Here is a 144,179-nt window from a genome sequence, read left to right as displayed (position 1 = left end):
AAAGCCAGATCCTCGGAGGTGGGAGACAAAAGAAGAAACAAGTGAGTAAGGTGGTAAGGGCGCAAAAGTGCACGCAATATAAGGTAATGCACACTGGGGGCACATGGGAACCAGGTGAGACAGGTACGTTCCTATCGTACGCCCCCCCCCCACCAGGTAACCTACATGGCCCCTCCCTTACCCCTTACTGTATCCACACAACACAACACTACCCATAAACATCTACTTTACAAATCAACAAACATCCCTACTGTCTTCCCCGTTCCTCCCATAAACCAAATTCGTCTTCTCTCCCTCCTAACCAATCAAATTTGCCATTTTCAACTCTCATCAAAATTTGCCATTTTCAACTCAACATCAAAATTTGCCATTACCAATTCATCATCAGTCCCTCCTAGGGAGGGAGAGATGGAATCACCCCAATGTCTCATCCACGTCGTGATGCGTCTCACAAATCCTCACAGCAATCCTTACTTCTGCACAAAACAAAGGAAACACAGGTGTGGAGTCATCATCATCACCTCAGGTAAGTGGCTGCGTATGGTGCGACAGGTTCTTCAATCCTAACTATTTCCTAAATGACTTTAACAACTTTACACTACCCGGGGTCTTTCTCCGGCCAAACCATTGGCCCTCTTACACTATGGGTTCTAAAAACCAATTCCCATTGGCCAAACTGTGGTGCTTTTCAATTTGGGGTCTCACTCCCCCGATTCATCTCCCGGTGCCCTCGCACAATTTCTGGGCTGTGGCGTGTACCTCTCCCAGTGGGTCTACCCACCTGCACACCTCCACCACTGCGGTTGCCTCCGAGCTTACCTGCTCCTTACCCTAACCTAACTAACTGGGGCAGGCCCTCTGGCGCTCTCCCCTACTCGGTGCCCTCTCTGGCACTGGGCTACCCGATCCACACCCGGGATCCTCAGGCACCCACTCACAACTACCGGCTCCCAGAGCCCACCTGCGGCCTCACCTGGCCGACATCCTCACAGTGGTGGAGTGCCCAACCAACTACACACACTAACAGGCTACACGCCCAGCCATTTCCACAACACTAATGCACCCATTCACAACACCATTCTGCAACCGCACCACAAATGCCAATATCCAACCACAATTTACCTGCACCCTCTACCTAACACTTACACTACCCGCCCCGGGTATCCGTGATAGGGGTCCACTCTTCCCCCATCCACTCCTTCGCACCATGCACACCACTCCGTACCACTTACTCCAACTCTCTCCACACACCTGTACTTGCACACCTGTGCTCTCACACCTGGTGCCACCTGCACCCTTCTCTCCCCAAGCGCATTCGCGCTGATCCACAACACTCACTACTCATACACTGCTCCACACACCTGTCCAGTTGCACACCTGTGCAATCACACCTGTTCAATTCTCACAAACACGGCATCATCTCAGCTAACTACTCCCTTCTGAAACTTGCGCTTCCCAGTCGTCCCTTTAAACTATTGCGCTCCCTCGTCATTATCATCCACACTAATCTACCTGCGTCCCCACTACAGGTATCAGTCACTAACTAAACTTAACGTCACCTAATGTCATCTTCGCTAGATCCCTACAATATAACCTAACCCACCCGGGCTAGTTTTCACTGCCATACACCCCATAAACTATTGCGCATTTGCCCCCCCACATGGGAAGGATGGTGGTTTGCCATCCCACCACATCGGGGGTCTCTCACTACCAATTTTGCACATCAAATTTCAACAAATTAAAAATTTGCCAATCACTGCCCATCATCTGCCAATCACTACTGCCAATCCCTTGCCAATCATCAAATTTTGTTTTTCTCTAATTTTGGGTCCAAAACACTAACCTCATCACCCAGTCGACTCACTAATACCTCTCGGTGCGCCAATTCCTGTCCAAAGCCCGGCTTCGTAAAGCCAAACAATGGATGCTGGTTGTTTTGTGCCAGCGGCTGAATGCGTCCGGCACTCGGTGCAGGGACGGGGGCTTACCCGGGCCGAGATCCCACGCATCACCTCGGCGTGGAGCCATCCAATGTCCCGATCTCGACCTGCCGGCACGTCTCACCAAAAAGTGGTCGCCATGACGACCCTTCCTATCCTGCCGCCCGCTCCGCCTGGTGGAGCACGGACGCGGCCGTTCAAAGCGAGGCCCAGCACGCACCGAGGGCCCGCTTCGGCTAAAAGTCGCTCTAACCTCTAACCCGTGTAACGTCGATGCTTCACCTGCATGCTTACACCCCGCAGCCCGTTCCTTGCTCACACATCCAGCCGTGCCCATGCTCCTCGTACCTTTCCTTACACACCCAGGTACACTCATTCCACTCACAGCCTTGGTCACACACCTGACCACCGAACATTTTGGCACACATTCGTTGCTCGCACACCTCACCAATACACCTCTTCGCGCCCCCTCCTCTGTCACCCCCTCTGTGACAATCACAGGTGTGCCCTCATTCGCACACCCAACCACGTGCCTCACCACCAACTCCAGCGTGCATTCCCACTCACGCTCTACCATTCCAGGTGTGCATCCTTCCATCCCAGGTGTACATCCTCGCTCACCTGTCACAACTAACTCACGCTCCATGTCACTCTCACTACTTTCACCTCCATTCCTGACAGCGCACTCACCCTTACTCTTGACAGCGCACTCTTTCCTCATGCACCTGTCCGTCACACACCTTTCTCGCGCACACTCTCCCGTTACACCCTCTGTAACACTCACCACAGGTGGACACTCTTCCTTACTTCTGACAGCGCACTCTTTCCTCATGCACCTGTCCGTCACACACCTTTCTCGCGCACACTCTCCCGTTACACCCTCTGTAACACTCACCACAGGTGGACACTCTTCCTTACTTCTGACAGCGCACTCTTTCCTCATGCACCTGTCCGTCACACACCTTTCTCGCGCACACTCCTGCGCACACTCTCCCGTCACACCCTCTGTAACACTCACCACACCGCGCTTCCACGTGCTCCCTCGCACACACGCTACGACCGACTCACTCTCGCCAGCACACTCACTCCTTGGCACGCACTTTTTCCTCACACACCCCAGAGTCGGACTTTCTCGCACACCTCCTCTTTCGCACACCAGACCTGTCGCACACTTCACCAACGGCCTCTCACGAACACCCGGGTCCATCTCGACCCCCAAGCTCCTTAAATCCCCTGGCGCATCATACGCACGACCATATTGGTCACCACTTACACCGGGTCCTCTTCCTCTTCGCTTCTCCTCCATCACCTGCGAATCCCTCATCCGGTTAATGAGCACATCATCACGATCCAAACACAGACTTTGGACCAATTCTTTTATCTCCTCTTTTATCTCTTTCTTATCCCCTCTCCGTCGCTTCTTAATTTCACTCATCCCTTCTTCCACTTCTTCTAATTTGTGCTTCACCTCTATTATTCCCCGGTACGTCTCCTCAAGCTCGTCCTCCAAGGCTACCTTGACCGTTTCCATGTGCGTCCTCACCTGCCGGTCCTTCGTCTCCATTACCTCTACCACCTCGTCCAACCTCGTTGTCAGTCCCTCACGTACCATCTGACATTCCCTCTTTGTCGCTATCAAGTCGTTTTTTATGTCGTTTTGTGTCGCTTTCAACCCTCCTAATACCGCAGTGTTCCTTTGAACCTGCTCCACTAACTCCGTTTGTCCCACCGTCAGCTGCTCCACCTCCTGCGTCAGGTCCTCTATGCCCCCTTGTAACTTTACAGTCCCCTTTCTCACCTCCTTCTCCATGTGCTCCTTACAGTGCCTCACCTCCTCGCGCACTCCTCCGACCTCCTCACTCACTCCTCTTCTGATCTCCTCTCCCATCACTTGCATCTCCTGCCCAGATGCCACCCTCATCTGCTCCATTTCCTCCCTGTGAGCATCCAGTTTGGTTTCTACCCCCATTCTGACCCCCTCTATCTGCTGCCCCATTTGGTTAACTTCCCTTTCCGCTTGGGCCCTCATGTCCCTCAATTTGCCTTCCATGGTGTTTTCCAACCCCTCTAACCCTTTTTGCATCCCTTCCATTTGATTCTCTTGAGCGGCCATTCTGTTTTCTACCCCCGTTAACCCATGTTTCACTCCCTCTATCTGATTCTCTTGAGCGGCCATTCTGTTTTCTACCCCCGTTAACCCCTCCTGTATTTCCCCTAATCTATCGTCTAATTTCCCAAATTTCATGTCTAATCCCTTAAAATTATTGTCTAATCCCTCTATTCTACTCCCTAACCCTCCGATCTGTGCCCCCATGTCCTCCCTCAATTTCTCGCTATTGGACCCCATTCTTTGTTCTAACCGTTGGCTATTGGCCCCCATTTGGCCCTCCAATCGCTCACCCTGAGCATCCATCCGGTTCCCCATTCTGTTTGCCATTTCTTCATTATTCTGGGCCATAAGGGCCTTCATTTGTATAAAAAAAAGGCCCCAATCCATCGGGGGCGCTGCCACGGTCGCTGGTGCGGTGATCAGCGAGGCGCCATTTTGCGCGCCCGCTTCTTCGTGCGTGACGGCGCTATTTTGCGAACCTGCCGCCCTCACTGCTTCGCTCTCCTCCTGTCCCTCATTTTGGTCCTGGATCGACCCTACCTCACTCTCCTTTACCGGACCCCAGCTGTCTTGATCCGCCATAGCGCGACTTTCAAAATTCGGTTTTTATTTTTTATTTTCGTAAAACAAATTCAAATTTCGCCGTTATAATTTCGCGCGGGAAACGCGCTCCGAATCGATTCGGTCGAGCGCCGTACGCGCTCCGGCTCGATTTTCCCTCCCAAAATTTGGGCCTAACTAATTTAGTCCCGGGTTCGAATTCCACTCCTCGACACCAATTGTTACAGACGTGGCTTGGATGTTATTTACCGAGCGGTTTTATGGTATGACCACGTCTGCACAAGTTACCCGATTGTGCCCGAACGTTGACTAATCGCGCTATGCTAGACCAATGAAGGAAAAAGAAGACACACGGCTGGAATTGATACGACACGACACCAGGGATACGGTTCTCAAAGGTTGTTATTACAATAATGCGGAAGGTTTAGATTACAGGGACAAGAGGGAAACATAGGAAGGTGGGCACTTAAACACACTCTTATATTATTCCCAACAGACGACAGATAAACGGGACAAGGCTCACTCACACGGGGTTTGATGCAAAGGACAGGCGGGTAGCGATCGCTCCAGGTGCACCTGGGCTCAGGGCAGGATCACGTATGGTCCAGTTTAAGAGATGCGGTGGAGGTATTGCAGCGCTCGAGGGGTGGCGACTTCTCTCTCCAGGCTGGGGGCGCATCTCTGGTCACATCCGGCGCGGGGCCGCGTATATCCGGCGGGGAGTGACACGCCCTCGGCTCGTTAGCTCCGCCTCGTGGAATCGGCACGTTGCTTCTCATTGGGTGCGTGGGGGGGTTACTGGCTCCGCCCCTGACGAGGAGCTGACAGCCAGCCCCTTCGGGGTAACGCCGTGGAGCGTATGGTCATGGCGGGTAACCGAGCCGGTGTGAGGACGCACACTCCCCGCCCCTCTGTTGTTGTAGTCGTAGTTGTAGTTGTAATTGTTGTTGTAGTTGTTGTTATTGTTGTTGTTTGGGGAAGAAGATGGGAGGAGGTATGGGAAAGGTCCTAAACTCACTACTGATGCCATATAATCACATTCTGGTGCAACGAAGAGTCATAATTAATGGAAACGAGGCCTTAACTGACATAGATTAAGAATAACTAGGAAGATGTCCGAAAGTTGGCTACGTGTGGTGCGGTGGACCTGGGCACGACATTTAATGGGGGAATAAGGGGAAGGTCGGCTCTACTGATTGTTATTTACATGCAATGGGACTAGGGAATGGGGGATTGGGGAAAGTTGGGGAGTATTGGAGAAAATAGGGGAATATTTACAAGCGGATATGGAGGCCAAATTCCATATTCGCAACAATATATATATGTGACTATGTGTGTATATATATGTGTGTATATATATATATGTGACTATGTGTGTATATATATGTGTGTATATATATATATGTGACTATGTGTATATATATATATATATATATATATATATATATATATATATATATATATATATATATATATATATATATATATGTGACTATGTGTGTATATATATATATGTGACTATGTGTGTATATATATATATATATATGTGTATATATATATATATATATATATATATATATATATATATATATATATATATATTGCGGTTTTGAGAACCCACACTTCTTGTAAATATCACATCACTAAAGGTTAAGGTAGCACCCCATAGATAGGCCACAAGCAACACGTAGGTCACCATAGGACATCAGTTATTTCATTAGTATGTGTATAGATAAGGCCATGTTTCCAATAGTTGAATCTGCATTGTGTCAATCAAATAAGGAGTAGGCCTCATTCCATCCATTTTGGCAGCCTCCCTCTCCAAGCGACGCCATTAAGCACGCCCTCCTGTCTGTGCCCCATGGCCCTCCCAATTTGGTACGCTCCTTGGCCGCAGCCTTCGCTGCCCGCGAGCTCGCTCAACGCCGCCATAAGCCACGAGGTAAAGCCCGAGAAAGGAGGCGGAGCACAAGAATGGAGGTGTGGCCACATCAACCCACCATCAGGGCGGGGCCGGTAAGCCTTAACCAGCTTACCAGGGCTGAAGTATCATCGCCTGATAGGCGTGGCTTTTGGGCTGGCGGAGCAATCGCTGGTTCACTTATAAAAGCGCGAACGCAAAGCCCTTTCACAGGACTTATTGGGAGAAAGCGCATTGACAGGACTGCAAGGAAGCGCGCTCGCAGGACTTACCAGCGAGGACTTACAGCGAAAGCTTGTATTGAGAAGGACTGATGAGAAGAGCTCGCATTGAAAGGACTCAAGTGAAAGATTGGTGTTGACAGGACGTATTGGGAGAGCACACATTACAACGAACTCGTGGGTACATGGCTACATGCGCTTGATCAGAGAGGGCTCATTGGCATTGGGAGCTCAAAGCAGGACCTTGGAGAGGGGGCGTTTGGCGCAGGTCATGCGCCTATTACGTACGCTATTACCAGCCTTTCCCCCCCGTCATTATAACTGTCCGTTCGCGTTACACTGAAGAGCTGCCTGCCGGGTTTCGTCCGCTGGACCGGAGCCTGGACCAGAGCCGGGCTGGAGCCTGGACGCGCTGGTGACCATCAACCATCTACAATCCCCGTGTGAGTGTCTGTATGAGAGACGGGTCCGTTTGTCCAGGGAATAAGATAAGAATGTTTAAGGCTGCCTTGTGTGCTTCTTCTTCCTCTTTCTATCTTGTACATTTATTTCGTTTCCTCTTCCTTCTGTAAATTGTTAATAAATTGCCCTGTTCTTTCTGGTTTCTCCTTAATCCGATCGTCCTAGTCTTTTCTCCATTGGGTAAACGTGGCACGATCGGAACCACCATAATCGGGTCTAGTCCTTGTTAACGGCCCGAATCGCGGCTCGCTTCGCTCGACGTGTCCACTAACGCCGTGGTTCGGGCGGGAGTTATTTCCTTGCTTCACGGTCGGTGTTAGTAATTAGGTATTAGGACTAAGTCGACCAATAACCCTATTTAATACCGACCGGAAGGAACGTTGTAACTTCCAGGACTCGCATCGGCCAGATAAAAGGACAAGGGGATTAACCCCCCCTTGATAAGGGGAGAGCCGACGTCCGAGATCCACAACAATTGGTGTCAGGAGTGGGATTTGGAACCTGGGACTAAATTTTTTTAGACCAAATTTTGGACACCGATTGTGCATATTGGCCGCAACAATTGGTGTCGGGGAGTGGGATTTGGACCCAAACCAAATTTTTTATCCATTGGACAAAATTTGGTCAAAAATTACGAGCGGCCAAAATTTTATTTAAACATCTAAATTAAATCGTGCCATGGATAGCCAAGGCGATCGGATGCCGGTGGGGGTAGATGAAGAGGAGTTAGAGGCAACCCAGGACCCCCGGGAAGAAGGGGGACAATTGGGAGAAATGGAAGAGGAGGTTGAAGAGGGTGCGGCAGTCGGGGTTGCAGGCGCACAAAATGGCGGCGCCTCGCACATGGCAACGAGGGCCGTGCCCGCTGCGCAACTGGGAGGGATGGATCTGCAGGACCTCATTGTGCAGCTGCAGGCAGCCATACAATTGGGGGTGGACAAAACGCAGGAGCAAATTGGGGGATTGAGAAATGAATTGGGAAATCAAATTGGGGGATTAGACAGCAAATTTGGGGGATTCGACAGCAAGTTGGGGGGATTAGAAAGTAAATTGGAGGGATTCGGAAGCAACCTAGGGGGCCAATTGAAGGACATGGGTGGCCAAGCCAGAGAAATGAAGGACGGGTTAACAGGGTTGGAAAACAGGATGGCCACCCAGGAGAATCTAATGAAAGGAATGAAGGACGGGTTAACGGGGTTTGGAACCAGAATAGGTGGCCAGATAAAAGAATTTGAGAAGGAAATAGACCGCAGGGCAAGCGGGAAAGGCACACGGGTATGCGACGGGGTAGCGCGACTTGAGAAGCGCGGGGAAAGCGAGGTGGAGCAAAGCGAAGTCACGTGGACTGGAATAGAAATCGCGACACGGGGAATAGAAGAGCCGACGACCGCCGAATTAAAAAATTTCATTTTATTAGCGCCAGCGGTCGTCGAGGAAAAAGAGGAGGACATAATCATAATGGAAATTGGGGTGGAAAAGACTGCAGAGGTAGTACATGAATTGAGGGAAGAGATGGAAATTGTACAAAGTCTGTGTTCACATCATGATGCCATACTTATTAATCCCAATAAAGATTTGCAGGTGCATGTGGAGAAAAGGATCCCGAAGGTAAGCCGGGCTGTGTATGGCGTGAAAAGTTTTGGCGCGAAAATATTTTTCGCGCGCTTGGTATCCCGGCGTCACCCGGGCGCTTGTGGAAGGTCCGTGGTGCGCTGTGTGAATGGAAATGGCACGCGTGTGCGGATGGCGCCGGAGCGTGAGTGTATTAGAGTGCGAGGAAGGATGCACGAAAGTGTGCGAGAATGCACACCTGAGTTGGTGGTGGAGAGTGTGTGGGGATGCACACCAGAGCGTGTGATTGGGTGTGCGACAGGAGATTGCACACCTGTGGGTAGGTGTGCGCTGAGTGGGTGGATGCAAGAGTGCACGCCCGTGGTGGTTACGGAGTACGTAACGGGGAAGAATGCATGGGAGTGCATGCAAGAAAGGTGTGTAACAGAGGAGTGTGATAAGGGAGTGTATGGAGACGCCTCGATGTGTGAGTGTAGAACGGGTCGTGAGGTGTGGATGTGAGCATGCGATTTGAGCATCGACGCTGACCGGGGCAGCGCTTAGGCCGACGTATAGCCGACGCGAGCTCTCGGGGTGTGGTGTTCTTTGTGTGCTGCGGGGGCCGGCGGGGATCGTTACCACGGCGCTCTGGCAAGGAGCGCCGTGCACGATTCGGGCCGGGTCCCTCCCTGTATGGTCGGTGCCACGTCGTAGCGGCGAATGGCATGATTCTGGGGGAGAAAGGCCAGGTCGGACCTTCGCCCCTTGGTGGGCGCGGTGCTCCGGCCGGGGGAGGTTGGGTCATCGGGGCGGAGACCGCAAGGCTCCACGCCGGGATGGACCTTGGAACCTCGGCCCGAGTATGCCTCCTCCCCAGAATCGAAAATGCCGGACGGACCCAACCTACAGGAGACTGACCATCGCATGCATTGCTCGGCTTTGCGAAGCCGAGCTGTAAAAATGTATTCCCGCACGAGAGGCTCAGAGTAGTGAACGAATAGAAATAGTGATGGCGAATGGTATATGGTGTAGAGGGATGGCAGATCTCCCATCCCTCACATTGTAATTTGGGGCAGAGGAGCTATAGGATTATGGGGTTTGGCAGTGCAAGCTCGCCGAAGGCGGGTTTGGATAATGTTAGGATCTATAAATGACTTTAGATGACCTGAGATGTAAGTAGTGACATTGTACAAGTAGTGGGGACGTAGTGTAGAGTAGTTGGATGATAATGACTTGGGATGTGCAGTAGTATAAAGGGATGACAGGGACAGCACGAGTATTAGGGGAAATAGATAGTTAGATGATGCAGTGTGTTTGTGGTGTCGTTTATTAAATGAGGAGTTGAATGAGAGTCTTGCTGGTGAGCATGTTGAAATGAGGAATTGAGAGGCAATGCTCGAGAAGGATGTGTGTGTGTAATTGTGGGAACCACCGTGTGCATGGGCTTGAAATGAGGAATTGAGAGGCAATGCTCGAGAAGGATGTGTGTGTGTAATTGTGGGAACCACCGTGTGCATGGGCTTGAAATGAGGAATTGAGAGGCAATGCTCGAGAGGGGTGTGCGTGTGTGAAAGTGTATGAGTGGAGTATTGAGGATGTGTGTCATTGTGTTGAGTGATTGACTTGCATGGTGTGCAAGTGGAGAATGGTTGTATGGAATAAATGGTGTGGAGTGAGTGGAGTGTGGAATGAGTAGTGTGGAGTGCATGGTGCGAAGGAGTGAATGGGGGAAGGGTGGACCCCTTCACGAATACCCGGGGAGGGTAGTTTAAAAGTAGGTAGAGGGAGTAGGAAAATTGGTGGATATTGACATCTGTGGTGCGTGTAGTAGCAATGAAGTGCTTGGATGGGTGCATAAGTGTGTGGAATGGCTTGGCGTGTCGCCTGTTAGTGCGTATGGTTAAATGAGCACTCCACCACTGGTAGTCTGTCGGCCAGGTGAGGCCGCAGGTAGGCTCTGGGAGCCAGGTAGAGTCAGTGTTGTGTAGAGTTCAGTGGGGCCCGAGGATCCTAAGGAGAAGACCCGGGTAGCTCAGTGCCATGGAGGGCAGTAGTGGGGTGAGAGAGCCAGGAGGGCCTTCCCCAAGTTAGGGTAGTGTGAGGAGCTAGGCAAGCTCGGGTGGCGACATTCAGTGGCGGAGGTGTGCAGGTAAGTAGGACCTGCTAGGTCCTACTTACCAGTAGGGAGCCACACGACCCAGCCCCGAAATTGTGCGAGGGCACAGAGAGAAAAATGGGGGGGAGTGAGACCCCAAATTGGGAGTGCACCACAGTATGGGCAATGGGAATTGGTTTTTAGAACGCATAGTGCAAAGAGGCCAATGGATTGGCAGGGCAAGACCCCGGGTAGGTTAAAGTGTTAATGTCATTTAGAAGGATAGTTAGGAGAAAATCTCTTCGCACCATGCGCATCCACTCACCGAGGTGATAGGACTCCACACCATGTTTTGCAAGTATTTGGAATGTAAGACGCTTCTTGACGTGGGTGAGACATTGTATGTATTCCATCCCTTCCTTCTTGGGGGGGATTAGTGACGAATTCGGTTTAGGGGAGATCTGGGGGACAAGATGGGTAGAGACGATCTGTAAATAGTGTAAATACGGGGTAGGGGCAAGGGTAGAGTAGGTGATATGGGGGGTGACGTACGAGTAGGGACGAGCTTTTCTCAGCTCGCTCTCCCGCGCCCTTCATGTCGCATTGCCTTGTTTTGTGTGTACCCTTGCGCCCTTTCCCCCTGCTAACCTCTGCTTGTCTGCATCCCCACTCATGGACCATGGTCTTTTGTGCGAGGGGAGTGTGCAGGTGCCTTGAATTGTGCGGCCGCACTTTTGCTGCCTGCACCCTTGCTGCCTGCATGCCTGCCTGCACCGGTACACCCTATGGACCACACGTTCTGTGGCCTGGCACCTATGGACCACATGTTCTGTGGCCTGGCACCTCTGCTGGGACAGACCATTGTTGCCAGCAGTATCTGGCTTGCGGACCACTGTTTTAAGTGGCATCAATTCCCAGCAGTCGGACCACCTGAGTTGGCCCTGCTGGCCATAAATAAAAAAGCGGACGCGGTGTGTGCCCTTTTTTATTAATGAATTAAAGAACAGCAAGCAAGAAGACAGCCAAGATACATCGGCCCAGCAGAGAAGCACCAGAAGACATCATTTATTATTTTAAAATGTTTTTTTTTGTGCATTGCTTGTGCTTTTCATGCATTTTTTTTGTTATGGTGCATTTATTGTGCATATGGGTGTATGGTGTATCGGTGCAGTGCATTGCGATTGGCATTTCCTCTTATCAAATTCTCTCTGCTTTTTCCCACAAAAGACAGGTCCTGGGTTGCAGTGTAAATAATTAATAGTAGTCTTGTAAATAATGATCCCCACCGGCTTTATGTTTAGTTTGAAAACCATTCCGTAATTCGGTTAATTGTGGGCATGAGTCAGTTAGGTAGGACACAATGCAGCAGGGGGGACATATCTAGTGTTAAAACTGTCGCACTCAGGGTAGTAGGTTAAATGTAGAGGGAAACTACACCTAAGTGTCACATGTCGAGGTAAAAGATAGTCCTGATGTTTCGGCTTGGGGAGAGCCTGGCAAAAGGAGGGGTGCAGTGTTGTGGTTTTGAGAACCCACACTTATTGTATATATCACATCATTAAAGGTTAAGGTAGCACCCCATAGATAGGCCACAAGCAACACGTAGGTCACCATCGGACATCAGTTATTTCATTAGTATGTGTACAGATAAGGCCATGTTTCCAATAGTTGAATCTGCGTTGTGTCAATCAAATAAGGAGTAGGCCCCATTCCATCCATTTTGGCAGCCTCCCTCTCCAAGCGACGCTATTAAGCGCACCCTCCTGTCTGTGCCCCATGGCCCTCCCAATTTGGTACGCTCCTTGGCCGCAGCCTTCGCTGCCCGTGAGCTCGCTCAACGCCGCCATAAGCCACGAGGTAAAGCCCGAGAAAGGAGGCGGAGCACAAGAATGGAGGTGTGGCCACGTCAACCCACCATTAGGGCGGGGCCGGTAAGCCTTAACCAGCCAACCAGGGCTGAAGTATCATCGCCCGATAGGCGTGGCTTTTGGGCTGGCGGAGCGATCGCTGGTTCACTTATAAAAGCGCGAACTCAAAGCCCTTTCACAGGACTTATTGGGAGAGAGGGCATTGACAGGACTGCAAGGAAGCGCGCTGATTAACAGGACTTACCAGCGAGGACTTACAGCGAAAGCTTGTATTGAGAAGGACTGATGAGAAGAGCTCGCATTGAAAGGACAAGTGAGATTGGTGTGATTACAGGACGTATTGGGAGAGCACACATTACAACAAACTCGTGGGTACATGCGCTTGATCAAAGAGGGCTCGTTGGCATTTGGAGCTCAAAGCAGGACCTTGGAGAGGTGGCGTTTGGTGCGTATCGTGCGCCTATTACGTACGCTAGTCCCAGCCTTTTCCCCCCGTCATTATAACTGTCTGTTCGCGTTACACTGAAGAGCTGCCTGCCGGGTTTCGTCCGCTGGACCGGAGCCTGGACTGGAGCCAGGCTGGAGCCTGGACACGCTGGTGACCATCAACCATCTACAATCCCCGTGTGAGTGTCTGTATGAGAGACGGGCCAGGGAATAAGATATTTGCCATTTGCCATTTGTCCAGGGAATAAGATAAGACTGTTTAAGGCTGCCCTGTGTGCTTCTTCTTCCTCTTTCTATCTTGTACATTTCTTTCGTTTCCTCTTCTTTCTGTAAATTGTTAATAAATTGCCCTGTTCTTTCTGGTTTCTCCTTAATCCGATCGTCCGAGTCTTTTCTCCATTGGGTAAACGTGGCACGATCGGAACTGCCATAATCGGGTCTAGTCCTTGTTAACGGCCCGAATCGCGGCTCGCTTCGCTTGGCATGTCCACTAACGCCGTGGTTCGGGCGGGAATTATTTCCTTGCTTCACGGTCGGTGTTAGTAATTAGGTATTAGGACTAAGTCGACCAAGAACCCTATTTAATACCGACTGGAAGGAACGTTGTAACTTCCAGGACTCACATCGGCCAGATAAAAGGACAAGGGGATTAACCCCCCCTTGATAAGGGGAGAGCCAACGTCCGAAATATGCAACTATATATATATATATATATATATATATATATATATATATATATATATATATATATATATATATATATATATATATATATATATATATATATATATATATATTGTTGTGGTTTTGAGTTTTTACAAATAAAGGTTAATTTCCCCCTCATAGTTTAGTCACACTACAACACGTAGCCTCACGATAGTTCAGTTATGTCTTAGTAAATGTAAGCATAGTCCTTTTCCTGTGTTAGTTTTGCGTTGAGTAGAATAATGAGAGTTTGGTCCTTCCGTTGCTTATGTCACCTCGATACTGTGGCTTTGGTGCGAAATGACACGAGGCCGGCCTAACAAGTCGATCAAGGCCGAAGGAAGGCGGAGGAGAAGCCGACAGTAAGCGCGAGCCGCCAATCAGGGCTCGAAGGGAGTGGCTTAGCATTGCATCAAAAGGCGTGGTTAGAACATTCGATGCGGACTAAGGGCGTGGCCATATAACCCTTTGCGCAAAGCCCCCACCCCAGTTAGGGGAGGTGCTTGAGAGTTGAACAAGTTATGGGGAGAGGCGCTTGAGAGTTGAACAAGTTCTGAGGAGAGAGGCGCTTGAACAAGTTAAGAGAAGGGAGAGGCGCTCGTTGAATGCGTTCGGAGGAGAGGTGCGCTGAAAGAAGCCAAACAAGTTTTGAGGGAAGAGGCGCTTGAACAAGTTAATTGTTCGGTTGAGCTTGAGGCAAATCCTATATTGTTATGTGAGGGAAAGCACGCCGTTGATTAATAGCGCTGTGAGGAATCACCGTGCCGTGCGAGTGACGCGTATATTTTCCCGCCTGCCTGCTCTGCCTTTGTTCGAAAGACGCGCTGCAAGGATCCCTCCCGCCGCCTGCTTGCCTTCATCGAGGGACGTGCTGTGACCAGGGAGGGCCACGCTGGGCAAAGCTGTTCCTGAACAACGGAGCCGGCGCGTTCAGCGCATGAATATTTCCTTTCTTCATTTCCCCCTGTGAGGGCGATCGGGCCTGTGTCTGGGGAATAAGCTAAGACTGCTTAAGTTCTGCCCTGTGTCCCTTTTCCTTCTACCAATCACTGTAAATAATAATTATTAAACCTGTGTTCTTCCTTCTATTTGATCGTTTCGTCCCTTCCATCTATTGACTAAGCGTGGTACGAATTATCGCTCTAATCGGGTTCCAATACCAGGTAACTCCACGGACAACGTGGTATGCCATCCGCTCGGACGTACTCAAATTCCGCGTGGTTCGTGCGAGACTTGATCCTCGCTTGTGCGGCGGCGTGAGTACTTAGTTACATGCGAACATCGTCCCGAATCTCTGTCTCGCGTCCAACCAGAAGTGGCGACTCAAATCTCGCGGTTGCGACGACCCAAAAAGAACAAGGGGCTTAATCTCCCCTTGGTAAGGGCAGGAGGGTCGTGCGGAAACCGTAACAATATTTATAAAAATATATACATACACACATACACAAACATACATACTGTTGTTTTTTTGGTTGCATGTACTATTATTGTTATCGTTTAAGTGAGATAGAAATAACTGTTTTCAAAAGGTAAAAAAAGTTAGTGTTTTAAAAGAAACTGGAAACCGGATCGGGTACCGGATGAAGAGGAAGAGGAAGAAGAGGAAGAAGAGGCGGAGCGAGTGAGGTGGACAAGGAGCTGAGCTGCGTTGAGGTTTTGAACAAACGCTGGCGAACGGGGGTCACGAGTGAACTTTGGGTTTCCTGGGAAAGGGATTCCTGTGACAGAGTTGTTATCGCTGTGACAGATAAACCTGCATGTCAGGTTTTGCGGTTGATTCCCGAAGAGAATCATTGGAGAGCCGTTACGTCTCGAGTACGGGCCGTTGGCTGTTTTGTCCCGTGCCCGATTTTTGCATCGCTCCAGGTTTTTCACCTCGCTCCAACCATTTCAATGCATCCAGCCGTTAGCCTGGTTTGCATGTGTGACGTGGATTTCGAGTGGGAATTTGCGGTTCGCCGTGTGGGGAGCCGTTGAACATCCATACCCGAAGGTGTGATTTCCCAATCGCCTCTTGAGGACACCTTTGCCCATCTTTGGCAGTGTGACTGTCAACCGAACGGGATTCTGGTCTCGAGGAGACATCGTTCTGACGAGCACTGGAGCGTGGATCGACTTTGGCTTGATGCTGGGATAGAGACATTGGGAATGTTATTTTCGCTCACTTGGAGCACAGTGAGTTATATTGTACGAAACTGATGGTACCATCATAGGAATGATATATTGGTTGTACAATTGATTAATATTGTTATTGCTGTTATTCTTGTGTGACCTTAATACAATACTTGTTTGTTGGTAACAATTGGTGTGGTTTCACCATTGATCTTTGACACACAGAATAACACATCTTTCTGCCGTGACTCCTCTCGGGGCTCGGAGGTACACCATGACCGAGGTTTGGGGAGGAGCACGTAACAATACACACACACACACACACACACACACACACACACACACACACACACACACACACACACACACACACACACACACACACACACACGTAAGCACACGTAAGCACACGTAAGCACACGTAAGCACACGTAAGCACACACACATACATACATACATACATACATACATACATATATACACACACACACACACACACACACACACACACACACACACACACACACACACACACACACACACACACACACATACCTCCCCTGCCCCCCCACACACACACACACACATATATACCCACACACACATACACACATACACACACACAAACGCATACACACACACGCACGGTGGTATGCACTGACTTGAGAGAAACACCGACAAAGGACAAAGACAACGTCAATGGTGAAAAATGTTAGGCGACTATAAATATCACAATGAAACAACAGAGAAATTAATCACAAGGTAATCAAATCATGAGTGAAAGACATTTGACCCAAAGTGCCTGTGCCACATCCGCATTCCCGCACACAAAGCTAACACCGAGTGCAAGTTGTGCTCATGCCACATGGCAATTACTAGCCGGATGGTAGTTCTCTTCCCCTGATATTTAGTTTAGTACACACATGACAAACAAACAGGGTATGTACTTTAATAAGTCTCAGAGATGTGTACAAATGTAGACTCGTCCCATGGAAAGCGCAACAAAGGTGGACTCGACCTGTGGAAAGCGCACAATGACAATTTTGTGATGTGTTACTTGCACCCCCTGGTGCCTGCTCTAAGCCCTGCACTGATTGCGTCCGGTTTGTGCCTAACTCTGAACAGCACCTGGAACACACACTGCAGCAATCTATATTATAATAGGCGACTAGTGGGGTCACCCGTGGGAATCCCACGGGTATGGACGTGTGTGACATTTGGACATCTTGATTTAGATGCTGCACATTAAATTTTACAAAATGGTTAAAATGGTGGAATGAACACAATTTATTTATTTCACATAATATGTGACCCCTCACTCCTCTCCACCCTCACGCCTCTCCAATGCCACTCCTCCTCACACTCCTCTCCAATACCTCCTCACACTCCTCTCCAATACCTCCTCACACGCCTCTCCAATACCTCCTCACAATCCTCTCTGATACCTCCTCACACTCCTCTCCAATACCTCCTCACACTCCTCTCCAATACCTCCTCACACTCCTCTCCAATACCTCCTCACACTCCTCTCCAATAGCTCCTCACACTCCTCTCCAATACCTCCTCATACTCCTCTCCAATACCTCCTCATACTCCTCTCCAATACCTCCTCACACTCCTCTCCAATACCTCCTCACACTCCTCTCCAATACCTCCTCACACTCCTCTCCAATACCTCCTCACACTCCTCTCCAACCCCTCACACTCCTTGCCAACCCCTCACACTCCTCGGCAACCCCTCACACTCCTCGCCAACCCCTCACACTCCTCTCCAACCCCTCACACTCCTCCCCAACCCCTCACAATCCTCTCCAACCGCTCACACACCTCTCCAACCCCTCACACTCCTCTCCAACCCCTCACACTCCTCTCCAACCATTTATACTCCTCTCCAACCCCTCACACTCCTCTCCAATCCCTCACACTCCTCTCCAATCCCTCACACTCCTCTCCAATCCCTCACACTCCTCTCCAATCCCTCACACTCCTCTCCAAAATCCCTCACACTCCTTTCCAATCCGTCATACTCCCCTCCAATCGCGCCTCACTTGCCTCTCCAATCGTGCCCCACTCTCCTCTCCAATCGCTCCTCACTCGCCTCTCCAATCGCTCCTCACTCTCCAACCGCTCGCTCCTCTCCAACACCTCCTCACATTCCTCTCCAATCCCTCACACTCCTCTCCAATCCCTCACACTCCTCCAATCCCTCACTCCTCCAATCCCTGACACTCCTCTCCAATCCCACGCACTCCTCTCCAATCCCTCACACTCCTCTCCAATCCCTCACACTCCTCTCCAATCCCTCACACTCCTCTCCAATCCCTCACACTCCTCTCCAATCCCTCACACTCCTCTCCAATCCCTCACACTCCTCTCCAATCCCTCACACCCCTCTCCAATCCCTCACACTCCTCTCCAATCCCTCACACTCCTCTCCAATCCCTCACACTCCTCTCCAATCCCTCACATTCCTCTCAAATCCCTCACACGCCTCTCAAATCCCTCACACTCGTCTTCAATTCCTCATACTCCCCTCCAATCGCGCGTCACTCGCCTATCCAATCGCGCCTCACTCTCCTCTCCAATCGCCCCTCACTCTCCTCTCCAATCGCTCCTCACTCGCCTCTCCCATCGCTCCTCACTCTCCAACTCCTCGCCCCTCTCTAACACCTCTTGGTGGATGTGTTAGTTTGGCGGATATCTTAGTTTCGCGCTTGTGTTTGTTTGGCGCATGTGTTTGTTTGTTGGATGTGTTAGTTTGGCGGATGTCTTAGTTTGGCGCATGTGTTTTTTTGGCGCATGTGTTTGTTTGGCGGATGTGTTAGTTTGGCGCATGTGTTTGTTTGGTGGATGTCTTAGTTTGGCGGATGTCTTTGTTTGGCGCTTGTGTTAGTTTGGCGGATGTGTTCGTTTGGCGGATGTCTTAGTTTAGCGCATGTGTTTCTTTGGCGGATGTGTTCGTTTGGCGGATATGTTCATTTGGCAGATTTGTTAGTTTTGCGGATGTCTTAGTTTGGCGCATGTGTTTGTTTGGTGGATTTGTTAGTTTGGCGGATGTCTTAGTTTGGCAGATGTCTTAGTTTGGCGCATGTGTTTGATTGGCGGATGTGTTTGTTTGACGGATGTGTTAGTTTGGCGCGTGTGTTAGTTTGGCGGAAGTCTTAGTTTGGCGCATGTGTTTGTTTGGCGCATGTTTGTTTGGCGGATGTGTTCGTTTGGCGGATGTGTTAGTTTTGCGGATGTCTTAGTTTGGCGCTTGTGTTTGTTTGGCGGATGTGTTCGTTTGGCGGATGTGTTAGTTTTGCGGATGGCTTAGTTTGGCGCATGTGTTTGTTTGGCGGATGTGTTAGTTTGGCGGATGTCTTGGTTTCGCGCATGTGTTTGTTTGGCGCATGTCTTAGTTTGGTGGACGTCTTAGTTTGGCGCACGTGTTTGTTTGGCGGATGTCTTAGTTTGGTGGACGTCTTAGTTTGGCGCACGTGTTTGTTTGGCGGATGTGTTAGTTTGGCAGATGTCTTTGTTTGGCGCTTGTGTTAGTTTGCGGATGTGTTCGTTTGGCAGATGTCTTAGTTTAGCGCATGTGTTTCTTTGGCGGATGTGTTCGTTTGGCGGATATGTTCATTTGGCGGATTTGTTAGTTTTGCGGATGTCTTAGTTTGGCGCATGTGTTTGTTTGGTGGATTTGTTAGTTTGGCGGATGTCTTAGTTTGGCAGATGTCTTAGTTTGGCGCATGTGTTTGATTGGCGGATGTGTTTGTTTGACGGATGTGTTAGTTTGGCGCGTGTGTTAGTTTGGCGGAAGTCTTAGTTTGGCGCATGTGTTTGTTTGGCGCATGTGTTTGTTTGGCGGATGTGTTCGTTTGGCGGATGTGTTAGTTTTGTGGATGTCTTAGTTTGGCGCATGTGTTTGTTTGGCGGATGTGTTCGTTTGGCGGATGTGTTAGTTTGGCGGATGTCTTAGTTTCGTGCATGTGTTTGTTTGGCGCATGTCTTAGTTTGGTGGACGTCTTAGTTTGGCGCACGTGTTTGTTTGGCGGATGTCTTAGTTTGGTGGACGTCTTAGTTTGGCGCACGTGTTTGTTTGGCGGATGTGTTAGTTTGGCGGATGTCTTAGTTTGGCGCGTTTTTTTTATTTATTTTTATTTATTTTTTGTATACTGAATCGAGGCTCGTGAAAGAGCTAACATTTATTTCACAAACAAATCAACCAGACAAACAAAATATAGAAAAAGAGGGAGCGGAAGACAAGATGGGGAGAGAAGGGGAAGCACACAAACACAACAATTGAGAGCAGGGAGATGTGTGGGAGGGAGAGGGCTTGGGGGGAGGAGGCGTGGGAATGGGGGGCAGGTGGATGTGTTAGTTTGGCGCATGTGTTTGTTTTGCGCATGTGTTTGTTTTGCGGATGTGTTAGTTTGGCGGATGTCTTAGTTTGGCGCATGTGTTTGTTTGGCGGATGTCTTAGTTTGGTGGATGTCTTAGTTTGGCGCATGTGTTTGTTTGGCGGATGTGTTCGTTTGGCAGATGTGTTAGTTTGGCAGATGTCTTAGTTTGGCGGAAGTGTTAGTTTGGCGGATGTGTTAGTTTGGCGGATGTGTTAGTTTGGCGGATGTGTTAGTTTGGCGGATGTCTTAGTTTGGCGCATGTGTTTGTTTGGCGGATGTGTTAGTTAGGCGGATGTGTTTGTTTGGTGGACGTGTTACTTTGGCGGATGTCTGAGTTTGGCGCGTGTGTTTGTTTGGCTGATGTCTTAGTTTGGCGGATGTCTTAGTTTGGCGCATGTGTTTGTTTGGCGGATGTGTTAGTTTGGCGGATGTGTTAGTTTGGCGGATGTGTTAGTTTGGCGGACGTCTTAGTTTGGCGCATGTGTTTGTTTGGCGGATGTGTCAGTTTGGCGGATGGCTTAGTTTGGCGCATGTGTTTGTTTGGTGGATGTCAGTTTGGCGGATGGCTGAGTTTGGCGCATGTGTTTGTTTGGTGGATGTGTTCGTTTGGCGGATGTGTTAGTTTGGCGGATGTGTTCGTTTGGTGGATGTCTTAGTATGGTGCATGTGTTTGTGTGGCGGATATGTTAGTTTGGCGGATGTGTTAGTTTGGCGGATGTGTTCGTTTGGTGGATGTCTTAGTATGGTGCATGTGTTTGTGTGGCGGATATGTTAGTTTGGCGGATGTGTTTGTTTGGTGGATTTGTTAGTTTGGCGGACGTCTTAGTTTGGCGGACGTCTTAGTTTGGCGCATGTGTTTGTTTGGCGGATGTGTTCGTTTGACGGATGTCTTAGTTTGGTGATGTCTTAGTTAGGCGCATGTGTTTGTTTGGCGGATGTGTTCGTTTGGCGGATGTCTTAGTTTGGCGCATGTGTTTGTTTGGCGCATGTGTTTGTTTGGCGCATGTGTTTGTTTGGCGCATGTGTTTGTTTGGCGGATGTTAGTTTGGCGGATGCCTTAGTTTGGCGCACGTGTTTGTTTGGCGGATGTCTTAGTTTGGCGCATGTTTGTTTGGCGGATGTGTTCGTTTGGCGGATGTATTAGTTTTGCGGATGTCTTAGTTTGGCGCATGTGTTTGTTTGGCGGATGTGTTAGTTTGGCGGATGACTAAGTTTGGCGCATGTGTTTGTTTGGCGCATGTGTTTGTTTGTTGGATGTGTTAGTTTGGCGGATGTCTTAGTTTGGCGGATGTCTTAGTTTGGCGCATGTGTTTGCTTGGCAGGTGTGTTAGTTTTGTGGATGTCTTAGTTTGGCGCATGTGTTTGTTTGGCGGATGTGTTAGTTTGACGGATGTCTTAGTTTGGTGCATGTGTTTGTTTGGCGGATGTGTTAGTTTTGTGGATGTCTTAGTTTGGTGCATGTGTTTGTTTGGGGAATGTGTTAGTTTGGCGGATGTTTTTGTTTGGCGCATGTGTTTGTTTGTTGGATGTGTTAGTTTGGCGGATGTCTTAGTTTGGCGGATGTCTTAGTTTGGTGCATGTGTTTGTTTGGCGGATGCCTTAGTTTGGCGGATGTCTTTGTTTGGTGCATGTGTTAGTTTGGCGGATGTCTTAGTTTGGCACATGTTTGTTTGGCGGATGTGTTTGTTTGGCGGATGTGTTTGTTTGGCGGATGTGTTTGTTTGGCGGATGTGTTTGTTTGGCGGATGTGTTTGTTTGGCGGATGTGTTCGTTTGGCAGATGTGTTAGTTTTGCGGATGACTTAGTTTGGCGGACGTCTTAGTTTGGCGCATGTGTTTGTTTGGCGGATCTGTCAGTTTGGCGCATGTGTTTGATTGGCGGATGTGTTCGTTTGGCGGATGTGTTAGTTTGGCGCGTGTGTTAGTTTGGCGGAAGTCTTAGTTTGGCGCATGTGTTTGTTTGGCGGATGTGTTCGTTTGGCGGATGTGTTAGTTTTGCGGATGTCTTAGTTTGGCGCATGTGTTTGTTTGGCGGATGTGTTCGTTTGGCGGATGTGTTAGTTTTGCAGATGGCTTAGTTTGGCGCATGTGTTTGCTTGGCGGATGTGTTCGTTTGGCGGATGTCTTAGTTTCGCGCATGTGTTTGTTTGGCGCATGTGTTTGTTTGTTGAATGTGTTAGTTTGGCGGATGTCTTAGTTTGGCGCACGTGTTTGTTTGGCGGATGTGTTAGTTTGGCAGACGTCTTAGTTTGGCGCATGTGTTTGTTTGGCAGATGTGTTAGTTTGGCGGATGTCTTCGTTTTGCGCATGTTTTTGTTTGGCGCATGTGTTTGTTTGGTGCATGTGTTTGTTTGGCGGATGTCTTAGTTTGGCGGACGTCTTAGATTGGCGCATGTGTTTGTTTGGCGGATGTGTCAGTTTGGCGGATGTCTTAGTTTGGCGCATGTGTTTTTTTGGCGGATGTGTTCGTTTGGCGGATGTTTTAGTTTGGCGCATTTGTTTGTTTGGCGGATTTGTTCGTTTGGCGGATGTCTTCATTTGGTGGATGTCTTAGTTTGGCACATGTTTGTTTGGCGGATGTCTTCGTTTGGTGGATGTCTTAGTTTGGCACATGTGTTAGTTTGGCAGATGTCTTAGTTTGGTGGATGTCTTAGTTTGGCGCATGCGTTTGTTTGGCGCATGTGTTTGTTTGGCGGATGTGTTCGTTTGGCAGATGTGTTAGTTTGGCAGATGTGTTAGTTTGGCGGATGTGTTAGTTTGGCAGATGTGTTAGTTTGGCGGATGTCTTAGTTTGGCGCATGTGTTTGTTTGGCGGATGTGTTAGTTAGGCGGATGTGTTTGTTTGGCGGACGTGTTAGTTTGGCGGATGTGTTGTTTGGCGGATGTGTCAGTTTGGCGGATGGCTTAGTTTGGCGCATGTGTTTGTTTGGTGGATGTGTTCGTTTGGCGGAAGTCTTAGTTTGGCACGTGTTTGTTTGGCGGATGTGTTTGTTTGGCGGATGTGTTAGTTTTGCGGATGTCTTTGTTTGGTGCATGTGTTTGTTTGGCAGATGTGTTAGTTTGGCGGATGTCTTCGTTTGGCGCATGTGTTTGTTTGGCGCATGTGTTTGTTTGTTGGATGTGTTAGTTTGGCGGATGTCTTAGTTTGGCGCATGTGTTTGTTTGGCGCATGTGTTTGTTTGGCGCATGTGTTTGTTTGGCGCATGTGTTTGTTTGGCGCATGTGTTTGTTTGGCGCATGTGTTTGTTTGGCGGATGTGTTAGTTTGGCGGATGTCTTAGTTTGGCGCATGTTTGTTTGGCGGATGTGTTCATTTGGCGGATGTGTTCGTTTGGCAGATGTGTTAGTTTTGCGGATGTCTTAGTTTGGCGGATGTGTTAGTTTGGCGGATGTCTTAGTTTGGCGGACGTCTTAGATTGATGTATGTGTTTGTTTGGCGGATGTGTCAGTTTGGCGGATGTCTTAGTTTGGCGCATGTGTTTGTTTGGCGGATGTGTTCGTTTGGCGGATGTTTTAGTTTGGCACGTGTGTTAGTTTGGCGGAAGTCTTAGTTTGGCGCATGTGTTTGTTTGGCGGATGTGTTCGTTTGGCACATGTGTTTGTTTGGCGGATGTGTTAGTTTTGCGGCTGTCTTAGTTTGGCGCATGTGTTTGTTTGGCGGATGTGTTAGTTTCGCGGATGTCTTAGTTTCGCGCATGTGTTTGTTTGGCGCATGTGTTTGTTTGTTGGATGTGTTTTTGTGGCGGATGTCTTAGGTTGGCGCACGTGTTTGTTTGGCGGACGTTTTAGTTTGGCGCATGTTAGTTTGGCGCATGCGTTAGTTTGGCGCATGTGTTAGTTTGGCGGATGTGTTAGTTTGGCGGATGTCTTAGTTCCGCACATGTTTTTGTTTGGCGCATGTGTTTGTTTGTTGGATGTGTTAGTTTGGCGGATGTCTTAGTTTGGCGCATGTGTTTGTTTGGCGCATGTGTTTCTTTGGCGCATGTTTTTGGTTGGCGGATGTGTTAGTTTGGCGAATGCCTTCGTTGGGCGCATGTATTTGTTTGGCGGATGCCTTAGTTTGGCGGATGTCTTTGTTTGGCGCATGTGTTAATTTGGCGGATGTTTAGTTTGGCGCATGTTTGTTTGGCGGATGTGTTTGTTTGGCGGATGTGTTCGTTTGGCAGATGTGTTAGTTTTGCGGATGTCTTAGTTTGGCGGATGTTATTTTTGCGGATGTGTTAGTTTTGCGTATGTGTTTGTTTTGCGGATGTGTTCGTTTGGCGGATGTCTTAGTTTGGCGCATGTGTTTGTTTGGCGGATGTCTTAGTTTGGCGGACGTCTAAGTTTGGCGCATGTGTTTGTTTGGCGGATGTGTCAGTTTGGCGGATGTCTTAGTTCCGCGCATGTGTTTGTTTGGCGGATGTGTTAGTTTGGCGGATGTGTTAGTTTGGCGTGTGTGTTAGTTTGGCGGAAGGCTTAGTTTGGCGCATGTCTTTGTTTGGCGGATGTGTTCGTTTGGCGGATGTGTTAGTTTTGCGGATGTGTTCGTTTGGCGCATGTGTTTGTTTGGCGGATGTGTTAGTTTGGTGGATGTCTTAGTTTCGCACATGTGTTTGTTTGGCGCATGTGTTTGTTTTGCGGCTGTGTTAGTTTGGCGCATGTGTTTGTTTGGCGGATTTGTTAGTTTGGCGGATGTCTTAGTTTGGTGCATGTGTTTGTTTGGCGCATGTGTTTGTTTTGCGGCTGTGTTAGTTTGGCGGATGTCTTAGTTTGGCGCATGTGTTTGTTTGGCGGATGTCTTAGTTTGGCGGATGTCTTAGTTTGGCGGATGGCTTAGTTTGGCACATGTGTTTGTTTGGCGGATGTGTAAGTTTGGCGGATGTCTTAGTTTGGCGGATGTCTTAGTTTGGCGGATGTCTTAGTTTGGCGGATGTCTTAGTTTGGCGGATGTCTTAGTTTGGCGGATGTCTTAGTTTGGCGGATGTCTTAGTTTGGCGGATGTCTTAGTTTGGCGCATGAAAAAACACTTTTCGCACTTGTGATAGTGTTGAAAAACCACTTTTCGCACTTGTGTTAGTGTTGAAAAACCACTTTTCGCACTTGTGTTGGTGCAGGAAACCACTTTTGCACTTGTATTAGTGTGGAAAAAACACTTTTTGCACTTGTGATAGTGTTGAAAAACCACTTTTCGCACTTGTGTTAGTGTTGAAAAACCACTTTTCGCAATTGTGTTAGTGTTGAAAAACCACTTTTCGCACTTGTGTTAGTGTTGAAAAACCACTTTTTGCATTTGTGTTGGTGTAGGAAACCACTTTTGAACCTGTATTAGTGTGGAAAAACCACTTTTCGCACTTGTGTTGGTGTTGAAAAACGACTTTTCGCACTTGTGTTAGTGTTGAAAAACCACTTTTCGCACTTGTGTTAGTGTTGAAAAACCACTTTTCGCACTTGTGTTGGTGCAGGAAACCACTTTTGCACTTGTATTATTGTTGAAAAACCACTTTTGGCACTTGTGTTAGTGTTGAAAAACCACTTTTCGCACTTGTGTTGGTGCAGGAAACCACTTTTGCACTTGTATTAGTGTGGAAAAACCACTTTTCGCACTTGTATTCGTGGGGAAAAACCACTTTTCGCACTTGTGTTAGTGTTGAAAAACCACTTTTCGCACTTATGTTAGTGTTGAAAAACCACTTTTCGCAATTGTGTTAGTGTTGAAAAACCACTTTTCGCACTTGTGTAAGTGTTGAAAAACCACTTTTCGCACTTGTGTTGGTGCAGGAAACCACTTTTGCACTTGTATTAGTGTGGAAAAACCACTTTTCGCACTTGTGTTAGTGTTGAAAAACCACATTTAACACTTGTGTTAGTGTTGAAAAACCACTTTTCGCACTTGTGTTGGTGCAGGAAACCACTTTTGCACTTGTATTAGTGTGGAAAAAACACTTTTTGCAGTTGTGTTAGTGTTGAAAAACCACTTTTCGCACTTGCGTTGGTGCATGAAACCACTTTTGCACTTGTATAAGTGTGGAAAAAACACTTTTTGCACTTGTGATAGTGTTGAAAAACCACTTTTGGCACTTGTGTTAGTGTTGAAAAACCACTTTTCGCACTTGTGTTAGTGTTGAAAAACCACTTTTCGCACTTGTGTTGGTCAAGGAAACCACTTTTGCACTTGTATTAGTGTGGAAAAACCACTTTTTGCACTTGTGATAGTGTTGAAAAACCACTTTTTGCACTTGTGTTAGTGTTGAAAAACCACTTTTCGCACTTGTGTTGGTGCAGGAAACCACTTTTGCACTTGTATTAGTGTGGAAAAACCACTTTTCGCACTTGTATTAGTGTGGAAAAACCACTTTTCGCACTTGTATTAGTGTTGAAAAACCACTTTTCGCACTTGTGTTAGTGTTGAAAAACCACTTTTCGCACTTGTGTTGGTGGAGGAAACCACTTTCGCACTTGTATTAGTGTGGAAAAAACACTTTTTGCACTTGTGTTAGTGTTGAAAAACCACTTTTCGCACTTGTGTTGGTGCAGGAAACCACTTTTGCACTTGTATTAGTGTGGAAAAAACACTTTTTGCACTTGTGATAGTGTTGAAAAACCACTTTTCGCACTTGTGTTAGTGTTGAAAAACCACTTTTCGCAATTGTGTTAGTGTTGAAAAACCACTTTTCGCACTTGTGTTAGTGTTGAAAAACCACTTTTTGCACTTGTGTTGGTGTAGGAAACTACTTTTGAACCTGTATTAGTGTGGAAAAACCACTTTTCGCACTTGTGTTGGTGTTGAAAAACGACTTTTCGCACTTGTGTTAGTGTTGAAAAACCACTTTTCGCACTTGTGTTAGTGTTGAAAAACCACTTTTCGCACTTGTTAGTGTTGAAAAACCACTTTTCGCACTTGTGTTGGTGCAGGAAACCACTTTTGCACTTGTATTATTGTTGAAAAACCACTTTTGGCACTTGTGTTAGTGTTGAAAAACCACTTTTCGCACTTGTGTTGGTGTTGAAAAACCACTTTTCGCACTTGTGTTGGTGCAGGAAACCACTTTTGCACTTGTATTAGTGTGGAAAAACCACTTTTCGCAATTGTGTTAGTGTTGAAAAACCACTTTTCGCACTTGTATTCGTGGGGAAAAACCACTTTTCGCACTTGTGTTAGTGTTGAAAAACCACTTTTCGCACTTGTGTTGGTGCAGGAAACCACTTTTGCACTTGTATTAGTGTGGAAAAACCACTTTTCGCACTTGTATTAGTGTTGAAAAACCACTTTTCGCACTTGTGTTAGTGTTGAAAAACCACTTTTCGCACTTGTGTTGGTGCAGGAAACCACTTTCGCACTTGTATTAGTGTGGAAAAAACACTTTTTGCACTTGTGATAGTGTTGAAAAACCACTTTTCGCACTTGTGGTAGTGTTGAAAAACCACTTTTTGCACTCGTGTTCGTCTTGAAAAACCACTTTTCGCACTTGTGTTGGTGCAGGAAACCACTTTTGCACTTGTATTAGTGTGGAAAAACACTTTTTGCACTTGTTAGTGTTGAAAAACCACTTTTCGCACTTGCGTTGGTGCAGGAAACCCCTTTTGCACTTGTATTAGTGTGGAAAAAACACTTTTCGCACTTGTGTTAGTGTTGAAAAACCACTTTTCGCACTTGTGTTGGTGCAGGAAACCACTTTTGCACTTGTATAAGTGTGGAAAAAACACTTTTTGCACTTGTGTTAGTGTTGAAAAACCACTTTTTGCACATGTGTTAGTGTTGAAAAACCACTTTTCGCACTTGTGTTGGTGCAGGAAACCACTTTTGCACTTGTATTATTGTGGAAAAAACACTTTTTGCACTTGTGATAGTGTTGAAAAACCACTTTTTGCACTTGTATTCGTGGGGAAAAACCACTTTTCGCACTTGTGTTAGTGTTGAAAAACCACTTTTCGCACTTATGTTAGTGTTGAAAAACCACTTTTCGCAATTGTGTTAGTGTTGAAAAACCACTTTTCGCACTTGTATTCGTGGGGAAAAACCACTTTTCGCACTTGTGTTAGTGTTGAAAAACCACATTTTGCACTCGTGTTCGTGTTGAAAAACCACTTTTCGCACTTGTGTTGGTGCAGGAAACCACTTTTGCACTTGTATTAGTGTGGAAAAAACACTTTTTGCACTTGTGTTAGTGTTGAAAAACCACTTTTCGCACTTGTGTTGGTGCAGGAAACCCCTTTTGCACTTTTATTAGTGTGGAAAAAACACTTTTCGCACTTGTGTTAGTGTTGAAAAACCACTTTTCGCACTTGTGTTGGTGCAGGAAACCACTTTTGCACTTGTATTAGAGTGGAAAAACCACTTTTCGCACTTGTATTAGTGTTGAAAAACCACTTTTCGCACTTGTGTTGGTGCAGGAAACCACTTTTGCACTTGTATTAGTGTGGAAAAAACACTTTATGCACTTGTGATAGTATTGAAAAACCACTTTTCGCACTTGTGTTAGTGTTGAAAAACCACTTTTCGCACTTGCGTTGGTGCATGAAACCACTTTTGCACTTGTATTAGTGTGGAAAAACCACTTTTTGCACTTGTGATAGTGTTGAAAAACCACTTTTTGCACTTGTGTTAGTGTTGAAAAACCACTTTTCGCACTTGTGTTGGTGCAGGAAACCACTTTTGCACTTGTATTAGTGTGGAAAAACCACTTTTCGCACTTGTATTAGTGTGGAAAAACCACTTTTCGCACTTGTATTAGTGTTGAAAAACCACTTTTCGCACTTGTGTTAGTGTTGAAAAACCACTTTTCGCACTTGTGTTGGTGCAGGAAACCACTTTCGCACTTGTATTAGTGTGGAAAAAACACTTTTTGCACTTGTGATAGTGTTGAAAAACCACTTTTCGCACTTGTGGTAGTGTTGAAAAACCACTTTTTGCACTCGTGTTCGTCTTGAAAAACCACTTTTCGCACTTGTGTTGGTGCAGGAAACCACTTTTGCACTTGTATTAGTGTGGAAAAACACTTTTTGCACTTGTGTTAGTGTTGAAAAACCACTTTTCGCACTTGTGTTGGTGCAGGAAACCCCTTTTGCACTTGTATTAGTGTGGAAAAAACACTTTTCGCACTTGTGTTAGTGTTGAAAAACCACTTTTCGCACTTGTGTTAGTGTTGAAAAACCACTTTTCGCACTTGTGTTGGTGCAGGAAACCACTTTTGCACTTGTATAAGTGTGGAAAAAACACTTTTTGCACTTGTGTTAGTGTTGAAAAACCACTTTTCGCACTTGTGTTGGTGCAGGAAACCACTTTCGCACTTGTATTAGTGTGGAAAAAACACTTTTTGCACTTGTGATAGTGTTGAAAAACCACTTTTCGCACTTGTGGTAGTGTTGAAAAACCACTTTTTGCACTCGTGTTCGTCTTGAAAAACCACTTTTCGCACTTGTGTTGGTGCAGGAAACCACTTTTGCACTTGTATTAGTGTGGAAAAACACTTTTTGCACTTGTGTTAGTGTTGAAAAACCACTTTTCGCACTTGTGTTGGTGCGGGAAACCACTTTTGCACTTGTATTAGTTTGGAAAAAACACTTTTCGCACTTGTGTTAGTGTTGAAAAACCACTTTTCGCACTTGTGTTAGTGTTGAAAAACCACTTTTCGCACTTGTATTGGTGCAGGAAACCACTTTTGCACTTGTATTAGTGTGGAAAAACCACTTTTCGCACTTGTGTTAGTGTTGAAAAACCACTTTTCGCACTTGTGTTGGTGCAGGAAACCACTTTTGCACTTGTATTAGTGTGGAAAAAACACTTTTTGCAGTTGTGCTAGTGTTGAAAAACCACTTTTCGCACTTGTGTTAGTGTTGAAAAACCACTTTTCGCACTTGTGTTGGTCCAGGAAACCACTTTTGCACTTGTATTAGTGTGGAAAAACTACTTTTTGCATTTGTGATAGTGTTGAAAAACCACTTTTCGCACTTGTGTTAGTGTTGAAAAACCACTTTTCGCACTTGTGTTGGTGCAGGAAACCACTTTTGCACTTGTATTAGTGTGGAAAAACCACTTTTCGCACTTGTGTTAGTGTTGAAAAAACACTTTTTGCACTTGTGATAGTGTTGAAAAACCACTTTTCGCATTTGTGTTGGTGCAGGAAACCACTTTTGCACTTGTATTAGTGTGGAAAAACCACTTTTCGCACTTGTGTTAGTGTTGAAAAACCACTTTTCGCACTTGTGTTAGTGTTGAAAAACCACTTTTTGCACTTGTGATAGTGTTGAAAAACCACTTTTCACACTTGTGTTAGTGTTGAAAAACCACTTTTTGCACTTGTGTTAGTGTTGAAAAACCACTTTTTGCACTTGTGTTAGTGTTGAAAAACCACTTTTCGCATTTGTGTTGGTGCAGGAAACCACTTTTGCACTTGTATTAGTGTGGAAAAACCACTTTTCGCACTTGTGTTAGTGTTGAAAAACCACTTTTCGCACTTGTGTTAGTGTTGAAAAACCACTTTTCGCACTTGTGTTGGTGCAGGAAACCACTTTTGCACTTGTATTAGTGTGGAAAAAACACTTTTCGCACTTGTGTTAGTGTTGAAAAAACACTTTTTGCACTTGTGATAGTGTTGAAAAACCACTTTTCGCACTTGTGTTAGTGTTGAAAAACCACTTTTCGCACTTGTGTTGGTGCAGGAAACCACTTTTGCACTTGTATTAGTGTGGAAAAAACACTTTTCGCACTTGTGTTAGTGTTGAAAAACCACTTTTCGCACTTGTGTTAGTGTTGAAAAACCACTTTTCGCACTTGTGATGGTGCAGGAAACCACTTTTGCACTTGTATTTGTGTGGAAAAACCACTTTTCGCACTTGTGTTAGTGTTGAAAAACCACTTTTCGCACTTGTGTTAGTGTTGAAAAACCACTTTTCGCAGTTGTGTTGGTGCAGGAAACCACTTTTGCACTTGTATTAGTGTGGAAAAAACACTTTTTGCACTTGTGATAGTGTTGAAAAACCACTTTTTGCACTTGTGTTAGTGTTGAAAAACCACTTTTCGCACTTGTGTTGGTGCAGGAAACCCCTTTTGCACTTGTATTAGTGTGAAAAAAACACTTTTCGCACATGTGTTAGTGTTGAAAAACCACTTTTCGCACTTGTGTTAGTGTTGAAAAACCACTTTTTGCACTTGTGATAGTGTTGAAAAACCACTTTTTGCACTTGTGTTAGTGTTGAAAAACCACTTTTTGCACTTGTGTTAGTGTTGAAAAACCACTTTTCGCATTTGTGTTGGTGCAGGAAACCACTTTTTGCACTTGTGTTAGTGTTGAAAAACCACTTTTCTCACTTGTGTTAGTGTTGAAAAACCACTTTTCGCACTTGTGTTAGTGTTGAAAAACCACTTTTTGCACTTGTGATAGTGTTGAAAAACCACTTTTCACACTTGTGTTAGTGTTGAAAAACCACTTTTCGCATTTGTGTTGGTGCAGGAAACCACTTTTGCACTTGTATTAGTGTGGAAAAACCACTTTTCGCACTTGTGTTAGTGTTGAAAAATCACTTTTCGCACTTGTGTTAGTGTTGAAAAACCACTTTTCGCACTTGTGTTGGTGCAGGAAACCACTTTTGCACTTGTATTAGTGTGGAAAAAACACTTTTCGCACTTGTGTTAGTGTTGAAAAAACACTTTTTGCACTTGTGATAGTGTTGAAAAACCACTTTTCGCACTTGTGTTAGTGTTGAAAAACCACTTTTCGCACTTGTGTTGGTGCAGGAAACCACTTTTGCACTTGTATTAGTGTGGAAAAAACACTTTTCGCACTTGTGTTAGTGTTGAAAAACCACTTTTCGCACTTGTGTTAGTGTTGAAAAACCACTTTTCGCACTTGTGTTGGTGCAGGAAACCACTTTTGCACTTGTATTTGTGTGGAAAAACCACTTTTCGCACTTGTGTTAGTGTTGAAAAACCACTTTTCGCACTTGTGTTAGTGTTGAAAAACCACTTTTCGCAGTTGTGTTGGTGCAGGAAACCACTTTTGCACTTGTATTAGTGTGGAAAAAACACTTTTTGCACTTGTGATAGTGATGAAAAACCACATTTCGCACTTGTGTTAGTGTTGAAAAACCACTTTTCGCACTTGTGTTGGTGCAGGAAACCACTTTTGCACTTGTATTAGTGTGGAAAAAACACTTTTCGCACTTATATTAGTGTGGAAAAAACACTTTTCGCACTTATATTAGTGTGGAAAAAACACTTTTCGCACTTGTGTTAGTGTTGAAAAAACACTTTTTGCACTTGTGATAGTGTTGAAAAACCACTTTTCGCACTTGTGTTAGTGTTGAAAAACCACTTTTCGCACTTGTGTTGGTGCAGGAAACCACTTTTGCACTTGTATTAGTGTGGAAAAAACACTTTTCGCACTTGTGTTAGTGTTGAAAAAACACTTTTCGCACTTGTGTTAGTGTTGAAAAACCACTTTTCGCACTTGTGTTGGTGCAGGAAACCACTTTTGCACTTGTATTAGTGTGGAAAAAACACTTTTCGCACATGTGTTAGTGTTGAAAAACCACTTTTCGCACTTGTGTTAGTGTTGAAAAACCACTTTTTGCACTTGTGATAGTGTTGAAAAACCACTTTTCGCACTTGTGTTAGTGTTGAGAAACCACTTTTTGCACTTGTGTTAGTGTTGAAAAACCACTTTTTGCACTTGTGTTAGTGTTGAAAAACCACTTTTCGCATTTGTGTTGGTGCAGGAAACCACTTTTTGCACTTGTGTTAGTGTTGAAAAACCACTTTTCTCACTTGTGTTAGTGTTGAAAAACCACTTTTCGCACTTGTGTTAGTGTTGAAAAACCACTTTTTGCACTTGTGATAGTGTTGAAAAACCACTTTTCACACTTGTGTTAGTGTTGAAAAACCACTTTTTGCACTTGTGTTAGTGTTGAAAAACCACTTTTTGCACTTGTGTTAGTGTTGAAAAACCACTTTTCGCATTTGTGTTGGTGCAGGAAACCACTTTTGCACTTGTATTAGTGTGGAAAAACCACTTTTCGCACTTGTGTTAGTGTTGAAAAACCACTTTTTGCACTTGTGTTAGTGTTGAAAAACCACTTTTCGCACTTGTGTTGGTGCAGGAAACCACTTTTGCACTTGTATTAGTGTGGAAAAAACACTTTTCGCACTTGTGTTAGTGTTGAAAAAACACTTTTTGCACTTGTGATAGTGTTGAAAAACCACTTTTCGCACTTGTGTTAGTGTTGAAAAACCACTTTTCGCACTTGTGTTGGTGCAGGAAACCACTTTTGCACTTGTATTAGTGTGGAAAAAACACTTTTCGCACTTGTGTTAGTGTTGAAAAACCACTTTTCGCACTTGTGTTAGTGTTGAAAAACCACTTTTCGCACTTGTGTTGGTGCAGGAAACCACTTTTGCACTTGTATTTGTGTGGAAAAACCACTTTTCGCACTTGTGTTAGTGTTGAAAAACCACTTTTCGCACTTGTGTTAGTGTTGAAAAACCACTTTTCGCAGTTGTGTTGGTGCAGGAAACCACTTTTGCACTTGTATTAGTGTGGAAAAAACACTTTTTGCACTTGTGATCGTGTTGAAAAACCACATTTCGCACTTGTGTTAGTGTTGAAAAACCACTTTTCGCACTTGTGTTGGTGCAGGAAACCACTTTTGCACTTGTATTAGTGTGGAAAAAACACTTTTCGCACTTGTGTTAGTGTTGAAAAACCACTTTTCGCACTTGTGTTAGTGTTGAAAAACCACTTTTCGCACTTGTGATAGTGTTGAAAAACCACTTTTCACACTTTGTGTTGAAAAACCACTTTTCGCACTTGTGTTGGTGCAGGAAACCACTTTTGCACTTGTATTAGTTTGGAAAAAACACTTTTCGCACTTGTGTTAGTGTTGAAAAACCACGTTTCGCACTTGTGATAGTGTTGAAAAACCACTTTTCGCGCTTTGTGTTGAAAAACCACTTTTCGCACTTGTATTGGTGCAGGAAACCACTTTTGCACTTGTATTAGTGTGGAAAAACCACTTTTCGCACTTGTGTTAGTGTTGAAAAACCACTTTTCGCACTTGGGTTGGTGCAGGAAACCCCTTTTGCACTTGTATTAGTGTGGAAAAAACACTTTTCGCACTTGTGTTAGTGTTGAAAAACCACTTTTCGCACTTGTGTTAGTGTTGAAAAACCACTTTTCGCACTTGTGTTGGTGCAGGAAACCACTTTTGCACTTGTATAAGTGTGGAAAAAACACTTTTTGCACTTGTGTTAGTGTTGAAAAACCACTTTTCGCACTTGTGTTGGTGCAGGAAACCACTTTCGCACTTGTATTAGTGTGGAAAAAACACTTTTTGCACTTGTGATAGTGTTGAAAAACCACTTTTCGCACTTGTGGTAGTGTTGAAAAACCACTTTTTGCACTCATGTTCATCTTGAAAAACCACTTTTCGCACTTGTGTTGGTGCAGGAAACCACTTTTGCACTTGTATTAGTGTGGAAAAACACTTTTTGCACTTGTGTTAGTGTTGAAAAACCACTTTTCGCACTTGTGTTGGTGCGGGAAACCACTTTTGCACTTGTATTAGTTTGGAAAAAACACTTTTCGCACTTGTGTTAGTGTTGAAAAACCACTTTTCGCACTTGTGTTAGTGTTGAAAAACCACTTTTCGCACTTGTATTGGTGCAGGAAACCACTTTTGCACTTGTATTAGTGTGGAAAAACCACTTTTCGCACTTGTGTTAGTGTTGAAAAACCACTTTTCGCACTTGTGTTGGTGCAGGAAACCACTTTTGCACTTGTATTAGTGTGGAAAAAACACTTTTTGCACTTGTATTAGTGTGGAAAAACTACTTTTTGCATTTGTGATAGTGTTGAAAAACCACTTTTCGCACTTGTGTTAGTGTTGAAAAACCACTTTTCGCACTTGTGTTGGTGCAGGAAACCACTTTTGCACTTGTATTAGTGTGGAAAAACCACTTTTCGCACTTGTGTTAGTGTTGAAAAAACACTTTTTGCACTTGTGATAGTGTTGAAAAACCACTTTTCGCATTTGTGTTGGTGCAGGAAACCACTTTTGCACTTGTATTAGTGTGGAAAAACCACTTTTCGCACTTGTGTTAGTGTTGAAAAACCACTTTTCGCACTTGTGTTAGTGTTGAAAAACCACTTTTTGCACTTGTGATAGTGTTGAAAAACCACTTTTCACACTTGTGTTAGTGTTGAAAAACCACTTTTTGCACTTGTGTTAGTGTTGAAAAACCACTTTTTGCACTTGTGTTAGTGTTGAAAAACCACTTTTCGCATTTGTGTTGGTGCAGGAAACCACTTTTGCACTTGTATTAGTGTGGAAAAACCACTTTTCGCACTTGTGTTAGTGTTGAAAAACCACTTTTCGCACTTGTGTTAGTGTTGAAAAACCACTTTTCGCACTTGTGTTGGTGCAGGAAACCACTTTTGCACTTGTATTAGTGTGGAAAAAACACTTTTCGCACTTGTGTTAGTGTTGAAAAAACACTTTTTGCACTTGTGATAGTGTTGAAAAACCACTTTTCGCACTTGTGTTAGTGTTGAAAAACCACTTTTCGCACTTGTGTTGGTGCAGGAAACCACTTTTGCACTTGTATTAGTGTGGAAAAAACACTTTTCGCACTTGTGTTAGTGTTGAAAAACCACTTTTCGCACTTGTGTTAGTGTTGAAAAACCACTTTTCGCACTTGTGATGGTGCAGGAAACCACTTTTGCACTTGTATTTGTGTGGAAAAACCACTTTTCGCACTTGTGTTAGTGTTGAAAAACCACTTTTCGCACTTGTGTTAGTGTTGAAAAACCACTTTTCGCAGTTGTGTTGGTGCAGGAAACCACTTTTGCACTTGTATTAGTGTGGAAAAAACACTTTTTGCACTTGTGATAGTGTTGAAAAACCACTTTTTGCACTTGTGTTAGTGTTGAAAAACCACTTTTCGCACTTGTGTTGGTGCAGGAAACCCCTTTTGCACTTGTATTAGTGTGAAAAAAACACTTTTCGCACATGTGTTAGTGTTGAAAAACCACTTTTCGCACTTGTGTTAGTGTTGAAAAACCACTTTTTGCACTTGTGATAGTGTTGAAAAACCACTTTTTGCACTTGTGTTAGTGTTGAAAAACCACTTTTTGCACTTGTGTTAGTGTTGAAAAACCACTTTTCGCATTTGTGTTGGTGCAGGAAACCACTTTTTGCACTTGTGTTAGTGTTGAAAAACCACTTTTCTCACTTGTGTTAGTGTTGAAAAACCACTTTTCGCACTTGTGTTAGTGTTGAAAAACCACTTTTTGCACTTGTGATAGTGTTGAAAAACCACTTTTCACACTTGTGTTAGTGTTGAAAAACCACTTTTCGCATTTGTGTTGGTGCAGGAAACCACTTTTGCACTTGTATTAGTGTGGAAAAACCACTTTTCGCACTTGTGTTAGTGTTGAAAAATCACTTTTCGCACTTGTGTTAGTGTTGAAAAACCACTTTTCGCACTTGTGTTGGTGCAGGAAACCACTTTTGCACTTGTATTAGTGTGGAAAAAACACTTTTCGCACTTGTGTTAGTGTTGAAAAAACACTTTTTGCACTTGTGATAGTGTTGAAAAACCACTTTTCGCACTTGTGTTAGTGTTGAAAAACCACTTTTCGCACTTGTGTTGGTGCAGGAAACCACTTTTGCACTTGTATTAGTGTGGAAAAAACACTTTTCGCACTTGTGTTAGTGTTGAAAAACCACTTTTCGCACTTGTGTTAGTGTTGAAAAACCACTTTTCGCACTTGTGTTGGTGCAGGAAACCACTTTTGCACTTGTATTTGTGTGGAAAAACCACTTTTCGCACTTGTGTTAGTGTTGAAAAACCACTTTTCGCACTTGTGTTAGTGTTGAAAAACCACTTTTCGCAGTTGTGTTGGTGCAGGAAACCACTTTTGCACTTGTATTAGTGTGGAAAAAACACTTTTTGCACTTGTGATAGTGATGAAAAACCACATTTCGCACTTGTGTTAGTGTTGAAAAACCACTTTTCGCACTTGTGTTGGTGCAGGAAACCACTTTTGCACTTGTATTAGTGTGGAAAAAACACTTTTCGCACTTATATTAGTGTGGAAAAAACACTTTTCGCACTTATATTAGTGTGGAAAAAACACTTTTCGCACTTGTGTTAGTGTTGAAAAAACACTTTTTGCACTTGTGATAGTGTTGAAAAACCACTTTTCGCACTTGTGTTAGTGTTGAAAAACCACTTTTCGCACTTGTGTTGGTGCAGGAAACCACTTTTGCACTTGTATTAGTGTGGAAAAAACACTTTTCGCACTTGTGTTAGTGTTGAAAAAACACTTTTCGCACTTGTGTTAGTGTTGAAAAACCACTTTTCGCACTTGTGTTGGTGCAGGAAACCACTTTTGCACTTGTATTAGTGTGGAAAAAACACTTTTCGCACATGTGTTAGTGTTGAAAAACCACTTTTCGCACTTGTGTTAGTGTTGAAAAACCACTTTTTGCACTTGTGATAGTGTTGAAAAACCACTTTTCGCACTTGTGTTAGTGTTGAGAAACCACTTTTTGCACTTGTGTTAGTGTTGAAAAACCACTTTTTGCACTTGTGTTAGTGTTGAAAAACCACTTTTCGCATTTGTGTTGGTGCAGGAAACCACTTTTTGCACTTGTGTTAGTGTTGAAAAACCACTTTTCTCACTTGTGTTAGTGTTGAAAAACCACTTTTCGCACTTGTGTTAGTGTTGAAAAACCACTTTTTGCACTTGTGATAGTGTTGAAAAACCACTTTTCACACTTGTGTTAGTGTTGAAAAACCACTTTTTGCACTTGTGTTAGTGTTGAAAAACCACTTTTTGCACTTGTGTTAGTGTTGAAAAACCACTTTTCGCATTTGTGTTGGTGCAGGAAACCACTTTTGCACTTGTATTAGTGTGGAAAAACCACTTTTCGCACTTGTGTTAGTGTTGAAAAACCACTTTTCGCACTTGTGTTAGTGTTGAAAAACCACTTTTCGCACTTGTGTTGGTGCAGGAAACCACTTTTGCACTTGTATTAGTGTGGAAAAAACACTTTTCGCACTTGTGTTAGTGTTGAAAAAACACTTTTTGCACTTGTGATAGTGTTGAAAAACCACTTTTCGCACTTGTGTTAGTGTTGAAAAACCACTTTTCGCACTTGTGTTGGTGCAGGAAACCACTTTTGCACTTGTATTAGTGTGGAAAAAACACTTTTCGCACTTGTGTTAGTGTTGAAAAACCACTTTTCGCACTTGTGTTAGTGTTGAAAAACCACTTTTCGCACTTGTGTTGGTGCAGGAAACCACTTTTGCACTTGTATTTGTGTGGAAAAACCACTTTTCGCACTTGTGTTAGTGTTGAAAAACCACTTTTCGCACTTGTGTTAGTGTTGAAAAACCACTTTTCGCAGTTGTGTTGGTGCAGGAAACCACTTTTGCACTTGTATTAGTGTGGAAAAAACACTTTTTGCACTTGTGATCGTGTTGAAAAACCACATTTCGCACTTGTGTTAGTGTTGAAAAACCACTTTTCGCACTTGTGTTGGTGCAGGAAACCACTTTTGCACTTGTATTAGTGTGGAAAAAACACTTTTCGCACTTGTGTTAGTGTTGAAAAACCACTTTTCGCACTTGTGTTAGTGTTGAAAAACCACTTTTCGCACTTGTGATAGTGTTGAAAAACCACTTTTCACACTTTGTGTTGAAAAACCACTTTTCGCACTTGTGTTGGTGCAGGAAACCACTTTTGCACTTGTATTAGTTTGGAAAAAACACTTTTCGCACTTGTGTTAGTGTTGAAAAACCACGTTTCGCACTTGTGATAGTGTTGAAAAACCACTTTTCGCACTTTGTGTTGAAAAACCACTTTTCGCACTTGTGTTGGTGCGGGAAACCACTTTTGCACTTGTATTAGTTTGGAAAAAACACTTTTCGCACTTGTGTTAGTGTTGAAAAACCACTTTTCGCACTTGTATTGGTGCAGGAAACCACTTTTGCACTTGTATTAGTGTGGAAAAACCACTTTTCGCACTTGTGTTAGTGTTGAAAAACCACTTTTCGCACTTGTGTTGGTGCAGGAAACCACTTTTGCACTTGTATTAGTGTGGAAAAAACACTTTTTGCAGTTGTGCTAGTGTTGAAAAACCACTTTTCGCACTTGTGTTAGTGTTGAAAAACCACTTTTCGCACTTGTGTTAGTGTTGAAAAACCACTTTTCGCACTTGTGTTGGTCCAGGAAACCACTTTTGCACTTGTATTAGTGTGGAAAAACCACTTTTCGCACTTGTGTTAGTGTTGAAAAAACACTTTTTGCACTTGTGATAGTGTTGAAAAACCACTTTTCGCATTTGTGTTGGTGCAAGAAACCACTTTTGCACTTGTATTAGTGTGGAAAAACCACTTTTCGCACTTGTGTTAGTGTTGAAAAACCACTTTTCGCACTTGTGTTAGTGTTGAAAAACCACTTTTCGCACTTGTGTTGGTGCAGGAAACCACTTTTGCACTTGTATTAGTGTGGAAAAAACACTTTTCGCACTTGTGTTAGTGTTGAAAAAACACTTTTTGCACTTGTGATAGTGTTGAAAAACCACTTTTCGCACTTGTGTTAGTGTTGAAAAACCACTTTTCGCACTTGTGTTGGTGCAGGAAACCACTTTTGCACTTGTATTAGTGTGGAAAAAACACTTTTCGCACTTGTGTTAGTGTTGAAAAACCACTTTTCGCACTTGTGTTAGTGTTGAAAAACCACTTTTCGCACTTGTGTTAGTGTTGAAAAACCACTTTTCGCACTTGTGTTGGTGCAGGAAACCACTTTTGCACTTGTATTAGTGTGGAAAAACCACTTTTCGCACTTGTGTTAGTGTTGAAAAACCACTTTTCGCACTTGTGTTAGTGTTGAAAAACCACTTTTCGCACTTGTGTTGGTGCAGGAAACCACTTTTGCACTTGTATTAGTGTGGAAAAAACACTTTTTGCACTTGTGATAGTGTTGAAAAACCACTTTTCGCACTTGTGTTGGTGCAGGAAACCACTTTTGCACTTGTATTAGTGTGGAAAAAATACTTTTTGCACTTGTGATAGTGTTGAAAAACCACTTTTCGCACTTGTGTTAGTGTTGAAAAACCACTTTTCACACTTGTGTTGGTGCAGGAAACCACCTTTTCACTTGTATTAGTGCAGGAAACCACTTTTCGCACTTATATTAGTGTGGAAAAAACACTTTTCGCACTTGTGTTAGTGTTGAAAAAACACTTTTTGCACTTGTGATAGTGTTGAAAAACCACTTTCGCACTTGTGTTAGTGTTGAAAAACCACTTTTCGCACTTGTGTTGGTGCAGGAAACCACTTTTGCACTTGTATTAGTGTGGAAAAAACACTTTTCGCACTTGTGTTAGTGTTGAAAAACCACTTTTCGCACTTGTGTTAGTGTTGAAAAACAACTTTTCGCACTTGTGTTGGTGCAGGAAACCACTTTTGCACTTGTATTTGTGTGGAAAAACCACTTTTCGCACTTGTGTTAGTGTTGAAAAACCACTTTTCGCACTTGTGTTAGTGTTGAAAAACCACTTTTCGCAGTTGTGTTGGTGCAGGAAACCACTTTTGCACTTGTATTAGTGTGGAAAAAACACTTTTTGCACTTGTGATAGTGTTGAAAAACCACATTTCGCACTTGTGTTAGTGTTGAAAAACCACTTTTCGCACTTGTGTTGGTGCAGGAAACCACTTTTGCACTTGTATTAGTGTGGAAAAAACACTTTTCGCACTTGTGTTAGTGTTGAAAAACCACTTTTCGCACTTGTGTTAGTGTTGAAAAACCACTTTTCGCACTTGTGATAGTGTTGAAAAACCACTTTTCACACTTTGTGTTGAAAAACCACTTTTCACACTTGTGTTGGTGCAGGAAACCACTTTTGCACTTGTATTAGTTTGGAAAAAACACTTTTCGCACTTGTGTTAGTGTTGAAAAACCACTTTTCGCACTTGTGTTAGTGTTGAAAAACCACTTTTCGCACTTGTATTGGTGCAGGAAACCACTTTTCGCACTTATATTAGTGTGGAAAAACCACTTTTCGCACTTGTGTTAGTGTTGAAAAACCACTTTTCGCACTTGTGTTGGTGCAGGAAACCACTTTTGCACTTGTATTAGTGTGGAAAAAACACTTTTTGCAGTTGTGCTAGTGTTGAAAAACCACTTTTCGCACTTGTGTTAGTGTTGAAAAACCACTTTTCGCACTTGTGTTAGTGTTGAAAAACCACTTTTCGCACTTGTGTTGGTCCAGGAAACCACTTTTGCACTTGTATTAGTGTGGAAAAAATACTTTTTGCACTTGTGATAGTGTTGAAAAACCACTTTTCGCACTTGTGTTAGTGTTGAAAAACCACTTTTCACACTTGTGTTGTTGCAGGAAACCACCTTTGCACTTGTATTAGTGCAGGAAACCACTTTTCGCACTTATATTAGTGTGGAAAAACCACTTTTCGCACTTGTGTTAGTGTTGAAAAACCACTTTTCGCACTTGTGTTGGTGCAGGAAACCACTTTTGCACTTGTATTAGAGTGGAAAAAACACTTTTTGCACTTGTGTTAGTGTTGAAAAACCACTTTTCGCACTTGTGTTAGTGTTGAAAAACCACTTTTCGCACTTGTGTTGGTGCAGGAAACCACTTTTGCACTTGTATTAGTGTGGAAAAACCACTTTTCGCACTTGTGTTAGTGTTGAAAAACCACTTTTCGCACTTGTGTTAGTGTGGAAAAACCACTTTTCACACTTGTGTTGTTGCAGGAAACCACCTTTGCACTTGTATTAGTGCAGGAAACCACTTTTCGCACTTATATTAGTGTGGAAAAACCACTTTTCGCACTTGTGTTAGTGTTGAAAAACCACTTTTCGCACTTGTGTTGGTGCAGGAAACCACTTTTGCACTTGTATTAGAGTGGAAAAAACACTTTTCGCACTTGTGTTAGTGTTGAAAAACCACTTTTCGCACTTGTGTTAGTGTTGAAAAACCACTTTTCGCACTTGTGTTGGTGCAGGAAACCACTTTTGCACTTGTGTTAGTGTGGAAAAACCACTTTTCGCACTTGTGTTAGTGTTGAAAAACCACTTTTCGCACTTGTGTTAGTGTGGAAAAACCACTTTTCGCACTTGTGTTGGTGCAGGAAACCACATTTGCACTTGTATTAGTGCAGGAAACCACTTTTCGCACTTATATTAGTGTGGAAAAACCACTTTTCGCACTTGTGTTAGTGTTGAAAAACCACTTTTCGCACTTGTGTTGGTGCAGGAAACCACTTTTGCACTTGTATTAGTGTGGAAAAAACACTTTTCGCACTTGTGTTAGTGTTGAAAAACCACTTTTCGCACTTGTGTTAGTGTTGAAAAACCACTTTTCGCACTTTTGTTGGTGCAGGAAACCACTTTTGCACTTGTATTAGTGTGGAAAAAACCACTTTTCGCACTTGTGTTAGTGTTGAAAAACCACTTTTCGCACCTATGTTCATGTTGAAAAACCATTTTTCGCACTTGTGTTAGTGTTGAAAAACCACTTTTCGCACTTGTGTTAGTGTTGAAAAACCACTTTTCGCACTTGTGTTAGTGTTGAAAAACCACTTTTCGCACTTGTGTTGGTGCAGGAAACCACTTTTGCACTTGTATTAGTGCAGGAAACCACTTTTCGCACTTGTATTAGTGTGGAAAAAACCACTTTTTGCACTTGTGTTAGTGTTGAAAAACCACTTTTCGCACTTGTGTTAGTGTTGAAAAAACACTTTTCGCACCTGTGTTCATGTTGAAAAACCACTTTTCGCACTTGTGTTAGTGTTGAAAAACCACTTTTTGCACTTGTGTTAGTGTTGAAAAACCACTTTTCGCACTTGTGTTAGTGTTGAAAAAACACTTTTCGCACGTGTGTTCATGTTGAAAAACCACTTTTCGCACTTGTGTTAGTGTTGAAAAACCACTTTTCGCACTTGTGTTAGTCTTGAAAAACCACTTTTCGCACTTGTGTTGGTGCAGGAAACCACTTTTGCACTTGTATTAGTGCAGGAAACCACTTTTCGCACTTGTATTAGTGTGGAAAAACCACTTTTTGCACTTGTGTTAGTGTTGAAAAACCACTTTTCGCACTTGTGTTGGTGCAGGAAAACCACTTTTGCACTTGTATTATTGTGGAAAAATCACTTTTCGCACTTGTGTTAGTGTTGAAAAACCACTTTTCGCACTTGTGTTAGTGTTGAAAAACCACTTTTTGCACTTGTGTTAGTGTTGAAAAACCACTTTTCGCACTTGTGTTAGTGTTGAAAAACCACTTTTCGCACTTGTGTTGGTGCAGGAAACCACTTTTGCACTTGTATTAGTGTGGAAAAAACACTTTTTGCAGTTGTGCTAGTGTTGAAAAACCAATTTTCACACTTGTGTTAGTGTTGAAAAACCACTTTTCGCACTTGTGTTAGTGTTGAAAAACCACTTTTCGCACTTGTGTTGGTCCAGGAAACCACTTTTGCACTTATATTAGTGTGGAAAAAACCACTTTTTGCATTTGTGATAGTGTTGAAAAACCACTTTTCGCACTTGTGTTAGTGTTGAAAAACCACTTTCGCACTTGTGTTGGTGCAGGAAACCACTTTTGCACTTGTATTAGTGTGGAAAAACCACTTTTCGCACTTGTATTAGTGTGGAAAAACCACTTTTCGCACTTGTGGTAGTGTTGAAAAACCACTTTTCGCACTTGTGTTCGTGTTGAAAAACCACTTTTCGTACTTGTGTTGGTGCAGGAAACCACTTTTGCACTTGTATTAGTGTGGAAAAAACACTTTTTGCACTTGTGATAGTGTTGAAAAACTACTTTTTGCACTTGTGTTAGTGTTGAAAAAACACTTTTCGCACTTGTGTTGGTGCAGGAAACCACTTATGCACTTGTATTAGTGTGGAAAAACCACTTTTCGCACTTGTGTTAGTGTTGAAAAACCACTTTTCGCACTTGTGTTAGTGTTGAAAAACCACTTTTCGCACTTGTGTTGGTGCAGGAAACCACTTTTGCACTTGTATAAGTGTGGAAAAAACACTTTTTGCACTTGTGATAGTGTTGAAAAACCACTTTTTGCACTTGTGTTAGTGTTGAAAAACCACATTTCGCACTTGTGTTGGTGCAGGAAACCCCTTTTGCACTTGTATTAGTGTGAAAAAAACACTTTTCGCACATGTGTTAGTGTTGAAAAACCACTTTTCGCACTTGTGTTAGTGTTGAAAAACCACTTTTTGCACTTGTGATAGTGTTGAAAAACCACTTTTCGCACTTGTGTTAGTGTTGAGAAACCACTTTTTGCACTTGTGTTAGTGTTGAAAAACCACTTTTCGCACTTGTGTTAGTGTTGAAAAACCACTTTTCGCATTTGTGTTGGTGCAGGAAACCACTTTTTGCATTTGTGTTAGTGTTGAAAAACCACTTTTCTCACTTGTGTTAGTGTTGAAAAACCACTTTTCGCACTTGTGTTAGTGTTGAAAAACCACTTTTTGCACTTGTGATAGTGTTGAAAAACCACTTTTCACACTTGTGTTAGTGTTGAAAAACCACTTTTTGCACTTGTGTTAGTGTTGAAAAACCACTTTTTGCACTTGTGTTAGTGTTGAAAAACCACTTTTCGCATTTGTGTTGGTGCAGGAAACCACTTTTGCACTTGTATTAGTGTGGAAAAACCACTTTTCGCACTTGTGTTAGTGTTGAAAAACCACTTTTCGCACTTGTGTTAGTGTTGAAAAACCACTTTTCGCACTTGTGTTGGTGCAGGAAACCACTTTTGCACTTGTATTAGTGTGGAAAAAACACTTTTCGCACTTGTGTTAGTGTTGAAAAAACACTTTTTGCACTTGTGATAGTGTTGAAAAACCACTTTTCGCACTTGTGTTAGTGTTGAAAAACCACTTTTCGCACTTGTGTTGGTGCAGGAAACCACTTTTGCACTTGTATTAGTGTGGAAAAAACACTTTTCGCACTTGTGTTAGTGTTGAAAAACCACTTTTCGCACTTGTGTTAGTGTTGAAAAACCACTTTTCGCACTTGTGTTGGTGCAGGAAACCACTTTTGCACTTGTATTTGTGTGGAAAAACCACTTTTCGCACTTGTGTTAGTGTTGAAAAACCACTTTTCGCAGTTGTGTTGGTGCAGGAAACCACTTTTGCACTTGTATTAGTGTGGAAAAAACACTTTTTGCACTTGTGATAGTGTTGAAAAACCACTTTTTGCACTTGTGTTAGTGTTGAAAAACCACTTTTCGCACTTGTGTTGGTGCAGGAAACCCCTTTTGCACTTGTATTAGTGTGAAAAAAACACTTTTCGCACATGTGTTAGTGTTGAAAAACCACTTTTCGCACTTGTGTTAGTGTTGAAAAACCACTTTTTGCACTTGTGATAGTGTTGAAAAACCACTTTTCGCACTTGTGTTAGTGTTGAGAAACCACTTTTTGCACTTGTGTTAGTGTTGAAAAACCACTTTTTGCACTTGTGTTAGTGTTGAAAAACCACTTTTCGCATTTGTGTTGGTGCAGGAAACCACTTTTTGCACTTGTGTTAGTGTTGAAAAACCACTTTTCTCACTTGTGTTAGTGTTGAAAAACCACTTTTCGCACTTGTGTTAGTGTTGAAAAACCACTTTTTGCACTTGTGATAGTGTTGAAAAACCACTTTTCACACTTGTGTTAGTGTTGAAAAACCACTTTTTGCACTTGTGTTAGTGTTGAAAAACCACTTTTTGCATTTGTGTTAGTGTTGAAAAACCACTTTTCGCATTTGTGTTGGTGCAGGAAACCACTTTTGCACTTGTATTAGTGTGGAAAAACCACTTTTCGCACTTGTGTTAGTGTTGAAAAACCACTTTTCGCACTTGTGTTAGTGTTGAAAAACCACTTTTCGCACTTGTGTTGGTGCAGGAAACCACTTTTGCACTTGTATTAGTGTGGAAAAAAACACTTTTCGCACTTGTGTTAGTGTTGAAAAAACACTTTTTGCACTTGTGATAGTGTTGAAAAACCACTTTTCGCACTAGTGTTAGTGTTGAAAAACCACTTTTCGCACTTGTGTTGGTGCAGGAAACCACTTTTGCACTTGTATTAGTGTGGAAAAAACACTTTTCGCACTTGTGTTAGTGTTGAAAAACCACTTTTCGCACTTGTGTTAGTGTTGAAAAACCACTTTTCGCACTTGTGTTAGTGTTGAAAAACCACTTTTCGCACTTGTGTTGGTGCAGGAAACCACTTTTGCACTTGTATTTGTGTGGAAAAACCACTTTTCGCACTTGTGTTAGTGTTGAAAATTTTCGCACTTGTGTTAGTGTTGAAAAACCACTTTTCGCAGTTGTGTTGGTGCAGGAAACCACTTTTGCACTTGTATTAGTGTGGAAAAAACACTTTTTGCACTTGTGATAGTGTTGAAAAACCACATTTCGCACTTGTGTTAGTGTTGAAAAACCACTTTTCGCACTTGTGTTGGTGCAGGAAACCACTTTTGCACTTGTATTAGTGTGGAAAAAACACTTTTCGCACTTGTGTTAGTGTTGAAAAACCACTTTTCGCACTTGTGTTAGTGTTGAAAAACCACTTTTCGCACTTGTGATAGTGTTGAAAAACCACTTTTCACACTTTGTGTTGAAAAACCACTTTTCGCACTTGTGTTGGTGCAGGAAACCACTTTTGCACTTGTATTAGTTTGGAAAAAACACTTTTCGCACTTGTGTTAGTGTTGAAAAACCACTTTTCGCACTTGTGATAGTGTTGAAAAACCACTTTTCGCACTTTGTGTTGAAAAACCACTTTTCGCACTTGTGTTGGTGCGGGAAACCACTTTTGCACTTGTATTAGTTTGGAAAAAACACTTTTCGCACTTGTGTTAGTGTTGAAAAACCACTTTTCGCACTTGTGTTAGTGTTGAAAAACCACTTTTCGCACTTGTATTGGTGCAGGAAACCACTTTTGCACTTGTATTATTGTGGAAAAATCACTTTTCGCACTTGTGTTAGTGTTGAAAAACCACTTTTCGCACTTGTGTTAGTGTTGAAAAACCACTTTTTGCACTTGTGTTAGTGTTGAAAAACCACTTTTCGCACTTGTGTTAGTGTTGAAAAACCACTTTTCGCACTTGTGTTGGTGCAGGAAACCACTTTTGCACTTGTATTAGTGTGGAAAAAACACTTTTTGCAGTTGTGCTAGTGTTGAAAAACCACTTTTCACACTTGTGTTAGTGTTGAAAAACCACTTTTCGCACTTGTGTTAGTGTTGAAAAACCACTTTTCGCACTTGTGTTGGTCCAGGAAACCACTTTTGCACTTATATTAGTGTGGAAAAAACCACTTTTTGCATTTGTGATAGTGTTGAAAAACCACTTTTCGCACTTGTGTTAGTGTTGAAAAACCACTTTTCGCACTTGTGTTAGTGTTGAAAAACCACTTTTCGCACTTGTGTTAGTGTTGAAAAACCACTTTTCGCACTTGTGTTAGTGTTGAAAAACCACTTTTCGCACTTGTGTTAGTGTTGAAAAACCACTTTTCGCACTTGTGTTGGTGCAGGAAACCACTTTTGCACTTGTATTAGTGTGGAAAAAACACTTTTCGCACTTGTGTTAGTGTTGAAAAAACACTTTTTGCACTTGTGATAGTGTTGAAAAACCACTTTTCGCACTTGTGTTAGTGTTGAAAAACCACTTTTCGCACTTGTGTTGGTGCAGGAAACCACTTTTGCACTTGTATTAGTGTGGAAAAAACACTTTTCGCACTTGTGTTAGTGTTGAAAAACCACTTTTCGCATTTGTGTTAGTGTTGAAAAACCACTTTTCGCACTTGTGTTGGTGCAGGAAACCACTTTTGCACTTGTATTTGTGTGGAAAAACCACTTTTCGCACTTGTGTTAGTGTTGAAAAACCACTTTTCGCACTTGTGTTAGTGTTGAAAAACCACTTTTCGCAGTTGTGTTGGTGCAGGAAACCACTTTTGCACTTGTATTAGTGTGGAAAAAACACTTTTTGCACTTGTGATAGTGTTGAAAAACCACATTTCGCACTTGTGTTAGTGTTGAAAAACCACTTTTCGCACTTGTGTTGGTGCAGGAAACCACTTTTGCACTTGTATTAGTGTGGAAAAAACACTTTTCGCACTTGTGTTAGTGTTGAAAAACCACTTTTCGCACTTGTGTTAGTGTTGAAAAACCACTTTTCGCACTTGTGATAGTGTTGAAAAACCACTTTTCACACTTTGTGTTGAAAAACCACTTTTCGCACTTGTGTTGGTGCAGGAAACCACTTTTGCACTTGTATTAGTTTGGAAAAAACACTTTTCGCACTTGTGTTAGTGTTGAAAAACCACTTTTCGCACTTGTGATAGTGTTGAAAAACCACTTTTCACACTTTGTGTTGAAAAACCACTTTTCGCACTTGTGTTGGTGCGGGAAACCACTTTTGCACTTGTATTAGTTTGGAAAAAACACTTTTCGCACTTGTGTTAGTGTTGAAAAACCACTTTTCGCACTTGTGTTAGTGTTGAAAAACCACTTTTCGCACTTGTATTGGTGCAGGAAACCACTTTTGCACTTGTATTAGTGTGGAAAAACCACTTTTCGCACTTGTGTTAGTGTTGAAAAACCACTTTTCGCACTTGTGTTGGTGCAGGAAACCACTTTTGCACTTGTATTAGTGTGGAAAAAACACTTTTTGCAGTTGTGCTAGTGTTGAAAAACCACTTTTCGCACTTGTGTTAGTGTTGAAAAACCACTTTTCGCACTTGTGTTAGTGTTGAAAAACCACTTTTCGCACTTGTGTTGGTCCAGGAAACCACTTTTGCACTTGTATTAGTGTGGAAAAACTACTTTTTGCATTTGTGATAGTGTTGAAAAACCACTTTTCGCACTTGTGTTAGTGTTGAAAAACCACTTTTCGCACTTGTGTTGGTGCAGGAAACCACTTTTGCACTTGTATTAGTGTGGAAAAACCACTTTTCGCACTTGTGTTAGTGTTGAAAAAACACTTTTTGCACTTGTGATAGTGTTGAAAAACCACTTTTCGCATTTGTGTTGGTGCAGGAAACCACTTTTGCACTTGTATTAGTGTGGAAAAACCACTTTTCGCACATGTGTTAGTGTTGAAAAACCACTTTTCGCACTTGTGTTAGTGTTGAAAAACCACTTTTTGCACTTGTGATAGTGTTGAAAAACCACTTTTCACACTTGTGTTAGTGTTGAAAAACCACTTTTTGCACTTGTGTTAGTGTTGAAAAACCACTTTTTGCACTTGTGTTAGTGTTGAAAAACCACTTTTCGCATTTGTGTTGGTGCAGGAAACCACTTTTGCACTTGTATTAGTGTGGAAAAACCACTTTTCGCACTTGTGTTAGTGTTGAAAAACCACTTTTCGCACTTGTGTTAGTGTTGAAAAACCACTTTTCGCACTTGTGTTGGTGCAGGAAACCACTTTTGCACTTGTATTAGTGTGGAAAAAACACTTTTCGCACTTGTGTTAGTGTTGAAAAAACACTTTTGCACTTGTGATAGTGTTGAAAAACCACTTTTCGCACTTGTGTTAGTGTTGAAAAACCACTTTTCGCACTTGTGTTGGTGCAGGAAACCACTTTTGCACTTGTATTAGTGTGGAAAAAACACTTTTCGCACTTGTGTTAGTGTTGAAAAACCACTTTTCGCACTTGTGTTAGTGTTGAAAAACCACTTTTCGCACTTGTGTTGGTGCAGGAAACCACTTTTGCACTTGTATTAGTGTGGAAAAAACACTTTTCGCACTTGTGTTAGTGTTGAAAAACCACTTTTCGCACTTGTGTTAGTGTTGAAAAACCACTTTTCGCACTTGTGATGGTGCAGGAAACCACTTTTGCACTTGTATTTGTGTGGAAAAAACACTTTTCGCACTTGTGTTAGTGTTGAAAAACCACTTTTCGCACTTGTGTTAGTGTTGAAAAACCACTTTTCGCAGTTGTGTTGGTGCAGGAAACCACTTTTGCACTTGTATTAGTGTGGAAAAAACACTTTTTGCACTTGTGATAGTGTTGAAAAACCACTTTTTGCACTTGTGTTAGTGTTGAAAAACCACTTTTCGCACTTGTGTTGGTGCAGGAAACCCCTTTTGCACTTGTATTAGTGTGAAAAAACACTTTTCGCACATGTGTTAGTGTTGAAAAACCACTTTTCGCACTTGTGTTAGTGTTGAAAAACCACTTTTTGCACTTGTGATAGTGTTGAAAAACCACTTTTTGCACTTGTGTTAGTGTTGAAAAACCACTTTTTGCACTTGTGTTAGTGTTGAAAAACCACTTTTCGCATTTGTGTTGGTGCAGGAAACCACTTTTTGCACTTGTGTTAGTGTTGAAAAACCACTTTTCTCACTTGTGTTAGTGTTGAAAAACCACTTTTCGCACTTGTGTTAGTGTTGAAAAACCACTTTTTGCACTTGTGTTAGTGTTGAAAAACCACTTTTTGCACTTGTGTTAGTGTTGAAAAACCACTTTTCGCATTTGTGTTGGTGCAGGAAACCACTTTTGCACTTGTATTAGTGTGGAAAAACCACTTTTCGCACTTGTGTTAGTGTTGAAAAATCACTTTTCGCACTTGTGTTAGTGTTGAAAAACCACTTTTCGCACTTGTGTTGGTGCAGGAAACCACTTTTGCACTTGTATTAGTGTGGAAAAAACACTTTTCGCACTTGTGTTAGTGTTGAAAAAACACTTTTTGCACTTGTGATAGTGTTGAAAAACCACTTTTCGCACTTGTGTTAGTGTTGAAAAACCACTTTTCGCACTTGTGTTGGTGCAGGAAACCACTTTTGCACTTGTATTAGTGTGGAAAAAACACTTTTCGCACTTGTGTTAGTGTTGAAAAACCACTTTTCGCACTTGTGTTAGTGTTGAAAAACCACTTTTCGCACTTGTGTTGGTGCAGGAAACCACTTTTGCACTTGTATTTGTGTGGAAAAACCACTTTTCGCACTTGTGTTAGTGTTGAAAAACCACTTTTCGCACTTGTGTTAGTGTTGAAAAACCACTTTTCGCAGTTGTGTTGGTGCAGGAAACCACTTTTGCACTTGTATTAGTGTGGAAAAAACACTTTTTGCACTTGTGATAGTGTTGAAAAACCACATTTCGCACTTGTGTTAGTGTTGAAAAACCACTTTTCGCACTTGTGTTGGTGCAGGAAACCACTTTTGCACTTGCATTAGTGTGGAAAAAACACTTTTCGCACTTATATTAGTGTGGAAAAAACACTTTTCGCACTTATATTAGTGTGGAAAAAACACTTTTCGCACTTGTGTTAGTGTTGAAAAAACACTTTTTGCACTTGTGATAGTGTTGAAAAACCACTTTTCGCACTTGTGTTAGTGTTGAAAAACCACTTTTCGCACTTGTGTTGGTGCAGGAAACCACTTTTGCACTTGTATTAGTGTGGAAAAAACACTTTTCGCACTTGTGTTAGTGTTGAAAAAACACTTTTCGCACTTGTGTTAGTGTTGAAAAACCACTTTTCGCACTTGTGTTGGTGCAGGAAACCACTTTTGCACTTGTATTAGTGTGGAAAAAACACTTTTCGCACTTGTGTTAGTGTTGAAAAACCACTTTTCGCACTTGTGTTAGTGTTGAAAAACCACTTTTCGCACTTGTGATGGTGCAGGAAACCACTCTTGCACTTGTATTTGTGTGGAAAAACCACTTTTCGCACTTGTGTTAGTGTTGAAAAACCACTTTTCGCACTTGTGTTAGTGTTGAAAAACCACTTTTCGCAGTTGTGTTGGTGCAGGAAACCACTTTTGCACTTGTATTAGTGTGGAAAAAACACTTTTTGCACTTGTGATAGTGTTGAAAAACCACTTTTTGCACTTGTGTTAGTGTTGAAAAACCACTTTTCGCACTTGTGTTGGTGCAGGAAACCCCTTTTGCACTTGTATTAGTGTGAAAAAAACACTTTTCGCACATGTGTTAGTGTTGAAAAACCACTTTTCGCACTTGTGTTAGTGTTGAAAAACCACTTTTTGCACTTGTGATAGTGTTGAAAAACCACTTTTCGCACTTGTGTTAGTGTTGAGAAACCACTTTTTGCACTTGTGTTAGTGTTGAAAAACCACTTTTTGCACTTGTGTTAGTGTTGAAAAACCACTTTTCACATTTGTGTTGGTGCAGGAAACCACTTTTTGCACTTGTGTTAGTGTTGAAAAACCACTTTTCTCACTTGTGTTAGTGTTGAAAAACCACTTTTCGCACTTGTGTTAGTGTTGAAAAACCACTTTTTGCACTTGTGATAGTGTTGAAAAACCACTTTTCACACTTGTGTTAGTGTTGAAAAACCACTTTTTGCACTTGTGTTAGTGTTGAAAAACCACTTTTTGCACTTGTGTTAGTGTTGAAAAACCACTTTTCGCATTTGTGTTGGTGCAGGAAACCACTTTTGCACTTGTATTAGTGTGGAAAAACCACTTTTCGCACTTGTGTTAGTGTTGAAAAACCACTTTTCGCACTTGTGTTAGTGTTGAAAAACCACTTTTCGCACTTGTGTTGGTGCAGGAAACCACTTTTGCACTTGTATTAGTGTGGAAAAAACACTTTTCGCACTTGTGTTAGTGTTGAAAAAACACTTTTTGCACTTGTGATAGTGTTGAAAAACCACTTTTCGCACTTGTGTTAGTGTTGAAAAACCACTTTTCGCACTTGTGTTGGTGCAGGAAACCACTTTTGCACTTGTATTAGTGTGGAAAAAACACTTTTCGCACTTGTGTTAGTGTTGAAAAACCACTTTTCGCACTTGTGTTAGTGTTGAAAAACCACTTTTCGCACTTGTGTTGGTGCAGGAAACCACTTTTGCACTTGTATTTGTGTGGAAAAACCACTTTTCGCACTTGTGTTAGTGTTGAAAAACCACTTTTCGCACTTGTGTTAGTGTTGAAAAACCACTTTTCGCAGTTGTGTTGGTGCAGGAAACCACTTTTGCACTTGTATTAGTGTGGAAAAAACACTTTTTGCACTTGTGATAGTGTTGAAAAACCACATTTCGCACTTGTGTTAGTGTTGAAAAACCACTTTTCGCACTTGTGTTGGTGCAGGAAACCACTTTTGCACTTGTATTAGTGTGGAAAAAACACTTTTCGCACTTGTGTTAGTGTTGAAAAACCACTTTTCGCACTTGTGTTAGTGTTGAAAAAACACTTTTCGCACTTGTGATAGTGTTGAAAAACCACTTTTCACACTTTGTGTTGAAAAACCACTTTTCGCACTTGTGTTGGTGCAGGAAACCACTTTTGCACTTGTATTAGTTTGGAAAAAACACTTTTCGCACTTGTGTTAGTGTTGAAAAACCACGTTTCGCACTTGTGATAGTGTTGAAAAACCACTTTTCGCACTTTGTGTTGAAAAACCACTTTTCGCACTTGTGTTGGTGCGGGAAACCACTTTTGCACTTGTATTAGTTTGGAAAAAACACTTTTCGCACTTGTGTTAGTGTTGAAAAACCACTTTTCGCACTTGTGTTAGTGTTGAAAAACCACTTTTCGCACTTGTATTGGTGCAGGAAACCACTTTTGCACTTGTATTAGTGTGGAAAAACCACTTTTCGCACTTGTGTTAGTGTTGAAAAACCACTTTTCGCACTTGTGTTGGTGCAGGAAACCACTTTTGCACTTGTATTAGTGTGGAAAAAACACTTTTTGCAGTTGTGCTCGTGTTGAAAAACCACTTTTCGCACTTGTGTTAGTGTTGAAAAACCACTTTTCGCACTTGTGTTAGTGTTGAAAAACCACTTTTCGCACTTGTGTTGGTCCAGGAAACCACTTTTGCACTTGTATTAGTGTGGAAAAACCACTTTTCGCACTTGTGTTAGTGTTGAAAAAACACTTTTTGCACTTGTGATAGTGTTGAAAAACCACTTTTCGCATTTGTGTTGGTGCAAGAAACCACTTTTGCACTTGTATTAGTGTGGAAAAACCACTTTTCGCACTTGTGTTAGTGTTGAAAAACCACTTTTCGCACTTGTGTTAGTGTTGAAAAACCACTTTTCGCACTTGTGTTGGTGCAGGAAACCACTTTTGCACTTGCATTAGTGTGGAAAAAACACTTTTCGCACTTGTGTTAGTGTTGAAAAAACACTTTTTGCACTTGTGATAGTGTTGAAAAACCACTTTTCGCACTTGTGTTAGTGTTGAAAAACCACTTTTCGCACTTGTGTTGGTGCAGGAAACCACTTTTGCACTTGTATTAGTGTGGAAAAAACACTTTTCGCACTTGTGTTAGTGTTGAAAAACCACTTTTCGCACTTGTGTTAGTGTTGAAAAACCACTTTTCGCACTTGTGTTAGTGTTGAAAAACCACTTTTCGCACTTGTGTTGGTGCAGGAAACCACTTTTGCACTTGTATTAGTGTGGAAAAACCACTTTTCGCACTTGTGTTAGTGTTGAAAAACCACTTTTCGCACTTGTGTTAGTGTTGAAAAACCACTTTTCGCACTTGTGTTGGTGCAGGAAACCACTTTTGCACTTGTATTAGTGTGGAAAAAACACTTTTTGCACTTGTGATAGTGTTGAAAAACCACTTTTCGCACTTGTGTTGGTGCAGGAAACCACTTTTGCACTTGTATTAGTGTGGAAAAAATACTTTTTGCACTTGTGATAGTGTTGAAAAACCACTTTTCGCACTTGTGTTAGTGTTGAAAAACCACTTTTCACACTTGTGTTGGTGCAGGAAACCACCTTTTCACTTGTATTAGTGCAGGAAACCACTTTTCGCACTTATATTAGTGTGGAAAAAATACTTTTCGCACTTGTGTTAGTGTTGAAAAAACACTTTTTGCACTTGTGATAGTGTTGAAAAACCACTTTCGCACTTGTGTTAGTGTTGAAAAACCACTTTTCGCACTTGTGTTGGTGCAGGAAACCACTTTTGCACTTGTATTAGTGTGGAAAAAACACTTTTCGCACTTGTGTTAGTGTTGAAAAACAACTTTTCGCACTTGTGTTGGTGCAGGAAACCACTTTTGCACTTGTATTTGTGTGGAAAAACCACTTTTCGCACTTGTGTTAGTGTTGAAAAACCACTTTTCGCACTTGTGTTAGTGTTGAAAAACCACTTTTCGCAGTTGTGTTGGTGCAGGAAACCACTTTTGCACTTGTATTAGTGTGGAAAAAACACTTTTTGCACTTGTGATAGTGTTGAAAAACCACATTTCGCACTTGTGTTAGTGTTGAAAAACCACTTTTCGCACTTGTGTTGGTGCAGGAAACCACTTTTGCACTTGTATTAGTGTGGAAAAAACACTTTTCGCACTTGTGTTAGTGTTGAAAAACCACTTTTCGCACTTGTGTTAGTGTTGAAAAACCACTTTTCGCACTTGTGATAGTGTTGAAAAACCACTTTTCACACTTTGTGTTGAAAAACCACTTTTCACACTTGTGATGGTGCAGGAAACCACTTTTGCACTTGTATTAGTTTGGAAAAAATACTTTTCGCACTTGTGTTAGTGTTGAAAAACCACTTTTCGCACTTGTGATAGTGTTGAAAAACCACTTTTCGCACTTTGTGTTGAAAAACCACTTTTCGCACTTGTGTTGGTGCGGGAAACCACTTTTGCACTTGTATTAGTTTGGAAAAAACACTTTTCGCACTTGTGTTAGTGTTGAAAAACCACTTTTCGCACTTGTGTTAGTGTTGAAAAACCACTTTTCGCACTTGTATTGGTGCAGGAAACCACTTTTCGCACTTATATTAGTGTGGAAAAACCACTTTTCGCACTTGTGTTAGTGTTGAAAAACCACTTTTCGCACTTGTGTTGGTGCAGGAAACCACTTTTGCACTTCTATTAGTGTGGAAAAAACACTTTTTGCAGTTGTGCTAGTGTTGAAAAACCACTTTTCGCACTTGTGTTAGTGTTGAAAAACCACTTTTCGCACTTGTGTTAGTGTTGAAAAACCACTTTTCGCACTTGTGTTGGTCCAGGAAACCACTTTTGCACTTGTATTAGTGTGGAAAAAATACTTTTTGCACTTGTGATAGTGTTGAAAAACCACTTTTCGCACTTGTGTTAGTGTTGAAAAACCACTTTTCATACTTGTGTTGTTGCAGGAAACCACCTTTGCACTTGTATTAGTGCAGGAAACCACTTTTCGCACTTATATTAGTGTGGAAAAACCACTTTTCGCACTTGTGTTAGTGTTGAAAAACCACTTTTCGCACTTGTGTTGGTGCAGGAAACCACTTTTGCACTTGTATTAGAGTGGAAAAAACACTTTTCGCACTTGTGTTAGTGTTGAAAAACCACTTTTCGCACTTGTGTTAGTGTTGAAAAACCACTTTTCGCACTTGTGTTGGTGCAGGAAACCACTTTTGCACTTGTATTAGTGTGGAAAAACCACTTTTCGCACTTGTGTTAGTGTTGAAAAACCACTTTTCGCACTTGTGTTAGTGTGGAAAAACCACTTTTCACACTTGTGTTGTTGCAGGAAACCACCTTTGCACTTGTATTAGTGCAGGAAACCACTTTTCGCACTTATATTAGTGTGGAAAAACCACTTTTCGCACTTGTGTTAGTGTTGAAAAACCACTTTTCGCACTTGTGTTGGTGCAGGAAACCACTTTTGCACTTGTATTAGAGTGGAAAAAACACTTTTCGCACTTGTGTTAGTGTTGAAAAACCACTTTTCGCACTTGTGTTAGTGTTGAAAAACCACTTTTCGCACTTGTGTTGGTGCAGGAAACCACTTTTGCACTTGTATTAGTGTGGAAAAACCACTTTTCGCACTTGTGTTAGTGTTGAAAAACCACTTTTCGCACTTGTGTTAGTGTGGAAAAACCACTTTTCGCACTTGTGTTGGTGCAGGAAACCACCTTTGCACTTGTATTAGTGCAGGAAACCACTTTTCGCACTTATATTAGTGTGGAAAAACCACTTTTCGCACTTGTGTTAGTGTTGAAAAACCACTTTTCGCACTTGTGTTGGTGCAGGAAACCACTTTTGCACTTGTATTAGTGTGGAAAAAACACTTTTCGCACTTGTGTTAGTGTTGAAAAACCACTTTTCGCACTTGTGTTAGTGTTGAAAAACCACTTTTCGCACTTGTGTTAGTGTTGAAAAACCACTTTTCGCACTTGTGTTGGTGCAGGAAACCACTTTTGCACTTGTATTAGTGTGGAAAAACCACTTTTCGCACTTGTGTTAGTGTTGAAAAACCACTTTTCGCACTTGTGTTAGTGTTGAAAAACCACTTTTCGCACTTTTGTTGGTGCAGGAAACCACTTTTGCACTTGTATTAGTGTGGAAAAAACCACTTTTCGCACTTGTGTTAGTGTTGAAAAACCACTTTTCGCACCTATGTTCATGTTGAAAAACCATTTTTCGCACTTGTGTTAGTGTTGAAAAACCACTTTTCGCACTTGTGTTAGTGTTGAAAAACCACTTTTCGCACTTGTGTTAGTGTTGAAAAACCACTTTTCGCACTTGTGTTGGTGCAGGAAACCACTTTTGCACTTGTATTAGTGCAGGAAACCACTTTTCGCACTTGTATTAGTGTGGAAAAAACCACTTTTTGCACTTGTGTTAGTGTTGAAAAACCACTTTTCGCACTTGTGTTAGTGTTGAAAAAACACTTTTCGCACCTGTGTTCATGTTGAAAAACCACTTTTCGCACTTGTGTTAGTGTTGAAAAACCACTTTTCGCACTTGTGTTAGTGTTGAAAATCCACTTTTCGCACTTGTGTTAGTGTTGAAAAAACACTTTTCGCACGTGTGTTCATGTTGAAAAACCACTTTTCGCACTTGTGTTAGTGTTGAAAAACCACTTTTCGCACTTGTGTTAGTCTTGAAAAACCACTTTTCGCACTTGTGTTGGTGCAGGAAACCACTTTTGCACTTGTATTAGTGCAGGAAACCACTTTTCGCACTTGTATTAGTGTGGAAAAACCACTTTTTGCACTTGTGTTAGTGTTGAAAAACCACTTTTCGCACTTGTGTTGGTGCAGGAAAACCACTTTTGCACTTGTATTATTGTGGAAAAATCACTTTTCGCACTTGTGTTAGTGTTGAAAAACCACTTTTTGCACTTGTGTTAGTGTTGAAAAATCACTTTTTGCACTTGTGTTAGTGTTGAAAAACCACTTTTCGCACTTGTGTTAGTGTTGAAAAACCACTTTTCGCACTTGTGTTGGTGCAGGAAACCACTTTTGCACTTGTATTAGTGTGGAAAAAACACTTTTTGCAGTTGTGCTAGTGTTGAAAAACCAATTTTCACACTTGTGTTAGTGTTGAAAAACCACTTTTCGCACTTGTGTTAGTGTTGAAAAACCACTTTTCGCACTTGTGTTGGTCCAGGAAACCACTTTTGCACTTATATTAGTGTGGAAAAAACCACTTTTTGCATTTGTGATAGTGTTGAAAAACCACTTTTCGCACTTGTGTTAGTGTTGAAAAACCACTTTTCGCACTTGTGTTGGTGCAGGAAACCACTTTTGCACTTGTATTAGTGTGGAAAAACCACTTTTCGCACTTGTATTAGTGTGGAAAAACCACTTTTCGCACTTGTGGTAGTGTTGAAAAACCACTTTTCGCACTTGTGTTCGTGTTGAAAAACCACTTTTCGTACTTGTGTTGGTGCAGGAAACCACTTTTGCACTTGTATTAATGTGGAAAAAACACTTTTTGCACTTGTGATAGTGTTGAAAAACTACTTTTCGCACTTGTGTTAGTGTTGAAAAAACACTTTTCGCACTTGTGTTGGTGCAGGAAACCACTTTTGCACTTGTATTAGTGTGGAAAAACCACTTTTCGCACTTGTGTTAGTGTTGAAAAACCACTTTTCGCACTTGTGTTAGTGTTGAAAAACCACTTTTCGCACTTGTGTTGGTGCAGGAAACCACTTTTGCACTTGTATAAGTGTGGAAAAAACACTTTTTGCACTTGTGATAGTGTTGAAAAACCACTTTTTGCACTTGTGTTAGTGTTGAAAAACCACATTTCGCACTTGTGTTGGTGCAGGAAACCCCTTTTGCACTTGTATTAGTGTGAAAAAAACACTTTTCGCACATGTGTTAGTGTTGAAAAACCACTTTTCGCACTTGTGTTAGTGTTGAAAAACCACTTTTTGCACTTGTGATAGTGTTGAAAAACCACTTTTCGCACTTGTGTTAGTGTTGAGAAACCACTTTTTGCACTTGTGTTAGTGTTGAAAAACCACTTTTCGCACTTGTGTTAGTGTTGAAAAACCACTTTTCGCATTTGTGTTGGTGCAGGAAACCACTTTTTGCACTTGTGTTAGTGTTGAAAAACCACTTTTCTCACTTGTGTTAGTGTTGAAAAACCACTTTTCGCACTTGTGTTAGTGTTGAAAAACCACTTTTTGCACTTGTGATAGTGTTGAAAAACCACTTTTCGCACTTGTGTTGGTGCAGGAAACCACTTTTGCACTTGTATTAGTGTGGAAAAAACACTTTTTGCAGTTGTGCTAGTGTTGAAAAACCACTTTTCGCACTTGTGTTAGTGTTGAAAAACCACTTTTCGCACTTGTGTTAGTGTTGAAAAACCACTTTTCGCACTTGTGTTGGTCCAGGAAACCACTTTTGCACTTGTATTAGTGTGGAAAAAATACTTTTTGCACTTGTGATAGTGTTGAAAAACCACTTTTCGCACTTGTGTTAGTGTTGAAAAACCACTTTTCACACTTGTGTTGTTGCAGGAAACCACCTTTGCACTTGTATTAGTGCAGGAAACCACTTTTCGCACTTATATTAGTGTGGAAAAACCACTTTTCGCACTTGTGTTAGTGTTGAAAAACCACTTTTCGCACTTGTGTTGGTGCAGGAAACCACTTTTGCACTTGTATTAGAGTGGAAAAAACACTTTTCGCACTTGTGTTAGTGTTGAAAAACCACTTTTCGCACTTGTGTTAGTGTTGAAAAACCACTTTTCGCACTTGTGTTGGTGCAGGAAACCACTTTTGCACTTGTATTAGTGTGGAAAAACCACTTTTCGCACTTGTGTTAGTGTTGAAAAACCACTTTTCGCACTTGTGTTAGTGTGGAAAAACCACTTTTCACACTTGTGTTGTTGCAGGAAACCACCTTTGCACTTGTATTAGTGCAGGAAACCACTTTTCGCACTTATATTAGTGTGGAAAAACCACTTTTCGCACTTGTGTTAGTGTTGAAAAACCACTTTTCGCACTTGTGTTGGTGCAGGAAACCACTTTTGCACTTGTATTAGAGTGGAAAAAACACTTTTCGCACTTGTGTTAGTGTTGAAAAACCACTTTTCGCACTTGTGTTAGTGTTGAAAAACCACTTTTCGCACTTGTGTTGGTGCAGGAAACCACTTTTGCACTTGTATTAGTGTGGAAAAACCACTTTTCGCACTTGTGTTAGTGTTGAAAAACCACTTTTCGCACTTGTGTTAGTGTGGAAAAACCACTTTTCGCACTTGTGTTGGTGCAGGAAACCACCTTTGCACTTGTATTAGTGCAGGAAACCACTTTTCACACTTATATTAGTGTGGAAAAACCACTTTTCGCACTTGTGTTAGTGTTGAAAAACCACTTTTCGCACTTGTGTTGGTGCAGGAAACCACTTTTGCACTTGTATTAGTGTGGAAAAAACACTTTTCGCACTTGTGTTAGTGTTGAAAAACCACTTTTCGCACTTGTGTTAGTGTTGAAAAACCACTTTTCGCACTTGTGTTAGTGTTGAAAAACCACTTTTCGCACTTGTGTTGGTGCAGGAAACCACTTTTGCACTTGTATTAGTGTGGAAAAACCACTTTTCGCACTTGTGTTAGTGTTGAAAAACCACTTTTCGCACTTGTGTTAGTGTTGAAAAACCACTTTTCGCACTTTTGTTGGTGCAGGAAACCACTTTTGCACTTGTATTAGTGTGGAAAAAACCACTTTTCGCACTTGTGTTAGTGTTGAAAAACCACTTTTCGCACCTATGTTCATGTTGAAAAACCATTTTTCGCACTTGTGTTAGTGTTGAAAAACCACTTTTCGCACTTGTGTTAGTGTTGAAAAACCACTTTTCGCACTTGTGTTAGTGTTGAAAAACCACTTTTCGCACTTGTGTTGGTGCAGGAAACCACTTTTGCACTTGTATTAGTGCAGGAAACCACTTTTCGCACTTGTATTAGTGTGGAAAAAACCACTTTTTGCACTTGTGTTAGTGTTGAAAAACCACTTTTCGCACTTGTGTTAGTGTTGAAAAAACACTTTTCGCACCTGTGTTCATGTTGAAAAACCACTTTTCGCACTTGTGTTAGTGTTGAAAAACCACTTTTCGCACTTGTGTTAGTGTTGAAAAACCACTTTTCGCACTTGTGTTAGTGTTGAAAAAACACTTTTCGCACGTGTGTTCATGTTGAAAAACCACTTTTCGCACTTGTGTTAGTGTTGAAAAACCACTTTTCGCACTTGTGTTAGTCTTGAAAAACCACTTTTCGCACTTGTGTTGGTGCAGGAAACCACTTTTGCACTTGTATTAGTGCAGGAAACCACTTTTCGCACTTGTATTAGTGTGGAAAAACCACTTTTTGCACTTGTGTTAGTGTTGAAAAACCACTTTTCGCACTTGTGTTGGTGCAGGAAAACCACTTTTGCACTTGTATTATTGTGGAAAAATCACTTTTCGCACTTGTGTTAGTGTTGAAAAACCACTTTTCGCACTTGTGTTAGTGTTGAAAAACCACTTTTTGCACTTGTGTTAGTGTTGAAAAACCACTTTTCGCACTTGTGTTAGTGTTGAAAAACCACTTTTCGCACTTGTGTTGGTGCAGGAAACCAGTTTTGCACTTGTATTAGTGTGGAAAAAACACTTTTTGCAGTTGTGCTAGTGTTGAAAAACCAATTTTCACACTTGTGTTAGTGTTGAAAAACCACTTTTCGCACTTGTGTTAGTGTTGAAAAACCACTTTTCGCACTTGTGTTAGTGTTGAAAAACCACTTTTCGCACTTGTGTTGGTCCAGGAAACCACTTTTGCACTTATATTAGTGTGGAAAAAACCACTTTTTGCATTTGTGATAGTGTTGAAAAACCACTTTTCGCACTTGTGATAGCGTTGAAAAACCACTTTTCGCACTTGTGTTGGTGCAGGAAACCACTTTTGCACTTGTATTAGTGTGGAAAAACCACTTTTCGCACTTGTATTAGTGTGGAAAAACCACTTTTCGCACTTGTGGTAGTGTTGAAAAACCACTTTTCGCACTTGTGTTCGTGTTGAAAAACCACTTTTCGTACTTGTGTTGGTGCAGGAAACCACTTTTGCACTTGTATTAGTGTGGAAAAAACACTTTTTGCACTTGTGATAGTGTTGAAAAACTACTTTTCGCACTTGTGTTAGTGTTGAAAAAACACTTTTCGCACTTGTGTTGGTGCAGGAAACCACTTTTGCACTTGTATTAGTGTGGAAAAACCACTTTTCGCACTTGTGTTAGTGTGGAAAAAACCACTTTTTGCATTTGTGATAGTGTTGAAAAACCACTTTTCGCACTTGTGTTAGTGTTGAAAAACCACTTTTCGCACTTGTGTTGGTGCAGGAAACCACTTTTGCACTTGTATTAGTGTGGAAAAACCACTTTTCGCACTTGTATTAGTGTGGAAAAACCACTTTTCGCACTTGTGGTAGTGTTGAAAAACCACTTTTCGCACTTGTGTTCGTGTTGAAAAACCACTTTTCGTACTTGTGTTGGTGCAGGAAACCACTTTTGCACTTGTATTAGTGTGGAAAAAACACTTTTTGCACTTGTGATAGTGTTGAAAAACTACTTTTCGCACTTGTGTTAGTGTTGAAAAAACACTTTTCGCACTTGTGTTGGTGCAGGAAACCACTTTTGCACTTGTATTAGTGTGGAAAAACCACTTTTCGCACTTGTGTTAGTGTTGAAAAACCACTTTTCGCACTTGTGTTAGTGTTGAAAAACCACTTTTCGCACTTGTGTTGGTGCAGGAAACCACTTTTGCACTTGTATAAGTGTGGAAAAAACACTTTTTGCACTTGTGATAGTGTTGAAAAACCACTTTTTGCACTTGTGTTAGTGTTGAAAAACCACATTTCGCACTTGTGTTGGTGCAGGAAACCCCTTTTGCACTTGTATTAGTGTGAAAAAAACACTTTTCGCACATGTGTTAGTGTTGAAAAACCACTTTTCGCACTTGTGTTAGTGTTGAAAAACCACTTTTTGCACTTGTGATAGTGTTGAAAAACCACTTTTCGCACTTGTGTTAGTGTTGAGAAACCACTTTTTGCACTTGTGTTAGTGTTGAAAAACCACTTTTCGCACTTGTGTTAGTGTTGAAAAACCACTTTTCGCATTTGTGTTGGTGCAGGAAACCACTTTTTGCACTTGTGTTAGTGTTGAAAAACCACTTTTCTCACTTGTGTTAGTGTTGAAAAACCACTTTTCGCACTTGTGTTAGTGTTGAAAAACCACTTTTTGCACTTGTGATAGTGTTGAAAAACCACTTTTCGCACTTGTGTTGGTGCAGGAAACCACTTTTGCACTTGTATTAGTGTGGAAAAAACACTTTTTGCAGTTGTGCTAGTGTTGAAAAACCACTTTTCGCACTTGTGTTAGTGTTGAAAAACCACTTTTCGCACTTGTGTTAGTGTTGAAAAACCACTTTTCGCACTTGTGTTGGTCCAGGAAACCACTTTTGCACTTGTATTAGTGTGGAAAAAATACTTTTTGCACTTGTGATAGTGTTGAAAAACCACTTTTCGCACTTGTGTTAGTGTTGAAAAACCACTTTTCACACTTGTGTTGTTGCAGGAAACCACCTTTGCACTTGTATTAGTGCAGGAAACCACTTTTCGCACTTATATTAGTGTGGAAAAACCACTTTTCGCACTTGTGTTAGTGTTGAAAAACCACTTTTCGCACTTGTGTTGGTGCAGGAAACCACTTTTGCACTTGTATTAGAGTGGAAAAAACACTTTTCGCACTTGTGTTAGTGTTGAAAAACCACTTTTCGCACTTGTGTTAGTGTTGAAAAACCACTTTTCGCACTTGTGTTGGTGCAGGAAACCACTTTTGCACTTGTATTAGTGTGGAAAAACCACTTTTCGCACTTGTGTTAGTGTTGAAAAACCACTTTTCGCACTTGTGTTAGTGTGGAAAAACCACTTTTCACACTTGTGTTGTTGCAGGAAACCACCTTTGCACTTGTATTAGTGCAGGAAACCACTTTTCGCACTTATATTAGTGTGGAAAAACCACTTTTCGCACTTGTGTTAGTGTTGAAAAACCACTTTTCGCACTTGTGTTGGTGCAGGAAACCACTTTTGCACTTGTATTAGAGTGGAAAAAACACTTTTCGCACTTGTGTTAGTGTTGAAAAACCACTTTTCGCACTTGTGTTAGTGTTGAAAAACCACTTTTCGCACTTGTGTTGGTGCAGGAAACCACTTTTGCACTTGTATTAGTGTGGAAAAACCACTTTTCGCACTTGTGTTAGTGTTGAAAAACCACTTTTCGCACTTGTGTTAGTGTGGAAAAACCACTTTTCGCACTTGTGTTGGTGCAGGAAACCACCTTTGCACTTGTATTAGTGCAGGAAACCACTTTTCGCACTTATATTAGTGTGGAAAAACCACTTTTCGCACTTGTGTTAGTGTTGAAAAACCACTTTTCGCACTTGTGTTGGTGCAGGAAACCACTTTTGCACTTGTATTAGTGTGGAAAAAACACTTTTCGCACTTGTGTTAGTGTTGAAAAACCACTTTTCGCACTTGTGTTAGTGTTGAAAAACCACTTTTCGCACTTGTGTTAGTGTTGAAAAACCACTTTTCGCACTTGTGTTGGTGCAGGAAACCACTTTTGCACTTGTATTAGTGTGGAAAAACCACTTTTCGCACTTGTGTTAGTGTTGAAAAACCACTTTTCGCACTTGTGTTAGTGTTGAAAAACCACTTTTCGCACTTTTGTTGGTGCAGGAAACCACTTTTGCACTTGTATTAGTGTGGAAAAAACCACTTTTCGCACTTGTGTTAGTGTTGAAAAACCACTTTTCGCACCTATGTTCATGTTGAAAAACCATTTTTCGCACTTGTGTTAGTGTTGAAAAACCACTTTTCGCACTTGTGTTAGTGTTGAAAAACCACTTTTCGCACTTGTGTTAGTGTTGAAAAACCACTTTTCGCACTTGTGTTGGTGCAGGAAACCACTTTTGCACTTGTATTAGTGCAGGAAACCACTTTTCGCACTTGTATTAGTGTGGAAAAAACCACTTTTTGCACTTGTGTTAGTGTTGAAAAACCACTTTTCGCACTTGTGTTAGTGTTGAAAAAACACTTTTCGCACCTGTGTTCATGTTGAAAAACCACTTTTCGCACTTGTGTTAGTGTTGAAAAACCACTTTTCGCACTTGTGTTAGTGTTGAAAATCCACTTTTCGCACTTGTGTTAGTGTTGAAAAAACACTTTTCGCACGTGTGTTCATGTTGAAAAACCACTTTTCGCACTTGTGTTAGTGTTGAAAAACCACTTTTCGCACTTGTGTTAGTCTTGAAAAACCACTTTTCGCACTTGTGTTGGTGCAGGAAACCACTTTTGCACTTGTATTAGTGCAGGAAACCACTTTTCGCACTTGTATTAGTGTGGAAAAACCACTTTTTGCACTTGTGTTAGTGTTGAAAAACCACTTTTCGCACTTGTGTTGGTGCAGGAAAACCACTTTTGCACTTGTATTATTGTGGAAAAATCACTTTTCGCACTTGTGTTAGTGTTGAAAAACCACTTTTCGCACTTGTGTTAGTGTTGAAAAACCACTTTTTGCACTTGTGTTAGTGTTGAAAAACCACTTTTCGCACTTGTGTTAGTGTTGAAAAACCACTTTTCGCACTTGTGTTGGTGCAGGAAACCACTTTTGCACTTGTATTAGTGTGGAAAAAACACTTTTTGCAGTTGTGCTAGTGTTGAAAAACCAATTTTCACACTTGTGTTAGTGTTGAAAAACCACTTTTCGCACTTGTGTTAGTGTTGAAAAACCACTTTTCGCACTTGTGTTGGTCCAGGAAACCACTTTTGCACTTATATTAGTGTGGAAAAAACCACTTTTTGCATTTGTGATAGTGTTGAAAAACCACTTTTCGCACTTGTGTTAGCGTTGAAAAACCACTTTTCGCACTTGTGTTGGTGCAGGAAACCACTTTTGCACTTGTATTAGTGTGGAAAAACCACTTTTCGCACTTGTATTAGTGTGGAAAAACCACTTTTCGCACTTGTGGTAGTGTTGAAAAACCACTTTTCGCACTTGTGTTCGTGTTGAAAAACCACTTTTCGTACTTGTGTTGGTGCAGGAAACCACTTTTGCACTTGTATTAGTGTGGAAAAAACACTTTTTGCACTTGTGATAGTGTTGAAAAACTACTTTTCGCACTTGTGTTAGTGTTGAAAAAACACTTTTCGCACTTGTGTTGGTGCAGGAAACCACTTTTGCACTTGTATTAGTGTGGAAAAACCACTTTTCGCACTTGTGTTAGTGTTGAAAAACCACTTTTCGCACTTGTGTTAGTGTTGAAAAACCACTTTTCGCACTTGTGTTGGTGCAGGAAACCACTTTTGCACTTGTATAAGTGTGGAAAAAACACTTTTTGCACTTGTGATAGTGTTGAAAAACCACTTTTTGCACTTGTGTTAGTGTTGAAAAACCACATTTCGCACTTGTGTTGGTGCAGGAAACCCCTTTTGCACTTGTATTAGTGTGAAAAAAACACTTTTCGCACATGTGTTAGTGTTGAAAAACCACTTTTCGCACTTGTGTTAGTGTTGAAAAACCACTTTTTGCACTTGTGATAGTGTTGAAAAACCACTTTTCGCACTTGTGTTAGTGTTGAGAAACCACTTTTTGCACTTGTGTTAGTGTTGAAAAACCACTTTTCGCACTTGTGTTAGTGTTGAAAAACCACTTTTCGCATTTGTGTTGGTGCAGGAAACCACTTTTTGCACTTGTGTTAGTGTTGAAAAACCACTTTTCTCACTTGTGTTAGTGTTGAAAAACCACTTTTCGCACTTGTGTTAGTGTTGAAAAACCACTTTTTGCACTTGTGATAGTGTTGAAAAACCACTTTTCACACTTGTGTTAGTGTTGAAAAACCACTTTTTGCACTTGTGTTAGTGTTGAAAAACCACTTTTTGCACTTGTGTTAGTGTTGAAAAACCACTTTTCGCATTTGTGTTGGTGCAGGAAACCACTTTTGCACTTGTATTAGTGTGGAAAAACCACTTTTCGCACTTGTGTTAGTGTTGAAAAACCACTTTTCGCACTTGTGTTAGTGTTGAAAAACCACTTTTCGCACTTGTGTTGGTGCAGGAAACCACTTTTGCACTTGTATTAGTGTGGAAAAAACACTTTTCGCACTTGTGTTAGTGTTGAAAAAACACTTTTTGCACTTGTGATAGTGTTGAAAAACCACTTTTCGCACTTGTGTTAGTGTTGAAAAACCACTTTTCGCACTTGTGTTGGTGCAGGAAACCACTTTTGCACTTGTATTAGTGTGGAAAAAACACTTTTCGCACTTGTGTTAGTGTTGAAAAACCACTTTTCGCACTTGTGTTAGTGTTGAAAAACCACTTTTCGCACTTGTGTTGGTGCAGGAAACCACTTTTGCACTTGTATTTGTGTGGAAAAACCACTTTTCGCACTTGTGTTAGTGTTGAAAAACCACTTTTCGCACTTGTGTTAGTGTTGAAAAACCACTTTTCGCAGTTGTGTTGGTGCAGGAAACCACTTTTGCACTTGTATTAGTGTGGAAAAAACACTTTTTGCACTTGTGATAGTGTTGAAAAACCACTTTTTGCACTTGTGTTAGTGTTGAAAAACCACTTTTCGCACTTGTGTTGGTGCAGGAAACCCCTTTTGCACTTGTATTAGTGTGAAAAAAACACTTTTCGCACATGTGTTAGTGTTGAAAAACCACTTTTCACACTTGTGTTAGTGTTGAAAAACCACTTTTTGCACTTGTGTTAGTGTTGAAAAACCACTTTTTGCACTTGTGTTAGTGTTGAAAAACCACTTTTCGCATTTGTGTTGGTGCAGGAAACCACTTTTGCACTTGTATTAGTGTGGAAAAACCACTTTTCGCACTTGTGTTAGTGTTGAAAAACCACTTTTCGCACTTGTGTTAGTGTTGAAAAACCACTTTTCGCACTTGTGTTGGTGCAGGAAACCACTTTTGCACTTGTATTAGTGTGGAAAAAACACTTTTCGCACTTGTGTTAGTGTTGAAAAAACACTTTTTGCACTTCTGATAGTGTTGAAAAACCACTTTTCGCACTTGTGTTAGTGTTGAAAAACCACTTTTCGCACTTGTGTTGGTGCAGGAAACCACTTTTGCACTTGTATTAGTGTGGAAAAAACACTTTTCGCACTTGTGTTAGTGTTGAAAAACCACTTTTCGCACTTGTGTTAGTGTTGAAAAACCACTTTTCGCACTTGTGTTGGTGCAGGAAACCACTTTTGCACTTGTATTTGTGTGGAAAAACCACTTTTCGCACTTGTGTTAGTGTTGAAAAACCACTTTTCGCACTTGTGTTAGTGTTGAAAAACCACTTTTCGCAGTTGTGTTGGTGCAGGAAACCACTTTTGCACTTGTATTAGTGTGGAAAAAACACTTTTTGCACTTGTGATAGTGTTGAAAAACCACTTTTTGCACTTGTGTTAGTGTTGAAAAACCACTTTTCGCACTTGTGTTGGTGCAGGAAACCCCTTTTGCACTTGTATTAGTGTGAAAAAAACACTTTTCGCACATGTGTTAGTGTTGAAAAACCACTTTTCGCACTTGTGTTAGTGTTGAAAAACCACTTTTTGCACTTGTGATAGTGTTGAAAAACCACTTTTCGCACTTGTGTTAGTGTTGAGAAACCACTTTTTGCACTTGTGTTAGTGTTGAAAAACCACTTTTTGCACTTGTGTTAGTGTTGAAAAACCACTTTTCGCATTTGTGTTGGTGCAGGAAACCACTTTTTGCACTTGTGTTAGTGTTGAAAAACCACTTTTCTCACTTGTGTTAGTGTTGAAAAACCACTTTTCGCACTTGTGTTAGTGTTGAAAAACCACTTTTTGCACTTGTGATAGTGTTGAAAAACCACTTTTCACACTTGTGTTAGTGTTGAAAAACCACTTTTTGCACTTGTGTTAGTGTTGAAAAACCACTTTTTGCACTTGTGTTAGTGTTGAAAAACCACTTTTCGCATTTGTGTTGGTGCAGGAAACCACTTTTGCACTTGTATTAGTGTGGAAAAACCACTTTTCGCACTTGTGTTAGTGTTGAAAAACCACTTTTCGCACTTGTGTTAGTGTTGAAAAACCACTTTTCGCACTTGTGTTGGTGCAGGAAACCACTTTTGCACTTGTATTAGTGTGGAAAAAACACTTTTCGCACTTGTGTTAGTGTTGAAAAAACACTTTTTGCACTTGTGATAGTGTTGAAAAACCACTTTTCGCACTAGTGTTAGTGTTGAAAAACCACTTTTCGCACTTGTGTTGGTGCAGGAAACCACTTTTGCACTTGTATTAGTGTGGAAAAAACACTTTTTGCACTTGTGATAGTGTTGAAAAACCACATTTCGCACTTGTGTTAGTGTTGAAAAACCACTTTTCGCACTTGTGTTGGTGCAGGAAACCACTTTTGCACTTGTATTAGTGTGGAAAAAACACTTTTCGCACTTGTGTTAGTGTTGAAAAACCACTTTTCGCACTTGTGTTAGTGTTGAAAAACCACTTTTCGCACTTGTGATAGTGTTGAAAAACCACTTTTCACACTTTGTGTTGAAAAACCACTTTTCGCACTTGTGTTGGTGCAGGAAACCACTTTTGCACTTGTATTAGTTTGGAAAAAACACTTTTCGCACTTGTGTTAGTGTTGAAAAACCACTTTTCGCACTTGTGATAGTGTTGAAAAACCACTTTTCGCACTTTGTGTTGAAAAACCACTTTTCGCACTTGTGTTGGTGCGGGAAACCACTTTTGGACTTGTATTAGTTTGGAAAAAACACTTTTCGCACTTGTGTTAGTGTTGAAAAACCACTTTTCGCACTTGTGTTAGTGTTGAAAAACCACTTTTCGCACTTGTATTGGTGCAGGAAACCACTTTTGCACTTGTATTATTGTGGAAAAATCACTTTTCGCACTTGTGTTAGTGTTGAAAAACCACTTTTCGCACTTGTGTTAGTGTTGAAAAACCACTTTTTGCACTTGTGTTAGTGTTGAAAAACCACTTTTCGCACTTGTGTTAGTGTTGAAAAACCACTTTTCGCACTTGTGTTGGTGCAGGAAACCACTTTTGCACTTGTATTAGTGTGGAAAAAACACTTTTTGCAGTTGTGCTAGTGTTGAAAAACCACTTTTCACACTTGTGTTAGTGTTGAAAAACCACTTTTCGCACTTGTGTTAGTGTTGAAAAACCACTTTTCGCACTTGTGTTGGTCCAGGAAACCACTTTTGCACTTATATTAGTGTGGAAAAAACCACTTTTTGCATTTGTGATAGTGTTGAAAAACCACTTTTCGCACTTGTGTTAGTGTTGAAAAACCACTTTTCGCACTTGTGTTGGTGCAGGAAACCACTTTTGCACTTGTATTAGTGTGGAAAAACCACTTTTCGCACTTGTATTAGTGTGGCAAAACCACTTTTCGCACTTGTGGTAGTGTTGAAAAACCACTTTTCGCACTTGTGTTCGTGTTGAAAATCCACTTTTCGTACTTGTGTTGGTGCAGGAAACCACTTTTGCACTTGTATTAGTGTGGAAAAAACACTTTTTGCACTTGTGATAGTGTTGAAAAACTACTTTTCGCACTTGTGTTAGTGTTGAAAAAACACTTTTCGCACTTGTGTTGGTGCAGGAAACCACTTTTGCACTTGTATTAGTGTGGAAAAACCACTTTTCGCACTTGTGTTAGTGTTGAAAAACCACTTTTCGCACTTGTGTTAGTGTTGAAAAACCACTTTTCGCACTTGTGTTGGTGCAGGAAACCACTTTTGCACTTGTATAAGTGTGGAAAAAACACTTTTTGCACTTGTGATAGTGTTGAAAAACCACTTTTTGCACTTGTGTTAGTGTTGAAAAACCACATTTCGCACTTGTGTTGGTGCAGGAAACCCCTTTTGCACTTGTATTAGTGTGAAAAAAACACTTTTCGCACATGTGTTAGTGTTGAAAAACCACTTTTCGCACTTGTGTTAGTGTTGAAAAACCACTTTTTGCACTTGTGATAGTGTTGAAAAACCACTTTTCGCACTTGTGTTAGTGTTGAGAAACCACTTTTTGCACTTGTGTTAGTGTTGAAAAACCACTTTTCGCACTTGTGTTAGTGTTGAAAAACCACTTTTCGCATTTGTGTTGGTGCAGGAAACCACTTTTTGCACTTGTGTTAGTGTTGAAAAACCACTTTTCTCACTTGTGTTAGTGTTGAAAAACCACTTTTCGCACTTGTGTTAGTGTTGAAAAACCACTTTTTGCACTTGTGATAGTGTTGAAAAACCACTTTTCACACTTGTGTTAGTGTTGAAAAACCACTTTTTGCACTTGTGTTAGTGTTGAAAAACCACTTTTTGCACTTGTGTTAGTGTTGAAAAACCACTTTTCGCATTTGTGTTGGTGCAGGAAACCACTTTTGCACTTGTATTAGTGTGGAAAAACCACTTTTCGCACTTGTGTTAGTGTTGAAAAACCACTTTTCGCACTTGTGTTAGTGTTGAAAAACCACTTTTCGCACTTGTGTTGGTGCAGGAAACCACTTTTGCACTTGTATTAGTGTGGAAAAAACACTTTTCGCACTTGTGTTAGTGTTGAAAAAACACTTTTTGCACTTGTGATAGTGTTGAAAAACCACTTTTCGCACTTGTGTTAGTGTTGAAAAACCACTTTTCGCACTTGTGTTGGTGCAGGAAACCACTTTTGCACTTGTATTAGTGTGGAAAAAACACTTTTCGCACTTGTGTTAGTGTTGAAAAACCACTTTTCGCACTTGTGTTAGTGTTGAAAAACCACTTTTCGCACTTGTGTTGGTGCAGGAAACCACTTTTGCACTTGTATTTGTGTGGAAAAACCACTTTTCGCACTTGTGTTAGTGTTGAAAAACCACTTTTCGCACTTGTGATAGTGTTGAAAAACCACTTTTCGCACTTGTGATAGTGTTGAAAAACCACTTTCGCACTTGTGTTAGTGTTGAAAAACCACTTTTCGCACTTGTGTTGGTGCAGGAAACCACTTTTGCACTTGTATTAGTGTGGAAAAACCACTTTTCGCACTTGTGTTAGTGTTGAAAAACCACTTTTCGCACTTGTGTTAGTGTTGAAAAACCACTTTTCGCACTTGTGTTGGTGCAGGACACCACTTTTGCACTTGTATTTGTGTGGAAAAACCACTTTTCGCACTTGTGTTAGTGTTGAAAAACCACTTTTCGCACTTGTGTTAGTGTTGAAAAACCACTTTTCGCAGTTGTGTTGGTGCAGGAAACCACTTTTGCACTTGTATTAGTGTGGAAAAAACACTTTTTGCACTTGTGATAGTGTTGAAAAACCACATTTCGCACTTGTGTTAGTGTTGAAAAACCACTTTTCGCACTTGTGTTGGTGCAGGAAACCACTTTTGCACTTGTATTAGTGTGGAAAAAACACTTTTCGCACTTGTGTTAGTGTTGAAAAACCACTTTTCGCACTTGTGTTAGTGTTGAAAAACCACTTTTCGCACTTGTGATAGTGTTGAAAAACCACTTTTCACACTTTGTGTTGAAAAACCACTTTTCACACTTGTGTTGGTGCAGGAAACCACTTTTGCACTTGTATTAGTTTGGAAAAAACACTTTTCGCACTTGTGTTAGTGTTGAAAAACCACTTTTCGCACTTGTGATAGTGTTGAAAAACCACTTTTCGCACTTTGTGTTGAAAAACCACTTTTCGCACTTGTGTTGGTGCGGGAAACCACTTTTGCACTTGTATTAGTGTGGAAAAACCACTTTTCGCACTTGTGTTAGTGTTGAAAAACCACTTTTCGCACTTGTGTTGGTGCAGGAAACCACTTTTGCACTTGTATTAGTGTGGAAAAACCACTTTTCGCACTTGTGTTAGTGTTGAAAAACCACTTTTCGCACTTGTGATAGTGTTGAAAAACCACTTTTCGCACTTTGTGTTGAAAAACCACTTTTCGCACTTGTGTTGGTGCGGGAAACCACTTTTGCACTTGTATTAGTGTGGAAAAACCACTTTTCGCACTTGTGTTAGTGTTGAAAAACCACTTTTCGCACTTGTGTTGGTGCAGGAAACCACTTTTGCACTTGTATTAGTGTGGAAAAAACACTTTTCGCACTTGTGTTAGTGTTGAAAAACCACTTTTCGCACTTGTGTTAGTGTTGAAAAACCACTTTTCGCACTTGTGATAGTGTTGAAAAACCACTTTTCACACTTTGTGTTGAAAAACCACTTTTCACACTTGTGTTGGTGCAGGAAACCACTTTTGCACTTGTATTAGTTTGGAAAAAACACTTTTCGCACTTGTGTTAGTGTTGAAAAACCACTTTTCGCACTTGTGTTAGTGTTGAAAAACCACTTTTCGCACTTGTATTGGTGCAGGAAACCACTTTTGCACTTGTATTAGTGTGGAAAAACCACTTTTCGCACTTGTGTTAGTGTTGAAAAACCACTTTTCGCACTTGTGTTGGTGCAGGAAACCACTTTTGCACTTGTATTAGTGTGGAAAAAACACTTTTTGCAGTTGTGCTAGTGTTGAAAAACCACTTTTCGCACTTGTGTTAGTGTTGAAAAACCACTTTTCGCACTTGTGTTAGTGTTGAAAAACCACTTTTCGCACTTGTGTTGGTCCAGGAAACCACTTTTGCACTTGTATTAGTGTGGAAAAAATACTTTTTGCACTTGTGATAGTGTTGAAAAACCACTTTTCGCACTTGTGTTAGTGTTGAAAAACCACTTTTCACACTTGTGTTGGTGCAGGAAACCACCTTTGCACTTGTATTAGTGCAGGAAACCACTTTTCGCACTTATATTAGTGTGGAAAAACCACTTTTCGCACTTGTGTTAGTGTTGAAAAACCACTTTTCGCACTTGTGTTGGTGCAGGAAACCACTTTTGCACTTGTATTAGAGTGGAAAAAACACTTTTCGCACTTGTGTTAGTGTTGAAAAACAACTTTTCGCACTTGTGTTAGTGTTGAAAAACCACTTTTCGCACTTGTGTTAGTGTTGAAAAACCACTTTTCGCACTTGTGTTGGTGCAGGAAACCACTTTTGCACTTGTATTAGTGTGGAAAAACCACTTTTCGCACTTGTGTTAGTGTTGAAAAACCACTTTTCGCACTTGTGTTAGTGTGGAAAAACCACTTTTCGCACTTGTGTTGGTGCAGGAAACCACCTTTGCACTTGTATTAGTGCAGGAAACCACTTTTCGCACTTATATTAGTGTGGAAAAACCACTTTTCGCACTTGTGTTAGTGTTGAAAAACCACTTTTCGCACTTGTGTTGGTGCAGGAAACCACTTTTGCACTTGTATTAGTGTGGAAAAAACACTTTTCGCACTTGTGTTAGTGTTGAAAAACCACTTTTCGCACTTGTGTTAGTGTTGAAAAACCACTTTTCGCACTTGTGTTAGTGTTGAAAAACCACTTTTCGCACTTGTGTTGGTGCAGGAAACCACTTTTGCACTTGTATTAGTGTGGAAAAACCACTTTTCGCACTTGTGTTAGTGTTGAAAAACCACTTTTCGCACTTGTGTTAGTGTTGAAAAACCACTTTTCGCACTTTTGTTGGTGCAGGAAACCACTTTTGCACTTGTATTAGTGTGGAAAAAACCACTTTTCGCACTTGTGTTAGTGTTGAAAAACCACTTTTCGCACCTGTGTTCATGTTGAAAAACCATTTTTCGCACTTGTGTTAGTGTTGAAAAACCACTTTTCGCACTTGTGTTAGTGTTGAAAAACCACTTTTCGCACTTGTGTTAGTGTTGAAAAACCACTTTTCGCACTTGTGTTGGTGCAGGAAACCACTTTTGCACTTGTATTAGTGCAGGAAACCACTTTTCGCACTTGTATTAGTGTGGAAAAACCACTTTTTGCACTTGTGTTAGTGTTGAAAAACCACTTTTCGCACTTGTGTTAGTGTTGAAAAAACACTTTTCGCACCTGTGTTCATGTTGAAAAACCACTTTTTGCACTTGTGTTAGTGTTGAAAAACCACTTTTCGCACTTGTGTTAGTGTTGAAAAACCACTTTTCGCACTTGTGTTAGTGTTGAAAAAACACTTTTCGCACGTGTGTTCATGTTGAAAAACCACTTTTCGCACTTGTGTTAGTGTTGAAAAACCACTTTTCGCACTTGTGTTAGTCTTGAAAAACCACTTTTCGCACTTGTGTTGGTGCAGTAAACCACTTTTGCACTTGTATTAGTGCAGGAAACCACTTTTCGCACTTGTATTAGTGTGGAAAAACCACTTTTTGCACTTGTGTTAGTGTTGAAAAACCACTTTTCGCACTTGTGTTGGTGCAGGAAAACCACTTTTGCACTTGTATTATTGTGGAAAAATCACTTTTCGCACTTGTGTTAGTGTTGAAAAACCACTTTTCGCACTTGTGTTAGTGTTGAAAAACCACTTTTTGCACTTGTGTTAGTGTTGAAAAACCACTTTTCGCACTTGTGTTAGTGTTGAAAAACCACTTTTCGCACTTGTGTTGGTGCAGGAAACCACTTTTGCACTTGTATTAGTGTGGGAAAAACACTTTTTGCAGTTGTGCTAGTGTTGAAAAACCACTTTTCACACTTGTGTTAGTGTTGAAAAACCACTTTTCGCACTTGTGTTAGTGTTGAAAAACCACTTTTCGCACTTGTGTTGGTCTAGGAAACCACTTTTGCACTTATATTAGTGTGGAAAAAACCACTTTTTGCATTTGTGATAGTGTTGAAAAACCACTTTTCGCACTTGTGTTAGTGTTGAAAAACCACTTTTCGCACTTGTGTTGGTGCAGGAAACCACTTTTGCACTTGTATTAGTGTGGAAAAACCACTTTTCGCACTTGTATTAGTGTGGAAAAACCACTTTTCGCACTTGTGGTAGTGTTGAAAAACCACTTTTCGCACTTGTGTTCGTGTTGAAAAACCACTTTTCGTACTTGTGTTGGTGCAGGAAACCACTTTTGCACTTGTATTAGTGTGGAAAAAACACTTTTTGCACTTGTGATAGTGTTGAAAAACTACTTTTCGCACTTGTGTTAGTGTTGAAAAAACACTTTTCGCACTTGTGTTGGTGCAGGAAACCACTTTTGCACTTGTATTAGTGTGGAAAAACCACTTTTCGCACTTGTGTTAGTGTTGAAAAACCACTTTTCGCACTTGTGTTAGTGTTGAAAAACCACTTTTCGCACTTGTGTTGGTGCAGGAAACCACTTTTGCACTTGTATAAGTGTGGAAAAAACACTTTTTGCACTTGTGATAGTGTTGAAAAACCACTTTTCGCACTTGTGTTAGTGTTGAAAAACCACTTTTCGCACTTGTGTTGGTGCAGGAAACCACTTTTGCACTTGTATAAGTGTGGAAAAAACACTTTTTGCACTTGTGATAGTGTTGAAAAACCACTTTTTGCACTTGTGTTAGTGTTGAAAAACCACATTTCGCACTTGTGTTGGTGCAGGAAACCACTTTTGCACTTGTATTAGTGTGGAAAAAACACTTTTCGCACTTGTGTTAGTGTTGAAAAACCACTTTTCGCACTTGTGTTAGTGTTGAAAAACCACTTTTCGCACTTGTGATAGTGTTGAAAAACCACTTTTCACACTTTGTGTTGAAAAACCACTTTTCACACTTGTGTTGGTGCAGGAAACCACTTTTGCACTTGTATTAGTTTGGAAAAAACACTTTTCGCACTTGTGTTAGTGTTGAAAAACCACTTTTCGCACTTGTGATAGTGTTGAAAAACCACTTTTCGCACTTTGTGTTGAAAAACCACTTTTCGCACTTGTGTTGGTGCGGGAAACCACTTTTGCACTTGTATTAGTGTGGAAAAACCACTTTTCGCACTTGTGTTAGTGTTGAAAAACCACTTTTCGCACTTGTGTTGGTGCAGGAAACCACTTTTGCACTTGTATTAGTGTGGAAAAACCACTTTTCGCACTTGTGTTAGTGTTGAAAAACCACTTTTCGCACTTGTGATAGTGTTGAAAAACCACTTTTCGCACTTTGTGTTGAAAAACCACTTTTCGCACTTGTGTTGGTGCGGGAAACCACTTTTGCACTTGTATTAGTGTGGAAAAACCACTTTTCGCACTTGTGTTAGTGTTGAAAAACCACTTTTCGCACTTGTGTTGGTGCAGGAAACCACTTTTGCACTTGTATTAGTGTGGAAAAAACACTTTTCGCACTTGTGTTAGTGTTGAAAAACCACTTTTCGCACTTGTGTTAGTGTTGAAAAACCACTTTTCGCACTTGTGATAGTGTTGAAAAACCACTTTTCACACTTTGTGTTGAAAAACCACTTTTCACACTTGTGTTGGTGCAGGAAACCACTTTTGCACTTGTATTAGTTTGGAAAAAACACTTTTCGCACTTGTGTTAGTGTTGAAAAACCACTTTTCGCACTTGTGTTAGTGTTGAAAAACCACTTTTCGCACTTGTATTGGTGCAGGAAACCACTTTTGCACTTGTATTAGTGTGGAAAAACCACTTTTCGCACTTGTGTTAGTGTTGAAAAACCACTTTTCGCACTTGTGTTGGTGCAGGAAACCACTTTTGCACTTGTATTAGTGTGGAAAAAACACTTTTTGCAGTTGTGCTAGTGTTGAAAAACCACTTTTCGCACTTGTGTTAGTGTTGAAAAACCACTTTTCGCACTTGTGTTAGTGTTGAAAAACCACTTTTCGCACTTGTGTTGGTCCAGGAAACCACTTTTGCACTTGTATTAGTGTGGAAAAAATACTTTTTGCACTTGTGATAGTGTTGAAAAACCACTTTTCGCACTTGTGTTAGTGTTGAAAAACCACTTTTCACACTTGTGTTGGTGCAGGAAACCACCTTTGCACTTGTATTAGTGCAGGAAACCACTTTTCGCACTTATATTAGTGTGGAAAAACCACTTTTCGCACTTGTGTTAGTGTTGAAAAACCACTTTTCGCACTTGTGTTGGTGCAGGAAACCACTTTTGCACTTGTATTAGAGTGGAAAAAACACTTTTCGCACTTGTGTTAGTGTTGAAAAACAACTTTTCGCACTTGTGTTAGTGTTGAAAAACCACTTTTCGCACTTGTGTTAGTGTTGAAAAACCACTTTTCGCACTTGTGTTGGTGCAGGAAACCACTTTTGCACTTGTATTAGTGTGGAAAAACCACTTTTCGCACTTGTGTTAGTGTTGAAAAACCACTTTTCGCACTTGTGTTAGTGTGGAAAAACCACTTTTCGCACTTGTGTTGGTGCAGGAAACCACCTTTGCACTTGTATTAGTGCAGGAAACCACTTTTCGCACTTATATTAGTGTGGAAAAACCACTTTTCGCACTTGTGTTAGTGTTGAAAAACCACTTTTCGCACTTGTGTTGGTGCAGGAAACCACTTTTGCACTTGTATTAGTGTGGAAAAAACACTTTTCGCACTTGTGTTAGTGTTGAAAAACCACTTTTCGCACTTGTGTTAGTGTTGAAAAACCACTTTTCGCACTTGTGTTAGTGTTGAAAAACCACTTTTCGCACTTGTGTTGGTGCAGGAAACCACTTTTGCACTTGTATTAGTGTGGAAAAACCACTTTTCGCACTTGTGTTAGTGTTGAAAAACCACTTTTCGCACTTGTGTTAGTGTTGAAAAACCACTTTTCGCACTTTTGTTGGTGCAGGAAACCACTTTTGCACTTGTATTAGTGTGGAAAAAACCACTTTTCGCACTTGTGTTAGTGTTGAAAAACCACTTTTCGCACCTGTGTTCATGTTGAAAAACCATTTTTCGCACTTGTGTTAGTGTTGAAAAACCACTTTTCGCACTTGTGTTAGTGTTGAAAAACCACTTTTCGCACTTGTGTTAGTGTTGAAAAACCACTTTTCGCACTTGTGTTGGTGCAGGAAACCACTTTTGCACTTGTATTAGTGCAGGAAACCACTTTTCGCACTTGTATTAGTGTGGAAAAACCACTTTTTGCACTTGTGTTAGTGTTGAAAAACCACTTTTCGCACTTGTGTTAGTGTTGAAAAAACACTTTTCGCACCTGTGTTCATGTTGAAAAACCACTTTTTGCACTTGTGTTAGTGTTGAAAAACCACTTTTCGCACTTGTGTTAGTGTTGAAAAACCACTTTTCGCACTTGTGTTAGTGTTGAAAAAACACTTTTCGCACGTGTGTTCATGTTGAAAAACCACTTTTCGCACTTGTGTTAGTGTTGAAAAACCACTTTTCGCACTTGTGTTAGTCTTGAAAAACCACTTTTCGCACTTGTGTTGGTGCAGTAAACCACTTTTGCACTTGTATTAGTGCAGGAAACCACTTTTCGCACTTGTATTAGTGTGGAAAAACCACTTTTTGCACTTGTGTTAGTGTTGAAAAACCACTTTTCGCACTTGTGTTGGTGCAGGAAAACCACTTTTGCACTTGTATTATTGTGGAAAAATCACTTTTCGCACTTGTGTTAGTGTTGAAAAACCACTTTTCGCACTTGTGTTAGTGTTGAAAAACCACTTTTTGCACTTGTGTTAGTGTTGAAAAACCACTTTTCGCACTTGTGTTAGTGTTGAAAAACCACTTTTCGCACTTGTGTTGGTGCAGGAAACCACTTTTGCACTTGTATTAGTGTGGGAAAAACACTTTTTGCAGTTGTGCTAGTGTTGAAAAACCACTTTTCACACTTGTGTTAGTGTTGAAAAACCACTTTTCGCACTTGTGTTAGTGTTGAAAAACCACTTTTCGCACTTGTGTTGGTCTAGGAAACCACTTTTGCACTTATATTAGTGTGGAAAAAACCACTTTTTGCATTTGTGATAGTGTTGAAAAACCACTTTTCGCACTTGTGTTAGTGTTGAAAAACCACTTTTCGCACTTGTGTTGGTGCAGGAAACCACTTTTGCACTTGTATTAGTGTGGAAAAACCACTTTTCGCACTTGTATTAGTGTGGAAAAACCACTTTTCGCACTTGTGGTAGTGTTGAAAAACCACTTTTCGCACTTGTGTTCGTGTTGAAAAACCACTTTTCGTACTTGTGTTGGTGCAGGAAACCACTTTTGCACTTGTATTAGTGTGGAAAAAACACTTTTTGCACTTGTGATAGTGTTGAAAAACTACTTTTCGCACTTGTGTTAGTGTTGAAAAAACACTTTTCGCACTTGTGTTGGTGCAGGAAACCACTTTTGCACTTGTATTAGTGTGGAAAAACCACTTTTCGCACTTGTGTTAGTGTTGAAAAACCACTTTTCGCACTTGTGTTAGTGTTGAAAAACCACTTTTCGCACTTGTGTTGGTGCAGGAAACCACTTTTGCACTTGTATAAGTGTGGAAAAAACACTTTTTGCACTTGTGATAGTGTTGAAAAACCACTTTTTGCACTTGTGTTAGTGTTGAAAAACCACATTTCGCACTTGTGTTGGTGCAGGAAACCCCTTTTGCACTTGTATTAGTGTGAAAAAAACACTTTTCGCACATGTGTTAGTGTTGAAAAACCACTTTTCGCACTTGTGTTAGTGTTGAAAAACCACTTTTTGCACTTGTGATAGTGTTGAAAAACCACTTTTCGCACTTGTGTTAGTGTTGAGAAACCACTTTTTGCACTTGTGTTAGTGTTGAAAAACCACTTTTCGCACTTGTGTTAGTGTTGAAAAACCACTTTTCGCATTTGTGTTGGTGCAGGAAACCACTTTTTGCACTTGTGTTAGTGTTGAAAAACCACTTTTCTCACTTGTGTTAGTGTTGAAAAACCACTTTTCGCACTTGTGTTAGTGTTGAAAAACCACTTTTTGCACTTGTGTTAGTGTTGAAAAAACACTTTTCGCACCTGTGTTCATGTTGAAAAACCACTTTTCGCACTTGTGTTAGTGTTGAAAAACCACTTTTCGCACTTGTGTTAGTGTTGAAAAACCACTTTTCGCACTTGTGTTAGTGTTGAAAAAACACTTTTCGCACGTGTGTTCATGTTGAAAAACCACTTTTCGCACTTGTGTTAGTGTTGAAAAACCACTTTTCGCACTTGTGTTAGTCTTGAAAAACCACTTTTCGCACTTGTGTTGGTGCAGGAAACCACTTTTGCACTTGTATTAGTGCAGGAAACCACTTTTCGCACTTGTATTAGTGTGGAAAAACCACTTTTTGCACTTGTGTTAGTGTTGAAAAACCACTTTTCGCACTTGTGTTGGTGCAGGAAAACCACTTTTGCACTTGTATTATTGTGGAAAAATCACTTTTCGCACTTGTGTTAGTGTTGAAAAACCACTTTTCGCACTTGTGTTAGTGTTGAAAAACCACTTTTTGCAGTTGTGTTAGTGTTGAAAAACCACTTTTCGCACTTGTGTTAGTGTTGAAAAACCACTTTTCGCACTTGTGTTGGTGCAGGAAACCACTTTTGCACTTGTATTAGTGTGGGAAAAACACTTTTTGCAGTTGTGCTAGTGTTGAAAAACCACTTTTCACACTTGTGTTAGTGTTGAAAAACCACTTTTCGCACTTGTGTTAGTGTTGAAAAACCACTTTTCGCACTTGTGTTGGTGCAGGAAACCACTTTTGCACTTGTATTAGTGTGGAAAAACCACTTTTCGCACTTGTATTAGTGTGGAAAAACCACTTTTCGCACTTGTGGTAGTGTTGAAAAACCACTTTTCGCACTTGTGTTCGTGTTGAAAAACCACTTTTCGTACTTGTGTTGGTGCAGGAAACCACTTTTGCACTTGTATTAGTGTGGAAAAACCACTTTTCGCACTTGTGTTAGTGTTGAAAAACCACTTTTCGCACTTGTGTTAGTGTTGAAAAACCACTTTTCGCACTTGTGTTGGTGCAGGAAACCACTTTTGCACTTGTATAAGTGTGGAAAAAACACTTTTTGCACTTGTGATAGTGTTGAAAAACCACTTTTTGCACTTGTGTTAGTGTTGAAAAACCACATTTCGCACTTGTGTTGGTGCAGGAAACCCCTTTTGCACTTGTATTAGTGTGAAAAAAACACTTTTCGCACATGTGTTAGTGTTGAAAAACCACTTTTCGCACTTGTGTTAGTGTTGAAAAACCACTTTTTGCACTTGTGATAGTGTTGAAAAACCACTTTTCGCACTTGTGTTAGTGTTGAGAAACCACTTTTTGCACTTGTGTTAGTGTTGAAAAACCACTTTTCGCACTTGTGTTAGTGTTGAAAAACCACTTTTCGCATTTGTGTTGGTGCAGGAAACCACTTTTTGCACTTGTGTTAGTGTTGAAAAACCACTTTTCTCACTTGTGTTAGTGTTGAAAAACCACTTTTCGCACTTGTGTTAGTGTTGAAAAACCACTTTTTGCACTTGTGATAGTGTTGAAAAACCACTTTTCACACTTGTGTTAGTGTTGAAAAACCACTTTTTGCACCTGTGTTAGTGTTGAAAAACCACTTTTTGCACTTGTGTTAGTGTTGAAAAACCACTTTTCGCATTTGTGTTGGTGCAGGAAACCACTTTTGCACTTGTATTAGTGTGGAAAAACCACTTTTCGCACTTGTGTTAGTGTTGAAAAACCACTTTTCGCACTTGTGTTAGTGTTGAAAAACCACTTTTCGCACTTGTGTTGGTGCAGGAAACCACTTTTGCACTTGTATTAGTGTGGAAAAAACACTTTTTGCACTTGTGTTAGTGTTGAAAAAACACTTTTTGCACTTGTGATAGTGTTGAAAAACCACTTTTCGCACTTGTGTTAGTGTTGAAAAACCACTTTTCGCACTTGTGTTGGTGCAGGAAACCACTTTTGCACTTGTATTAGTGTGGAAAAAACACTTTTCGCACTTGTGTTAGTGTTGAAAAACCACTTTTCGCACTTGTGTTAGTGTTGAAAAACCACTTTTCGCACTTGTGTTGGTGCAGGAAACCACTTTTGCACTTGTATTTGTGTGGAAAAACCACTTTTCGCACTTGTGTTAGTGTTGAAAAACCACTTTTCGCACTTGTGTTAGTGTTGAAAAACCACTTTTCGCAGTTGTGTTGGTGCAGGAAACCACTTTTGCACTTGTATTAGTGTGGAAAAAACACTTTTTGCACTTGTGATAGTGTTGAAAAACCACTTTTTGCACTTGTGTTAGTGTTGAAAAACCACTTTTCGCACTTGTGTTGGTGCAGGAAACCCCTTTTGCACTTGTATTAGTGTGAAAAAAACACTTTTCGCACATGTGTTAGTGTTGAAAAACCACTTTTCACACTTGTGTTAGTGTTGAAAAACCACTTTTTGCACTTGTGTTAGTGTTGAAAAACCACTTTTTGCACTTGTGTTAGTGTTGAAAAACCACTTTTCGCATTTGTGTTGGTGCAGGAAACCACTTTTGCACTTGTATTAGTGTGGAAAACCACTTTTCGCACTTGTGTTAGTGTTGAAAAACCACTTTTCGCACTTGTGTTAGTGTTGAAAAACCACTTTTCGCACTTGTGTTGGTGCAGGAAACCACTTTTGCACTTGTATTAGTGTGGAAAAAACACTTTTCGCACTTGTGTTAGTGTTGAAAAAACACTTTTTGCACTTGTGATAGTGTTGAAAAACCACTTTTCGCACTTGTGTTAGTGTTGAAAAACCACTTTTCGCACTTGTGTTGGTGCAGGAAACCACTTTTGCACTTGTATTAGTGTGGAAAAAACACTTTCCGCACTTGTGTTAGTGTTGAAAAACCACTTTTCGCACTTGTGTTAGTGTTGAAAAACCACTTTTCGCACTTGTGTTGGTGCAGGAAACCACTTTTGCACTTGTATTTGTGTGGAAAAACCACTTTTCGCACTTGTGTTAGTGTTGAAAAACCACTTTTCGCACTTGTGTTAGTGTTGAAAAACCACTTTTCGCAGTTGTGTTGGTGCAGGAAACCACTTTTGCACTTGTATTAGTGTGGAAAAAACACTTTTTGCACTTGTGATAGTGTTGAAAAACCACTTTTTGCACTTGTGTTAGTGTTGAAAAACCACTTTTCGCACTTGTGTTGGTGCAGGAAACCCCTTTTGCACTTGTATTAGTGTGAAAAAAACACTTTTCGCACATGTGTTAGTGTTGAAAAACCACTTTTCGCACTTGTGTTAGTGTTGAAAAACCACTTTTTGCACTTGTGATAGTGTTGAAAAACCACTTTTCGCACTTGTGTTAGTGTTGAGAAACCACTTTTTGCACTTGTGTTGGTGCAGGAAACCACTTTTGCACTTGTATTAGTGTGGAAAAAACACTTTTTGCACTTGTGATAGTGTTGAAAAACCACTTTTCGCACTTGTGTTAGTGTTGAAAAACCACTTTTCGCACTTGTGTTGGTGCAGGAAACCACTTTTGCACTTGTATTAGTGTGGAAAAAACACTTTTCGCACTTGTGTTAGTGTTGAAAAAACACTTTTTGCACTTGTGATAGTGTTGAAAAACCACTTTTCGCACTTGTGTTAGTGTTGAAAAACCACTTTTCGCACTTGTGTTGGTGCAGGAAACCACTTTTGCACTTGTATTAGTGTGGAAAAAACACTTTTCGCACTTGTGTTAGTGTTGAAAAACCACTTTTCGCACTTGTGTTAGTGTTGAAAAACCACTTTTCGCACTTGTGTTGGTGCAGGAAACCACTTTTGCACTTGTATTTGTGTGGAAAAACCACTTTTCGCACTTGTGTTAGTGTTGAAAAACCACTTTTCGCACTTGTGTTGGTGCAGGAAACCACTTTTGCACTTGTATTAGTGTGGAAAAAACACTTTTCGCACTTGTGTTAGTGTTGAAAAAACACTTTTTGCACTTGTGATAGTGTTGAAAAACCACTTTTCGCACTTGTGTTAGTGTTGAAAAACCACTTTTCGCACTTGTGTTGGTGCAGGAAACCACTTTTGCACTTGTATTAGTGTGGAAAAAACACTTTTCGCACTTGTGTTAGTGTTGAAAAACCACTTTTCGCACTTGTGTTAGTGTTGAAAAACCACTTTTCGCACTTGTGTTGGTGCAGGAAACCACTTTTGCACTTGTATTTGTGTGGAAAAACCACTTTTCGCACTTGTTAGTGTTGAAAAACCACTTTTCGCACTTGTGTTAGTGTTGAAAAACCACTTTTCGCAGTTGTGTTGGTGCAGGAAACCACTTTTGCACTTGTATTAGTGTGGAAAAAACACTTTTTGCACTTGTGATAGTGTTGAAAAACCACTTTTTGCACTTGTGTTAGTGTTGAAAAACCACTTTTCGCACTTGTGTTGGTGCAGGAAACCCCTTTTGCACTTGTATTAGTGTGAAAAAAACACTTTTCGCACATGTGTTAGTGTTGAAAAACCACTTTTCACACTTGTGTTAGTGTTGAAAAACCACTTTTTGCACTTGTGTTAGTGTTGAAAAACCACTTTTTGCACTTGTGTTAGTGTTGAAAAAACACTTTTCGCACTTGTGTTGGTGCAGGAAACCACTTTTGCACTTGTATTAGTGTGGAAAAACCACTTTTCGCACTTGTGTTAGTGTTGAAAAACCACTTTTCGCACTTGTGTTAGTGTTGAAAAACCACATTTCGCACTTGTGTTGGTGCAGGAAACCCCTTTTGCACTTGTATTAGTGTGAAAAAAACACTTTTCGCACATGTGTTAGTGTTGAAAAACCACTTTTCGCACTTGTGTTAGTGTTGAAAAACCACTTTTTGCACTTGTGATAGTGTTGAAAAACCACTTTTCGCACTTGTGTTAGTGTTGAGAAACCACTTTTTGCACTTGTGTTAGTGTTGAAAAACCACTTTTCGCACTTGTGTTAGTGTTGAAAAACCACTTTTCGCATTTGTGTTGGTGCAGGAAACCACTTTTTGCACTTGTGTTAGTGTTGAAAAACCACTTTTCTCACTTGTGTTAGTGTTGAAAAACCACTTTTCGCACTTGTGTTAGTGTTGAAAAACCACTTTTTGCACTTGTGATAGTGTTGAAAAACCACTTTTCACACTTGTGTTAGTGTTGAAAAACCACTTTTTGCACCTGTGTTAGTGTTGAAAAACCACTTTTTGCACTTGTGTTAGTGTTGAAAAACCACTTTTCGCATTTGTGTTGGTGCAGGAAACCACTTTTGCACTTGTATTAGTGTGGAAAAACCACTTTTCGCACTTGTGTTAGTGTTGAAAAACCACTTTTCGCACTTGTGTTAGTGTTGAAAAACCACTTTTCGCACTTGTGTTGGTGCAGGAAACCACTTTTGCACTTGTATTAGTGTGGAAAAAACACTTTTCGCACTTGTGTTAGTGTTGAAAAAACACTTTTTGCACTTGTGATAGTGTTGAAAAACCACTTTTCGCACTTGTGTTAGTGTTGAAAAACCACTTTTCGCACTTGTGTTGGTGCAGGAAACCACTTTTGCACTTGTATTAGTGTGGAAAAAACACTTTTCGCACTTGTGTTAGTGTTGAAAAACCACTTTTCGCACTTGTGTTAGTGTTGAAAAACCACTTTTCGCACTTGTGTTGGTGCAGGAAACCACTTTTGCACTTGTATTTGTGTGGAAAAACCACTTTTCGCACTTGTGTTAGTGTTGAAAAACCACTTTTCGCACTTGTGTTAGTGTTGAAAAACCACTTTTCGCAGTTGTGTTGGTGCAGGAAACCACTTTTGCACTTGTATTAGTGTGGAAAAAACACTTTTTGCACTTGTGATAGTGTTGAAAAACCACTTTTTGCACTTGTGTTAGTGTTGAAAAACCACTTTTCGCACTTGTGTTGGTGCAGGAAACCCCTTTTGCACTTGTATTAGTGTGAAAAAAACACTTTTCGCACATGTGTTAGTGTTGAAAAACCACTTTTCACACTTGTGTTAGTGTTGAAAAACCACTTTTTGCACTTGTGTTAGTGTTGAAAAACCACTTTTTGCACTTGTGTTAGTGTTGAAAAACCACTTTTCGCATTTGTGTTGGTGCAGGAAACCACTTTTGCACTTGTATTAGTGTGGAAAAACCACTTTTCGCACTTGTGTTAGTGTTGAAAAACCACTTTTCGCACTTGTGTTAGTGTTGAAAAACCACTTTTCGCACTTGTGTTGGTGCAGGAAACCACTTTTGCACTTGTATTAGTGTGGAAAAAACACTTTTCGCACTTGTGTTAGTGTTGAAAAAACACTTTTTGCACTTGTGATAGTGTTGAAAAACCACTTTTCGCACTTGTGTTAGTGTTGAAAAACCACTTTTCGCACTTGTGTTGGTGCAGGAAACCACTTTTGCACTTGTATTAGTGTGGAAAAAACACTTTTCGCACTTGTGTTAGTGTTGAAAAACCACTTTTCGCACTTGTGTTAGTGTTGAAAAACCACTTTTCGCACTTGTGTTGGTGCAGGAAACCACTTTTGCACTTGTATTTGTGTGGAAAAACCACTTTTCGCACTTGTGTTAGTGTTGAAAAACCACTTTTCGCACTTGTGTTAGTGTTGAAAAACCACTTTTCGCAGTTGTGTTGGTGCAGGAAACCACTTTTGCACTTGTATTAGTGTGGAAAAAACACTTTTTGCACTTGTGATAGTGTTGAAAAACCACTTTTTGCACTTGTGTTAGTGTTGAAAAACCACTTTTCGCACTTGTGTTGGTGCAGGAAACCCCTTTTGCACTTGTATTAGTGTGAAAAAAACACTTTTCGCACATGTGTTAGTGTTGAAAAACCACTTTTTGCACTTGTGTTAGTGTTGAAAAACCACTTTTTGCACTTGTGTTAGTGTTGAAAAACCACTTTTTGCACTTGTGATAGTGTTGAAAAACCATTTTTCGCACTTGTGTTAGTGTTGAGAAACCACTTTTTGCACTTGTGTTGGTGCAGGAAACCACTTTTGCACTTGTATTAGTGTGGAAAAAACACTTTTTGCACTTGTGATAGTGTTGAAAAACCACTTTTCGCACTTGTGTTAGTGTTGAAAAACCACTTTTCGCACTTGTGTTGGTGCAGGAAACCACTTTTGCACTTGTATTAGTGTGGAAAAAGCACTTTTCGCACTTGTGTTAGTGTTGAAAAAACACTTTTTGCACTTGTGATAGTGTTGAAAAACCACTTTTCGCACTTGTGTTAGTGTTGAAAAACCACTTTTCGCACTTGTGTTGGTGCAGGAAACCACTTTTGCACTTGTATTAGTGTGGAAAAAACACTTTTCGCACTTGTGTTAGTGTTGAAAAACCACTTTTCGCACTTGTGTTAGTGTTGAAAAACCACTTTTCGCACTTGTGTTGGTGCAGGAAACCACTTTTGCACTTGTATTTGTGTGGAAAAACCACTTTTCGCACTTGTGTTAGTGTTGAAAAACCACTTTTCGCACTTGTGTTAGTGTTGAAAAACCACTTTTCGCAGTTGTGTTGGTGCAGGAAACCACTTTTGCACTTGTATTAGTGTGGAAAAAACACTTTTTGCACTTGTGATAGTGTTGAAAAACCACTTTTTGCACTTGTGTTAGTGTTGAAAAACCACTTTTCGCACTTGTGTTGGTGCAGGAAACCCCTTTTGCACTTGTATTAGTGTGAAAAAAACACTTTTCGCACATGTGTTAGTGTTGAAAAACCACTTTTCACACTTGTGTTAGTGTTGAAAAACCACTTTTTGCACTTGTGTTAGTGTTGAAAAACCACTTTTTGCACTTGTGTTAGTGTTGAAAAACCACTTTTCGCATTTGTGTTGGTGCAGGAAACCACTTTTGCACTTGTATTAGTGTGGAAAAACCACTTTTCGCACTTGTGTTAGTGTTGAAAAACCACTTTTCGCACTTGTGTTAGTGTTGAAAAACCACTTTTCGCACTTGTGTTGGTGCAGGAAACCACTTTTGCACTTGTATTAGTGTGGAAAAAACACTTTTCGCACTTGTGTTAGTGTTGAAAAAACACTTTTTGCACTTGTGATAGTGTTGAAAAACCACTTTTCGCACTTGTGTTAGTGTTGAAAAACCACTTTTCGCACTTGTGTTGGTGCAGGAAACCACTTTTGCACTTGTATTAGTGTGGAAAAAACACTTTTCGCACTTGTGTTAGTGTTGAAAAACCACTTTTCGCACTTGTGTTAGTGTTGAAAAACCACTTTTCGCACTTGTGTTGGTGCAGGAAACCACTTTTGCACTTGTATTTGTGTGGAAAAACCACTTTTCGCACTTGTGTTAGTGTTGAAAAACCACTTTTCGCACTTGTGTTAGTGTTGAAAAACCACTTTTCGCAGTTGTGTTGGTGCAGGAAACCACTTTTGCACTTGTATTAGTGTGGAAAAAACACTTTTTGCACTTGTGATAGTGTTGAAAAACCACTTTTTGCACTTGTGTTAGTGTTGAAAAACCACTTTTCGCACTTGTGTTGGTGCAGGAAACCCCTTTTGCACTTGTATTAGTGTGAAAAAAACACTTTTCGCACATGTGTTAGTGTTGAAAAACCACTTTTCGCACTTGTGTTAGTGTTGAAAAACCACTTTTTGCACTTGTGATAGTGTTGAAAAACCACTTTTCGCACTTGTGTTAGTGTTGAGAAACCACTTTTTGCACTTGTGTTAGTGTTGAAAAACCACTTTTTGCACTTGTGTTAGTGTTGAAAAACCACTTTTCGCATTTGTGTTGGTGCAGGAAACCACTTTTTGCACTTGTGTTAGTGTTGAAAAACCACTTTTCTCACTTGTGTTAGTGTTGAAAAACCACTTTTCGCACTTGTGTTAGTGTTGAAAAACCACTTTTTGCACTTGTGATAGTGTTGAAAAACCACTTTTCACACTTGTGTTAGTGTTGAAAAACCACTTTTTGCACTTGTGTTAGTGTTGAAAAACCACTTTTTGCACTTGTGTTAGTGTTGAAAAACCACTTTTCGCATTTGTGTTGGTGCAGGAAACCACTTTTGCACTTGTATTAGTGTGGAAAAACCACTTTTCGCACTTGTGTTAGTGTTGAAAAACCACTTTTCGCACTTGTGTTAGTGTTGAAAAACCACTTTTCGCACTTGTGTTGGTGCAGGAAACCACTTTTGCACTTGTATTAGTGTGGAAAAAACACTTTTCGCACTTGTGTTAGTGTTGAAAAAACACTTTTTGCACTTGTGATAGTGTTGAAAAACCACTTTTCGCACTTGTGTTAGTGTTGAAAAACCACTTTTCGCACTTGTGTTGGTGCAGGAAACCACTTTTGCACTTGTATTAGTGTGGAAAAAACACTTTTCGCACTTGTGTTAGTGTTGAAAAACCACTTTTCGCACTTGTGTTAGTGTTGAAAAACCACTTTTCGCACTTGTGTTGGTGCAGGAAACCACTTTTGCACTTGTATTTGTGTGGAAAAACCACTTTTCGCACTTGTGTTAGTGTTGAAAATTTTCGCACTTGTGTTAGTGTTGAAAAACCACTTTTCGCAGTTGTGTTGGTGCAGGAAACCACTTTTGCACTTGTATTAGTGTGGAAAAAACACTTTTTGCACTTGTGATAGTGTTGAAAAACCACATTTCGCACTTGTGTTAGTGTTGAAAAACCACTTTTCGCACTTGTGTTGGTGCAGGAAACCACTTTTGCACTTGTATTAGTGTGGAAAAAACACTTTTCGCACTTGTGTTAGTGTTGAAAAACCACTTTTCGCACTTGTGTTAGTGTTGAAAAACCACTTTTCGCACTTGTGATAGTGTTGAAAAACCACTTTTCACACTTTGTGTTGAAAAACCACTTTTCGCACTTGTGTTGGTGCAGGAAACCACTTTTGCACTTGTATTAGTTTGGAAAAAACACTTTTCGCACTTGTGTTAGTGTTGAAAAACCACTTTTCGCACTTGTGATAGTGTTGAAAAACCACTTTTCGCACTTTGTGTTGAAAAACCACTTTTCGCACTTGTGTTGGTGCGGGAAACCACTTTTGCACTTGTATTAGTTTGGAAAAAACACTTTTCGCACTTGTGTTAGTGTTGAAAAACCACTTTTCGCACTTGTGTTAGTGTTGAAAAACCACTTTTCGCACTTGTATTGGTGCAGGAAACCACTTTTGCACTTGTATTATTGTGGAAAAATCACTTTTCGCACTTGTGTTAGTGTTGAAAAACCACTTTTCGCACTTGTGTTAGTGTTGAAAAACCACTTTTTGCACTTGTGTTAGTGTTGAAAAACCACTTTTCGCACTTGTGTTAGTGTTGAAAAACCACTTTTCGCACTTGTGTTGGTGCAGGAAACCACTTTTGCACTTGTATTAGTGTGGAAAAAACACTTTTTGCAGTTGTGCTAGTGTTGAAAAACCACTTTTCACACTTGTGTTAGTGTTGAAAAACCACTTTTCGCACTTGTGTTAGTGTTGAAAAACCACTTTTCGCACTTGTGTTGGTCCAGGAAACCACTTTTGCACTTATATTAGTGTGGAAAAAACCACTTTTTGCATTTGTGATAGTGTTGAAAAACCACTTTTCGCACTTGTGTTAGTGTTGAAAAACCACTTTTCGCACTTGTGTTGGTGCAGGAAACCACTTTTGCACTTGTATTAGTGTGGAAAAACCACTTTTCGCACTTGTATTAGTGTGGAAAAACCACTTTTCGCACTTGTGGTAGTGTTGAAAAACCACTTTTCGCACTTGTGTTCGTGTTGAAAAACCACTTTTCGTACTTGTGTTGGTGCAGGAAACCACTTTTGCACTTGTATTAGTGTGGAAAAAACACTTTTTGCACTTGTGATAGTGTTGAAAAACTACTTTTCGCACTTGTGTTAGTGTTGAAAAAACACTTTTCGCACTTGTGTTGGTGCAGGAAACCACTTTTGCACTTGTATTAGTGTGGAAAAACCACTTTTCGCACTTGTGTTAGTGTTGAAAAACCACTTTTCGCACTTGTGTTAGTGTTGAAAAACCACTTTTCGCACTTGTGTTGGTGCAGGAAACCACTTTTGCACTTGTATAAGTGTGGAAAAAACACTTTTTGCACTTGTGATAGTGTTGAAAAACCACTTTTTGCACTTGTGTTAGTGTTGAAAAACCACATTTCGCACTTGTGTTGGTGCAGGAAACCCCTTTTGCACTTGTATTAGTGTGAAAAAAACACTTTTCGCACATGTGTTAGTGTTGAAAAACCACTTTTCGCACTTGTGTTAGTGTTGAAAAACCACTTTTTGCACTTGTGATAGTGTTGAAAAACCACTTTTCGCACTTGTGTTAGTGTTGAGAAACCACTTTTTGCACTTGTGTTAGTGTTGAAAAACCACTTTTCGCACTTGTGTTAGTGTTGAAAAACCACTTTTCGCATTTAGACAGGTCCATGCCAGGCAGAAATGGCGCCGTTTTCCAGTCAAGGTTTTCTCAGTGGATTTATATACTTTTGATCATACTCTGTCGAATAAGCTTGTGGGCCACCCTGAAATTTGCCTCAAATCCAAGATGGCGGCCAAAAATCCAAAATGGCCACCAGAATAGCTAAAATAGTATTTCTGAGAGTTGCTTTTACCCATAGATGATTTTTTTTCAACTGATTGTGGCCTATTATGATAAAGAAAGATAACTCAGTCATAACTCAGCCATAAAAATTAACAATCGGTACTTTATTAACAAAATGGCCGCCGGGCAACTTCCGTATTACGGAAACTGCTATAACTTCAGTTCCGAGTGTGATATGATTATAATTTTGGTGTCCAGTCATATGTTTTTGGGGTCAAGGAATCCATATTTGTACTTTTTATTTCAGTGAAATCATTGGTTCATAAAGAAATCTAAGATGGCTGCCAATACTGGCCACCGATGTGGCAGATTCAGTCATGTCTTGTGCTCCATAATATATATTACAATACATTTTGATTCAATTTCTTGGTTTCCAAAGTCTGGTTATCCATTTAGTTGGTTTATCATGACACTAGCTCAATAGATCATCCCCTAAATCATGGATGAACAATAAATCCAAGATGGCTGCCGCTGAACGGCTCCTAGTCAGTTTTGCTTCGTCTACCAAACTACACAGGTTTATAAAATGTATCTGAATTCCCATTCAATATGATCCCCGGCTTTGGTTATGCTTTGGGAAAAATATGTTGTTCAAAAGGCACATAATCCTCAGTTACTAAGATCAAGATCAAGATCACTCTCTTCACTCTGAAAGTCTGAATAAAGTCCACAGGTATCCGAAGAAAGTTGTTCCATGGTGCTCTCCGAATTTTCCCCATCTCCTTGGTACTCTTCATCAACTTCAGATTCTTCTGCTCTTTCTTCTGCCCCACCGATACCTATAAAAAATGTGAATGGATATAGTCGGGATTCAAAACAGTAAATCATATAAAAATAACAAAATTACGATTGCATTTTGGACTTATCTACCTTGCTTTTCTCTTTCTCTACAGTGAACTTCACTGTCTTGTACATGTTTTCTGCTTGTATTCCTGTGTCTCTTCTTCCTTGAAGGCTGGCTTCTCTCTTCTACTGCATCTTCTAAATCTGCATCATACTCCGCGAGACCTGTAAGTGGAAGGTTACACATATTTAATCTGGATGAATGCACTGCCAGTGGGAATACATTGGAGGAACTTTATGACAGGAACGAAAAGCAATGATCAAAGTAATGATATATTTTTAGTATACTTACTTTGAATTTGTCTTTTCTTGCTCTTTTTCTTGGAGAGGCTTGGAGGGAGTTGCGGGCAGGTAAACCATATTGGCCTGATACCATCATCTGTATTTTCCCATCCTCTGTCAGTGATAGAAGGATACTCAATGTTTTGCTTGAGACACTGGTACCACACCCATGCCTGAAGGTCACTCCTCTTGAGGTGTTCATTGGTGCTACTCTCGTCTGGAAGGATGCTGGAACTAGATTTCACCTTTTGAGTGTTGTACGTTCGGATCCTTGTTTCAACAAAGCTTTCTTGTTCACTTCCAGAATACATGCAGGTTCTGAAGAAGCATTTAGCACTGGTAGCATCTTGAAAAGATTGATTTGATCTGCCCAGCTGAGAGAGTAGATGGGATTTCTCTTGTTTCAACATCTTCTTCAATGGCTTGATTTTGCCGATGCGAAATGGGAATGATGTCGTGTCACATCCAGTAATGCTATGATATGCTGGGAGAGTTTGACACACTTTATCTCCAAAATGAGTCGTTAGTTTCTTGACACTGACGTACCGATGGTCAATCTTCATGAACCAGTCTTGTGGTGGTTTGCAGACAGAATAGGCATAGCTCAAGAGGATCAGTACATCTGTATCTGAAGCCTTAATCACAACCGGACCTTCGCACTTGCTTGCATGAAGAACAAGCCTGGTGTCAGCCTCATGATGGTTGCAGGATTCAAGTTGTTCAAACTTAGTTTGCGTGATCAACCATGTATTCTGTTCCTCTGTCACGGTGAGTGGAATTCTGAGTTTCGATCTGACTGAATCACTTTTGAAGTAAGTGACCATAAATTTAATCAGCTCAGTCTTGTTTTCAGCATTATGCAGAAATGCGTCCCAATCTTTGCCTCTGGGCATACTCTGCTCGGGGCTTGTGATGTGGGTTCTTCTACCAGAGATCCCTCGGCGTCGTTGGGTTAACTCCTTTGTAGTGGACGTACAGTAGGAATCAAATATGATCCCAAGCTGTTTTGGGTTTGACTGGCTTGGTGGCATGCAGAATTTCAATAGGGCATCAGTGTATTCTCCCCAAGTCTGTTGAGCCGGGATTGACTTTACAGCTGCCATTCCGTCAATCAGCCAGTTGCTTCTATTTGGCGGTTCCTCTGTAGTTGATGAAGATTCCTCAATAAGGTAGTTCCTCAGCGCTGCTTTAGAACCTTGTCGAATGTCTCGTTCTGGTGTGGCAAGGGCAAGTGGAATAGTTGTCAGGGGGTGTGAATGTGCCTCTTCAGGGGTAGTTGCCTTTCCTACCAACACACCAAATGCTTGTCGATCCTCCTTGAGAACGTTCACTGCCTTTGGATTTTTCTTGACCTTCTCCATGCCCGTTTTGATCTTGAGATTCACAATCCTGTCAAAAATGTTCATTCTGCCTTCTCCAGTAGCCTTGAGTCTAAGGTTAACAAAGTCTTGGAATTGTTTCTCTCCTGCTTCGGTTGATGACAACAATCCACTGACAATACCTTGGTTAATTTCCACTCCAGTTTTCATGTGACGCGCAGAACCTACAGGTCCCAGCACGTCTTTATCAATCTCAGGAAAGTATTCTTCTAGGCAGTCGTCACCAACAGTACCAACGAGAACCCAAGCAATATTCCGTTCCAGAGCATCGTGTAACACTTGTGAATCTCTGTAGTCATCATTGAAGTCGGGAAAGGATGGAGGGGGTGCTCTTTTCTTAGGGATTTTGGATGCTCCATAGTCAGGCTCCTCTTGCTCAATGATATTGGACTGTTTAAGTTTTGAAGTGTTGCCAGCGGCGGTATCATCAGCATGTACAGCCTGGAATATTGTACCAGTTGTGTGATGAGTAGTTTGGGCTCCCGTCAGCGTCTGCTGTTTACCATCTGAGTTATCAAATGTTATATGTACACTTCGACCCTTGACGAAACCTGGAGGTAGCATCTTCTTGTGCTCCATGCTGATGGACTTTGCCCAATTATTGTTCAAGTCACGGACATCTGTGTATGGTATTCCAACGCCACATCGATTCAAGAGAGTAGTTGCCTCTTTGCTACCAGTGATTCTATGTATGGTCAAACTCAAAGCAGTTCCTAATGGTGATCGCTCACCTTTGACCATTTTTTCCCAGCTCTGAGTTATAGCTGAAATTTTCTCCGCTTCAGCGTTGCTTGTAGCCGTAGCATACCCAAATGCGTTTGTAGATCTCCTGGGATTGATTGACCAAGAAATGGCATTGAAGATACAGTGAAGAGGTCTGTGACTATCGAGTAGATCAAACAGCTCATCTGGTTCAAGGGGCCATTTGATATCATACCTCTGTGAAAGTTTACGTCGAATCAGCTTTGAAAATGCTATTGTCAAATCAGATTCACGTAGACCATTTCCTTCAATTGTAGCCGCAGAATACGATATCGGATTGACCGCAGTGGAATGGACAACTAGCCGGTTCCCAAACAAGTGGAAGTCGATGGCGTCACCAAATTTCTCAGTCAGTCGTTTTTTCAACATGCAGGTTTTTGAAATCGGAGGGTCCTCAAGTTCATTGTCTTCACTGATCTCCTTTATGTCCTCAATCAATTCTCTCAGGAAATACGCCTTTTGATCCTTGACTACTGTCAGGGAATTTACTGGGGGACTCACAGGACTCCAATGACCGGACTCAGGTTTACCAAAAGGTCTGGTTTATTATTCACTTCATTCCATTTACCAAATAATACCGCATTATTCAATGGCTGAGATTAACTCTTTTCCATGGTCCTTTTCGTTCGGCTGATGTTCTTCCGCAGCGCCGTACTCGTTCATTCCATCGTTCCGTCGGGCAGGGCTTTCTGAGGACAAGTGTACTTTACTCAACGTTTGCTCTCGTTATATCGCCAAGCTGGACTTAATCTCCTCTCCGCTAATGTCCCGAGGTCATGCATCGCACCGAGTCCTGGCATCAGCTCGCTCCCCTCCTGCTGTGTAAATGGAAATCACAGCAGGGGGGGGTGCTCTAGCCTGGGGCCTTGACCAGGTGTTTCAAGAGATTACATTGTTCATACACATTCCTAACTCATTTACAAACCCGTCCCCCACAGAGTTTGCATGTAAAATGCATCTGCTTTGTTACTAGGTCAACCAATAAGTTACCAGTGCCAATTAATAAGTTACACTGAATTACACTTCCACAATTCCCTCATCTTTTTGTTTTTGTTTATATTAACCATTAATCTAAACATCAATATAAGTAAACAATCAATCACTACAAGTAAACATCATTACAAGTATAAGTAAATAATCATAACTTTGGTAATCAAATTCCCTTAGGCATACACCGTCATCCTGCAAGAATCACAAAACATTTCGTTGGTCATTGACTCCTTCCATATTGTTCAATCTATTGCATTTGCATCACAAATATATTTTCAAAACAACACTTCACCATCACCAAGATACAACAATTTCACTTCATTTTCAAGTTTTGTAAAGCATCTGCACCATCTGGCAAAAACGTTTGCCTCCACACAAATGTTGACTTTGTTTGAAAGGAAGGGCTGATCACTTGTGTTTGAATCCAGGTATGAAACATTTTCTCCTAATGTCTTCATAGCTCCTGCACTACTTCGTGTAGGATTTCGCTGTTGTGGTAACATTGCGGAGTCATAGACTGACCCTGCTCTCCTTGTAGCATTCTTGCCACTTTTTGCTGTAAACCATAGTAATTCCTGAACAAGGCCTTCACCCAGTTGTAGTCGACTTGCCTCCTCCCTTATTGTGAGTGGGCAGCAAGTATTGGTGTGACATTGATTGGCCAGCAAGATGTGGAACAGGGATGCCGGATGCATCCACAATGATGTTGGGACCATGGTGTTCAGGTCATTCATGGTCCTTACCAGGAGCAATCCAGCAGAATCGTGCACAGCTGTTGTGACAAGGGCACAGCCGTTTTTTGCAGCTCCATGCTGGTTCCCCGGACGTTGGTGAAGTAATAACATATGTCCCCGCATTTCACAGAGGTTGCAGGTAAAATGTCGTTGTCCTGCAACTTCTGATGTGGTGAATGTTCGAAGTCTTCGAACAAGAGTAAGTGATCGCCTTTCTTTCATATGTTGCAGTGTGATCCAGGCAAATGGTCACATAAATTTCCTTGGTGAAGGTAAGCATTCATCTCCAAGTTACACGGGAGAATGTCTTCATCATTCTTTGAGAAAGAGGGTGTATGCCACGATTAACTTCATTTTTTAGCCACAAATTTTCTTTCTTTCTTCTTCCCAATTCCGTTAGCAATCCCTCCAAAATGTGATCTCGTCTTATCCTTATGCTCAGTCCTATCTGAATCTGCTTTCCGCACACACTGAATCAGATAGGGTACATCTTACCATGAAATCAGCATAATCATGTATATCTTCCGACAGTTTCACATTCAACAATTTGTTGTTTTTCCTTAACACAAAAAGTTATATTCATTTATATGCGTCACACAAATAATATTCAATCAGGTATGTATTTTATTACTAAACTAAGAATAGCATTGTATATGATTACAATCACAAACGGGAATACCTAATTCCCAACAACAATTTTCCCAAACCAACAAATTAAGCATAATGTATTATTACCATAATTCCTCTCCACTTTTTCTTTTCCCTCTTTTTCCTAACAGTGTGTCACTCGTGGTGATATGAGTTCATTGATATTGTAATTGACACAACTCATAACATTGTCGTTATGCCATTATCTTAATTCTACTGTTTATGTCGCCATAAAAGTCTTCCTTTTCTGGTTCCACATTTCTTTCCTCATTTGTCACTTCATGTGTTATCATCGTGTTGTTGGTTACCTTATTCAAACACACCGTCACTAAGGCTTTCAAGCAAGCCACCACTAAAACAATTGCCAATATAACTACTAAACCAACAAACAAGTCTGCTACTCCTTGTATATATTCATATCTATGACATAGTTATATGTCGATGACATTTAACATTATATACCAAACTAACAAGCTTCCTAAAAGGTAAATAAAGAAAATCCCTTAATATGTAACATAATCAGATTATTTGTCTTACCCTGATCCCCCTATCTCCCGGGGTTGAACTCAATCCCCTGATCATGAGTGTAGTTGTGATACATTTTTTTCACTCATGCTGTATTAATATCAGCAGGTAATTGTATGTCATGTAGGCAAATAAATGTCACTATTCCAAGTAGGAATATCACATGTTGAAAATGTAATGTTTATCAATGCAAGGGGTGTTAAAATGTAATTCAAATGACTGTAAATCATGACTATCATTTTTCTACCACTGAATGTTCTGCTGGGCTGCTAGGTGCAGCCTCATTTTCTGTGGGATCGTCCACCTTAGCCCCATGTGCTTGCTTGCAATGAGAGGCATGAATCCAACTTTCTATTTTGGGTCCATATTTGTTTCTATTCTTATCAATCTCCTATGGTTTATCAATTCGTTCCAAGATACCGCAACCAAAGGTTTTAACCAAGGCTCTACCAAACTATTTCCAATGTGAACAAAAAATGCCAGTGAAACAATGATTCGAAGGATTAACTTCAAGGGGTCAATAAATTTATTCTATAGCCAGATCTAATTTTCCCATCCAATAGTTTGCCTTGCCACATGTCATATTATAACACCTTAATAAACCTTCGAAAAAATGTTTCCCATCTCAACAAATTTCCTTTTTTACAAATAGCCATGTGTAACTTACGTATTTAACTACAATTTCCTCTCAATTTGTTTGGCCTAACTGGCCGTAAAAGTGGCTGCCAGCATGCAGTACCGTTTTTATCTACCAAGGAAGTGTTCCACACAAGACCTCTACCAAAATGTTGTTTGTAAAAACAAATCTGGGATTTCTGATTACATGGATGCACACTCTCAGGACATTTTCAGGCTGCTGTTAACAATCCACTACGATGACTTAATTCCTTTACCCACAATCAAATAATTAGTACAAATTGAGGATATTATCCCTATCACATTCTTTTATAGATTCATTATATTGGATCTAATTTTTTCCAATAATTTTCCACTGCTGTAAGGCGGAACAATAGCTCTCATAAGTCTTAGTAATATCGTACTTAATTTGCCCAGCAGAGAATAATTTATTTACTATCCTTTCTCATCTGTTAACCAGTGACTTTGTTTAAACTCCAGAACTGAAAAACCCACAATAGTTCAAACCAGCAAAATTTTCTTTACTCTTTTCCCATATCATCTATGCCTAAAACACATCCATACATACAGCACAATTTATATGCTGATAAAATTCAAGTTTATATATATAAAATCCATGAGCAGAGTATTCTGGGAAGTCAGTGTAAGACCTCTCCCAAATTTGGATGATTTTGTACTTCCTCATTTCCTTTTATGAAGCTCATATCCATAAATAGATGTTATTCTCATATACATTCTATCAAAAATGGAATCCCAAAATTACTCACAATTTTACTATTAATTAATGGCTGCTCATAACCCAGCACATCAAATTTTTTTATATTCCATTTCCCTTGACAAAAGAGATAATGTTCATAATCAAATTATATTTCTATTTTATTTTACGGATTCTCTGGATATTCAATCCCATCCACATATCCCAATCCCATCCACATATAACTATCCATTTCCAGACAGGCACACTGTCGGTGTCAACAATCTTGTAAGATTGAAACACAAAAACACACACACACATGCATTATGCATATTTGTTTGCGTTGGAACCATTATTTACAGATCAGATGGGTGTCAATTTTATTTCAATTTCATAAAATTTGTCAATCAAATTCAAAATGCTTATAGACAAATAAACCAAAAGTCCATTCTTAGAAAACCCTTATGATGTCAAATTGAAATTACCCTTTCTGCCTTCACAATAATCTATCCAAATTTTGACTACACACCCATTTGCATGTCAGTCGACCATTGACCTATCAATCGTGCGGAACAATAGTCCGAAATTCCCACCTGATCATCATGTGACTCTTGTTACTTGGTTTGCTAAAAATTGCAACGCAATTGTTCCAAACTTTGTAAATTTAAAATTGCTGTGCCCAAAATAGAAGATCCAATTTTGGCATTTGATCAATTAATTATTAATTTGTTAACAAGCAAAAAGAAAAATGAATCATTCTTGCTCTGAAAACTTTTCAGACACAAGAATCATCGACAGTTATTCATGTTTGTCCAGTAATCTAATTTGTTGAGGCCAATCGTCATTTGGGATTTGTTGCAATGAAGGCCTAATCATTGTCTGAGGTATCGGTCAGCACTGGTACCCTTGATCTTGGTTTACCCTATTAACTTGTCTTCCTTTTGGTATACGGACATCCTCTTTTCCAATGTCCCATCCGTCCACATTTGAAACACCGGTTTCTGTCGTTGTCTGATCTGTGCACCTGTGCACTTGTATTGCTGGGCTGCATCTCTACATCCCTGAGTTGCCACTGCAATCTCTCGTTATCTCCTGAAACACGAAAAAATTCTCTGTACCGTCCTTTTTGGGGAGACAACTGGAAATCTGATGGGACAACTGTCACTTTCGTTCCTAATTTCGAGGGCAGTTGTGCATTTGTCTCCTCCACTGTATCCTGTATCCTTTTTATTTTAAGTTCTAGATCCGTTATCCGTTCTTGCTGTTCCCGTTGTCTGGATTCACCATCCCAAAGATGGAATGCAAGCCAGTCTACCGTTAGATTCTGTCTCTTCCTGGCTTTCAATCTTTGTTCCAATCTTTCCAATCGACTTCGCTCGAATGTACCATCTCTTGGAAACTCCTCATCATGTCCCTTTGTCCACAAATACCAATTCTCGACCTGTCTTATAGCTTCGGCACCATAACGGTCGTACATATGATGTGTACAAGTACCTTTTTGTGGAATTTCTGGTTGTCCTTGTGTATTCTTGCAGGCTCCATTTCCCATTCTGCCTTTTATCAAAGTAGCGTTGGATGTGTTGTAGCTTGTTCCAGGTTCCTCTAAAGCTTCACTCGTACCTCCAGGAAGGGTCTCTCCACCTGTTCACATGGTGATTTCCAGAGAATCTCCCTCAGCTGTGGCTTTTGCACAATCCAATCTCACAGATCAGTATTTGCAGATGAGCCAAAGGGTCAGTATGAAATGGGTGAATCCTCAGGTGTCCGCTCTGTTGACGGGGAAATCACACAATGGTAACCGCACATATATATCTGTATATAAACTCACCACCTTGCTCAATTTTCCCAGGTTGTCTCCACATTGATAATATCTCGCAAAGATATCAAAGCTTCTTTCTTGAGACCGCATTTTCATCAATCAAACAATCAATATATTCAATTCAATTTATTCAGTTCAATTTATTCAGTTAATTTTATTCAATTAAATTCAATCAATTAGATTCAATCAATCAACAATTCAATCAATTATTCAATTTCAATTAATTCATCAATATTCATCAATAAATCAAATTAATCATTTTGGATGACTCCTTGCATAAGCCCTTTCCCCAATGATATCAGGACAGGTCCATCCATTGACTGAGATCGAATTTTATCGGTCGTCACCTCTGGTTCGTACCTCATGTCAATTGATGAATCACCGTCCTGTCCTAGGGTCATATCTGACATATTTCCCCATTTTGCCTGGTCTCCACAAATTTTCTTTGCAACCACTAAAGGCAACTCATCCTTCATTCGTGAGACAGCCAAAATGGATGGCAGATATTAAAGTTCATTGGAAAAATATCTCATCATTTTTCCTTTAATAGTACCCAAAATCTCTTGGCAATTTAAATTTCGTAAAACTCCTGAAATAAGACTGTAAAATTCCTTCAATCATGCTAAATTTTGAAACTCCATCGCTTGTAACACCCAATTGATCCCATAGGGCTTGAAAGTTCTTTCCCACGTTCATGCAATCATTCTGCATTTGAACCCTATGATATCATTCATAATAATCATCATGATTTTATAGTCATGGTCATATCATAGTCATCTATTTAAACGAACATTTCCTTTATCACCACAGCTATGTGGTATAATCAACACTAGAATAAAACTGTACATAGCAACAGGCTACCTCATGGCCACTTAGTATACCTATTGACAATAAGTCATAACAATATCGAATAATCATTGAACAATTCAAAAATCGCTTCCACTGCTCCAGCCGCAGCATTCGTCATTTTGTCTGCTCATCCGCATGACCAAAACGAAATAAAGGGAGCTCAACCATTACACAGCGCTTTTAATGGCGCATGCCATAGGACCTCAACGCAATTTCGACTCGGCCAGAAAAACGAGCAAATTTTGCAGGATGTTAACTGGAATTAGTCGTGAAAATATATCCAAAATACACAAAAATACCCACCTACAAAAATAAACAACAAAACCCAAACAAACCCAAGGTCGACCATATTACACAATTAAATTACACCTTAAATTATTCATTAAATTACTCATTAAATTACTCATTAAATTACATCATTTCAGCATCGTATTGATTGCTGAAATGTTCATGGGTTTGAACACACCTTAAAAGAGGTATGCTTTGCGGTTTTGCCCACCTACCACGTTTAATTAAATTACATCATTTCAGTATCGTATTGATTGCTGAAATGTTCATGGGTTTATACACACCTTAAAAGAGGTATGCTTTGTGGTGTTGCCCACCTACCACGTTGAATTAAATTACATCATTTCAGCATCGTATTGATTGCTGAAATGTTCATGGGTTTATACACACCTTAAAAGAGGTATGCTTTGTGGTGTTGCCCACCTACCACGTTGAATTAAATTACATCATTTCAGCATCGTATTGATTGCTGAAATGTTCATGGGTTTATACACACCTTAAAAAGAGGTATGCTTTGTGGTGTTGCCCACCTACCACGTTGAATTAAATTACATCATTTCAGCATCGTATTGATTGCTGAAATGTTCATGGGTTTATACACACCTTAAAAAGAGGTATGCTTTGTGGTGTTGCCCACCTACCACGTTGAATTAAATTACATCATTTCAATTAAAACATCGCTTCTACTGCTCCAGCCGCAGCATTCGACACTTTGTCTGCTCATCCGCATGACCAAAACGAAATAAAGGGAGCTCAACCATTACACAGCGCTTTTAATGGCGCATGCCATAGAAACTCAACGCAATTTCGACTCGGCCAGCAAACGAGCAAATTTTGCAGGATGTTAACTGGAATTAGTCGTGAAAATATATCCAAAATACACAAAAATACACACCCACTCAAATAAACAACATTTATTCCGTTCAACAGAACAAACATTTCCTCTATCATGACATGCATGTCTTCAAAATTATATGACCAAGAGGAAAGTAAAATTAATTAAAAACTGCGGGCAGTGATGATCCGGGGACCATAACGCTCCATCCTGATTGGACGAGTGCATGCTAGAGTCGTTAACAACGACAGTCCAGATCCGATTGTTCAAAATTTCAACTCAATCGATCGAAAAATGAACGCAGGGATGCATTTTAAAGGCGCAGTGGCACTAACTGAGTTGCCACGAATATGGCCACAAAATTGCCAATATGGCCATCACAAAATATTTTCCTTAATCAATTGGCTCATAGCATAACCAATCTGCAAGTATTTCATCCGAAGATGTATCTCTGAGGACTTTAAATTAAATAAGTCATTTATAAATCAACGAGTTAATTTATTAAATGATTAATCAATAAATCAAAATTTTCCTTGACAGCCACATCACTTGGTCAGTGTCATGTCCAAATATCAGTTTCCTTACTCAAAAGGTGCCTGAGTTAATGTAATGTAATTACTGTAATAAGATTATTGCAATTACTGTAATGATTACTGTAATTACTGTAATTACCGGAACTGTAATTACTGTAATTACCTCAGGTAATTAGCATCAGCAAAACACAACATTTGAATGTTCCCAAAACGTTGGAGCAAAACGTTGCAACAACGAAAGTGAAACGTTGTGGCGATGTTGTGGAAACGTTTTACAACAACATTATTTCAATGTTGCAGGAAAGTAATGTGAAAAAACGTTCCCAAAAATGTTCTTCTGTCTATCTCTCTCTGTCTGTCTCTCTTTCTCACTTTGTCTCACTCTGTCTATCTCTTTTTGTCTGTCTCTCTCTATGTGTCTGACTATCATCTTTATCTCTGTTTGTCTCTATGTCTCTCTTTCTTTCTTTTTCTGTCTATCTCTCTCTGTCTGTCTCTCTTTCTCACTTTGTCTCACTCTGTCTATCTCTTTTTGTCTGTCTCTCTCTATGTGTCTGACTATCATCTTTATCTCTGTTTGTCTCTATGTCTCTCTTTCTTTCTTTTTCTGTCTATCTCTCTCTGTCTGTCTCTCTTTCTCACTTTGTCTCACTCTGTCTATCTCTTTTTGTCTGTCTCTCTCTATGTGTCTGACTATCATCTTTATCTCTGTTTGTCTCTATGTCTCTCTCTCTTTCTCTCTCTGTCTATCTCTCTCTGTCTGTCTCTCTTTCTCACTTTGTCTCACTCTGTCTATCTCTCTCTGTCTGTCTCTCTCTATGTGTCTGACTCTGACTATCATCTTTATCTCTGTTTGTCTCTATGTCTCTCTTTCTTTCTTTTTCTGTCTATCTCTCTCTGTCTGTCTCTCTTTCTCACTTTGTCTCACTCTGTCTATCTCTTTTTGTCTGTCTCTCTCTATGTGTCTGACTATCATCTTTATCTCTGTTTGTCTCTATGTCTCTCTTTCTTTCTTTTTCTGTCTATCTCTCTCTGTCTGTCTCTCTTTCTCACTTTGTCTCACTCTGTCTATCTCTTTTTGTCTGTCTCTCTCTATGTGTCTGACTATCATCTTTATCTCTGTTTGTCTCTATGTCTCTCTCTCTTTCTCTCTCTGTCTATCTCTCTCTGTCTGTCTCTCTTTCTCACTTTGTCTCACTCTGTCTATCTCTTTTTGTCTGTCTCTCTCTATGTGTCTGACTATCATCTTTATCTCTGTTTGTCTCTATGTCTCTCTTTCTTTCTTTTTCTGTCTATCTCTCTCTGTCTGTCTCTCTTTCTCACTTTGTCTCACTCTGTCTATCTCTTTTTGTCTGTCTCTCTCTATGTGTCTGACTATCATCTTTATCTCTGTTTGTCTCTATGTCTCTCTTTCTTTCTTTTTCTGTCTATCTCTCTCTGTCTGTCTCTCTTTCTCACTTTGTCTCACTCTGTCTATCTCTTTTTGTCTGTCTCTCTCTATGTGTCTGACTATCATCTTTATCTCTGTTTGTCTCTATGTCTCTCTCTCTTTCTCTCTCTGTCTATCTCTCTCTGTCTGTCTCTCTTTCTCACTTTGTCTCACTCTGTCTATCTCTCTCTGTCTGTCTCTCTCTATGTGTCTGACTCTGACTATCATCTTTATCTCTGTTTGTCTCTATGTCTCTCTTTCTTTCTTTTTCTGTCTATCTCTCTCTGTCTGTCTCTCTTTCTCACTTTGTCTCACTCTGTCTATCTCTTTTTGTCTGTCTCTCTCTATGTGTCTGACTATCATCTTTATCTCTGTTTGTCTCTATGTCTCTCTTTCTTTCTTTTTCTGTCTATCTCTCTCTGTCTGTCTCTCTTTCTCACTTTGTCTCACTCTGTCTATCTCTTTTTGTCTGTCTCTCTCTATGTGTCTGACTATCATCTTTATCTCTGTTTGTCTCTATGTCTCTCTTTCTTTCTTTTTCTGTCTATCTCTCTCTGTCTGTCTCTCTTTCTCACTTTGTCTCACTCTGTCTATCTCTTTTTGTCTGTCTCTCTCTATGTGTCTGACTATCATCTTTATCTCTGTTTGTCTCTATGTCTCTCTTTCTTTCTTTTTCTGTCTATCTCTCTCTGTCTGTCTCTCTTTCTCACTTTGTCTCACTCTGTCTATCTCTTTTTGTCTGTCTCTCTCTATGTGTCTGACTATCATCTTTATCTCTGTTTGTCTCTATGTCTCTCTTTCTTTCTTTTTCTGTCTATCTCTCTCTGTCTGTCTCTCTTTCTCACTTTGTCTCACTCTGTCTATCTCTTTTTGTCTGTCTCTCTCTATGTGTCTGACTATCATCTTTATCTTTGTTTGTCTCTATGTCTCTCTTTCTTTCTTTTTCTGTCTATCTCTCTCTGTCTGTCTCTCTTTCTCACTTTGTCTCACTCTGTCTATCTCTTTTTGTCTGTCTCTCTCTATGTGTCTGACTATCATCTTTATCTCTGTTTGTCTCTATGTCTCTCTCTCTTTCTCTCTCTGTCTATCTCTCTCTGTCTGTCTCTCTTTCTCACTTTGTCTCACTCTGTCTATCTCTTTTTGTCTGTCTCTCTCTATGTGTCTGACTATCATCTTTATCTCTGTTTGTCTCTATGTCTCTCTTTCTTTCTTTTTCTGTCTATCTCTCTCTGTCTGTCTCTCTTTCTCACTTTGTCTCACTCTGTCTATCTCTTTTTGTCTGTCTCTCTCTATGTGTCTGAGTATCATCTTTATCTCTGTTTGTCTCTATGTCTCTCTTTCTTTCTTTTTCTGTCTATCTCTCTCTGTCTGTCTCTCTTTCTCACTTTGTCTCACTCTGTCTATCTCTTTTTGTCTGTCTCTCTCTATGTGTCTGACTATCATCTTTATCTCTGTTTGTCTCTATGTCTCTCTCTCTTTCTCTCTCTGTCTATCTCTCTCTGTCTGTCTCTCTTTCTCACTTTGTCTCACTCTGTCTATCTCTCTCTGTCTGTCTCTCTCTATGTGTCTGACTCTGACTATCATCTTTATCTCTGTTTGTCTCTATGTCTCTCTCTCTTTCTCTCTCTGTCTATCTCTCTCTGTCTGTCTCTCTTTCTCACTTTGTCTCACTCTGTCTATCTCTCTCTGTCTGTCTCTCTCTATGTGTCTGACTCTGACTATCATCTTTATCTCTGTTTGTCTCTATGTCTCTCTTTCTTTCTTTTTCTGTCTATCTCTCTCTGTCTGTCTCTCTTTCTCACTTTGTCTCACTCTGTCTATCTCTTTTTGTCTGTCTCTCTCTATGTGTCTGACTATCATCTTTATCTCTGTTTGTCTCTATGTCTCTCTTTCTTTCTTTTTCTGTCTATCTCTCTCTGTCTGTCTCTCTTTCTCACTTTGTCTCACTCTGTCTATCTCTTTTTGTCTGTCTCTCTCTATGTGTCTGACTATCATCTTTATCTCTGTTTGTCTCTATGTCTCTCTTTCTTTCTTTTTCTGTCTATCTCTCTCTGTCTGTCTCTCTTTCTCACTTTGTCTCACTCTGTCTATCTCTTTTTGTCTGTCTCTCTCTATGTGTCTGACTATCATCTTTATCTCTGTTTGTCTCTATGTCTCTCTTTCTTTCTTTTTCTGTCTATCTCTCTCTGTCTGTCTCTCTTTCTCACTTTGTCTCACTCTGTCTATCTCTTTTTGTCTGTCTCTCTCTATGTGTCTGACTATCATCTTTATCTCTGTTTGTCTCTATGTCTCTCTTTCTTTCTTTTTCTGTCTATCTCTCTCTGTCTGTCTCTCTTTCTCACTTTGTCTCACTCTGTCTATCTCTTTTTGTCTGTCTCTCTCTATGTGTCTGACTATCATCTTTATCTTTGTTTGTCTCTATGTCTCTCTTTCTTTCTTTTTCTGTCTATCTCTCTCTGTCTGTCTCTCTTTCTCACTTTGTCTCACTCTGTCTATCTCTTTTTGTCTGTCTCTCTCTATGTGTCTGACTATCATCTTTATCTCTGTTTGTCTCTATGTCTCTCTCTCTTTCTCTCTCTGTCTATCTCTCTCTGTCTGTCTCTCTTTCTCACTTTGTCTCACTCTGTCTATCTCTTTTTGTCTGTCTCTCTCTATGTGTCTGACTATCATCTTTATCTCTGTTTGTCTCTATGTCTCTCTTTCTTTCTTTTTCTGTCTATCTCTCTCTGTCTGTCTCTCTTTCTCACTTTGTCTCACTCTGTCTATCTCTTTTTGTCTGTCTCTCTCTATGTGTCTGAGTATCATCTTTATCTCTGTTTGTCTCTATGTCTCTCTTTCTTTCTTTTTCTGTCTATCTCTCTCTGTCTGTCTCTCTTTCTCACTTTGTCTCACTCTGTCTATCTCTTTTTGTCTGTCTCTCTCTATGTGTCTGACTATCATCTTTATCTCTGTTTGTCTCTATGTCTCTCTCTCTTTCTCTCTCTGTCTATCTCTCTCTGTCTGTCTCTCTTTCTCACTTTGTCTCACTCTGTCTATCTCTCTCTGTCTGTCTCTCTCTATGTGTCTGACTCTGACTATCATCTTTATCTCTGTTTGTCTCTATGTCTCTCTTTCTTTCTTTTTCTGTCTATCTCTCTCTGTCTGTCTCTCTTTCTCACTTTGTCTCACTCTGTCTATCTCTTTTTGTCTGTCTCTCTCTATGTGTCTGACTATCATCTTTATCTCTGTTTGTCTCTATGTCTCTCTTTCTTTCTTTTTCTGTCTATCTCTCTCTGTCTGTCTCTCTTTCTCACTTTGTCTCACTCTGTCTATCTCTTTTTGTCTCATAATCAAGATAAATTTGGAACAGCCCTTAAACTAACACCAAGCAGATCAATTTTTATATTTAAATATAAAATCATTTTCTCATTAATTCATAATCATAAAATCATTTAATCCGTGTCACCCATGCTATTTATCTAGCAAATTTCGTCAAAAAAAATCGAACGAGTTTTAGTTATGGCGGGAAAACTGAAAAAAATTCTCTATTTAAAACGGGTGTACAAGATTGTACACGTGTTCGGACCTTACCGACCCGGCAAACAAATCGCCTCATGCACATCAGTGGTGCGTTTCTTCGTGGCGCGTGTCAGAAGAATTACACAGCGCAGGAAAAATACGTATTTACAGAAATCGTTAAAAAAACTCGGATAATCGCTAAAATCGTTGTGGCCGGTGTACCATATTGGAAATATATATATATATATAAATATAATTCCGTTTCCCGATTCCCTGTCGCTCGCCAAGCGCCGATCAAGTCAAGTGCTTCGAACAAGTGCAAAAAAAAGTAGTACTTTATCCGTGTGCTGGTGGGTAAACGAGTGTACCGGCCTTACACGTCCTGGAAGCAGATCGTCCCATGGTGCACTCATGGCACGATCTTGCTCCCAGTTCATGGCAAGGCTTCTAATAACCAGTGCATCGAAATCCCATTCGTGATGGCTCACGCCACCTATATCGCGGCATCGGTGCGCAAAGGAGCCCCAGATCACCTGCTCCCCCATGTATGTACCCATAACTTCCAAGTTCGTAAATCATATTGGGCAAGACAAGACACACTCACCTTTTAAAGAAGACTTGCTTGTACAAGAAATCCCAGCGGTGCCTCCAAGATTGTCAGGGAATTTACTGGGGGACTCACAGGACTCCAATGACCGGACTCAGGTTTACCAAAAGGTCTGGTTTATTATTCACTTCATTCCATTTACCAAATAATACCGCATTATTCAATGGCTGAGATTAACTCTTTTCCATGGTCCTTTTCGTTCGGCTGATGTTCTTCCGCAGCGCCGTACTCGTTCATTCCATCGTTCCGTCGGGCAGGGCTTTCTGAGGACAAGTGTACTTTACTCAACGTTTGCTCTCGTTATATCGCCAAGCTGGACTTAATCTCCTCTCCGCTAATGTCCCGAGGTCATGCATCGCACCGAGTCCTGGCATCAGCTCGCTCCCCTCCTGCTGTGTAAATGGAAATCACAGCAGGGGGGGGTGCTCTAGCCTGGGGCCTTGACCAGGTGTTTCAAGAGATTACATTGTTCATACACATTCCTAACTCATTTACAAACCCGTCCCCCACAGAGTTTGCATGTAAAATGCATCTGCTTTGTTACTAGGTCAACCAATAAGTTACCAGTGCCAATTAATAAGTTACACTGAATTACACTTCCACACTACCATGCGGTGAAACAGTTTGAAAAAGCTGTCCATAACCTCGGTAGCTAATCTATCCTTCTCTGCTGCATCCGCTGACAGCAACTTTCTATCATATGCATAGGTAAAATTGTCATAACAACTTTTATGATAGTACACATCAACTGCAAACATGTCATATGATGCTCCACTCAGAATAACATCGAGTCGCTTCGCTGCATCATGGAACTTATCTCCTTCATCTTTGATTTTCATGTCCTTTGAACGTTCTACTTTACTGACAGCATTCTTCTCGGAGCATCTACCAAGACCACCACTATTGTACGGTTTACTGTCATCTTTCGTATCCACGTTGCACACGAAACAGATTTGCTTTTTCTCAAGTGACCCCCTGCGTATCCTATACGCGGGAGCAGCAACTGGTTCATTCGACTCATGAATATTCTCTGAACTGGAAACGGGAAGTTTGCGAGACTGGGCTTCCTTTCGGGCAATTCTGTTCCGAAATGTGATTCTACAGTTCTCATGAATCTTGACATCATGGCCTGCACTAGATAGTCTCACAGCGGCTGATTGAAATTCAGCATATGGTGCCTGAGTACACAGACTCTTGTCAACTTTAACCCATCTTCCCGCTAATTCTTGAATAGACTGCAATCCCTCCTCAGTCATATTATAAGCTGACTCAACGTCCTTAATAGTTTCATTACAGAGGCAGCACAACGGTTTGTCGCCCCTTGCTAAACTCAAAATCGGCGTGGATGCCATTGTGCAACCCTTTTCTCCTGTGCCAAAAAAGTTTTGTCTTTATGTACTAATTTTATGAGGATTCACTGTATCTGCTAAGCCAGGATTCATGGAATCATTTCTTTGCGTCCGCATTCATGGAATCATTTCTTTGCATCCGGATTCAAGGAATCTGAAATGGAAACCAAGAAATTGAATCAAAATGTATTGTAATATATATTTCACTGAAATAAAAAGTACAAATATGGATTCCTTGACCCCAAAAACATATGACTGGACACCAAAATTATAATCATATCACACTCGGAACTGAAGTTATAGCAGTTTCCGTAATACGGAAGTTGCCCGGCGGCCATTTTGTTAATAAAGTACCGATTGTTAATTTTTATGGCTGAGTTATGACTGAGTTATCTTTCTTTATCATAATAGGCCACAATCAGTTGAAAAAAAATCATCTATGGGTAAAAGCAACTCTCAGAAATACTATTTTAGCTATTCTGGTGGCCATTTTGGATTTTTGGCCGCCATCTTGGATTTGAGGCAAATTTCAGGGTGGCCCACAAGCTTATTCGACAGAGTATGATCAAAAGTATATAAATCCACTGAGAAAACCTTGACTGGAAAACGGCGCCATTTCTGCCTGGCATGGACCTGTCTAATTTGTGTTGGTGCAGGAAACCACTTTTTGCACTTGTGTTAGTGTTGAAAAACCACTTTTCTCACTTGTGTTAGTGTTGAAGAACCACTTTTCGCACTTGTGTTAGTGTTGAAAAACCACTTTTTGCACTTGTGATAGTGTTGAAAAACCACTTTTCACACTTGTGTTAGTGTTGAAAAACCACTTTTTGCACTTGTGTTAGTGTTGAAAAACCACTTTTTGCACTTGTGTTAGTGTTGAAAAACCACTTTTCGCATTTGTGTTGGTGCAGGAAACCACTTTTGCACTTGTATTAGTGTGGAAAAACCACTTTTCGCACTTGTGTTAGTGTTGAAAAACCACTTTTCGCACTTGTGTTGGTGCAGGAAACCACTTTTGCACTTGTATTAGTGTGGAAAAAACACTTTTCGCACTTGTGTTAGTGTTGAAAAAACACTTTTTGCACTTGTGATAGTGTTGAAAAACCACTTTTCGCACTTGTGTTAGTGTTGAAAAACCACTTTTCGCACTTGTGTTGGTGCAGGAAACCACTTTTGCACTTGTATTAGTGTGGAAAAAACACTTTTTGCACTTGTGTTAGTGTTGAAAAACCACTTTTCGCACTTGTGTTAGTGTTGAAAAACCACTTTTCGCACTTGTGTTGGTGCAGGAAACCACTTTTGCACTTGTATTTGTGTGGAAAAACCACTTTTCGCACTTGTGTTAGTGTTGAAAAACCACTTTTCGCACTTGTGTTAGTGTTGAAAAACCACTTTTCGCAGTTGTGTTGGTGCAGGAAACCACTTTTGCACTTGTATTAGTGTGGAAAAAACACTTTTTGCACTTGTGATAGTGTTGAAAAACCACTTTTTGCACTTGTGTTAGTGTTGAAAAACCACTTTTCGCACTTGTGTTGGTGCAGGAAACCCCTTTTGCACTTGTATTAGTGTGAAAAAAACACTTTTCGCACATGTGTTAGTGTTGAAAAACCACTTTTCACACTTGTGTTAGTGTTGAAAAACCACTTTTTGCACTTGTGTTAGTGTTGAAAAACCACTTTTCGCATTTGTGTTGGTGCAGGAAACCACTTTTGCACTTGTATTAGTGTGGAAAAACCACTTTTCGCACTTGTGTTAGTGTTGAAAAACCACTTTTCGCACTTGTGTTAGTGTTGAAAAACCACTTTTCGTACTTGTGTTGGTGCAGGAAACCACTTTTGCACTTGTATTAGTGTGGAAAAAACACTTTTCGCACTTGTGTTAGTGTTGAAAAAACACTTTTTGCACTTGTGATAGTGTTGAAAAACCACTTTTCGCACTTGTGTTAGTGTTGAAAAACCACTTTTCGCACTTGTGTTTGTGCAGGAAACCACTTTTGCACTTGTATTAGTGTGGAAAAAACACTTTTCGCACTTGTGTTAGTGTTGAAAAACCACTTTTCGCACTTGTGTTAGTGTTGAAAAACCACTTTTCGCACTTGTGTTGGTGCAGGAAACCACTTTTGCACTTGTATTTGTGTGGAAAAACCACTTTTCGCACTTGTGTTAGTGTTGAAAAACCACTTTTCGCACTTGTGTTAGTGTTGAAAAACCACTTTTCGCAGTTGTGTTGGTGCAGGAAACCACTTTTGCACTTGTATTAGTGTGGAAAAAACACTTTTTGCACTTGTGATAGTGTTGAAAAACCACTTTTTGCACTTGTGTTAGTGTTGAAAAACCACTTTTCGCACTTGTGTTGGTGCAGGAAACCCCTTTTGCACTTGTATTAGTGTGAAAAATTCGCACATGTGTTAGTGTTGAAAAACCACTTTTCGCACTTGTGTTAGTGTTGAAAAACCACTTTTTGCACTTGTGATAGTGTTGAAAAACCACTTTTCGCACTTGTGTTAGTGTTGAGAAACCACTTTTTGCACTTGTGTTAGTGTTGAAAAACCACTTTTTGCACTTGTGTTAGTGTTGAAAAACCACTTTTCGCATTTGTGTTGGTGCAGGAAACCACTTTTTGCACTTGTGTTAGTGTTGAAAAACCACTTTTCTCACTTGTGTTAGTGTTGAAAAACCACTTTTCGCACTTGTGTTAGTGTTGAAAAACCACTTTTTGCACTTGTGATAGTGTTGAAAAACCACTTTTCACACTTGTGTTAGTGTTGAAAAACCACTTTTTGCACTTGTGTTAGTGTTGAAAAACCACTTTTTGCACTTGTGTTAGTGTTGAAAAACCACTTTTCGCATTTGTGTTGGTGCAGAAAACCACTTTTGCACTTGTATTAGTGTGGAAAAACCACTTTTCGCACTTGTGTTAGTGTTGAAAAACCACTTTTCGCACTTGTGTTAGTGTTGAAAAACCACTTTTCGCACTTGTGTTGGTGCAGGAAACCACTTTTGCACTTGTATTAGTGTGGAAAAAACACTTTTCGCACTTGTGTTAGTGTTGAAAAAACACTTTTTGCACTTGTGATAGTGTTGAAAAACCACTTTTCGCACTTGTGTTAGTGTTGAAAAACCACTTTTCGCACTTGTGTTGGTGCAGGAAACCACTTTTGCACTTGTATTAGTGTGGAAAAAACACTTTTCGCACTTGTGTTAGTGTTGAAAAACCACTTTTCGCACTTGTGTTAGTGTTGAAAAACCACTTTTCGCACTTGTGTTGGTGCAGGAAACCACTTTTGCACTTGTATTTGTGTGGAAAAACCACTTTTCGCACTTGTGTTAGTGTTGAAAATTTTCGCACTTGTGTTAGTGTTGAAAAACCACTTTTCGCAGTTGTGTTGGTGCAGGAAACCACTTTTGCACTTGTATTAGTGTGGAAAAAACACTTTTTGCACTTGTGATAGTGTTGAAAAACCACATTTCGCACTTGTGTTAGTGTTGAAAAACCACTTTTCGCACTTGTGTTGGTGCAGGAAACCACTTTTGCACTTGTATTAGTGTGGAAAAAACACTTTTTGCACTTGTGTTAGTGTTGAAAAACCACTTTTCGCACTTGTGTTAGTGTTGAAAAACCACTTTTCGCACTTGTGTTGGTGCAGGAAACCACTTTTGCACTTGTATTTGTGTGGAAAAACCACTTTTCGCACTTGTGTTAGTGTTGAAAAACCACTTTTTGCACTTGTGTTAGTGTTGAAAAACCACTTTTCGCAGTTGTGTTAGTGCAGGAAACCACTTTTGCACTTGTATTAGTGTGGAAAAAACACTTTTTGCACTTGTGATAGTGTTGAAAAACCACTTTTTGCACTTGTGTTAGTGTTGAAAAACCACTTTTCGCACTTGTGTTGGTGCAGGAAACCCCTTTTGCAATTGTATTAGTGTGAAAAAAACACTTTTCGCACATGTGTTAGTGTTGAAAAACCACTTTTCACACTTGTGTTAGTGTTGAAAAACCACTTTTTGCACTTGTGTTAGTGTTGAAAAACCACTTTTTGCACTTGTGTTAGTGTTGAAAAACCACTTTTCGCATTTGTGTTGGTGCAGGAAACCACTTTTGCACTTGTATTAGTGTGGAAAAACCACTTTTCGCACTTGTGTTAGTGTTGAAAAACCACTTTTCGCACTTGTGTTAGTGTTGAAAAACCACTTTTCGCACTTGTGTTGGTGCAGGAAACCACTTTTGCACTTGTATTAGTGTGGAAAAAACACTTTTCGCACTTGTGTTAGTGTTGAAAAAACACTTTTTGCACTTGTGATAGTGTTGAAAAACCACTTTCGCACTTGTGTTAGTGTTGAAAAACCACTTTTCGCACTTGTGTTTGTGCAGGAAACCACTTTTGCACTTGTATTAGTGTGGAAAAAACACTTTTCGCACTTGTGTTAGTGTTGAAAAACCACTTTTCGCACTTGTGTTAGTGTTGAAAAACCACTTTTCGCACTTGTGTTGGTGCAGGAAACCACTTTTGCACTTGTATTTGTGTGGAAAAACCACTTTTCGCACTTGTGTTAGTGTTGAAAAACCACTTTTCGCACTTGTGTTAGTGTTGAAAAACCACTTTTCGCAGTTGTGTTGGTGCAGGAAACCACTTTTGCACTTGTATTAGTGTGGAAAAAACACTTTTTGCACTTGTGATAGTGTTGAAAAACCACTTTTTGCACTTGTGTTAGTGTTGAAAAACCACTTTTCGCACTTGTGTTGGTGCAGGAAACCCCTTTTGCACTTGTATTAGTGTGAAAAAAACACTTCGCACATGTGTTAGTGTTGAAAAACCACTTTTCGCACTTGTGTTAGTGTTGAAAAACCACTTTTTGCACTTGTGATAGTGTTGAAAAACCACTTTTCGCACTTGTGTTAGTGTTGAGAAACCACTTTTTGCACTTGTGTTAGTGTTGAAAGACCACTTTTTGCACTTGTGTTAGTGTTGAAAAACCACTTTTCGCATTTGTGTTGGTGCAGGAAACCACTTTTTGCACTTGTGTTAGTGTTGAAAAACCACTTTTCTCACTTGTGTTAGTGTTGAAAAACCACTTTTCGCACTTGTGTTAGTGTTGAAAAACCACTTTTTGCACTTGTGATAGTGTTGAAAAACCACTTTTCACACTTGTGTTAGTGTTGAAAAACCACTTTTTGCACTTGTGTTAGTGTTGAAAAACCACTTTATGCACTTGTGTTAGTGTTGAAAAACCACTTTTCGCATTTGTGTTGGTGCAGAAAACCACTTTTGCACTTGTATTAGTGTGGAAAAACCACTTTTCGCACTTGTGTTAGTGTTGAAAAACCACTTTTCGCACTTGTGTTAGTGTTGAAAAACCACTTTTCGCACTTGTGTTGGTGCAGGAAACCACTTTTGCACTTGTATTAGTGTGGAAAAAACACTTTTCGCACTTGTGTTAGTGTTGAAAAAACACTTTTTGCACTTGTGATAGTGTTGAAAAACCACTTTTCGCACTTGTGTTAGTGTTGAAAAACCACTTTTCGCACTTGTGTTGGTGCAGGAAACCACTTTTGCACTTGTATTAGTGTGGAAAAAACACTTTTCGCACTTGTGTTAGTGTTGAAAAACCACTTTTCGCACTTGTGTTAGTGTTGAAAAACCACTTTTCGCACTTGTGTTGGTGCAGGAAACCACTTTTGCACTTGTATTTGTGTGGAAAAACCACTTTTTGCACTTGTGTTAGTGTTGAAAATTTTCGCACTTGTGTTAGTGTTGAAAAACCACTTTTCGCAGTTGTGTTGGTGCAGGAAACCACTTTTGCACTTGTATTAGTGTGGAAAAAACACTTTTTGCACTTGTGATAGTGTTGAAAAACCACATTTCGCACTTGTGTTAGTGTTGAAAAACCACTTTTCGCACTTGTGTTGGTGCAGGAAACCACTTTTGCACTTGTATTAGTGTGGAAAAAACACTTTTCGCACTTGTGTTAGTGTTGAAAAACCACTTTTCGCACTTGTGTTAGTGTTGAAAAACCACTTTTCGCACTTGTGATAGTGTTGAAAAACCACTTTTCACACTTTGTGTTGAAAAACCACTTTTCGCACTTGTGTTGGTGCAGGAAACCACTTTTGCACTTGTATTAGTTTGGAAAAAACACTTTTCGCACTTGTGTTAGTGTTGAAAAACCACTTTTCGCACTTGTGATAGTGTTGAAAAACCACTTTTCGCACTTTGTGTTGAAAAACCACTTTTCGCACTTGTGTTGGTGCGGGAAACCACTTTTGCACTTGTATTAGTTTGGAAAAAACACTTTTCGCACTTGTGTTAGTGTTGAAAAACCACTTTTCGCACTTGTGTTAGTGTTGAAAAACCACTTTTCGCACTTGTATTGGTGCAGGAAACCACTTTTGCACTTGTATTAGTGTGGAAAAACCACTTTTCGCACTTGTGTTAGTGTTGAAAAACCACTTTTCGCACTTGTGTTGGTGCAGGAAACCACTTTTGCACTTGTATTAGTGTGGAAAAAACACTTTTTGCAGTTGTGCTAGTGTTGAAAAACCACTTTTCGCACTTGTGTTAGTGTTGAAAAACCACTTTTCGCACTTGTGTTAGTGTTGAAAAACCACTTTTCGCACTTGTGTTGGTCCAGGAAACCACTTTTGCACTTGTATTAGTGTGGAAAAACTACTTTTTGCATTTGTGATAGTGTTGAAAAACCACTTTTCGCACTTGTGTTAGTGTTGAAAAACCACTTTTCGCACTTGTGTTGGTGCAGGAAACCCCTTTTGCACTTGTATTAGTGTGAAAAAAACACTTTTCGCACATGTGTTAGTGTTGAAAAACCACTTTTCGCACTTGTGTTAGTGTTGAAAAACCACTTTTTGCACTTGTGATAGTGTTGAAAAACCACTTTTCGCACTTGTGTTAGTGTTGAGAAACCACTTTTTGCACTTGTGTTAGTGTTGAAAAACCACTTTTCGCACTTGTGTTAGTGTTGAAAAACCACTTTTCGCATTTGTGTTGGTGCAGGAAACCACTTTTTGCACTTGTGTTAGTGTTGAAAAACCACTTTTCTCACTTGTGTTAGTGTTGAAAAACCACTTTTCGCACTTGTGTTAGTGTTGAAAAACCACTTTTTGCACTTGTGATAGTGTTGAAAAACCACTTTTCACACTTGTGTTAGTGTTGAAAAACCACTTTTTGCACTTGTGTTAGTGTTGAAAAACCACTTTTTGCACTTGTGTTAGTGTTGAAAAACCACTTTTCGCATTTGTGTTGGTGCAGGAAACCACTTTTGCACTTGTATTAGTGTGGAAAAACCACTTTTCGCACTTGTGTTGGTGTTGAAAAACCACTTTTCGCACTTGTGTTAGTGTTGAAAAACCACTTTTCGCACTTGTGTTGGTGCAGGAAACCACTTTTGCACTTGTATTAGTGTGGAAAAAACACTTTTCGCACTTGTGTTAGTGTTGAAAAAACACTTTTTGCACTTGTGATAGTGTTGAAAAACCACTTTTCGCACTTGTGTTAGTGTTGAAAAACCACTTTTCGCACTTGTGTTGGTGCAGGAAACCACTTTTGCACTTGTATTAGTGTGGAAAAAACACTTTTCGCACTTGTGTTAGTGTTGAAAAACCACTTTTCGCACTTGTGTTAGTGTTGAAAAACCACTTTTCGCACTTGTGTTGGTGCAGGAAACCACTTTTGCACTTGTATTTGTGTGGAAAAACCACTTTTCGCACTTGTGTTAGTGTTGAAAAACCACTTTTCGCACTTGTGTTAGTGTTGAAAAACCACTTTTCGCAGTTGTGTTGGTGCAGGAAACCACTTTTGCACTTGTATTAGTGTGGAAAAAACACTTTTTGCACTTGTGATAGTGTTGAAAAACCACTTTTTGCACTTGTGTTAGTGTTGAAAAACCACTTTTCGCACTTGTGTTGGTGCAGGAAACCCCTTTTGCACTTGTATTAGTGTGAAAAAAACACTTTTCGCACATGTGTTAGTGTTGAAAAACCACTTTTCACACTTGTGTTAGTGTTGAAAAACCACTTTTTGCACTTGTGTTAGTGTTGAAAAACCACTTTTTGCACTTGTGTTAGTGTTGAAAAACCACTTTTCGCATTTGTGTTGGTGCAGGAAACCACTTTTGCACTTGTATTAGTGTGGAAAAACCACTTTTCGCACTTGTGTTAGTGTTGAAAAACCACTTTTCGCACTTGTGTTAGTGTTGAAAAACCACTTTTCGCACTTGTGTTGGTGCAGGAAACCACTTTTGCACTTGTATTAGTGTGGAAAAAACACTTTTCGCACTTGTGTTAGTGTTGAAAAAACACTTTTTGCACTTGTGATAGTGTTGAAAAACCACTTTTCGCACTTGTGTTAGTGTTGAAAAACCACTTTTCGCACTTGTGTTGGTGCAGGAAACCACTTTTGCACTTGTATTAGTGTGGAAAAAACACTTTTCGCACTTGTGTTAGTGTTGAAAAACCACTTTTCGCACTTGTGTTAGTGTTGAAAAACCACTTTTCGCACTTGTGTTGGTGCAGGAAACCACTTTTGCACTTGTATTTGTGTGGAAAAACCACTTTTCGCACTTGTGTTAGTGTTGAAAAACCACTTTTCGCACTTGTGTTAGTGTTGAAAAACCACTTTTCGCAGTTGTGTTGGTGCAGGAAACCACTTTTGCACTTGTATTAGTGTGGAAAAAATACTTTTTGCACTTGTGATAGTGTTGAAAAACCACTTTTTGCACTTGTGTTAGTGTTGAAAAACCACTTTTCGCACTTGTGTTGGTGCAGGAAACCCCTTTTGCACTTGTATTAGTGTGAAAAAAACACTTTTCGCACATGTGTTAGTGTTGAAAAACCACTTTTCGCACTTGTGTTAGTGTTGAAAAACCACTTTTTGCACTTGTGATAGTGTTGAAAAACCACTTTTCGCACTTGTGTTAGTGTTGAAAAACCACTTTTTGCACTTGTGTTAGTGTTGAAAAACCACTTTTTGCACTTGTGTTAGTGTTGAAAAACCACTTTTCGCATTTGTGTTGGTGCAGGAAACCACTTTTTGCACTTGTGTTAGTGTTGAAAAACCACTTTTCTCACTTGTGTTAGTGTTGAAAAACCACTTTTCGCACTTGTGTTAGTGTTGAAAAACCACTTTTTGCACTTGTGATAGTGTTGAAAAACCACTTTTCACACTTGTGTTAGTGTTGAAAAACCACTTTTTGCACTTGTGTTAGTGTTGAAAAACCACTTTTTGCACTTGTGTTAGTGTTGAAAAACCACTTTTCGCATTTGTGTTGGTGCAGGAAACCACTTTTGCACTTGTATTAGTGTGGAAAAACCACTTTTCGCACTTGTGTTAGTGTTGAAAAACCACTTTTCGCACTTGTGTTAGTGTTGAAAAACCACTTTTCGCACTTGTGTTGGTGCAGGAAACCACTTTTGCACTTGTATTAGTGTGGAAAAAACACTTTTCGCACTTGTGTTAGTGTTGAAAAAACACTTTTCGCACTTGTGTTAGTGTTGAAAAACCACTTTTCGCACTTGTGTTAGTGTTGAAAAACCACTTTTCGCACTTGTGTTGGTGCAGGAAACCACTTTTGCACTTGTATTTGTGTGGAAAAACCACTTTTCGCACTTGTGTTAGTGTTGAAAAACCACTTTTCGCACTTGTTAGTGTTGAAAAACCACTTTTCGCAGTTGTGTTGGTGCAGGAAACCACTTTTGCACTTGTATTAGTGTGGAAAAAACACTTTTTGCACTTGTGATAGTGTTGAAAAACCACATTTCGCACTTGTGTTAGTGTTGAAAAACCACTTTTCGCACTTGTGTTGGTGCAGGAAACCACTTTTGCACTTGTATTAGTGTGGAAAAAACACTTTTCGCACTTGTGTTAGTGTTGAAAAACCACTTTTCGCACTTGTGTTAGTGTTGAAAAACCACTTTTCGCACTTGTGATAGTGTTGAAAAACCACTTTTCACACTTTGTGTTGAAAAACCACTTTTCGCACTTGTGTTGGTGCAGGAAACCACTTTTGCACTTGTATTAGTTTGGAAAAAACACTTTTCGCACTTGTGTTAGTGTTGAAAAACCACTTTTCGCACTTGTGATAGTGTTGAAAAACCACTTTTCGCACTTTGTGTTGAAAAACCACTTTTCGCACTTGTGTTGGTGTGGGAAACCACTTTTGCACTTGTATTAGTTTGGAAAAAACACTTTTCGCACTTGTGTTAGTGTTGAAAAACCACTTTTCGCACTTGTGTTAGTGTTGAAAAACCACTTTTCGCACTTGTATTGGTGCAGGAAACCACTTTTGCACTTGTATTAGTGTGGAAAAACCACTTTTCGCACTTGTGTTAGTGTTGAAAAACCACTTTTCGCACTTGTGTTGGTGCAGGAAACCACTTTTGCACTTGTATTAGTGTGGAAAAAACACTTTTTGCAGTTGTGCTAGTGTTGAAAAACCACTTTTCGCACCTGTGTTAGTGTTGAAAAACCACTTTTCGCACTTGTGTTAGTGTTGAAAAACCACTTTTCGCACTTGTGTTGGTCCAGGAAACCACTTTTGCACTTGTATTAGTGTGGAAAAACTACTTTTTGCATTTGTGATAGTGTTGAAAAACCACTTTTCGCACTTGTGTTAGTGTTGAAAAACCACTTTTCGCACTTGTGTTGGTGCAGGAAACCACTATTGCACTTGTATTAGTGTGGAAAAACCACTTTTCGCACTTGTGTTAGTGTTGAAAAAAGACTTTTTGCACTTGTGATAGTGTTGAAAAACCACTTTTCGCATTTGTGTTGGTGCAGGAAACCACTTTTGCACTTGTATTAGTGTGGAAAAAATACTTTTTGCACTTGTGATAGTGTTGAAAAACCACTTTTCACACTTGTGTTGGTGCAGGAAACCACCTTTGCACTTGTATTAGTGCAGGAAACCACTTTTCGCACTTATATTAGTGTGGAAAAAACACTTTTCGCACTTGTGTTAGTGTTGAAAAAACACTTTTTGCACTTGTGATAGTGTTGAAAAACCACTTTTCGCACTTGTGTTAGTGTTGAAAAACCACTTTTCGCACTTGTGTTGGTGCAGGAAACCACTTTTGCACTTGTATTAGTGTGGAAAAAACACTTTTCGCACTTGTGTTAGTGTTGAAAAACCACTTTTCGCACTTGTGTTAGTGTTGAAAAACCACTTTTCGCACTTGTGTTGGTGCAGGAAACCACTTTTGCACTTGTATTTGTGTGGAAAAACCACTTTTCGCACTTGTGTTAGTGTTGAAAAACCACTTTTCGCACTTGTGTTAGTGTTGAAAAACCACTTTTCGCAGTTGTGTTGGTGCAGGAAACCACTTTTGCACTTGTATTAGTGTGGAAAAAACACTTTTTGCACTTGTGATAGTGTTGAAAAACCACATTTCGCACTTGTGTTAGTGTTGAAAAACCACTTTTCGCACTTGTGTTGGTGCAGGAAACCACTTTTGCACTTGTATTAGTGTGGAAAAAACACTTTTCGCACTTGTGTTAGTGTTGAAAAACCACTTTTCGCACTTGTGTTAGTGTTGAAAAACCACTTTTCGCACTTGTGATAGTGTTGAAAAACCACTTTTCACACTTTGTGTTGAAAAACCACTTTTCGCACTTGTGTTGGTGCAGGAAACCACTTTTGCACTTGTATTAGTTTGGAAAAAACACTTTTCGCACTTGTGTTAGTGTTGAAAAACCACTTTTCGCACTTGTGATAGTGTTGAAAAACCACTTTTCGCACTTTGTGTTGAAAAACCACTTTTCGCACTTGTGTTGGTGCGGGAAACCACTTTTGCACTTGTATTAGTGTGGAAAAAACACTTTTCGCACTTGTGTTAGTGTTGAAAAACCACTTTTCGCACTTGTGTTAGTGTTGAAAAACCACTTTTCGCACTTGTGGTAGTGTTGAAAAACCACTTTTCGCACTTGTGTTGGTGCAGGAAACCACTTTTGCACTTGTATTAGTGTGGAAAAACCACTTTTCGCACTTGTGTTCGTGTTGAAAAACCACTTTTCGCACTTGTGTTAGTGTTGAAAAACCACTTTTCGCACTTGTGTTGGTGCAGGAAACCACTTTTGCACTTGTATTAGTGTGGAAAAAACACTTTTTGCACTTGTGATAGTGTTGAAAAATCACTTTTCGCACTTGTGTTGGTGCAGGAAACCACTTTTGCACTTGTATTAGTGTGGAAAAAATACTTTTTGCACTTGTGATAGTGTTGAAAAACCACTTTTCGCACTTGTGTTAGTGTTGAAAAACCACTTTTCACACTTGTGTTGGTGCAGGAAACCACCTTTGCACTTGTATTAGTGCAGGAAACCACTTTTCGCACTTATATTAGTGTGGAAAAACCACTTTTCGCACTTGTGTTAGTGTTGAAAAACCACTTTTCGCAGTTGTGTTGGTGCAGGAAACCACTTTTGCACTTGTATTAGAGTGGAAAAAACACTTTTCGCACTTGTGTTAGTGTTGAAAAACCACTTTTCGCACTTGTGTTAGTGTTGAAAAACCACTTTTCGCACTTGTGTTAGTGTTGAAAAACCACTTTTCGCACTTGTGTTGGTGCAGGAAACCACTTTTGCACTTGTATTAGTGTGGAAAAACCACTTTTCGCACTTGTGTTAGTGTTGAAAAACCACTTTTCGCACTTGTGTTAGTGTGGAAAAACCACTTTTCGCACTTGTGTTGGTGCAGGAAACCACCTTTGCACTTGTATTAGTGCAGGAAACCACTTTTCGCACTTATATTAGTGTGGAAAAACCACTTTTCGCGCTTGTTAGTGTTGAAAAACCACTTTTCGCACTTGTGTTGGTGCAGGAAACCACTTTTGCACTTGTATTAGTGTGGAAAAAACACTTTTCGCACTTGTGTTAGTGTTGAAAAACCACTTTTCGCACTTGTGTTAGTGTTGAAAAACCACTTTTCGCACTTGTGTTAGTGTTGAAAAACCACTTTTCGCACTTGTGTTGGTGCAGGAAACCACTTTTGCACTTGTATTAGTGTGGAAAAACCACTTTTCGCACTTGTGTTAGTGTTGAAAAACCACTTTTCGCACTTGTGTTAGTGTTGAAAAACCACTTTTCGCACTTGTGTTGGTGCAGGAAACCACTTTTGCACTTGTATTAGTGTGGAAAAAACACTTTTCGCACTTGTGTTAGTGTTGAAAAAACACTTTTTGCACTTGTGATAGTGTTGAAAAACCACTTTTCGCACTTGTGTTAGTGTTGAAAAACCACTTTTCGCACTTGTGTTGGTGCAGGAAGCCACTTTTGCACTTGTATTAGTGTGGAAAAAACACTTTTCGCACTTGTGTTAGTGTTGAAAAACCACTTTTCGCACTTGTGTTAGTGTTGAAAAACCACTTTTCGCAGTTGTGTTGGTGCAGGAAACCACTTTTGCACTTGTATTAGAGTGGAAAAAACACTTTTCGCACTTGTGTTAGTGTTGAAAAACCACTTTTCGCACTTGTGTTAGTGTTGAAAAACCACTTTTCGCACTTGTGTTAGTGTTGAAAAACCACTTTTCGCACTTGTGTTGGTGCAGGAAACCACTTTTGCACTTGTATTAGTGTGGAAAAACCACTTTTCGCACTTGTATTAGTGTGGAAAAACCACTTTTCGCACTTGTGGTAGTGTTGAAAAACCAATTTTCGCACTTGTGTTCGTGTTGAAAAACCACTTTTCGTACTTGTGTTGGTGCAGGAAACCACTTTTGCACTTGTATTAGTGTGGAAAAAACACTTTTTGCACTTGTGATAGTGTTGAAAAACCACTTTTCGCACTTGTGTTAGTGTTGAAAAAACACTTTTCGCACTTGTGTTGGTGCAGGAAACCACTTTTGCACTTGTATTAGTGTGGAAAAACCACTTTTCGCACTTGTGTTAGTGTTGAAAAACCACTTTTCGCACTTGTGTTAGTGTTGAAAAACCACTTTTCGCACTTGTGTTGGTGCAGGAAACCACTTTTGCACTTGTATTAGTGTGGAAAAAACACTTTTTGCACTTGTGATAGTGTTGAAAAACCACTTTTCGCACTTGTGTTGGTGCAGGAAACCACTTTTGCACTTGTATTAGTGTGGAAAAAATACTTTTTGCACTTGTGATAGTGTTGAAAAACCACTTTTCGCACTTGTGTTAGTGTTGAAAAACCACTTTTCACACTTGTGTTGGTGCAGGAAACCACCTTTGCACTTGTATTAGTGCAGGAAACCACTTTTCGCACTTATATTAGTGTGGAAAAACCACTTTTCGCACTTGTGTTAGTGTTGAAAAACCACTTTTCGCAGTTGTGTTGGTGCAGGAAACCACTTTTGCACTTGTATTAGAGTGGAAAAAACACTTTTCGCACTTGTGTTAGTGTTGAAAAACCACTTTTCGCACTTGTGTTAGTGTTGAAAAACCACTTTTCGCACTTGTGTTAGTGTTGAAAAACCACTTTTCGCACTTGTGTTGGTGCAGGAAACCACTTTTGCACTTGTATTAGTGTGGAAAAACCACTTTTCGCACTTGTGTTAGTGTTGAAAAACCACTTTTCGCACTTGTGTTAGTGTGGAAAAACCACTTTTCGCACTTGTGTTGGTGCAGGAAACCACCTTTGCACTTGTATTAGTGCAGGAAACCACTTTTCGCACTTATATTAGTGTGGAAAAACCACTTTTCGCACTTGTGTTAGTGTTGAAAAACCACTTTTCGCACTTGTGTTGGTGCAGGAAACCACTTTTGCACTTGTATTAGTGTGGAAAAAACACTTTTCGCACTTGTGTTAGTGTTGAAAAACCACTTTTCGCACTTGTGTTAGTGTTGAAAAACCACTTTTCGCACTTGTGTTAGTGTTGAAAAACCACTTTTCGCACTTGTGTTGGTGCAGGAAACCACTTTTGCACTTATATTAGTGTGGAAAAACCACTTTTCGCACTTGTGTTAGTGTTGAAAAACCACTTTTCGCACTTGTGTTAGTGTTGAAAAACCACTTTTCGCACTTGTGTTGGTGCAGGAAACCACTTTTGCACTTGTATTAGTGTGGAAAAAACACTTTTCGCACTTGTGTTAGTGTTGAAAAAACACTTTTTGCACTTGTGATAGTGTTGAAAAACCACTTTTAGCACTTGTGTTAGTGTTGAAAAACCACTTTTCGCACTTGTGTTGGTGCAGGAAGCCACTTTTGCACTTGTATTAGTGTGGAAAAAACACTTTTCGCACTTGTGTTAGTGTTGAAAAACCACTTTTCGCACTTGTGTTAGTGTTGAAAAACCACTTTTCGCAGTTGTGTTGGTGCAGGAAACCACTTTTGCACTTGTATTAGAGTGGAAAAAACACTTTTCGCACTTGTGTTAGTGTTGAAAAACCACTTTTCGCACTTGTGTTAGTGTTGAAAAACCACTTTTCGCACTTGTGTTAGTGTTGAAAAACCACTTTTCGCACTTGTGTTGGTGCAGGAAACCACTTTTGCACATGTATTAGTGTGGAAAAACCACTTTTCGCACTTGTGTTAGTGTTGAAAAACCACTTTTCGCACTTGTGTTAGTGTGGAAAAACCACTTTTCGCACTTGTGTTGGTGCAGGAAACCACCTTTGCACTTGTATTAGTGCAGGAAACCACTTTTCGCACTTATATTAGTGTGGAAAAACCACTTTTCGCACTTGTGTTAGTGTTGAAAAACCACTTTTCGCACTTGTGTTGGTGCAGGAAACCACTTTTGCACTTGTATTAGTGTGGAAAAACCACTTTTCGCACTTGTGTTAGTGTTGAAAAACCACTTTTCGCACTTGTGTTAGTGTTGAAAAACCACTTTTCGCACTTGTGTTAGTGTTGAAAAACCACTTTTCGCACTTGTGTTGGTGCAGGAAACCACTTTTGCACTTGTATTAGTGTGGAAAAACCACTTTTCGCACTTGTGTTAGTGTTGAAAAACCACTTTTCGCACTTTTGTTGGTGCAGGAAACCACTTTTGCACTTGTATTAGTGTGGAAAAAACCACTTTTCGCACTTGTGTTAGTGTTGAAAAACCACTTTTCGCACCTGTGTTCATGTTGAAAAACCATTTTTCGCACTTGTGTTAGTGTTGAAAAACCACTTTTCGCACTTGTGTTAGTGTTGAAAAACCACTTTTCGCACTTGTGTTAGTGTTGAAAAACCACTTTTCGCACTTGTGTTGGTGCAGGAAACCACTTTTGCACTTGTATTAGTGCAGGAAACCACTTTTCGCACTTGTATTAGTGTGGAAAAACCACTTTTTGCACTTGTGTTAGTGTTGAAAAACCACTTTTCGCACTTGTGTTAGTGTTGAAAAAACACTTTTCGCACCTGTGTTCATGTTGAAAAACCACTTTTCGCACTTGTGTTAGTGTTGAAAAACCACTTTTCGCACTTGTGTTAGTGTTGAAAAACCACTTTTCGCACTTGTGTTAGTGTTGAAAAAACACTTTTCGCACCTGTGGTCATGTTGAAAAACCACTTTTCGCACTTGTGTTAGTGTTGAAAAACCACTTTTCGCACTTGTGTTAGTGTTGAAAAACCACTTTTCGCACTTGTGTTGGTGCAGGAAACCACTTTTGCACTTGTATTAGTGCAGGAAACCACTTTTCGCACTTGTATTAGTGTGGAAAAACCACTTTTTGCACTTGTGTTAGTGTTGAAAAACCACTTTTCGCACTTGTGTTGGTGCAGGAAAACCACTTTTGCACTTGTATTATTGTGGAAAAATCACTTTTCGCACTTGTGTTAGTGTTGAAAAACCACTTTTCGCACTTGTGTTAGTGTTGAAAAACCACTTTTTGCACTTGTGTTAGTGTTGAAAAACCACTTTTCGCACTTGTGTTAGTGTTGAAAAACCACTTTTCGCACTTGTGTTGGTGCAGGAAACCACTTTTGCACTTGTATTAGTGTGGAAAAAACACTTTTTGCAGTTGTGCTAGTGTTGAAAAACCACTTTTCACACTTGTGTTAGTGTTGAAAAACCACTTTTCGCACTTGTGTTAGTGTTGAAAAACCACTTTTCGCACTTGTGTTGGTCCAGGAAACCACTTTTGCACTTATATTAGTGTGGAAAAACCACTTTTTGCATTTGTGATAGTGTTGAAAAACCACTTTTCGCACTTGTGTTAGTGTTGAAAAACCACTTTTCGCACTTGTGTTGGTGCAGGAAACCACTTTTGCACTTGTATTAGTGTGGAAAAACCACTTTTCGCACTTGTATTAGTGTGGAAAAACCGCTTTTCGCACTTGTGGTAGTGTTGAAAAACCAATTTTCGCACTTGTGTTCGTGTTGAAAAACCACTTTTCGTACTTGTGTTGGTGCAGGAAACCACTTTTGCACTTGTATTAGTGTGGAAAAAACACTTTTTGCACTTGTGATAGTGTTGAAAAACCACTTTTCGCACTTGTGTTAGTGTTGAAAAAACACTTTTCGCACTTGTGTTGGTGCAGGAAACCACTTTTGCACTTGTATTAGTGTGGAAAAACCACTTTTCGCACTTGTGTTAGTGTTGAAAAACCACTTTTCGCACTTGTGTTAGTGTTGAAAAACCACTTTTCGCACTTGTGTTGGTGCAGGAAACCACTTTTGCACTTGTATTAGTGTGGAAAAAACACTTTTTGCACTTGTGATAGTGTTGAAAAACCACTTTTCGCACTTGTGTTGGTGCAGGAAACCACTTTTGCACTTGTATTAGTGTGGAAAAAATACTTTTTGCACTTGTGATAGTGTTGAAAAACCACTTTTCGCACTTGTGTTAGTGTTGAAAAACCACTTTTCACACTTGTGTTGGTGCAGGAAACCACCTTTGCACTTGTATTAGTGCAGGAAACCACTTTTCGCACTTATATTAGTGTGGAAAAACCACTTTTCGCACTTGTGTTAGTGTTGAAAAACCACTTTTCGCAGTTGTGTTGGTGCAGGAAACCACTTTTGCACTTGTATTAGAGTGGAAAAAACACTTTTCGCACTTGTGTTAGTGTTGAAAAACCACTTTTCGCACTTGTGTTAGTGTTGAAAAACCACTTTTCGCACTTGTGTTAGTGTTGAAAAACCATTTTTCGCACTTGTGTTGGTGCAGGAAACCACTTTTGCACTTGTATTAGTGTGGAAAAACCACTTTTCGCACTTGTGTTAGTGTTGAAAAACCACTTTTCGCACTTGTGTTAGTGTGGAAAAACCACTTTTCGCACTTGTGTTGGTGCAGGAAACCACCTTTGCACTTGTATTAGTGCAGGAAACCACTTTTCGCACTTATATTAGTGTGGAAAAACCACTTTTCGCACTTGTGTTAGTGTTGAAAAACCACTTTTCGCACTTGTGTTGGTGCAGGAAACCACTTTTGCACTTGTATTAGTGTGGAAAAAACACTTTTCGCACTTGTGTTAGTGTTGAAAAACCACTTTTCGCACTTGTGTTAGTGTTGAAAAACCACTTTTCGCACTTGTGTTAGTGTTGAAAAACCACTTTTCGCACTTGTGTTGGTGCAGGAAACCACTTTTGCACTTGTATTAGTGTGGAAAAACCACTTTTCGCACTTGTGTTAGTGTTGAAAAACCACTTTTCGCACTTGTGTTAGTGTTGAAAAACCACTTTTCGCACTTGTGTTGGTGCAGGAAACCACTTTTGCACTTGTATTAGTGTGGAAAAAACACTTTTCGCACTTGTGTTAGTGTTGAAAAAACACTTTTTGCACTTGTGATAGTGTTGAAAAACCACTTTTCGCACTTGTGTTAGTGTTGAAAAACCACTTTTCGCACTTGTGTTGGTGCAGGAAGCCACTTTTGCACTTGTATTAGTGTGGAAAAAACACTTTTCGCACTTGTGTTAGTGTTGAAAAACCACTTTTCGCACTTGTGTTAGTGTTGAAAAACCACTTTTCGCACTTGTGTTGGTGCAGGAAACCACTTTTGCACTTGTATTTGTGTGGAAAAACCACTTTTCGCACTTGTGTTAGTGTTGAAAAACCACTTTTCGCACTTGTGTTAGTGTTGAAAAACCACTTTTCGCAGTTGTGTTGGTGCAGGAAACCACTTTTGCACTTGTATTAGTGTGGAAAAAACACTTTTTGCACTTGTGATAGTGTTGAAAAACCACATTTCGCACTTGTGTTAGTGTTGAAAAACCACTTTTCGCACTTGTGTTGGTGCAGGAAACCACTTTTGCACTTGTATTAGTGTGGAAAAAACACTTTTCGCACTTGTGTTAGTGTTGAAAAACCACTTTTCGCACTTGTGTTAGTGTTGAAAAACCACTTTTCGCACTTGTGATAGTGTTGAAAAACCACTTTTCACACTTTGTGTTGAAAAACCACTTTTCGCACTTGTGTTGGTGCAGGAAACCACTTTTGCACTTGTATTAGTTTGGAAAAAACACTTTTCGCACTTGTGTTAGTGTTGAAAAACCACTTTTCGCACTTGTGATAGTGTTGAAAAACCACTTTTCGCACTTTGTGTTGAAAAACCACTTTTCGCACTTGTGTTGGTGTGGGAAACCACTTTTGCACTTGTATTAGTTTGGAAAAAACACTTTTCGCACTTGTGTTAGTGTTGAAAAACCACTTTTCGCACTTGTGTTAGTGTTGAAAAACCACTTTTCGCACTTGTATTGGTGCAGGAAACCACTTTTGCACTTGTATTAGTGTGGAAAAACCACTTTTCGCACTTGTGTTAATGTTGAAAAACCACTTTTCGCACTTGTGTTGGTGCAGGAAACCACTTTTGCACTTGTATTAGTGTGGAAAAAACACTTTTTGCAGTTGTGCTAGTGTTGAAAAACCACTTTTCGCACTTGTGTTAGTGTTGAAAAACCACTTTTCGCACTTGTGTTAGTGTTGAAAAACCACTTTTCGCACTTGTGTTGGTCCAGGAAACCACTTTTGCACTTGTATTCGTGTGGAAAAACTACTTTTTGCATTTGTGATAGTGTTGAAAAACCACTTTTCGCACTTGTGTTAGTGTTGAAAAACCACTTTTCGCACTTGTGTTGGTGCAGGAAACCACTTTTGCACTTGTATTAGTGTGGAAAAACCACTTTTCGCACTTGTGTTAGTGTTGAAAAAACACTTTTTGCACTTGTGATAGTGTTGAAAAACCACTTTTCGCATTTGTGTTGGTGCAGGAAACCACTTTTGCACTTGTATTAGTGTGGAAAAACCACTTTTCGCACTTGTGTTAGTGTTGAAAAACCACTTTTCGCACTTGTGTTAGTGTTGAAAAACCACTTTTCGCACTTGTGTTGGTGCAGGAAACCACTTTTGCACTTGTATTAGTGTGGAAAAAACACTTTTCGCACTTGTGTTAGTGTTGAAAAAACACTTTTTGCACTTGTGATAGTGTTGAAAAACCACTTTTCGCACTTGTGTTAGTGTTGAAAAACCACTTTTCGCACTTGTGTTGGTGCAGGAAACCACTTTTGCACTTGTATTAGTGTGGAAAAAACACTTTTCGCACTTGTGTTAGTGTTGAAAAACCACTTTTAGCACTTGTGTTAGTGTTGAAAAACCACTTTTCGCACTTGTGGTAGTGTTGAAAAACCACTTTTCGCACTTGTGTTGGTGCAGGAAACCACTTTTGCACTTGTATTAGTGTGGAAAAACCACTTTTTGCACTTGTGTTAGTGTTGAAAAACCACTTTTCGCACTTGTGTTAGTGTTGAAAAACCACTTTTCGCACTTGTGTTGGTGCAGGAAACCACTTTTGCACTTGTATTAGTGTGGAAAAAACACTTTTTGCACTTGTGATAGTGTTGAAAAACCACTTTTCGCACTTGTGTTGGTGCAGGAAACCACTTTTGCACTTGTATTAGTGTGGAAAAAATACTTTTTGCACTTGTGATAGTGTTGAAAAACCACTTTTCGCACTTGTGTTAGTGTTGAAAAACCACTTTTCACACTTGTGTTGGTGCAGGAAACCACCTTTGCACTTGTATTAGTGCAGGAAACCACTTTTCGCACTTATATTAGTGTGGAAAAAACACTTTTCGCACTTGTGTTAGTGTTGAAAAAACACTTTTTGCACTTGTGATAGTGTTGAAAAACCACTTTTCGCACTTGTGTTAGTGTTGAAAAACCACTTTTCGCACTTGTGTTTGTGCAGGAAACCACTTTTGCACTTGTATTAGTGTGGAAAAAACACTTTTCGCACTTGTGTTAGTGTTGAAAAACCACTTTTCGCACTTGTGTTAGTGTTGAAAAACCACTTTTCGCACTTGTGTTGGTGCAGGAAACCACTTTTGCACTTGTATTTGTGTGGGAAAACCACTTTTCGCACTTGTGTTAGTGTTGAAAAACCACTTTTCGCACTTGTGTTAGTGTTGAAAAACCACTTTTCGCAGTTGTGTTGGTGCAGGAAACCACTTTTGCACTTGTATTAGTGTGGAAAAAACACTTTTTGCACTTGTGATAGTGTTGAAAAACCACATTTCGCACTTGTGTTAGTGTTGAAAAACCACTTTTCGCACTTGTGTTGGTGCAGGAAACCACTTTTGCACTTGTATTAGTGTGGAAAAAACACTTTTCGCACTTGTGTTAGTGTTGAAAAACCACTTTTCGCACTTGTGTTAGTGTTGAAAAACCACTTTTCGCACTTGTGATAGTGTTGAAAAACCACTTTTCACACTTTGTGTTGAAAAACCACTTTTCGCACTTGTGTTGGTGCAGGAAACCACTTTTGCACTTGTATTAGTTTGGAAAAAACACTTTTCGCACTTGTGTTAGTGTTGAAAAACCACTTTTCGCACTTGTGATAGTGTTGAAAAACCACTTTTCGCACTTTGTGTTGAAAAACCACTTTTCGCACTTGTGTTGGTGCGGGAAACCACTTTTGCACTTGTATTAGTGTGGAAAAAACACTTTTCACACTTGTGTTAGTGTTGAAAAACCACTTTTCGCACTTGTGTTAGTGTTGAAAAACCACTTTTCGCACTTGTGGTAGTGTTGAAAAACCACTTTTCGCACTTGTGTTGGTGCAGGAAACCACTTTTGCACTTGTATTAGTGTGGAAAAACCACTTTTCGCACTTGTGTTAGTGTTGAAAAACCACTTTTCGCACTTGTGTTAGTGTTGAAAAACCACTTTTCGCACTTGTGTTGGTGCAGGAAACCACTTTTGCACTTGTATTAGTGTGGAAAAAACACTTTTTGCACTTGTGATAGTGTTGAAAAACCACTTTTCGCACTTGTGTTGGTGCAGGAAACCACTTTTGCACTTGTATTAGTGTGGAAAAAATACTTTTTGCACTTGTGATAGTGTTGAAAAACCACTTTTCGCACTTGTGTTAGTGTTGAAAAACCACTTTTCACACTTGTGTTGGTGCAGGAAACCACCTTTGCACTTGTTTTAGTGCAGGAAACCACTTTTCGCACTTATATTAGTGTGGAAAAACCACTTTTCGCACTTGTGTTAGTGTTGAAAAACCACTTTTCGCAGTTGTGTTGGTGCAGGAAACCACTTTTGCACTTGTATTAGAGTGGAAAAAACACTTTTCGCACTTGTGTTAGTGTTGAAAAACCACTTTTCGCACTTGTGTTAGTGTTGAAAAACCACTTTTCGCACTTGTGTTAGTGTTGAAAAACCACTTTTCGCACTTGTGTTGGTGCAGGAAACCACTTTTGCACTTGTATTAGTGTGGAAAAACCACTTTTCGCACTTGTGTTAGTGTTGAAAAACCACTTTTCGCACTTGTGTTAGTGTGGAAAAACCACTTTTCGCACTTGTGTTGGTGCAGGAAACCACCTTTGCACTTGTATTAGTGCAGGAATCCACTTTTCGCACTTATATTAGTGTGGAAAAACCACTTTTCGCACTTGTGTTAGTGTTGAAAAACCACTTTTCGCACTTGTGTTGGTGCAGGAAACCACTTTTGCACTTGTATTAGTGTGGAAAAAACACTTTTCGCACTTGTGTTAGTGTTGAAAAACCACTTTTCGCACTTGTGTTAGTGTTGAAAAACCACTTTTCGCACTTGTGTTAGTGTTGAAAAACCACTTTTCGCACTTGTGTTGGTGCAGGAAACCACTTTTGCACTTGTATTAGTGTGGAAAAACCACTTTTCGCACTTGTGTTAGTGTTGAAAAACCACTTTTCGCACTTGTGTTAGTGTTGAAAAACCACTTTTCGCACTTTTGTTGGTGCAGGAAACCACTTTTGCACTTGTATTAGTGTGGAAAAAACCACTTTTCGCACTTGTGTTAGTGTTGAAAAACCACTTTTCGCACCTGTGTTCATGTTGAAAAACCATTTTTCGCACTTGTGTTAGTGTTGAAAAACCACTTTTCGCACTTGTGTTAGTGTTGAAAAACCACTTTTCGCACTTGTGTTAGTGTTGAAAAACCACTTTTCGCACTTGTGTTGGTGCAGGAAACCACTTTTGCACTTGTATTAGTGCAGGAAACCACTTTTCGCACTTGTATTAGTGTGGAAAAACCACTTTTTGCACTTGTGTTAGTGTTGAAAAACCACTTTTCGCACTTGTGTTCGTGTTGAAAAAACACTTTTCGCACCTGTGTTCATGTTGAAAAACCACTTTTCGCACTTGTGTTAGTGTTGAAAAACCACTTTTCGCACTTGTGTTAGTGTTGAAAAACCACTTTTCGCACTTGTGTTAGTGTTGAAAAAACACTTTTCGCACCTGTGTTCATGTTGAAAAACCACTTTTCGCACTTGTGTTAGTGTTGAAAAACCACTTTTCGCACTTGTGTTAGTGTTGAAAAACCACTTTTCGCACTTGTGTTGGTGCAGGAAACCACTTTTGCACTTGTATTAGTGCAGGAAACCACTTTTCGCACTTGTATTAGTGTGGAAAAACCACTTTTTGCACTTGTGTTAGTGTTGAAAAACCACTTTTCGCACTTGTGTTGGTGCAGGAAAACCACTTTTGCACTTGTATTATTGTGGAAAAATCACTTTTCGCACTTGTGTTAGTGTTGAAAAACCACTTTTCGCACTTGTGTTAGTGTTGAAAAACCACTTTTTGCACTTGTGTTAGTGTTGAAAAACCACTTTTCGCACTTGTGTTAGTGTTGAAAAACCACTTTTCGCACTTGTGTTGGTGCAGGAAACCACTTTTGCACTTGTATTAGTGTGGAAAAAACACTTTTTGCAGTTGTGCTAGTGTTGAAAAACCACTTTTCACACTTGTGTTAGTGTTGAAAAACCACTTTTCGCACTTGTGTTAGTGTTGAAAAACCACTTTTCGCACTTGTGTTGGTCCAGGAAACCACTTTTGCACTTATATTAGTGTGGAAAAACCACTTTTTGCATTTGTGATAGTGTTGAAAAACCACTTTTCGCACTTGTGTTAGTGTTGAAAAACCACTTTTCGCACTTGTGTTGGTGCAGGAAACCACTTTTGCACTTGTATTAGTGTGGAAAAACCACTTTTCGCACTTGTATTAGTGTGGAAAAACCACTTTTCGCACTTGTGGTAGTGTTGAAAAACCAATTTTCGCACTTGTGTTCGTGTTGAAAAACCACTTTTCGTACTTGTGTTGGTGCAGGAAACCACTTTTGCACTTGTATTAGTGTGGAAAAAACACTTTTTGCACTTGTGATAGTGTTGAAAAACCACTTTTCGCACTTGTGTTAGTGTTGAAAAAACACTTTTCGCACTTGTGTTGGTGCAGGAAACCACTTTTGCACTTGTATTAGTGTGGAAAAACCACTTTTCGCACTTGTGTTAGTGTTGAAAAACCACTTTTCGCACTTGTGTTAGTGTTGAAAAACCACTTTTCGCACTTGTGTTGGTGCAGGAAACCACTTTTGCACTTGTATAAGTGTGGAAAAAACACTTTTTGCACTTGTGATAGTGTTGAAAAACCACTTTTTGCACTTGTGTTAGTGTTGAAAAACCACTTTTCGCACTTGTGTTGGTGCAGGAAACCCCTTTTGCACTTGTATTAGTGTGAAAAAAACACTTTTCGCACATGTGTTAGTGTTGAAAAACCACTTTTCGCACTTGTGTTAGTGTTGAAAAACCACTTTTTGCACTTGTGATAGTGTTGAAAAACCACTTTTCGCACTTGTGTTAGTGTTGAGAAACCACTTTTTGCACTTGTGTTAGTGTTGAAAAACCACTTTTCGCACTTGTGTTAGTGTTGAAAAACCACTTTTCGCATTTGTGTTGGTGCAGGAAACCACTTTTTGCACTTGTGTTAGTGTTGAAAAACCACTTTTCTCACTTGTGTTAGTGTTGAAAAACCACTTTTCGCACTTGTGTTAGTGTTGAAAAACCACTTTTTGCACTTGTGATAGTGTTGAAAAACCACTTTTCGCACTTGTGTTAGTGTTGAAAAACCACTTTTCGCACTTGTGTTGGTGCAGGAAACCACTTTTGCACTTGTATTAGTGTGGAAAAAACACTTTTCGCACTTGTGTTAGTGTTGAAAAACCACTTTTCGCACTTGTGTTAGTGTTGAAAAACCACTTTTCGCACTTGTGTTGGTGCAGGAAACCACTTTTGCACTTGTATTTGTGTGGAAAAACCACTTTTCGCACTTGTGTTAGTGTTGAAAAACCACTTTTCGCACTTGTGTTAGTGTTGAAAAACCACTTTTCGCAGTTGTGTTGGTGCAGGAAACCACTTTTGCACTTGTATTAGTGTGGAAAAAACACTTTTTGCACTTGTGATAGTGTTGAAAAACCACTTTTTGCACTTGTGTTAGTGTTGAAAAACCACTTTTCGCACTTGTGTTGGTGCAGGAAACCCCTTTTGCACTTGTATTAGTGTGAAAAAAACACTTTTCGCACATGTGTTAGTGTTGAAAAACCACTTTTCGCACTTGTGTTAGTGTTGAAAAACCACTTTTTGCACTTGTGATAGTGTTGAAAAACCACTTTTCGCACTTGTGTTAGTGTTGAGAAACCACTTTTTGCACTTGTGTTAGTGTTGAAAAACCACTTTTTGCACTTGTGTTAGTGTTGAAAAACCACTTTTCGCATTTGTGTTGGTGCAGGAAACCACTTTTTGCACTTGTGTTAGTGTTGAAAAACCACTTTTCTCACTTGTGTTAGTGTTGAAAAACCACTTTTCGCACTTGTGTTAGTGTTGAAAAACCACTTTTTGCACTTGTGATAGTGTTGAAAAACCACTTTTCACACTTGTGTTAGTGTTGAAAAACCACTTTTTGCACTTGTGTTAGTGTTGAAAAACCACTTTTTGCACTTGTGTTAGTGTTGAAAAACCACTTTTCGCATTTGTGTTGGTGCAGGAAACCACTTTTGCACTTGTATTAGTGTGGAAAAACCACTTTTCGCACTTGTGTTAGTGTTGAAAAACCACTTTTCGCACTTGTGTTAGTGTTGAAAAACCACTTTTCGCACTTGTGTTGGTGCAGGAAACCACTTTTGCACTTGTATTAGTGTGGAAAAACCACTTTTCGCACTTGTGTTAGTGTTGAAAAACCACTTTTCGCACTTGTGTTAGTGTTGAAAAACCACATTTCGCACTTGTGTTGGTGCAGGAAACCACTTTTGCACTTGTATAAGTGTGGAAAAAACACTTTTTGCACTTGTGATAGTGTTGAAAAACCACTTTTTGCACTTGTGTTAGTGTTGAAAAACCACTTTTCGCACTTGTGTTGGTGCAGGAAACCCCTTTTGCACTTGTATTAGTGTGAAAAAAACACTTTTCGCACATGTGTTAGTGTTGAAAAACCACTTTTCGCACTTGTGTTAGTGTTGAAAAACCACTTTTTGCACTTGTGATAGTGTTGAAAAACCACTTTTCGCACTTGTTAGTGTTGAGAAACCACTTTTTGCACTTGTGTTAGTGTTGAAAAACCACTTTTCGCACTTGTGTTAGTGTTGAAAAACCACTTTTCGCATTTGTGTTGGTGCAGGAAACCACTTTTTGCACTTGTGTTAGTGTTGAAAAACCACTTTTCTCACTTGTGTTAGTGTTGAAAAACCACTTTTCGCACTTGTGTTAGTGTTGAAAAACCACTTTTTGCACTTGTGATAGTGTTGAAAAACCACTTTTCGCACTTGTGTTAGTGTTGAAAAACCACTTTTTGCACTTGTGATAGTGTTGAAAAACCACATTTCGCACTTGTGTTAGTGTTGAAAAACCACTTTTCACACTTTGTGTTGAAAAACCACTTTTCGCACTTGTGTTGGTGCAGGAAACCACTTTTGCACTTGTATTAGTTTGGAAAAAACACTTTTCGCACTTGTGTTAGTGTTGAAAAACCACTTTTCGCACTTGTGATAGTGTTGAAAAACCACTTTTCGCACTTTGTGTTGAAAAACCACTTTTCGCACTTTGTGTTGAAAAACCACTTTTCGCACTTGTGTTGGTGCGGGAAACCACTTTTGCACTTGTATTAGTTTGGAAAAAACACTTTTCGCACTTGTGTTAGTGTTGAAAAACCACTTTTCGCACTTGTGTTAGTGTTGAAAAACCACTTTTCGCACTTGTATTGGTGCAGGAAACCACTTTTGCACTTGTATTAGTGTGGAAAAACCACTTTTCGCACTTGTGTTAGTGTTGAAAAACCACTTTTCGCACTTGTGTTGGTGCAGGAAACCACTTTTGCACTTGTATTAGTGTGGAAAAAACACTTTTTGCAGTTGTGCTAGTGTTGAAAAACCACTTTTCGCACTTGTGTTAGTGTTGAAAAACCACTTTTCGCACTTGTGTTAGTGTTGAAAAACCACTTTTCGCACTTGTGTTGGTCCAGGAAACCACTTTTGCACTTGTATTAGTGTGGAAAAACTACTTTTTGCATTTGTGATAGTGTTGAAAAACCACTTTTCGCACTTGTGTTAGTGTTGAAAAACCACTTTTCGCACTTGTGTTGGTGCAGGAAACCACTTTTGCACTTGTATTAGTGTGGAAAAACCACTTTTCGCACTTGTGTTAGTGTTGAAAAAACACTTTTTGCACTTGTGATAGTGTTGAAAAACCACTTTTCGCATTTGTGTTGGTGCAGGAAACCACTTTTGCACTTGTATTAGTGTGGAAAAACCACTTTTCGCACTTGTGTTAGTGTTGAAAAACCACTTTTCGCACTTGTGTTAGTGTTGAAAAACCACTTTTCGCACTTGTGTTGGTGCAGGAAACCACTTTTGCACTTGTATTAGTGTGGAAAAAACACTTTTCGCACTTGTGTTAGTGTTGAAAAAACACTTTTTGCACTTGTGATAGTGTTGAAAAACCACTTTTCGCACTTGTGCTAGTGTTGAAAAACCACTTTTCGCACTTGTGTTGGTGCAGGAAACCACTTTTGCACTTGTATTAGTGTGGAAAAAACACTTTTCGCACTTGTGTTAGTGTTGAAAAAACACTTTTCGCACTTGTGTTAGTGTTGAAAAACCACTTTTCGCACTTGTGTTAGTGTTGAAAAACCACTTTTCGCACTTGTGTTGGTGCAGGAAACCACTTTTGCACTTGTATTAGTGTGGAAAAACCACTTTTCGCACTTGTGTTAGTGTTGAAAAACCACTTTTCGCACTTGTGTTAGTGTTGAAAAACCACTTTTCGCACTTGTGTTGGTGCAGGAAACCACTTTTGCACTTGTATTAGTGTGGAAAAAACACTTTTTGCACTTGTGATAGTGTTGAAAAACCACTTTTCGCACTTGTGTTGGTGCAGGAAACCACTTTTGCACTTGTATTAGTGTGGAAAAAATACTTTTTGCACTTGTGATAGTGTTGAAAAACCACTTTTCGCACTTGTGTTAGTGTTGAAAAACCACTTTTCACACTTGTGTTGGTGCAGGAAACCACCTTTGCACTTGTATTAGTGCAGGAAACCACTTTTCGCACTTATATTAGTGTGGAAAAACCACTTTTCGCACTTGTGTTAGTGTTGAAAAACCACTTTTCGCAGTTGTGTTGGTGCAGGAAACCACTTTTGCACTTGTATTAGAGTGGAAAAAACACTTTTCGCACTTGTGTTAGTGTTGAAAAACCACTTTTCGCACTTGTGTTAGTGTTGAAAAACCACTTTTCGCACTTGTGTTAGTGTTGAAAAACCACTTTTCGCACTTGTGTTGGTGCAGGAAACCACTTTTGCACTTGTATTAGTGTGGAAAAACCACTTTTCGCACTTGTGTTAGTGTTGAAAAACCACTTTTCGCACTTGTGTTAGTGTGGAAAAACCACTTTTCGCACTTGTGTTGGTGCAGGAAACCACCTTTGCACTTGTATTAGTGCAGGAAACCACTTTTCGCACTTATATTAGTGTGGAAAAACCACTTTTCACACTTGTGTTAGTGTTGAAAAACCACTTTTCGCACTTGTGTTGGTGCAGGAAACCACTTTTGCACTTGTATTAGTGTGGAAAAAACACTTTTCGCACTTGTGTTAGTGTTGAAAAACCACTTTTCGCACTTGTGTTAGTGTTGAAAAACCACTTTTCGCACTTGTGTTAGTGTTGAAAAACCACTTTTCGCACTTGTGTTGGTGCAGGAAACCACTTTTGCACTTGTATTAGTGTGGAAAAACCACTTTTCGCACTTGTGTTAGTGTTGAAAAACCACTTTTCGCACTTGTGTTAGTGTTGAAAAACCACTTTTCGCACTTTTGTTGGTGCAGGAAACCACTTTTGCACTTGTATTAGTGTGGAAAAAACCACTTTTCGCACTTGTGTTAGTGTTGAAAAACCACTTTTCGCACCTGTGTTCATGTTGAAAAACCATTTTTCGCACTTGTGTTAGTGTTGAAAAACCACTTTTCGCACTTGTGTTAGTGTTGAAAAACCACTTTTCGCACTTGTGTTAGTGTTGAAAAACCACTTTTCGCACTTGTGTTGGTGCAGGAAACCACTTTTGCACTTGTATTAGTGCAGGAAACCACTTTTCGCACTTGTATTAGTGTGGAAAAACCACTTTTTGCACTTGTGTTAGTGTTGAAAAACCACTTTTCGCACTTGTGTTAGTGTTGAAAAAACACTTTTCGCACCTGTGTTCATGTTGAAAAACCACTTTTCGCACTTGTGTTAGTGTTGAAAAACCACTTTTCGCACTTGTGTTAGTGTTGAAAAACCACTTTTCGCACTTGTGTTAGTGTTGAAAAAACACTTTTCGCACCTGTGTTCATGTTGAAAAACCACTTTTCGCACTTGTGTTAGTGTTGAAAAACCACTTTTCGCACTTGTGTTAGTGTTGAAAAACCACTTTTCGCACTTGTGTTGGTGCAGGAAACCACTTTTGCACTTGTATTAGTGCAGGAAACCACTTTTCGCACTTGTATTAGTGTGGAAAAACCACTTTTTGCACTTGTGTTAGTGTTGAAAAACCACTTTTCGCACTTGTGTTGGTGCAGGAAAACCACTTTTGCACTTGTATTATTGTGGAAAAATCACTTTTCGCACTTGTGTTAGTGTTGAAAAACCACTTTTCGCACTTGTGTTAGTGTTGAAAAACCACTTTTTGCACTTGTGTTAGTGTTGAAAAACCACTTTTTGCACTTGTGTTAGTGTTGAAAACCACTTTTCGCACTTGTGTTAGTGTTGAAAAACCACTTTTCGCACTTGTGTTGGTGCAGGAAACCACTTTTGCACTTGTATTAGTGTGGAAAAAACACTTTTTGCAGTTGTGCTAGTGTTGAAAAACCACTTTTCACACTTGTGTTAGTGTTGAAAAACCACTTTTCGCACTTGTGTTAGTGTTGAAAAACCACTTTTCGAACTTGTGTTGGTCCAGGAAACCACTTTTGCACTTATATTAGTGTGGAAAAACCACTTTTTGCATTTGTGATAGTGTTGAAAAACCACTTTTCGCACTTGTGTTAGTGTTGAAAAACCACTTTTCGCACTTGTGTTGGTGCAGGAAACCACTTTTGCACTTGTATTAGTGTGGAAAAACCACTTTTCGCACTTGTATTAGTGTGGAAAAACCACTTTTCGCACTTGTGGTAGTGTTGAAAAACCACTTTTCGCACTTGTGTTCATGTTGAAAAACCACTTTTCGTACTTGTGTTGGTGCAGGAAACCACTTTTGCACTTGTATTAGTGTGGAAAAAACACTTTTTGCACTTGTGATAGTGTTGAAAAACCACTTTTCGCACTTGTGATAGTGTTGAAAAAACACTTTTCGCACTTGTGTTGGTGCAGGAAACCACTTTTGCACTTGTATTAGTGTGGAAAAACCACTTTTCGCACTTGTGTTAGTGTTGAAAAACCACTTTTCGCACTTGTGTTAGTGTTGAAAAACCACTTTTCGCACTTGTGTTGGTGCAGGAAACCCCTTTTGCACTTGTATTAGTGTGAAAAAAACACTTTTCGCACATGTGTTAGTGTTGAAAAACCACTTTTCGCACTTGTGTTAGTGTTGAAAAACCACTTTTTGCACTTGTGATAGTGTTGAAAAACCACTTTTCGCACTTGTGTTAGTGTTGAGAAACACTTTTTGCACTTGTGTTAGTGTTGAAAAACCACTTTTCGCACTTGTGTTAGTGTTGAAAAACCACTTTTCGCATTTGTGTTGGTGCAGGAAAACCACTTTTTGCACTTGTGTTAGTGTTGAAAAACCACTTTTCTCACTTGTGTTAGTGTTGAAAAACCACTTTTCGCACTTGTGTTAGTGTTGAAAAACCACTTTTTGCACTTGTGATAGTGTTGAAAAACACTTTTCACACTTGTGTTAGTGTTGAAAAACCACTTTTTGCACTTGTGTTAGTGTTGAAAAACCACTTTTTGCACTTGTGTTAGTGTTGAAAAACCACTTTTCGCATTTGTGTTGGTGCAGGAAACCACTTTTGCACTTGTATTAGTGTGGAAAAACCACTTTTCGCACTTGTGTTAGTGTTGAAAAACCACTTTTCGCACTTGTGTTAGTGTTGAAAAACCACTTTTCGCACTTGTGTTGGTGCAGGAAACCACTTTTGCACTTGTATTAGTGTGGAAAAAACAGTTTTCGCACTTGTGTTAGTGTTGAAAAAACACTTTTTGCACTTGTGATAGTGTTGAAAAACCACTTTTCGCACTTGTGTTAGTGTTGAAAACCACTTTTCGCACTTGTGTTGGTGCAGGAAACCACTTTTGCACTTGTATTAGTGTGGAAAAAACACTTTCGCACTTGTGTTAGTGTTGAAAAACCACTTTTCGCACTTGTGTTAGTGTTGAAAAACCACTTTTCGCACTTGTGTTGGTGCAGGAAACCACTTTTGCACTTGTATTTGTGTGGAAAAACCACTTTTCGCACTTGTGTTAGTGTTGAAAAACCACTTTTCGCACTTGTGTTAGTGTTGAAAAACCACTTTTCGCACTTGTGTTGGTGCAGGAAACCACTTTTGCACTTGTATTAGTGTGGAAAAACACTTTTCGCACATGTGTTAGTGTTGAAAAAACCACTTTTCGCACTTGTGTTAGTGTTGAAAATGCACTTTTTGCACTTGTGATAGTGTTGAAAAATCACTTTTCGCACTTGTGTTAGTGTTGAGAAACCACTTTTTGCACTTGTGTTAGTGTTGAAAAACCACTTTTTGCACTTGTGTTAGTGTTGAAAAACCACTTTTCGCATTTGTGTTGGTGCAGGAAACCACTTTTTGCACTTGTGTTAGTGTTGAAAAACCACTTTTCTCACTTGTGTTAGTGTTGAAAAACCACTTTTCGCACTTGTGTTCGTGTTGAAAACCACTTTTTGCACTTGTGATAGTGTTGAAAAACCACTTTTCACACTTGTGTTAGTGTTGAAAAACCACTTTTGCACTTGTGTTAGTGTTGAAAAACCACTTTTTGCACT

The sequence above is a fragment of the Myxine glutinosa genome, chromosome 12, assembly GCF_964187855.1.
Source record: "Myxine glutinosa chromosome 12, kmMyxGlut1.1, whole genome shotgun sequence".
NCBI classification, from domain to species: Eukaryota; Metazoa; Chordata; class Myxini; order Myxiniformes; family Myxinidae; genus Myxine; species Myxine glutinosa.
The sequence above is the reverse complement of the archived record's forward strand: the minus strand, read 5'-3'. Positions refer to the sequence as shown.